General features: G+C 40.0%; 7 protein-coding genes and 2 long non-coding RNA genes across 14 annotated transcripts in view; 6 read left to right on the top strand and 3 right to left on the bottom strand.

The window, feature by feature from the left end:
* The window catches only part of chp1 (calcineurin-like EF-hand protein 1), an 18,938-nt gene extending 8,862 nt beyond the window's left edge, over positions 1 to 10,076 (top strand). The window contains exons 3-7 of the mRNA XM_061893906.1: positions 3,398 to 3,478; positions 4,406 to 4,533; positions 4,621 to 4,682; positions 6,854 to 6,976; positions 9,539 to 10,076. Coding sequence (XP_061749890.1) covers positions 3,398 to 3,478; positions 4,406 to 4,533; positions 4,621 to 4,682; positions 6,854 to 6,976; positions 9,539 to 9,592 — 448 coding nt within the window. The 3' untranslated portion in view covers positions 9,593 to 10,076. The remainder of the gene's footprint in view (positions 1 to 3,397; positions 3,479 to 4,405; positions 4,534 to 4,620; positions 4,683 to 6,853; positions 6,977 to 9,538) is intronic.
* A 1,804-nt stretch (positions 10,077 to 11,880) lies between these two features.
* LOC133548943 (uncharacterized) lies at positions 11,881 to 19,622 on the top strand. The gene is made up of 2 exons (XR_009806005.1): positions 11,881 to 12,286; positions 15,937 to 19,622. It is a non-coding gene; the product is annotated as an uncharacterized LOC133548943 (long non-coding RNA).
* A 4,384-nt stretch (positions 19,623 to 24,006) lies between these two features.
* On the bottom strand, positions 24,007 to 30,819 carry oip5 (opa interacting protein 5). 2 transcript variants are annotated; one of them, XM_061893912.1, is made up of 6 exons: positions 30,718 to 30,819; positions 30,426 to 30,649; positions 27,256 to 27,322; positions 25,656 to 25,778; positions 24,458 to 24,539; positions 24,007 to 24,390 (listed from the first exon to the last, which is right to left on the bottom strand). In XM_061893912.1, the coding sequence occupies exons 2-6, from the start codon at positions 30,598 to 30,600 to the stop codon at positions 24,304 to 24,306; spliced, it is 534 nt and encodes a 177-aa protein (XP_061749896.1). In that variant the 5' UTR covers positions 30,601 to 30,649; positions 30,718 to 30,819; the 3' UTR covers positions 24,007 to 24,303. The 2 variants fall into 2 exon arrangements, with proteins under 2 accessions (XP_061749896.1, XP_061749895.1); XM_061893911.1 differs by having other exon boundaries at positions 24,009 to 24,390; positions 30,426 to 30,815.
* Positions 30,820 to 30,933: 114 nt separating this feature from the next.
* nusap1 (nucleolar and spindle associated protein 1) lies at positions 30,934 to 51,198 on the top strand. The gene is given in 12 exon segments (XM_061893908.1): positions 30,934 to 31,124; positions 32,803 to 32,868; positions 32,956 to 33,087; positions 34,190 to 34,322; positions 35,894 to 35,980; positions 36,063 to 36,175; positions 43,005 to 43,171; positions 43,231 to 43,382; positions 47,356 to 47,439; positions 47,442 to 47,468; positions 47,550 to 47,655; positions 50,905 to 51,198. Coding segments are annotated over 12 exon segments (1,230 nt in total). The 5' UTR covers positions 30,934 to 31,049; the 3' UTR covers positions 50,993 to 51,198.
* ndufaf1 (NADH:ubiquinone oxidoreductase complex assembly factor 1) lies at positions 49,138 to 64,702 on the bottom strand. Of its 2 annotated transcripts, none has more exons than XM_061893910.1 (5): positions 64,424 to 64,702; positions 61,194 to 61,719; positions 56,997 to 57,182; positions 56,851 to 56,925; positions 49,138 to 51,395 (listed from the first exon to the last, which is right to left on the bottom strand). In XM_061893910.1, the coding sequence occupies exons 2-5, from the start codon at positions 61,698 to 61,700 to the stop codon at positions 51,252 to 51,254; spliced, it is 912 nt and encodes a 303-aa protein (XP_061749894.1). In that variant the 5' UTR covers positions 61,701 to 61,719; positions 64,424 to 64,702; the 3' UTR covers positions 49,138 to 51,251. The 2 variants fall into 2 exon arrangements, with proteins under 2 accessions (XP_061749894.1, XP_061749893.1); XM_061893909.1 differs by having other exon boundaries at positions 64,446 to 64,701.
* Positions 64,703 to 67,722: 3,020 nt separating this feature from the next.
* rtf1 (RTF1 homolog, Paf1/RNA polymerase II complex component) lies at positions 67,723 to 96,479 on the top strand. 2 transcript variants are annotated; one of them, XM_061893915.1, is made up of 18 exons: positions 67,724 to 67,917; positions 75,552 to 75,662; positions 76,763 to 76,913; positions 79,544 to 79,745; positions 79,831 to 79,948; positions 81,616 to 81,727; positions 81,799 to 81,940; positions 82,844 to 83,021; positions 85,934 to 86,016; positions 86,117 to 86,204; positions 86,276 to 86,383; positions 86,454 to 86,531; positions 89,225 to 89,346; positions 90,533 to 90,590; positions 90,734 to 90,811; positions 93,072 to 93,173; positions 93,246 to 93,360; positions 95,595 to 96,479. In XM_061893915.1, the coding sequence occupies exons 1-18, from the start codon at positions 67,834 to 67,836 to the stop codon at positions 95,699 to 95,701; spliced, it is 2,037 nt and encodes a 678-aa protein (XP_061749899.1). In that variant the 5' UTR covers positions 67,724 to 67,833; the 3' UTR covers positions 95,702 to 96,479. The 2 variants fall into 2 exon arrangements, with proteins under 2 accessions (XP_061749898.1, XP_061749899.1); XM_061893914.1 differs by having other exon boundaries at positions 67,723 to 67,917; positions 93,072 to 93,360.
* A 1,728-nt stretch (positions 96,480 to 98,207) lies between these two features.
* Positions 98,208 to 120,832, top strand: golga5 (golgin A5). The gene is made up of 13 exons (XM_061893913.1): positions 98,208 to 98,413; positions 103,256 to 103,891; positions 107,561 to 107,749; positions 110,281 to 110,500; positions 110,731 to 110,854; positions 111,640 to 111,843; positions 115,304 to 115,474; positions 115,583 to 115,711; positions 116,933 to 117,031; positions 118,428 to 118,653; positions 118,718 to 118,817; positions 118,884 to 118,947; positions 120,503 to 120,832. The coding sequence occupies exons 2-13, from the start codon at positions 103,264 to 103,266 to the stop codon at positions 120,581 to 120,583; spliced, it is 2,235 nt and encodes a 744-aa protein (XP_061749897.1). The 5' UTR covers positions 98,208 to 98,413; positions 103,256 to 103,263; the 3' UTR covers positions 120,584 to 120,832.
* A 6,257-nt stretch (positions 120,833 to 127,089) lies between these two features.
* LOC133548951 (uncharacterized) lies at positions 127,090 to 130,863 on the bottom strand. The gene is made up of 2 exons (XR_009806006.1): positions 129,176 to 130,863; positions 127,090 to 128,464 (listed from the first exon to the last, which is right to left on the bottom strand). It is a non-coding gene; the product is annotated as an uncharacterized LOC133548951 (long non-coding RNA).
* Positions 130,208 to 144,179, top strand: part of trip11 (thyroid hormone receptor interactor 11) — a 45,529-nt gene continuing 31,557 nt past the window's right edge. For all 3 annotated transcript variants that reach the window (XM_061893917.1, XM_061893919.1, XM_061893918.1), the window contains exons 1-6: positions 130,208 to 130,790; positions 136,003 to 136,079; positions 139,302 to 139,412; positions 141,998 to 142,306; positions 142,389 to 142,457; positions 142,526 to 142,691. In XM_061893917.1, the coding sequence (XP_061749901.1) occupies positions 130,652 to 130,790; positions 136,003 to 136,079; positions 139,302 to 139,412; positions 141,998 to 142,306; positions 142,389 to 142,457; positions 142,526 to 142,691 (871 nt within the window). In that variant the 5' untranslated portion in view covers positions 130,208 to 130,651. The remainder of the gene's footprint in view (positions 130,791 to 136,002; positions 136,080 to 139,301; positions 139,413 to 141,997; positions 142,307 to 142,388; positions 142,458 to 142,525; positions 142,692 to 144,179) is intronic.

Here is a 144,179-nt window from a genome sequence, read left to right on the forward strand (position 1 = left end):
GTAAAACATCAGTTAGTATGTTGTAGTGTGCTGTAAGACATCAGTTAGTATGTTGTAGTGTGCTGTAAAACATCAGTTAGTATGTTGTAGTGTGCTGTAAAACATCAGTCAGTATGTTGTAGTGTGCTGTAAAACATCAGTCAGTATGTTGTAGTGTGCTGTAAAACATCAGTTAGTATGTTGTAGTGTGCTGTAAAACATCAGTTAGTATGTTGTAGTGTGCTGTAAAACATCAGTCAGTATGTTGTAGTGTGCTGTAAAACATCAGTTAGTATGTTGTAGTGTGCTGTAAAACATCAGTCAGTATGTTGTAGTGTGCTGTAAAACATCAGTTAGTATGTTGTAGTGTGCTGTAAAACATCAGTCAGTATGTTGTAGTGTGCTGTAAAACATCAGTTAGTATGTTGTAGTGTGCTGTAAAACATCAGTTAGTATGTTGTAGTGTGCTGTAAAACATCAGTTAGTATGTTGTAGTGTGCTGTAAAACATCAGTTAGTATGTTGTAGTGTGCTGTAAAACATCAGTCAGTATGTTGTAGTGTGCTGTAAAACATCAGTTAGTATGTTGTAGTGTGCTGTAAAACATCAGTTAGTATGTTGTAGTGTGCTGTAAAACATCAGTTAGTATGTTGTAGTGTGCTGTAAAACATCAGTTAGTATGTTGTAGTGTGCTGTAAAACATCAGTCAGTATGTTGTAGTGTGCTGTAAAACATCAGTTAGTATGTTGTAGTGTGCTGTAAAACATCAGTTAGTATGTTGTAGTGTGCTGTAAAACATCAGTCAGTATGTTGTAGTGTGCTGTAAAACATCAGTTAGTATGTTGTAGTGTGCTGTAAGACATCAGTTAGTATGTTGTAGTGTGCTGTAAAACATCAGTTAGTATGTTGTAGTGTGCTGTAAAACATCAGTTAGTATGTTGTAGTGTGCTGTAAAACATCAGTTAGTATGTTGTAGTGTGCTGTAAAACATCAGTTAGTATGTTGTAGTGTGCTGTAAAACATCAGTTAGTATGTTGTAGTGTGCTGTAAAACATCAGTTAGTATGTTGTAGTGTGCTGTAAAACATCAGTTAGTATGTTGTAGTGTGCTGTAAGACATCAGTTAGTATGTTGTAGTGTGCTGTAAAACATCAGTTAGTATGTTGTAGTGTGCTGTAAAACATCAGTTAGTATGTTGTAGTGTGCTGTAAAACATCAGTTAGTATGTTGTAGTGTGCTGTAAAACATCAGTTAGTATGTTGTAGTGTGCTGTAAAACATCAGTTAGTATGTTGTAGTGTGCTGTAAAACATCAGTCAGTATGTTGTAGTGTGCTGTAAAACATTAGTTAGTATGTTGTAGTGTGCTGTAAAACATCAGTTAGTATGTTGTAGTGTGCTGTAAGACATCAGTTAGTATGTTGTAGTGTGCTGTAAAACATCAGTTAGTATGTTGTAGTGTGCTGTAAAACATCAGTTAGTATGTTGTAGTGTGCTGTAAGACATCAGTTAGTATGTTGTAGTGTGCTGTAAAACATCAGTTAGTATGTTGTAGTGTGCTGTAAAACATCAGTTAGTATGTTGTAGTGTGCTGTAAAACATCAGTTAGTATGTTGTAGTGTGCTGTAAAACATCAGTTAGTATGTTGTAGTGTGCTGTAAAACATCAGTTAGTATGTTGTAGTGTGCTGTAAAACATCAGTTAGTATGTTGTAGTGTGCTGTAAAACATCAGTTAGTATGTTGTAGTGTGCTGTAAAACATCAGTTAGTATGTTGTAGTGTGCTGTAAAACATCAGTTAGTATGTTGTAGTGTGCTGTAAAACATCAGTTAGTATGTTGTAGTGTGCTGTAAAACATGGCCTGCATGCTGGATGAAGGCCACACTAAGACTCTGGAACAAGTTATTTCTATTTGCATTATTTTCTATCGGGAAATGTTTTGAAAAAGCAAACCCTGAAGAGATGTTGAAAGTGATGCTTGTTGGTTGGAAAACATTGTTGATGATCATTCATCCATCCATCCATCCGTCCATCCATCTTCTTTCACTTATCCGAGGTCGGGTCGTGGGGGCAACAGCCTAAGCAGGGAAACCCAGACTTCCCTCTCCCCAGCCACTTCGTCTAGCTCTTCCCGGGGGATCCCGAGGCGTTCCCAGGCCAGCCGGGAGACATAGTCTTCCCAACGTGTCCTGGGTCTTCCCCGTGGCCTCCTACCGGTTGGACGTGCCCTAAACACCTCCCTAGGGAGGCGTTCGGGTGGCATCCTGACCAGATGCCCGAACCACCTCATCTGGCTCCTCTCCATGTGGAGGAGCAGCGGCTTTACTTTGAGCTCCTCCCGGATGGCAGAGCTTCTCACCCTATCTCTAAGGGAGAGACCCAAACTCATTTGGGCCGCTTGTACCCGTGATCTTATCCTTTCGGTCATGACCCAAAGCTCATGACCATAGGTGAGGATGGGAATGTAGATCGACCGGTATATTGAGAGCTTTGCCTTCCGGCTCAGCTCCTTCTTCACCACAACGGATCGGTACAACGTCCGCATTACTGAAGACGCTGCACCGATCCGCCTGTCCATCTCACCATCCACTCTTCCCTCACTCGTGAACAAGACTCCTAGGTACTTGAACTCCTCCACTTGGGGCAGGGTCTCCTCCCCAACCCGGAGATGGCATTCCACCCTTTTCCGGGCGAGAACCATGGACTCGGACTTGGAGGTGCTGATTCTCATTCCGGTCGCTTCACACTCGGCTGCGAACCGATCCAGTGAGAGCTGAAGATCCCGGTCAGATGAAGCCATCAGGACCACATCATCTGCAAAAAGCAGAGACCTAATCCCGTGGCCACCAAACCGGAACCCCTCAACGCCTTGACTGTGCCTAGAAATTCTGTCCATAAAAGTTCTGAACAGAAAGGGTGACAAAGGACAGCCTTGGCGGAGTCCAACCTTCACTGGAAACGTGACCGACTTACTGCCGGCAATACGTACCAAGCTCTGACACTGATCATACAGGAAGTGGACCGCCACAATAAGACAGTCCGGTACCCCATACTCTCTGAGCACTCCCCACAGGACTTCCCGAGGGACACGGTCCAATGCCTTCTCCAAGTCCACAAAGCACATGTAGACTGGTTGGGCAAACTCCCATGCACCCTCAAGAACCCTGCCCAGAGTGTAAAGCTGGTTGTTGATGATCATGAAAATACAAACAAACATTGTTGATGATCATGAAAATACAAACATTATTCATTGTAATAATGATTGTGTTTTACTTACTTATAGTGTTGCATCTCAACCTAAAATCCAGACAAACTTTTTTTCAACGGATGTTTGTGTTCGCTTGTCAAATATTGTTTTAATGTCCCTGCATTGTGTGTGTGTGTGTGTGTGTGTGTGTTTGTGTTTGTGTTTGTGTGTGCAGTCGAGAGGACTTCCAGAGGATTCCAGAGTTGGCCATCAATCCTCTGGGTGATCGAATCATCAACGCTTTCTTCCCTGAAGGGTAAGTGTGATGTCTCTGCAGTCTCCCTCAGAGAAGAATGTCTAACTCCTTGTCATTGAGGACCACATTGCAGTCATGGCTGCTCTCTGAAGGCCGCACATAACAGTGATTATATATCAATATAAATGTAGAACAATTAGCCTCGTGATATCATCACACAATTACTTATGCATTTGATTGTTCTATTTTTAACGATGAAAATACAGGCAGCTCAATCACTACAAATTTACTGTAGAATTGACGGTGTTTTTTACGGTGTATTACTGTACAGTGAATGGAAAAACTTTTATCACATTTTCATTTTTCTTTTGCTTAAAAACATAGCAGATAGTTTTACTGTGAAAAACACTGGTACTGTGTTTGTACTTCCTGTAGAAACTACCGTATTTACATTAAAAAAACTGTCAGCTCATTTTGCCAGAAATCTATTGTCTCTTTACAGCATTTAACTGAACGTATATCTTGCTTTGAAATCCTTACATATATACAGTGTATATTTATATATATATATATATATATATATGTGTATATATATATATATGTATGTATGTATGTATGTATATATGTATGTGTATATATGTATGTGTATATATATATTTATTTTTTAATATAAAAATAAATACGCAAGACACATACATATATATATATATATATATATATATATATATATATATATACCATTTGTTGCATTATTAAATATTTTTTTAATTCAAAAGATATGCAACTGCATTCAGTACATGTAAGTTTTTCTGCCAAAATGGAAAGGATGAATACATTCACTATGACAAGATAAGGTAGTTTTATATTATTTCCAGGCTTTCGTAGGCCATATAAAATGAAGTGGCAGGCCCCCCAGGCCTGGAGTTTGACACCAGTGCTCCGAAGATGTTGTTGTTAGTGTTGTCAACGTCACATTTGTCTCGTCAGCGAGGACCAGGTGAACTTTCGAGGCTTCATGCGGACTCTGGCCCACTTCCGGCCCATCGAGGACAGCGAGAAGAACAAGAACCAAGCCACCAGCGAGTCACTCAACAGCCGGAACAACAAGCTGCTGTGTGAGTGACCAGCGTGACCACCAGGGCGGCGACATAAACAACAACCTCCAAACTCTCCTTATTTTTTCTTCTTTCTTTCTTTTCCAGTTGCTTTCCGTCTTTACGACCTGGACAGAGATGACAAGATCTCACGGGACGAGCTGCTGCAGGTACATCACTCTCACTCTTCATTAATGGCCAGCAGAAGCAAGACTTCGGTCGCACCTTAGCCACTTCCTCACCGGGACATAACGCCGCGTTCCGTTTACCTCGGAAGTTGGTAGTCGGATCTGGGAATGACGTCACAGCCGAGTTATGAGCGTTCTGGCTAAAGAATCTGAACTCAAGATGGCCACATCCACAAAAGCTTTTCTTGTGCTTGCCATGTCTGAATACAAACAACTTCTGGACAAATATGCTGAGATTCTGCTAGCTTCAAACATGGTGGATGACTAGGAAACATGTTAGCCATGTAGTACACATACAGTATATACCGCAGAGAACACTCACATTACCGTAGATCCAACAATACAATCTACACGGCTGTTTTAGCGACTCAAAAACTAGTCAGAATACTACAGGAGCTTCTGTTCTTGTTTACTCTCCTCACTTGAAAGACAACTCTGGGGTAGTGAAGACTCCTACTTGTCCAGTAGGATATCCAACCTAGGTGGGCTTTGCTTTTGAAACCTCAGACTAGGAACTTGGAAAAACCGACTTCTCCGTACAAACGGAGAGCGACGTACCAGTGTAGCATCCCGGATAGCAGGGGTCACCAACCTGTTTGAAAGCAAGAGCTACTTCTTGGGGGCTGATTAATGCCAAGGGCTACCAGTTTGATACACACTTAAATAAATTGCCAGAAATAGCCTATTTGCTCAATTTACCTTTAACTCTGTTATTATTAATAATTAATGATGTTTATCTTTGTGGAAACACTGATCATCGTAATGATTTCTCACAATAAATATATATTTTTGATGACATGTTTTAAATAGATTAAAATCCAATCTGCACTTTTTTAGAATATATAACAAATTGGACCAAGCTATCTTTCTAACAAAGTCAAATCATTATTTCTTCTAGATTTTCCAGAACAAAAAGTTTAAAATACATTCAAAAGACTTTGAAATAAGATTTAAATTTGATTTCACAGATTTTCTAGATTTGCCAGAATAGTTTTATTTTATTTTACTCATAATAAGTTTGAATAAATATTTCACAAATATTCTTTGTCGAAAAAAACAGAGGCTAAAATGATGAATTTAATTAAAATTTATTTATTACTCTTTACAATAAAAACAATACATTTACTTGAGTAGCAGATGATGTGCGTGTGATGTCACGGGTTGTGGAGCTCCTCACCTCTGAACATTGTTTACAATCATGGCCACCAGCAGCGAGAGCGATTCGAACCGAGAAAGCGACGATTTCCCCATTAGTTGAGCGAGGATGAAAGATTCGTGGATGAGGAAAGTGAGAGTGAAGGACTAAAAAAAAAAGACCGTACAGTGGGAGCGATTAAGATGTTATTAGACAAATTTACTGGGATAAGTCAGGAAAATACCTTATTTGCTTAATGTGTTACTAGTGTTTTAGTGAGATTATATGGTCGTACCTGTACAACCTGAAGGTCGGCCCCGCACCCTTCTTCAGCAACAGTCGACGGGTGGTGGCGATGCCCATCTCTGCCATTCGCAAGGGACCCTCTTCATAATACACTGTACTTTGTGTGTGTGGTCCAATCCAACAGTTTGTGCTTGACCGCTCTGTTCCATAGTAAAGCTTCGCCGTCATCTTTCTGGAATGTAAACAATAAAACACCAGCTGTGTTTGTGTTGCTAAAGGCGGCCGCAATACACCGCTACCCACCTACAGCTTTCTTCTTTGACGTCTCCACTATTCATTGAAAAAATTGCAAAAGATTCAGCAACACAGAAGTCCAGAATACTGTGGAATTATGCGATGAAAACAGATGACTTATAGCTGGGAACGGTGCTGGAACAAAATGTCCTCTAAAATGCGCGACGTCATGCACACGCGTCATCATACCGCGACGTTTTAGCATGATACTTCCGCGCGAAATTTAAAATTGCAATTTAGTAAACTAAAGCGGCCGTATTGGCATGTGTTGCAATGTTAATATTTCATCATTGATATATAAACTATCAGACTGTGTGGTCGCTAGTAGTGGCTTTCAGTAGGACTTTAAGCAGTTTAGTTTTCTTTACATTTTGTCGCCTTTGTGTACTGAAGAGGTGATGACTTCCTGCTAATAGTTAGCCAAGTACTCAGAGAAGCGTGAGATGCAGGTAAAGCAGGTGTGTTTTGTACCTGGCAGGTGTTGAGGATGATGGTGGGAGTGAACATCTCAGACGAGCAGCTGGGCAGCATCGCTGACAGAACCATCCAGGAGGCCGACACCAACGGCGACAATTCCATTTCCTTTAACGAGTTCATCAAGGCAAGTCTGACCAACATCCTTTAGTGCGTGCGTGTGGAAACTTGCATCATCCTCATCATCATCATCATCAGCACGCCACACAGCAGGAATCTACTTTTTATTACTTTATACTAGGGTTGCACAATACTATTGTGGTGTTTGTTTTGTAAAGCTTGATACAACTGCCATAGTGTGTAGAATGAAGTTGCAGGAATGTTTATGATGAGCACACTTACTGTAGTTGAACACAAACATACTGCGTAAATGTTTTAATCAGATTCATTACTACAAATTAGGGCTGGGCGATATGGCATTTTATTCATATCTGGATATTTTTAGGCCATGTGAGGGTACACCATATATATATGGGGATATTTAGCCTTAGCCTTGAATGAAGACTTGATGCATATAATGACAGCAGTATGATGATTCTATGTGTCTACATTCAAACATTTTTCTTCATACTGCATTCATATATGCTACTTTTAAACTTTCATGCAGAGAGGGAAATCACAACTAAAAGTGTATTTAGTAAACAGTTATTGGCACAGTGGCACAAACATTCATGTCATTTCCAAAACAGAAAGTGCAAGATTGTCAGTCATTTTAAAACAAGCTATGAGTGCACTTTTGTGCATGATGTCACTAAGATGACATATCACAACAACACTAAATTAAAGTGCACTTTTTGTAAAGAATGCCACTACAACAGTTTAAAATAAATAAAGTGCACTTTTGTGCATGATGTCACTAAGATGACATATCAAAACAACACTAAATTAAAGTGCACTTTTTGTAAAGAATCCCACTACAACAGTTTAAAATAAATAAAGTGCACTTTTGTGCATGTCACTAAGATGACATATCAAAACAACACTAAATTAAAGTGCACTTTTTGTAAAGAATGCCACTACAACAGTTTAAAATAAATAAAGTGCACTTTTGTGCATGATGTCACTAAGATGACATATCAAAACAACACTAAATTAAAGTGCACTTTTTGTAAAGAATGCCACTACAACAGTTTAAAATAAATAAAGTGCACTTTTGTGCATGATGTCACACAAAATACTTCAAAGAGTGTCAAATAAAAATGAGCTGCATAATAGGAAATCGAATAGTGTGGTAGGTTCCTGTGGACGTTATCTCCTTCTGTTGTGGACTAGTTTTTTGTTGATGTGGAAATGGAAGACGCCAGGCTGAATTGGGTCTATGCCGGTTGCTTCCGCATTTTGTTGGGTGTGGCGCCGGCCGAGATGTTGACATGCGGAGTTTCAAGCACTCCTTATTCTCTAGCGGGTGACTTATCAAATGATGCTACACGTTAGTAGCGCCGCTACTTTTTGTAGCAACGCTTTTGCCGTATCCTTGACATATTACGTACACCGTATTTCCTTTATTTGCCGCCGGGTATATAGTATGCGCCTGCCTAGAATTACAGCTGGGTCAAACTCGTTTCGCAAAATAATTAGCGCATGCTTAGTACTACCGCCGGTTCAGGATTAACGCCGGGTCAAACTCGTTTCACAAAATATTATTTTTATTAGCGCAAGTCTAGAATTTCCGCCGGGTCAAACTCGTTTCGCCAAATAATTAGCATCTGTCTAGAATTTCCACCGGGTCAAACTCGTCACGTCACGAGTGACACTTCACCTGTCATCATTTTCAAAATGGAGGAGGCTGATTTCAATCATTTGAAATCGCATAAAGGGAAGAAGATTAAGAGCTATTCAGTAGGATTTAAGGTCCAAGCTATTGAATATGCTAAAAAGAACAGTAAGCAGCTATGCTTTATTAATATACCGTAGCTGCGTGTGTCAAATATGAGTCATTAAATGACTCCCGCCTCCTGGTGGTAGAGGGCGCTAGTGATCCTTCTTGCGACGACTCGGCTGCAGAAGAAGTGACAACAAGCAGCAAGAGTGAGCAGCCATCCTTTATTTTTTCCTCTCGCTTGCACTTTTAACATGGAGGATTACATATCTAAAATAAAACAGTTTTCTAAACTGGACTTTCAATTGAAGCAGGAGGTAATTAAGGAAGATCTCCATCGAGACTTTTAAAACTGAAGAAAGATAAGGAAGACTTCTATAAACAAGTTATCGATGCTTTTGTTCAGAAGGAGCTGCGCATGGACTTCATTTATAAGTAAAGGTAAGACCATAATAACGTTTTTTTTATTAAATGTGCTTTTCATGATGGCATCCTTACATCACACTCAAATTTATAAGCGCAGGCCTAAATTTACCGCATGCCTTTGGTAAACGCCGAAGTGAGAAGAGGTTTTAAAATAATTAGCGCCCTGGCGGCAATTCAAGGAAATACTGTATTCCTTATATCGCCCAGCCCTTCTACAAACATTTATTTTTAAGTGCAAATAATTTTGCAGGAACATCTATTTTTTAAAGCAAATAATAAGAATAATGACTTACAGTTGACATCTTAAAAGCAGTGCTTCTGTATTTTGTCCTCTTATGGCCCCTCTCGGAAGAAGACACAACATTGCGTTACTTAAGTAAACATGCAGCTAACACTTTTACTTCATGTGTTTTAAAAGGTTTCATTCATGGACATTGTTTGCAGGTGTTGGAGAAAGTGGACGTTGAGCAGAAAATGAGCATCCGCTTCCTTCACTGAGTCAATGACTCATTTAAAAAAAGAAGTTTGTTGAAGTACATGGTCAGCGGGCGACGTGGTCCTCTGTGCTGGTAGAAAGAAAGGACACATCTCCCGGCTCCGCTAACCAGAAGGTGAAATGATGTGCCTTTTATTTATTAGCAACACTGCAAGAAAAGCAGGAAGTACATTTACTTCATTCTGCTTGATGGATCCTCTGCTGTGTGACAGTCAACAATAACACTTTGTGCTGCTCCATTTGTTGTTTGGTTTTTAGACCAGTGTTAGTACTGCTATATGTTGTCATCATTTCTTGCAGCACATTCTCCTTCCTCGTGCTAAAGTCAATCAAAGGCCGTCTTTTCTCTCGTACAAGCTAATATAATAACAAAGAAATAGTGTAGCTGTGTGATGACTAAGAAGGAAACTTGTCAAGGATTCATATTGTTGCTTCTAATAATCATGGGTCAGATTTATTTAGACTGAATAAAAATGATGTGCCATATTTGTACGTTTTTTTCCCCGCACCCTCTGTTTTTTCTGAATAGTACAAAATATAACTAAAATATGCCATTTGGGTCAAAAGGCATTAAGGTGTGGATGCGATGGTTTGGGACAAAACATGGAAGATAACAACTCGGCTCCACTAATTTAGACTTTGATCATAATTGTCAGGTTCAAACACCGATGACATCTATCAAACGAGACAAGAAGCAAGGAATTTAACAGAGACAAAATTCAATTGTGCTCAATTTAAGGAGAAACGTGTCTTGATTGATTGATTGATTGAAACTTTTATTAGTAGATTGCACAGTACAGTACATATTCCGTACAATTGACCACTAAATGGTAACACCCAAATAAGTTTTTCAACTTGTTTAAGTCGGGGTCCACGTTAATCAACTCATGGTTTCGACCGGTAAACTCTTAAGATTGTACGCCACCTCTTTTTATTTGGACTTTCCCTGTTTACATAACAGCTGTTTCTAAAGAAATGGAGGTTATTTAAACAGCCGTTGTTTTCGGTCACATGATAATATTAGCATGCTAATTGTTGACTGACATTGTCCAAGAATTGTTTGAGAATTTTGAAATTATTGGGAAATAAAAGAAAAATGGTCGCAGACGTATTGTATTTTGAACTTTAAAAGAAATGTGTGTATTGAAATACAAAATGTAATAATAAAAATTCAGTGTTTGAATGAGTGCTTTGCTGACCTCTAGCGTCAAAACTACACTATGACATCTCAGGGCCTTCAATTGATCGCAACTGGATTGTTTTTGGACAAAACATGAGACGATAACAACTCGGCTCCACTAATTTAGACTTTGATCATAATTGTCAGGTTCAAACACTGATGACATCTATTAAACGAGACAAGAAGCAAGGAATTTAACAGAGACAAAATTCAATTGTGCTCAATTTGAGGAGAAACGTGTCTGATTGATTGATACTTTTATTAGTAGATTGCACAGTACAGTACATATTCTGTACAATTGACCACTAAATGGTAACACCCCAATAAGTTTTTCAACTTGTTTAAGTCGGGGTCCACCTTCATCAACTCATGGTGTTGACCGGTAAACTCTTAAGATTGTACGTCACCTCTTTTTATTTGGATTTTCCTTGTTTACATAACAGCTGTTTCTAAAGAAATGGAGGTTATTTAAACAGCTGTTGTTTTCGGTCACATGATAATATTAGCATGCTAATTGTTGACTGACATTGTCCAAGAATTGTTTGAGAATTTTGGAACTTTTGGAAAATAAAAGAAAAATGGTCGCAGACGTATTGTATTTTGAACTTTAAAAGAAATGTGTGTATTAAAATACAAAATGTAATAATAAAAATTCAGTGTTTGAATGAGTGCTTTGCTGACTTCTAGCGTCAAAACTACACTATGACATCTCAATCCCTTCAATTGATCGCAACTGGACTGTTTTTGGTTTGTCTTGGAAGTCATTTCCTAGCACGAACTGATGAAGTTGATGAGAGGCGAAAAGTCTTCCAAGACGAACTAAAAACAGTCAAGTTGCGATCGACTGAAGGCGCCGAGATGCCAAGGACCCGGATGACCGACAACATTCATGATATCGGGCGGGGCTTACGTTTGACTGACAGTCCTGCAGACCAATCACCGCGCCCTTCCCGCTAAACTGACTCCACTGGACGAGTGACCCGGATGACCGACAACTTCCATAGACAAAAAGTCAACGTGTGAGCACTTCCGGGGTGGGGCTTACGTTTGAGTGACAGCCCTGCGGACCAATCACCGCGCCCTTCCCGCTAAACGGACTCCACTGGACGAGTGACCCGGATGACCGACAACATCCATAGACATCAAGTCAACGTGTGAGCACTTCCGGGGTGGGGCTTACGTTTGACTGACAGCCCTGCGGACCAATCACCGCGCCCTTCCCGCCAAACTGGCTCCACTGTAGAAGTGACAATGGCGTAGCAGAGGAGCGGCAGGGGACGCCTTTTGTTCCCGGACTCCCTTTGCCGCTTTCCTCTTCTGCGGGGAAGCTCTGTGTTTCATTCCTCGACGGGGTTTAGTCGTGTGACGAGACAGGAAGCGAAGAAAGCGGACGGTGTGACCGTGGAAGAAGAAGAAGTCCTTCAGCCATTGTTTAGCAGTGTGTGCTAACATCTTCCTCATCCTCATCCTCCTCTGCAGCATCCTTCTTCTGCATCATCATCATCATCACTTTCAGGTAAGTCACTTTTATAAACCATCTACTTCATTATTGTGCTGACATGCTCATTGTAGTGACGTCTGTCCACCCTGCAGTACATTGATCTGCCGCCAATCAATGATGACAAGCAGCCAAATACTGATCAGTGATCAATGACTTGATTTTCTTCATTCTTTCTTATAAAGCAAAGAAACTTAATAGCACTCTCATAATAGAAATGTAAAGACGATATATATTATTAGGAAAATACAGTAGGATGTAAAATACAGATTGATAATAGAAGTAGAGTGCGGCCCACACAACATTTTTAAACATACTGTTACAAAACAGCCCATTAAATGTGGAATAAAAGAGTGTACCGGTGAAATGTAACGAGAAAATGTTGCAGTATTGACACTAGGGCGATAAGGCCTTTTTTGAATACTTCGATATTTTTAGGCCATATCGCGATACACGATATATATGTGGATATTTTGCCTTAGCCTTGAATGAAGACTTGATACATATAATGACAGCAGTATGATGATTCTATGTGTCTACATTCAAACATTCTTCTTCATACTGCGTCAATTAGATTCGATTAACTTAGATTAGATAGTACTTTATTTATTCCTTCAGGAAAGTTCCTTCAGGAAAATTAAAATTTTCAGCACAATCCCATTCAAAATCAGACAAACATTACAGGGAGACAGAACAGGATCGCTGACGGGTCTGCCGGCTTCCAGCGCCCTTTACAAAAAAGGTAAGATACAGGTAAACAAGTGGGGGGGGGATGGTAGAAAAAAAATCGGTCTAAGCGGCGTGGCGCAGTGGGAGAGTGGCCGTGCGCAACCCGAGGGGCCCTGGTTCAAATCCCACCTAGTACCAACCTCGTCACGTCCGTTGTGTCCTGAGCAAGACACTTCACCCTTGCTCCTGATGGGTGCTGGTTAGCGCCTTGCATGGCAGCTCCCTCCATCAGTGTGTGAATGTGTGTGTGAATGGGTAAATGTGAAAGTAGTGTCAAAGCGCTTTGAGTACCTTGAAGGTAGAAAAGCGCTATACAAGTACAACCCATTTATCATTTAAGCCTGGGCCCTGGAGAGGGGGTCCAGACTGAGGTCAAGGGAAAAAGAAAACTCATAGCCATAGTACACATCCCACATGTAAGAGGGAGACATCAAAGAACACAAAGGACATTAAAGACATTAAAGCAGCAGATACAAGCAGACACTTCTACATACAGCTATGAATAAAAAGTAAAATAAACATATCCACTGTGGTGGCCTCTGCGGTGTTCCACGCCATCGTCCGCTGGGGTGGAGGGAGCATGGCTAGAGACAGGAGCAGACCCAACAAGGCAACCAAGAGAGCCCACTCCACTCTCGGCCAGTGTCCAGTCCGCATGGATGAGCAAGGAGACTGAGGTGTCCGACACCTGCTCACCCAGCCAAGACAGCATGAAGCCTCTCCGTCCCGGCGCTCAGTGCTGGCTCCGCAGTCCTGTCCCCTCATCCGCATCTCCTCCAGTCCCTCCAAACCGACTCCGGTGTGGCAGACACCCTGCAGCTGGTCTCCATGGCCAAAAGGCTCCCGGGAGGCAGATCCAGAAGTCCACAAAAAAAGCACCACAGAGGTCACGAAAGTGCCACCTCTTGTCACACAGTCCCAGAGAGTCCTGGACCAAAAGGCAAGAAAACATAATAATACATGAAAACAAGAGGGAAACACAAAAGGATGACACAAGAGCACAGAGCTCCTGCCTACAGTGCCCACTACAGCAGCACCATCTTGTCTAATATATGCTACTTTTAAACTTTCATGCAGAGAAGGAAATCACAACAAAGTCAATTGACCAAAACTGTATTTATTAAACACTTATTAGCAGGTGACTTTTCAAATGATGCTACATGTTAGCAGTAATGCTACTTCTGGTAGCAACACTTGTGCCCCACACTTGACAAATTAAAGTTGTCTATTCGACATATTCCCACTTGAAGCCGAACCACCGCCAGACGATGGACCCCCTGCTGTTTTTCTTGGGAATTATTTCTTCCTTCATTTGTTACCAGATTGGCACCTTCTTTCTCTCGTATTACCACTAGCATCACAGCTAACGTTAGCCATGCTACTACCTCTCTGCTCCGCGAGGGCGTGTACGTATGTGATGTATGACAAGACAGTATGTGATGTATGTAAGAAGGTGCGCTTGCTGTCTGTGAGAAGGAGAGACAAGAAAGAGTGATAAAAGCCTGTAATGTAATGCCCGCAGCTAAAAGCAACTGCGTAAGAACATATACTCCAATATCACCATATAGTCATTTTCTATATCGCACAGAGACAAATCGCATATATCGATATATCGCCCAGCCCTATATGTATGTATGTGTGTGTATATATATGTATATATATTAGGGGTGTAACGGTACACAAAAATTTCGGTTCGGTACATACCTCGGTTTACACATCACGGTCCGGTTCATTTTCGGTACAGTAAGAAAACAACCAAATATACATTTTTGGGTTATTTATTTACCAAATTTGTAAACAAAGGCTTTATCCTTTTAACATTGGGGACACTTTAATAATCCTGCCCACGTTAAACTGCCCCAAGTTGTTGCTTTTATTGAATAAAATGACAAAAACTTTCTTCTACATAAAAAAAGTGCAACATTAAACAGTTTCAAGTCAACTCATCATGCTTGATTTATTACAGCATTTGGGAAGCCTGTAGTTCACTTTTATTATGTAAATGTTATATTTTTTCCAACATGTGATAGCAGGGACCCTGCTATTCAAAACTAGGTTGCTACATTACTAATGATTCATGTAACTATAGCTGAAAAATAGTACAATTGCAATAGGAGAGACTATTCATCCCTGATACCTATGGAGTTCATGTTAGTTCATGTGAAATAACAGACAGAGAGGGCTTTGCTGCCCCTAACACACACACACAGCAAAATGAGCTAACGTTACGCTAAAAGCTAATTAGCCTTCACATCACCTCAAGCCAGAACTGTGAGCGAGCTGAGCTGCAGTTTAAGTTTCCAGTGATGTTTGTAATAGTTGTGACTGGGAAGTGTTTATTATAATTTGGGGAGTGTACGATGTCCGCTGCTAAACACATATCTGCTCGACAATGAAGCATTTACAACATGCGTTCTGAATACGCACTGCTGATTGGCTTTGTATGTAACCAATCAGATGGCTGTGTGGGCGGGACAATGCTGGGTGTTCACTGCTCAGACAGAGGCAGAAAGCAGAGCAGCTTGTTAAGACTTTAGGATACAAACTCGTTCGATACACCCTCGTACCAAACTGAAACCCCCGTACCGAAACGGTTCAATACAAATACACGTACCGTTACACCCCTAATATATATATATATATATATATATACTGTATATGTTTGTGTATATATATTTATTTAGTACATATATATGTATATATTTTGAATGTTTTATCAAACACATTTTCTATTGATATGGATTACGTGTCAATATACACTGATATGATTTTATCGGGCCAGTCCTACTTCGGGGCTGTGAAATTTGAAGAAAAATGCCATCCTTTGAGGGTGATGTGATAGTAAATAATTGAAAAGCACTGCATTCAAGTAACTGAGTACAATTTTGGCAACTCTACCCACTTGTGATAATAATATTAAAATGTAAATGTTTTTCCAGGATGGACGCCCGATCCAGACTGGACGGACTCCACTGGGACCGCCGCTGCCTCGCCGGTCTGTGGTGAACTGTGAACATGACCTCCATGGGGAGGTCAGGGCCTGAGGGAGGGGGGTTTCTTCAGCCCCCCTCCAGAGTGAGGATGTCGGGTCCAACATAGTTTGTTTTATTTCAATCGTTTTTCCTGTAAAGACACAAAATGCTGTAGCGACTCATCATCAACATCAGTGCTGCCTCCCAGCCAACATGATGCTAAGCAGCAGAAACACAATTAATGATCTCTGGGCATCTGCTGTGATTTTTTTTGTTGTCATCTTCTTTGCTAGAACCGGAATTAGTCTCCTGGTTTGGTGGTCTTTTGACATCCACACCCCGTCTCATGATGCTGAGCCAGGCCGCCTTTTCCTGATTTGAAAAAGGTACTTTTGTATGAGAAGCGATGCGGGATGTGTGCAATATTCAATCTAAACTGTCATGTTGTTGAGCAAGCTGTATATTGTGTAAACGAGTGACACGTTGTTTGACAAAGCAACAAAATCACCAACGTCTTCCATTAAAGATTTGTATAGTCTCACATTAGAGCTCATTGCAGGCCCTCTAGAACGTAGTCAGCATGCATGGATTTATGCTTCCTGGCCAGTAGTGAGCACAAACAACACTTTTGGACTTTTTAGGGATGTTTTCAAACTTAAAATCAACCTATTTTTTATCCAAATGGGTCTGGAATTATTTAGTTTCAGCTCACACGGTCCCACAAAAAAAACCCCCAGTGTACCTTAATGCATCACAGTAAGCCATGTGACGTTTTCTTTTCCTATTGGCTCATTAACGGCAAGAATGACATCACTATCATAAACAGGAAGAAGGCACGTCGTTAACGCAGCAAACACGTCCTTTATTGATAACTTCAACAAACATAAGAATGTACCAGCAGACCAAAGTATTTACAGTAAGTAGCCGAGCATTTAATTAAAAAGGACGTCACCGAGAAATTGTTGTCTTTCACACACCAGAAAGATGAAGTGACATTACCATGAATTGATGAAGGTGGACCCCGACTTAAACAAGTTGAAGAACTTAATCGGGTGTTACTGCTGAAAATTGTACTTTTCCTGAAGGAACTCTCCTGACAGAATAAATAAAGTACTATCTATCTATCTACTGTGAACTGTGCAATCTGCTAATACAAGTTTCAATCAATCAATCAATCAAAACGTAAACGACATCCGTGCTGTTTTTTTGATGAGTCAGGCGGTCGGTTTGCTTCCATTCCTCTTTTTAGTGTGTTAGAGGTTTATTCCTCAACAACTATATCCTTATCTATACAATTATGCTTAACAGTGTTATAATCATTCAAGTTGTAAAAAAACAAATAGTTTTTGCAGTTTCATTTACTACTCAGACCTTCTTCCTGTTTGTCGTAGGTCACGTGATGTTGTTCTTTTTGCGAAGGAACGTCGCATATTTACCTTATTTGTAACTTCACTATTAATAAACTAGAGTATTTGGTTAAACCAGGAGTGTCCAAAGTGCAGCCCGGGGGCCATTTGTGGCCCGCAGCTAATCCTTTACCGGCCCGCCACACATTCTGGAAAAATTGCAAAATTGATAGTATTGCAAAAATTTTAAAAAACATTAAAAAAAGTGAAATGAGGTGAAATCTAATGAGAAAAAGTGGCAATGTTGACACAAAGCTGCCATGCAGGCAGTTTTTTTTGTTCCTTTTGTCTTTATTTTATTTTCTTTCCATTGCTCAAAAAAAAAGACAAAAAAATCTGTTATAATGAATTATTACTTAAAAATTATCACTTTAAAAAATATTGCAATGTTGTGTGGTTGCCATATAAAAACATCAGTTTGACAAAAGAGCATAAAACAAACAAAATAATAGTTCAAACTTAAAATTGACAGATATATTAGAAGTTGATCTTGAAATTTAAGTGTTAAAAGAAAAAAACAAATAAAAATGCATCACTTTATGAGTGGGGAACCTTTCGGATCTCAAATATATTTAGTAGGATTTTATTGAACTTTTCACTGTGATTACTCATAAATATGAAATAATTAAAATCAATGGTGTCCTGCATTATTGATCTTTGAGGGCTTTAATTGCTAAATAAAGGAACTCTCCTGAAGAAATCAATAAAGTACTATCTATCTATCTAAATACTGCATATTTCAGTTTTACTATAAAAAACAAAATTGTCTTTGACAAAAAAGGCATAAAACCTTATTTGTTTTACTTTATATCAACCTCAAGTTGATATAGAGATTTACTGTCAGCATTAAATTAAAAAAATTATAATAATTTAACTTATTTTTAACATTTTAATGACTGAGACCCTCTATGCTCCCCAAAATCCATATATTTTGTTATGGTTCGAAAATGAAAAATATCAAAATGGCCCCCGCATGTTTACATTTTTTCCGTGTGCGGCCCTCTGTGGAAAAAGTTTGGACACCCCTGGGTTAAACCATTCATTCTTCTTTTCTAAGGGGTTAATGCCGCGGGATTATTTACCCGATTCTGCTTAACAGTTCAAATAATTGTTTCGAGGTGTCAAAAAGCCAAATGGTCTTCCTGTTTACTTCATGACGTCGACCAATGGGAGAAGAGAGCGATGTCACATGGCTCGGTCGGAGAGAATTGTCGTCATTTATTACGTCAACAGAGCCGAAATACATTGTCGATTTATTTCATGTAAAATAACATTTAATTATTCAATTAATAATTGATTAAATGTTTATTATTGTCACATAATTGATACACAGGTAATCATTTAATTTAGTCTCATTTGAGCAAAATATACCCATTTTTAAGTGTGAAAGCATCCCATAAATATTTGCCCCTAAAAAAAAAAAGGTATAATCTAAATGTGATATGAGAATATAATTAAAATAACTGATGCATGTTTAATAATTAGTGTATTTAAAGAAGGTTCTATTCCAAAAAGTATTTTAATTGCAGCAATATTCATTCACTAGAATTTAAAAAAGTATAATTCCCCCCTCCTGGTGGCATCGTGTTGTGTAAAACAAGCCCACTGTTTTGCAAACAAATCCATCAAATTGTACAGGATTAGGCTTGTAGAAGTACTAATAATGCATGAGTATAGTGTTGTACTCCCTCTTGTAGCTCCATATAATCACATCTTTATCCCTGTAGATAAATGTTTGTTTTACTTTAGTTGTTACAAAACATGTCCCATCATTCCAGAAAGAAGCACTTTTATATGTACTGCCTTGCACTCTCTTTTAAAATAAGGCTTTGAAGGACTTTTGAAGGGGTTTTTTTGCGAGTAGGCACATAGTAGCAGTAATATGAAGTTAATAAAACAAACATATGCATGGGTTAGCAGACATGATTGTAATGCATGCAATAATACAACTTTGTCACGTGAATGAGGATGCGTGTTTGTAAACGTAGCAGGCATGTTGTAGCTTTTCTTCCTCTCCCAAAAAGGCGCACAAAAAAAGTGTCGACAAAATGAAGATGAGGATATTGTCGACTGACTCTGTAAAAGTGAAAAAAAACTATGCACTCCAGAATGATGTGAGGGGGCATGCTTGTAGCAACGTTAGCATCTTGAAGGGGTTTTCTACAAACAAATGAAGACTCTGTATTAGAAACGCAGCAATAATAACTATCATGTAATAATAAAAATGCAGCATGGTGCCAACAACAAGTCCTGGTGGATTTTTTTAGAAAGCAGCTTTATTTTATTTTATTTTGTCCATTCTTAACATGTACAAGACACATAACTGAAATGACATTTTCGGCACAGTCCTGCTAAGAGCAGACATACGTTACAGCGGGACAAGACTTAGTGTTGCTCGGTTGGTAGAGTGGCTGTGCCAGCAACTTGAGGGTTGCAGGTTCGATTCCCGCTTGTGCCATCCTAGTCACTGCCGTTGTGTCCTTGGGCAAGACACTTTACCCACCTGCTCCCAGTGCCACCCACACTGCTTTAAATGTAACTTAGATATTGGCTTTCACTATGTAAAGCGCTTTGAGTCACTAGAGAAAAGCGCTATATAAATATAATTCACTTCACTTACGCCGCTCCTTAAAAAAGGTGAGAAAAAGGTGACATTAGGAAAGGGGGAAGAGTAAAAAAAAATATATCAGGCTAAGGCTGGACCCTCAAGAGGGGTCCAGACTGAGTCCGAGGAAAAAACCTCACATAGCATGGCACACATAAACATGGTACATGTAATCACAACAACTTGCAACAGAGTGGGGGGTGGGGGGGGCAGCTGCCGCTACAAAGCGCTACTCAGCCATCCACAACCCCGGAGGAATTAAACAGCGGTGAAGGTGTTGATTTGGGGAGGGGCGTGTGTGCGTGCATGTATGCCCAATTAACTTGGGTGAGATGTGAAGTGAATTATTTATTTTTATTTTTTTAATTTATTTATTTATTTCAGCAATCTTCACATAAAACAAAGAACAACAAAAAGAAAAGAAAAAAACACTCATTTGAGCAATGATTGAGCCGAAAGGGTGTAGGTTGAAGCAACGCTTATATAAACCTACACCATCACAACAAGAACAAGGTTCAAAATATATAAAATCTAAAACATGCTTCACTTATATTACTTTTTTTAAACAATATATAAGCAACATATATGTAGCACACGTCTTATATACACAGTTTAACATTTAAATCAAACATATACATTTGTACACTTACATATATATATATTATAAATACACAATTTATTTAAGTTCCATATAAAGTGGTAATATATACATTTTAATATAACCTATATATATAATTATATTTATATAGCGCTTTTCTCTAGTGACTCAAAGCGCTTTACATAGTGAAAGCCAATATCTAAGTTACATTTAAAGCAGTGTGGGTGGCACTGGGAGCAGGTGGGTAGAGTGTCTTGAACAAGGACACAACGGCAGTGACTAGGATGGCCGAAGCGGGAATCAAACCTGCAACCCTCAAGTTGCTGGCACGGACACTCTACCAAACGAGCTATACCGCTATATGTTGAAATGTTTTTGTGGACTGGAGGCCGATCTCAAAGTTCGACACCGGGTGTTGTTGACAAAAAGGAAGGTCAAAAGCGTCCATCTTTGAGGAGTCCTCGGGGGAGTTCTTCAGAACAGCCTGGTCCTGATTGCATCACGGCCATTCCAGGGAGTCAAATCGTAGATTAAGATGTTGTTTTTCTTCTGTGTGTGTCCGTGCTGGATCCCTCAAATTCAACTTAATTATTCCTTCTCAGCAAACTTCTCCAAGATGAGATACATTTTGCGATTTAAATCAGAAATCGCTCCAGTCTGTGTTCTCACAGCCCAACCCAATCCAACCAGTGCGTTGAACAGCCGTTGGGCCGCTTGAGTCGCTGCCATCGTCTTCTGAATTTGACGATACACCGGAGCAAGTGCCCAGCGATCACAGTTCCAAATAGGTAGAGGTCTTTCACGTCCTCGATGGAAAGAACTGAGAGACACATGATTCTCCATTTATCCCAGGAGTCTCTCACGTACCCCGCAGCATGTGTTACAACAGCGTGGCTTCGTAGTAAAAGAGTGCAAGTACTTTCCTGGCCCGCCTGCAATCCAGACCTGTCTCCCATGGAAAATGTGTGGCGCATTATGAAGCTTAAAATACGACCCCGGACTGTTGAAGGACTGAAGCTCTACATAAAACAAGAATGGGAAAGAATTCCACTTTCAAAGCTTCAACAATTAGTTTCCTCAGTTCCCAAACGTTTATTGAGTGTTGTTAAAAGAAAAGGTGATGTAACACAGTGGTGAACATGCCCTTTCCCAACTACTTTGTCACGTGTTGCAGCCATGAAATTCTAAGTTAATTATTATTTGCAAAAAAAAAATGTTTATGAGATTGAACATCAAATATGTTGACTTTGTAGCATATTCAACTGAATATCAATCAATCAATGTTTATTTATATAGACCCAAATCACAAATGTCTCAAAGGACTGCACAAATCATTACGACTACGACATCCTCGGAAGAACCCACAAAAGGGCAAGGAAAACTCACACCCAGTGGGCAGGGAGAATTCACATCCAGTGGGACGCCAGTGACAATGTGGAGCGGGTCTAACATGATACTGTGAAAGTTCAATCCATAGTGGCTCCAACACAGCCGCGAGAGTTCAGTTCAAGCGGATCCAAGACAGCAGCGAGAGTCCCATCCACAGGAAACCATCTCAAGCGGAGGCAGATCAGCAGCGTAGAGATGTCCCCAACCGATACACAGGCGAGCGGTCCATCCTGGGTCTCGACTCTGGACAGCCAGTACTACATCAGTGGTCATCGGACCGGACCCCCTCCACAAGGGAGGGGGGGACATAGGAGTAAAAAGAAAAGAAGCGGCAGATCAACTGGTCTAAAAAGGAGGTCTATTTAAAGGCTAGAGTATACAGATGAGTTTTAAGGTGAGACTTAAATGCTTCTACTGAGGTAGCATCTCGAACTGTTACCGGGAGGGCATTCCAGAGTACTGGAGCCCGAACGGAAAACGCTCTATAGCCCGCAGACTTTTTTTGGGCTTTAGGAATCACTAATAAGCCGGAGTCTTTTTGGGTTGAAAAGGATTTGCAAATCATTGTATTCTGTTTATATTTACATCTAACACAATTTCCCAACTCATATGGAAACAGGGTTTGTAATTTCTCTCAGCATTCAATACATTAATGTTCTTATCATGCAAATAAAGTAAATAGTCAACTTTTGGCTGAGTAAACATAACACCATCCATCCATCCATCCATCCATTTTCTACCGCTTATTCCCTTTTGGGGTCACGGGGGGCGCTGGCGCCTATCTCAGCTACAATCGGGCGGAAGGCGGGGTACACCCTGGACAAGTCGCCACCTCATCACAGGGCCAACACAGATAGACAGACAACATTCACACACTAGGGACCATTTAGTGTTGCCAATCAACCTATCCCCAGGTGCATGTCTTTGGAGGTGGGAGGGGCCTATCCCCAGGTGCATGTCTTTGGAGGTGGGAGGGGCCTATCCCCAGGTGCATGTCTTTGGAGGTGGGAGGGGCCTATCCCCAGGTGCATGTCTTTGGAGGTGGGAGGGGCCTATCCCCAGGTGCATGTCTTTGGAGGTGGGAGGGGCCTATCCCCAGGTGCATGTCTTTGGAGGTGGGAGGAGCCTATCCCCAGGTGCATGTCTTTGGAGGTGGGAGGGGCCTATCCCCAGGTGCATGTCTTTGGAGGTGGGAGGGGCCTATCCCCAGGTGCATGTCTTTGGAGGTGGGAGGAGCCTATCCCCAGGTGCATGTCTTTGGAGGTGGGAGGGGCCTATCCCCAGGTGCATGTCTTTGGAGGTGGGAGGGGCCTATCCCCAGGTGCATGTCTTTGGAGGTGGGAGGGGCCTATCCCCAGGTGCATGTCTTTGGAGGTGGGAGGAGCCTATCCCCAGGTGCATGTCTTTGGAGGTGGGAGGGGCCTATCCCCAGGTGCATGTCTTTGGAGGTGGGAGGGGCCTATCCCCAGGTGCATGTCTTTGGAGGTGGGAGGAAGCCGGAGTACCCGGAGGGAACCCACGCATTCACGGGGAGAACATGCAAACTCCACACAGAAAGATCCCGAGCCTGGATTTGAACCCAGGACTGCAGGAACTTCGTATTGTGAGGCAGACGCACTAACCCCTCTGCCACCGTGAAGCCCTTAAACATAACACCTTCCATAAAATGTAACTCAACTTAAACAGCATTTATGCTCCTACAATTATTTTAACGCTTGAATCTGTATATCAACATTAGGTCTGTCTGTCAATATAAAGTTTTATAAAAATTTTATATACCCCTTTTTTTTTCTTCCCCAAAGCCGTGTTTCTTTTCGGGAAAAAGACAAAATATTTTTCCACAAAAGCATTTCCAATATGCAGTAATTTAATGTGAAGTAATTGGAGGCGTTGGTCAATAATTGATAACATTGTTTTGGTTCAACAACATTTTTGAAGTCCCACAAAGACCACATTCAAAAATGTGCAAAAGTGACTTTAATGATGTTCTCACAGTAATATCATACATATACAAATATATATATATATATATATATATATATGCTCAAACACTTGCTTTTTGAGGCATGAAGGAAACCTTCCTAGTAACAAGTGTGACAGGTAACAACCCCCCCCCCCCAAAAAAGGCTTCACTACACATCTCAAAATGCATAAACAGTCTGCTTCAAACCTAGAAGGTGCAAGTTAGGTCATGTAGTTCCTCAGCAGCTGTGCTAAACTAGCATGAAGTTAAAATGCCATGTTAGCACACGCAGCTATGCTACTGCCATCCATCCATTTCCTACCGCTTATTCCCTTTGGGGGTGGCGGCCGCCTATCTAGTGTTGCTGGTCTTTTCACTTCTGGCTGCTTTTCCCGCCCTTCTTGGGGTGTCTTGTTACTTGAGTCATGTGATGGGAGAGAGCCTCAAACTGCGCCCTCAACTGCGGAACAAACGAGAAATAAACAAAAACAACGGAGGTCGATTTCACCACCAAAGTCGTCGTGTACCTTGTGGAGGTCCTCCCCCAGGGGCGCCACATCAAAGGAGACCGACGAGGCCTCAACCATGGCGCGGCTGTCCAGCATGTAACTGCGGGGGGAGGGGGGGAGATTTACACATGCTCGCTGTTACCTTGCGTCAACTATTACAGTATTTCCTTGAATTGCCGCCGGGGCACTAATTATTTTAAAACCTCTTCTCACTCCGGCACTTACCAGAGGCATGCGGTAAATTTGCGCCTGCGCTTAAAAATTTGAGTTTGATGTAAGGATGCCATCATGAAAAGCACATTTAATAAAAAAAACGTTATTATGAACTTACCTTTACTTTTGATTGGCAACACTAAATTGGCCCTAGTGTGTGAATGTGAGTGTCCAGGGTGTACACCACCTTCCGCCCAATTGTAGCTGAGATAGGCGCCAGTGCCCCCGCGACCCCAAAGGGAATAAGCGGTAGAAAATGGATGGATGGATGAAGTCCATGCGCAGCTCCTTCTGAACAAAAGCATCGATAACTTGTTTATAGAAGTCTTCCTTATCTTTCTTCAGTTTTAAAAGTCTCTCTGTCTAGATGGAGATCTTCCTTTATTACCTCCTGCTTCGATTGAAAGTCCAGTTTAGAAAAGTGTTTTATTTTAGATATGTAATCCTCCATGTTAAAAGTGCAAGCGAGAGGAAAAACTAAAGGATGGCTGCTCACTCTTGCTACTTGTTGTCACTTCTTCTGCAGCCGAGTAGTCGCAAGAAGGATCACTAGCGCCCTCTACCACCAGGAGGCGGGAGTCATTTAATGACTCATATTTGACACACGCAGCTACGGTATATTAATAAAACATAGCTGCTTACTGTTCTTTTTAGCATATTCAATAGCTTGGACCTTAAATCCTACTGAATAGCTCTTAATCTTCTTCCCTTTATGCGATTTCAAATGATTGAAATCAGCCTCCTCCATTTTGAAAATGATGACAGGTGAAGTGTCACTCGTGACGTGACGAGTTTGACCCGGTGGAAATTCTAGGCATATGCTAATTATTGGGCGAAACGAGTTTGACCCGGCGGAAATTCTAGACATTCGCTAATAAAAATAATATTTTGCAGAACGAGTTTGACCCAGCAGTAATTCTAGACAGGTGCATACTATATACCTGGCGGCAATTCAAGGAAATCCGGTCTTCACACGGAGGAGAGAGGATGAGGACAGACTCACCATCGCAGCTTGGCCTTTTGCAGCAGGAACAAGGAGCGCAGATCAGCCAGGTGCGGGGGGGCGGCGTGGAGGACTTTACCCGCCATCACGCCACACTCGCGGCAACTCACGCTGCTGAAGACGCTGGAGAACACAACAGAAGACCATCGCGCTGAAGAACAAATGATGTCGAGTTGGCCTTTTTACACGTCTCACAAGCACACTAAAACATGCGTGTAGGGATGAAATAGCCTCTAAAGCAGGGGAGTCAGACTCAAACACAGAGTGGGCCAACAATGTAAAACTGAACAAAGCCGCGGGCCAAAGTTGAACAAATGAACCTTTTAATAAGGACCCAAACAAGTTTAGCATTGAATATTGAACAAGCAAGACTTATATAACTTTATAGTGACATGTTTCAAATAATACTAATCATTTAAAAATAGCAATGGCATATCAAATCAAATTTAAATAGAATTTGAATGCTTTTCTATTTGCAGCCTTCTCAGGTAAATATCCAAATAAACTTTTCCCACAGGCTAATAATACATTTTTATATTGTAGCGTCCAGGAAGAGGTTGTGAAGTGAATTATATTTATATAGCGCTTTTCTCAAGTGACTCAAAGCGCTTTACATAGTGACACCCAATATCTAAGTAACATTTAAAGCAGTGTGGGTGGCACTGGGAGCAGGTGGGTAAAGTGTCTTGCCCAAGGACAAAACAACAGTGACTAGGATGGCACAAGCGGGAATCGAACCTGCAACCCTCAAGTTGCTGGCACGGCCACTCTACCAACCGAGCTATGCCGCCTGCAAGGGGTTCTGTGTATTTGTTCTGTTGTGTTACAGTGCGGATGTTCTCCCGAAATTTGCTTGTCATTCTCGTTTAGTGTTGGTTCACAGTGTGGCGCGTATTTTTAACAGTCTTAAACTTGTTTATACGGCCACCCTCTGTGTGACCTGTATGGCTGCTGACCAAGCTTGCATTGCATTGCATTAGTGTGTGTGTGTGTGTGTGTGTGTAAAAGCCACATATATCATGTGACTATGCCGGCATGCTGTTTCTACGTCGGAAAAGCGGACGTGACGAAAGGTTTTAGAGGACGCTTGAGGCAGTACGCCCCCAATATTTTTGTCTAGGTGGGAATCGGGAGAAATTTGGGAGAATGGTTGCCACCTGTGATTTTTGTGTGGGGCACTGAAATTTGGGAGTCTCCTTGGAAAATAGGGGGGGTTAGCTAGTATGAGTATTATACAGCGACACCGCCGCTGTATAATACTGGCGGGCCAGCTCTAATGTTCATTTGATGTTGCCTCGAGGGCCAAATCTGGCCCGCGGGCCAGAGTTTGACACCCATGCTCTAAAGTATAATCCGGTATTGAGCACAGTAGACCAGATAAACCACAGAAACCTCGACTATAGTTATATTTTTTAATATTTCTCTCCTGGTTCTTATTTTTAATAGGCCATAAAAAACATCAATAATCATCGATATGGACCGATATAAAACACTTGCGTGGTGATACAGTTTTCAGCCTGAGTGTGAGAAGACATGAGACGACCCAAACGATGCCGCGATGGCTACATGGTGGTGGTCTGGCATGGAGGCTGCTACTCACCAGTCAGCGATGTCTCCTTTATCTCCACACTCCTTCACGCTGCTAACTATCACGTCATCGCTGACTCCTGAACAAAAAGCAAAAGGTCTCGTTGACTTCATCTCACGATTCAAATAGCGGACGATACGGATTGTTGATACCGTATTCTACACTTGATGGATAATTGTCACTAGAGCAAAAATAACTACAAAAAAAAAAAAAACGGAACAAAAATACGAGTACACAAACAAGGATGGAGTGAGGGTCACAACTTTGTAAGCAAATAGTCAAACAGTTTTAGAACAACATTTCTCAACGAGCTATTGCAAGGAATTTAGGGATTTTATTATCTACGGTCCGTAAAACCATCAAATGGTTCAGAGAATCTGGAGAAATCACTGCACGAAAGCGATGATATCACGGACCTTTGATCCCTCAGGCGGTACTGCATTGAAAACCGACATCAGTGTGTAAAGGATATCACCACATGGGCTCAGGAACACTTCATAAAACCACTGTCAGTAACTACAGTTGGTCGCAACATCTGTAAGTGCGAGTTAAAACTCTACTTTGCAAAGCGAAAGCCATTTATCAACAACACCCAGGCACGCCGCCAACTATCACGTCATCGCTGACTCCTGAACAAAAAGCAAAAGTTCTCGTTGACTTCATCTCACGATTCAAATAGCGGACGATACGGATTGTTGATACCGTATTCTACACTGGATGGATAATTGTCACCAGAGCAAAAATGACAAAAAAAAAAAACGGAACAAAAATACAAGTACAGTAAGTGTTGAGAATCTGTCACAAACAAGGATGGGGTGAGGGTCACCACTTTGTAAGCAAATAGTCAAACAGTTTTAGAACAACATTTCTCAACGAGCTACCGCAAGGAATTTAGGGATTTTACCATCTACGCTCCGTAAAATCATCAAAAGGTTCACAATCTGGAGAAATCACTCCACGTAAGTGATGATATTACGGACCTTTGATCCCTCAGGCGGTACTGCATTGAAAACCGACAGTGTGTAAAGGATATCACCACATAATAATAATAATAATAAAGGATTAGATTTATATCGCGCTTTTCTATTGTTATATACTCAAAGCGCTCACAGAGAAGCGGGAACCCATCATTCATTCACACCTGGTGGTGGTAAGCTACATCAGTAGCCACAGCTGCCCTTGGGTAGACTGACGGAAGCGTGGCTGCCAGTTTGCGCCTACGGCCCCTCCGACCACCACCTATCATTCATCATTCATTCACTAGTGTGAGCGGCACCGGGGGCAAAGGGTGAAGTGTCCTGCCCAAGGACACAACGCCAGCGACTTTGATGTCCATAGGTGGGAAGCGAACCTGCAACCCTCAGGTTTTTGGCACGGCCGCTCTACCCACTACGCCATGCCGCCCCAACATGGGCTCAGGAACACTTCATAAAACCACTGTCAGTAACTACAGTTGGTCTCTACCTCTGTAAGTGCAAGTTAAAACTCTACTATGCAAAGCAAAATTTTATTTATCAACAACACCCAGGAACGCTGCCGGCTTCACTGGGCCCGAGCTCATCTAAGATGGACTGATGCAAAGTGGAAAGGTGTTCTGTGGTCTGACAAGTCCACATTTCAAATTATATTTGGAAACTGTGGACGTGGTGTCCTCTGGAACAAAGAGGAAAATAACCATCCGGATTGTTCTGGGTACAAAGTGTAAAAGCCAGCATGTGTGATGGTATGGGGGTGCATTAGTGCCCAAGGCATGGGTAACTTACACATCTGTGAAGGCACCATTAATGCTGAAAGGTACATACAGGTTTTGGAACAACATATGTTGTCATCCTAGCAACGTTATCATGGACGCCCCTGCTTATTTCAGCAAGACAATGCCAAGCCATGTGTTACAACAGCATGGCTTCGTAGTAAAAGAGTGCGGGTACTTTCCTGGCCCGCCTGCAGTCCAGACCTGTCTCCCATGGAAAATGTGTGGCGCATTATGAAGCGTAAAATAGGACAAAACCCCAGACTGTTGAACAACTTAAAGGCCTACTGAAAGCCACTACTAGCGACCACGCAGTCTGATAGTTTATATATCAATGATGAAATATTAACATTGCAACACATGCCAATACGGCCGCTTTAGTTTACTAAATTGCTATTTTAAATTTCGCGCAAAGTTTCCTGTTTAAAACGTTGTGGTATGATGATGCGTGCGTTTGACGTCACCGGTTGTAGCGGACATTATTTTCCATCCCGATCCAAGCTATAAGTAGTCTGCTTTAATCCCATAATTACACAGTATTCTGGACATCTGTGTTGCTGAATCTTTTGCAATTTGTTCAATTAATAATGGAGACGTCAAAGTAGAAAGATGTAGGTGGGAAGCTTTTAGCCTTTAGCCACACAAACACATGGTGTTTCCTTGTTTAAAATTCCCGGAGGTGAAGCTTTACTATGGATCAGAGCGGTCAAGCAAACATGGATTCCGACTACATGTCAACCGGCAGTTTTCAGTGAGAAAATTGTGGTAATAAGTCGGCTCTTACCGGAGACATCAGCGGAGCTTCCGTCCAGCTGCAGCTGCCGTGACTTCCCTCAGAGACACTGGGTCAACACACCTGTGGCCACACCCCTCCGACTTTAAGGTACTATTTAATCTCCCTAAAACACTAGTACTACAATAAGCAGATAAGGGATTTTCCAGAATTATCCTAGTAAATGTGTCAAATAACATCTGAATTGCTCCCACTGCAATCACATTTTTTTTTCTAGTCCTTCACTCTAAATTTCCTCATCCACGAATCTTTCATCCTCGCTCAAATTAATAGGGAAATCGTCGCTTTCTCGGTTTGAATAACTCTGGCTGCTGGTGGCCATGATTGTAAACAATGTTCAGATGTGAGGAGCTCCACAACCCGTGACGTCACGCGCTCATCGTCTGCTACTTCCGGTACAGGTAAGGCTTTTTTATTAGCGACCAAAAGTTGCCAACTTTATCGTGGATGTTCTCTACTAAATCCTTTCAGCAAAAATATGGCGAAATGATGAAGTATGACACATAGAATGGAGCTGCTATCCCCGCTTAAATAAGAACATGTAATTTCAGTAGGCCTTTAAGTAAGATACAATGTTTAGTGAACACAACATTAAAGTTGTCTATATAAATAAACATTGAGTGATTGATAATGACTTACGTAGAAAGGCGATGGCATCCAGACATTTGATTTCTCCGCACACGGAGAATGAGTCTGCGAGCACAGTGTTGCATTGTTTGCAATGAAGGCTCGCCAATCGTTGAGATTCTATGTCGCTCCCAACATTGGATTCTTCTGAGCGGTCTGTGAGGACACTGTCGCAGAACTCCATCATCTTCTCGGTCTTCTGCCCTCTTTGCCACGCAACTGTCGTGCAAGAAGTCCTGACCGGAAGCAGAAATGTGTAGCGCAAACGCCACCACGTGGAGGAAAATTTGCAATAATTATTTACCCGACGAGTATTCAGCAACACTTCACACGCTGACATTTAACGAAACGCGGCAGCAGTTTTGTTGTTCATTTTTCGACTCTCGCTTTTATTTTGGCAAAGAACCGGAAGCTCGAGCAAGCGTGCTTTGATTGGCTACAGGGCGCCAAACTCGCAACCAGGATTGGCTGAGAGGCGTTTCCGGATGTATTCATCAGCCAATTAAATGCATCCCGCCAGTGTTTTGAATCTGAGTAGTTCAGCCGTTAGTTGTGCTGAATTATTGGAGCCTCCAACTCCTGTGCGCTTTCCTGCTTGATTCTACTTTTAGTTCTCATCGAAATCTACTTTTAAAGATGGATTTGGATTCTATGAAATACGCGGAACTGCGCAGCCTCGCAAAAGAGCTCGGCCTCAAGGCTAATTTGAAGGTAAGAAAGCCTCTTTGTCCGTGATTTCTTCATTGGAAACAACTCAATCTCCGTTTGAAAAGAAAACTAAAAAAAACGAAGTGTTCTTATTATTTGTGCAGTTGAGCACGAACTACGTCTTTTTATATTTCATAATAAATACAATTTAAAATTCCTAGTACACAGAAACGGACCAAAGTGATTATTTTTCATCTCCAGACGCGCAAAGTTTCATTATCAATGTAAAAGTGTGAATAATTACTGCGGCGTGCCTGTTGGGACTTTAAAGTTAAAGTTAAAATACCCATGATAGTCACACACATACTAGATGTGGCGAAATTATTCTCTGCATTTGACCCATCACCCTTGATCACCACCTGGGAGGTGAGGGGAGCAGTGAGCAGCAGCGGTGGTCACGCCCGGGAATCATTTCTGGTGATTTAACCCCCAATTCCAAGCCTTAATGCTGAGTGCCAAGCAGAGAGGTAATGGGTTAAGAAGGGGTAAACAAAACTAAACATTGTGCGCATAGCAACATTCGTGAGGGAGGGGCAGAGAGCGAGAGAGTTATGATAAACGCGCATGCGTCGCCAGGCTCTGCTTTTTATGCATTGATTTATCAGATTTAATTTTTTATTATCTATAGCAGGGGTGTCAAAAGTGTGCCCCGGAGGTCTTTTGCGGCCCACAACTAATGTTTTAAAAGCACATTCTAAAAATACTATTAAAATAAACAAAAAGATATCATGTTAGACCTGCTCGACATCCATTGCTTTCCTCCTCTCTAAGGTTCTCATAGTCATCATTGTCACCGACATCCCACTGGGTCATTATTGTCACCGATGTCCCACTGGGTGTGAGTTTTCCTTGCCCTTATGTGGGCCTACCGAGGATGTCGTGGTGGTTTGTGCAGCCCTTTGAGACACTAGTGATTTAGGGCTATATAAGTAAACATTGATTGATAACAGAAGTGAAATAAAAAAGCTTGAAAGATAAATGTAATTTAGAACAAGTTGCAATGTTGACTAAAAACTAAGCAGTTTTTTTTTTCTTTCAAAATGTCATTGCTCAAAATATAATATTGAATCAAAATCAATGTTATTATGAATTATTGACCCATCCAAGGTTACGATTACGTCACATAAAATATTCCAGTAAGAAAAATATTTGTGGTGGAAGATTTTGCAAATTTGGTGAATAAATAAACAAAAAAATTACATTTTGTTGTTTTCTTACTGTGCTGAAAATGAACTGAACCGGGACCTCTGAACCGAGGTATGTACCGAACCGAAATTTTTGTGTACCATTACACCCATACAAACAATTAAATTGAAAAATAAAACGTTTTTTTTAATTGTTTTTTTTTGTTTTTTGTTTTTAAAGCATGTATATTACATGTAATGGAAATGACAATCACCCAAAAAATGTTTTCACCGGAAGTGGTCGTTTTAAAAACAAGACTGTGGAGAGGTGGTGGTCTTGTGTACTGTTTTTTTTAGATATGAATGTTTTTAGAAATATAATTTAATATAATATAATTTTTTTTGTCGTTGAAAATTAAATGAATGGTGTACCAATTGTTTTTGTTCTTTGTCATTCATGAAACTAAAATGAACAAAAACTACGCTGAGTGTCTTGGTTTGCTCGCTTGTGTTGAATGATTTAATTGTCCTAACTGATCCATTGTGTGTGCAAACAGGCTGATAAGTTACTGAAAGCCCTCAAGCAGCATTTTGATCAACAGAAGAACACACAGGAAGAAAAGGTAAAAAAAAACAAAAAACACATAAGGTTCGTCAAAAATAGTACGCTAATATTTTGTTTAAACATTGATTTCAACCATGTTTTCTAGAAAGAGGAGTTTGATGTTGAGATTTGTAACGCACCCCCGGTGTTTGTGAACACACGTCGAGGGAGAGCGAAGAACAAAAGGACCGATGTGGAGAACGAGCCTTCTACTGAGGACGAAGCCAAGTTGGACGAGGTAATGACATCACAAACATCCACATGATGACATCACAAACATCCACATGATGACATCACAAACATCCACATGATGACATCACAAACATCCACATGATGACATCACAAACATCCACGTGATGACATCACAAACATCCACGTGATGACATCACAAACATCCACATGATGACATCACAAACATCCACATGATGACATCACAAACATCCACATGATGACATCACAAACATCCACATGATGACATCACAAACATCCACATGATGACATCACAAACATCCACATGATGACATCACAAACATCCACATGATGACATCACAAACATCCGCATGATGACATCACAAACATCCGCATGATGACATCACAAACATCCGCATGATGACATCACAAACATCCACATGATGACATCACAAACATCCACATAATGACATCACAAACATCCACATGATGACATCACAAACATCCACATGATGACATCACAAACATCCACATGATGACATCACAAACATCCACATGATGACATCACAAACATCCACATGATGACATCACAAACATCCACATGATGACATCACAAACATCCGCATGATGACATCACAAACATCCACATGATGACATCACAAACATCCACATGATGACATCACAAACATCCGCATGATGACATCACAAACATCCGCATGATGACATCACAAACATCCGCATGATGACATCACAAACATCCGCATGATGACATCACAAACATCCGCGTGATGACATCACAAACATCCGCGTGATGACATCACAAACATCCGCGTGATGACATCACAAACATCCGCGTGATGACATCACAAACATCCGCGTGATGACATCACAAACATCCGCGTGATGACATCACAAACATCCGCGTGATGACATCACAAACATCCGCGTGATGACATCACAAACATCCGCGTGATGACATCACAAACATCCGCGTGATGACATCACAAACATCCACGTGATGACATCACAAACATCCACGTGATGACATCACAAACATCCACGTGATGACATCACAAACATCCACGTGATGACATCACAAACATCCACATAAGCAAGCTGGCTAAAGGCAAGACCCGTTCTCTCTCTCCAAGGTCTCTGCTGCTCCACCCCAGCATGGCGGCAAGAGGAGACGAGTGTCCTCCACCTCCAAGATGGAGACTACAGACAAGCAAGTGGTTGTGGTGCTGGAAGATGTTCAAGTGCAGAGTGCTGTCGAGAATGAAGGTTAGCATCATGCTGGTAAACCATCAGATTAATCACCATTAAAGGCCTACTGAAATGAGATGTTCTTATTTAAACGGGGATAGCAGCTCCATTCTATGTGTCATACTTCATCATTTCGCCATATTTTTGCTGAAAGGATTTAGTAGAGAACATCCAGGATAAAGCTGGCAACTTTTGGTGGCTAATAAACAAGCCTTGCCTGTACCGGAAGTAGCAGACGATGTGCGCGTGACGTCACGGGTTGTGGAGCTCCTCACATCTGAACATTGTTTACAATCATGGCCACCAGCAGCGAGGGCGATTCGGACCGAGAAAGCGACTATTTCCCCATTAATTTGAGCGAGGATGAAAGATTCGTGGATGAGGAAAGTGAGAGTGAAGGACTAGGGGAAAAAAAGACTATACGGTGGGAGCGATTCAGATGTTATTAGACAAATTTACTAGGATAATACTGGAAAATCCCTTATCTGCTTATTGTGTTACTAGTGTTTTAGTGAGATTATATGGTAGTACCTGTACAACCTGAAGGTCACCCCCGCACCTTTCTTCAGCACCAGTCGACAGGTGGTGGCGATGCCCATCTCTGCCCTTCGCAAGGGGCCCTCTTTGAAATGATGGCTGCATAATACACTGTACTTTGTGTGTGTGGTCCAATCCAACCATGTTTGCTTGACCGCTCTGTTCCATAGTAAAGCTTGACTGTCATCTTTCGGGAATGTAAACAATGAAACACCGGCTGTGTTTGTGTTGCTAAAGGCGGCCGCAATACACCGCTTCCCACCTACATCTTTCTTCTTTGATGTCTCCATTATTCATTGAACAAATTGCAAAAGATTCAGCAACACAGATTTCCAGAATACTGTGGAATTATGCGATGAAAAGAGACGACTCATAGCTAGGAACAAAATGTCCTCTACAATGCGTGATGTCACGCGTACGTGTCATCATACCGCGACGTTTCAGCAAGATACTTTGGGGCGAGATTTAAAATTGCAATTTAGTAAACTAAAGCGGCCGTATTTGCATGTGTTGCAATGTTAATATTTCATCATTGATATATAAACTATCAGACTGTGTGATCGTTAGTAGTGGCTTTCAGTAGGCCTTTAAATATTCATTTTTATAGTATACTAATGTTTTGTTTCATTTGGCATGAACAAAGGGGCTGAATAAATAAGAGAAAATAATAGGAGGTCAACAAATTATTGATGCAGATATTTGTCATTTTGACGTATATCAGGGGTGTCAAACTCATTTTAGCTCAGGGGCCGCATGGAGGAAAATCCATGCCCAAGTGGGCCGGAATGGTAAAATCATAGTTTGATAACTTCAAAATAAAGACAACTCCAAGTTGTTTACTTTGGCCAAAAATAGAAGAAGCACATTGTGAAAACATACAAATAATCCTCTGGAAAAAACACTTCAAGTTTGTTGAAAATTCTGAGGAAATTGGTGCAGTTTCAAAAACACAAAGTTTAGACGTGGTCTCAGACGCCTTTGGATTAAAAATGAAGAAATAACGCATTCATTGTGACGGCTTTAATTCAAATCCTATTTATTTGTCTTTTTAGTCCAAGTTCCCCGTGCCAAGGCTGGTAAGATCCCCCGTTTAATAGGCGACCTGACCAAGAGGAAGCCTTTGAAGCCAGTCACTCCCAGTAAGTGGCCGTTGCTTTCACTTTCACTTTCACTTTCGCTCCCATCACAAAACCCCTGTCAATTTGTCCAAATGTGGCGCAGATTTCAAGAAGCTCCACGAGGCGCAGTTCAACAAGCTGGAGTCCATCGACGCGTACGTGCAGAGGAAGAACAGGAAGATGGAATTGTTCCAGAAGCCCGTGAAAGAGCTGAAGGTATGCAGGAAGTAGAGCTGGAATTTAGTGTTTTATGTCGGCCCGTATCAATTATTGATATGTTTTGTGACCTATGGTAAATAAGGACCGGGACAAAAACATATGGAATGTCAACATTTTACAAACCCCGTTTCCATATGAGTTGGGACATTGTGTTAGATGTAAATATAAACAGAATACAATGATTTGCAAATCCTTTTCAAGCCATATTCAGTTGAATATGCTACAAAGACAACATATTTCATGTTCAAAACTCATAAACTTTTGTTTTGTGTGCAAATAATCATTAACTTTAGATTTTGATGCCAGCAACACGTGACAAAGAAGTTGGGAAAGGTGGCAAAAAATACTGATAAAGTTGAGGAATGCTCATCAAACACTTATTGGGAACATCCCACAGGTGTGCAGGCTAATTGGGAACAGGTGGGTGCCATGATTGGCTATAAAAACAGCTTCCCAAAAAATGCACAAGAAAGGATGGGGCGAGGTACACCCCTTTGTCCACAACTGTGTGAGCAAATAGTCAAACAGTTTAAGAACAACCTTTCTCAAAGTGACATTGCAAGAAATTTAGGGATTTCAACATCTACGCTCCATAATATCATCAAAAGGTTCAGAGAATCTGGAGAAATCACTCCACGTAAGCGGCATGGCCGGAAACCAACATTGAATGACCGTGACCTTCCATCCCTCAGACGGCACTGTATCAAAAACCGACATCAATCTCTAAAGGATATCACCACATGGGCTCAGGAACACTTCAGAAAACCACTGTCACTAATACAGTTGGTCGCTACATCTGTAAGTGCAAGTTAAAGCTCTACTACACAAAGCGAAAGCCATTTATCAACAACATCCAGAAACGCCGCCAGCTTCTCTGGGCCTGAGATCATCTAAGATGGACTGATGCAAAGTGGAAAAGTGTTCTGTGGTCTGATGAGTCCACATTTCAAATAGTGTTTGGAAATATTCGACATCGTGTCTCCCGGACCAAAAAGGAAGCGAACCATCCAGACTGTTATTGACACAAAGTGTAAAAGCCAGCATGTGTGATGGTATGGGGGTGCATTAGTGCCCAAGGCATGGGTGACTTACACATCTGTGAAGGCACCATTAATGCTGTAAGGTACATACAGCTTTTGGAACAACATATGCTGCCATCTAAGCGCCGTGTTTTTCATGGACGCCCCTGCTTATTTCAGCAAGACAATTCCGAGCCACATTCAGCACGTGTTACAACAGCTGGGTTTCGTAAAAAAAGAGTGTGGGTACTTTCCTGGCCCGCCTGCAGTCCAGACCTGTCTCCCATGGAAAATGTGTGGCGCATTATGAAGCGTAAAATAGGACAGCGGAGACCCCGGACTGTTGAAGGACTGAAGCTCTACATAAAACAAGAATGGGAAAGAATTCCACTTTCAAAGCTTCAACAATTAGTTTCCTCAGTTCCCAAACGTTTATTGAGTGTTGTTAAAAGAAAAGGTGATGTAACACAGTGGTGAACATGCCCTTTCCCAACTACTTTGGCACGTGTTGCAGCCATGAAATTCTAAGTTAATTATTATTTGCACAAAAAAAATAAAGTTTATGAGTTTGAACATGAAATATGTTGTCTTTGTAGCATATTCAACTGAATATGGCTTGAAAAGGATTTGCAAATCATTGTATTCTGTTTATATTTACATCTAACACAATTTCCCAACTCATATGGAAACGGGGTTTGTATTTTACTGATATTGTCCCCGAGTAAGAAGATCTAATGCTCTTATGTTAAGATTTTTATTTTTTGGGGAGTTCAAACAAATTGTGGCGCCCCCTGTGGGTTTTTGTGAAAATGACAACTTAAAGACTAGATAGTGCTGTCATTTTTGCACTTGCCAAAGATGTGTAGCTTGATAGCGGCCATGTTTGTCTTGTCAGGCCTTTCTAGTGTTTTGTAGCAAAATGAAATGGCGACTTTACTACAGAACTTCAGACCAGGGATGTCAAACTGCTTTTTATTGTAACTGTGAATAATGTATGAACTTGCTTCTGGATTTCCTTTATTAATTATATCAATTGTTTTAAGCAGACTGTCCATTTTAGACTTAGACAAACATTATTGTTCCACACTTTAGTTCACTTACAAAGGATGGAAAGGATAATGCAGACATAAAGTCCACTAAAATGTATCCATCCATCCATTTTTTACGGCTTATTCCCTTTGTGGTCGCTGGTGCCTATCTCAGCTAAAATGTAACATAGTGTAAATATGACATATATAATATTTACATATTATATATACGTATATATTTGTATATATTATATACATTATATAACAAATCCCAATGAGCATGTACAATATTACAGTAGATGTAACAGCTGCAGCAAAAAAAAAACAGTAAAAACTTAACATTTACAACATCTTAATGTAAAATATGGCATTTTTTCACATTTTTACAACCTTTTATGGTAAATGAAAAAACAGTACCACTGTTTTTTGTTTTGGGAAAGAGAGTTCATGTAAAAAGCTCCCAGTTTTTCTAGCGTAAAAACAAATGTACTGTCTTTACATTTAAAGTAATGCACCGTTAAAAACAACAACCCTGGATTTTACAGTCAAAAATTGGCAGTTCAATTAACATAATTTTAACGCAAAAATCTTATTTATTTATTTTAAATTTACAGTAATTTGCTGTAAAGAACACCGTAAAATGTATTGTCATTTTTTATAAATTTGATGGGTAGTTTGCTGTAAAGTTAAGTACTTTTATTTAGACGAAAACATGTTTGGAAAGAATGATAATAATACTGTAATCCAGGGGTCACCAACCTTTTTGAAAGCAAGAACTACTTCTTGGCTACTGATTAATGCCAAGGGCTACCAGTTTGATACACACTTCAATAAATGGCCAGAAATAGCCAATTTGCTTAATTTACCTTTAACTCTGTTATTATTAATAATTAACGATATTTATCTTTGTGGAAACACTCACCCTTTTAATGATTTCTCACAATAAATATATATTTTTGATGACATGTTTTAAATAGGTTAAAATCCAATCTGCACTTTGTTAGAATATATAACAAATTGGACCAAGCTATATTTCTAACAAAGACAAATCATTATTTCTTCTAGATTTCCCAGAACAAAAATTTTAAAGGAAATTCAAAAGACTTTGAAATAAGATTTAAATTAGATTCTACAGATTTTCTGGATTTGCCAGAATATTTTTTTTGAATTTTAATCATAATAAGTTTGAAGAAATATTTTACAAATATTCTTTGTCGGAAAAACAGAAGCTAAAATGAAAAATTAAAATGTATTTATTATTCTTTACAATAAAAAACATACATTTACTTGAACATTGATTTAAATTGTCAGGAAAGAAGAGGAAGGAATTTAAAAGGTAAAAAGGTATATGTGTTTAAAAATCCTAAAATCATTTTTAAGGTTGTATTTTTTCTCTAAAATTGTCTTTCTTAAAGTTATAAGAAGCAAAGTAAAAAAATAAATGAATCTATTTAAACAAGTGAAGACCAAGTCTTTAAAATATTTTCTTGGCTTTTCAAATTCTATTTGAGTTTTGTCTCTCTTAGAATTAAAAATGTCCAGCAAAGTGAGACCAGCTTGCTAGTAAATAAATACAATTTAAAAAATAGAGGCAGCTCACTGGTAAGTGCTGCTATTTGAGCTATTTTTAGAACAGGCCAGCGGGCGACTCATCTGGTCCTTACGGGCGACCTGGTGCCCGCGGGCCCCGTGTTGGTGACCCCTGATGTAATATTTGTTGCAATAATGGATACTATTAAAGTTAAAAAGGCATACAATTTCAAGCAGTACTTATGTTTTTCTGTCAAAATATATTTTTTAATGACATTTACTGTCAGGTTTTTGCGGGCCTTGAGTTTGACACTAATGAGTGTTTTTGTAGAGCTGCAAAAACAGCGCCACCATGTGGTGGGTGTGTCATTAAAAATAATAGCACCAGCGTCACAATCGGTGTGTGAGTTTTGACCAGGTGTGTGTTTTAAAATGTTAAATAACGTGGTCATGTGTGTTTTAAAATGTTAGATAACGTGGTCGTGTGTGTTTTAAAATGTTAAATAACGTGGTCGTGTGTGTTTTAAAATGTTAAATAACGTGGTCGTGTGTGTTTTAAAATGTTAAACAACGTGGTCGTGTGTGTTTTAAAATGTTAAATAACGTGGTCGCGTGTGTTTTAAAATGTTAAATAACGTGGTCGTGTGTGTTTTAAAATGTTAAATAACGTGGTCGTGTGTGTTTTAAAATGTTAAATAACGTGGTCGTGTGTGTTTTAAAATGTTAAATAACGTGGTCGTGTGTGTTTTAAAATGTTAAATAACGTGGTCGTGTGTGTTTTAAAATGTTAAATAACGTGGTCGTGTGTGTTTTAAAATGTTAAATAACGTGGTCGTGTGTGTTTTTTAAAATGTTAAATAACGTGGTCGTGTGTGTTTTAAAATGTTAAATAACGTGGTCGTGTGTGTTTTAAAATGTTAAATAACGTGGTCGTGTGTGTTTTAAAATGTTAAATAACGTGGTCGTGTGTGTTTTAAAATGTTAAATAACGTGGTGGTGTGTGTTTTAAAATGTTAAATAACGTGGTGGTGTGTGTTTTAAAATGTTAAATAACGTGGTCGTGTGTGTTTTAAAATGTTAAATAACGTGGTCGTGTGTGTTTTAAAATGTTAAATAACGTGGTCGTGTGTGTTTTAAAATGTTAAATAACGTGGTCGTGTGTGTTTTAAAATGTTAAATAACGTGGTCGTGTGTGTTTTAAAATGTTAAATAACGTGGTCGTGTGTGTTTTAAAATGTTAAATAACGTGGTTGTGTGTGTTTTAAAATGTTAAATAACGTGGTCGTGTGTGTTTTAAAATGTTAAATAACGTGGTCGTGTGTGTTTTAAAATGTTAAATAACGTGGTCGTGTGTGTTTTAAAATGTTAAATAACGTGGTCGTGTGTGTTTTAAAATGTTAAATAACGTGGTCGTGTGTGTTTTAAAATGTTAAATAACGTGGTCGTGTGTGTTTTAAAATGTTAAATAACGTGGTCGTGTGTGTTTTAAAATGTTAAATAACGTGGTCGTGTGTGTTTTAAAATGTTAAATAACGTGGTCGTGTGTGTTTTAAAATGTTAAATAACGTGGTCGTGTGTGTTTTAAAATGTTAAATAACGTGGTCGTGTGTGTTTTAAAATGTTAAATAACGTGGTCGTGTGTGTTTTAAAATGTTAAATAACGTGGTCGTGTGTGTTTTAAAATGTTAAATAACGTGGTCGTGTGTGTTTTAAAATGTTAAATAGCGTGGTCGTGTGTGTTTTAAAATGTTAAATAACGTGGTCGTGTGTGTTTTAAAATGTTAAATAACGTGGTCGTGTGTGTTTTAAAATGTTAAATAACGTGGTCGTGTGTGTTTTAAAATGTTAAATAACGTGGTCGTGTGTGTTTTAAAATGTTAAATAACGTGGTCGTGTGTGTTTTAAAATGTTAAATAACGTGGTCGTGTGTGTTTTAAAATGTTAAATAACGTGGTCGTGTGTGTTTTAAAATGTTAAATAACGTGGTCGTGTGTGTTTTAAAATGTTAAATAACGTGGTCGTGTGTGTTTTAAAATGTTAAATAACGTGGTCGTGTGTGTTTTAAAATGTTAAATAACGTGGTCGTGTGTGTTTTAAAATGTTAAATAACGTGGTCGTGTGTGTTTTAAAATGTTAAATAACGTGGTGGTGTGTGTTTTAAAATGTTAAATAACGTGGTGGTGTGTGTTTTAAAATGTTAAACAACGTGGTCGTGTGTGTTTTAAAATGTTAAATAACGTGGTCGTGTGTGTTTTTTAAAATGTTAAATAACGTGGTCGTGTGTGTTTTAAAATGTTAAATAACGTGGTCGTGTGTGTTTTAAAATGTTAAATAACGTGGTCGTGTGTGTTTTAAAATGTTAAATAACGTGGTCGTGTGTGTTTTAAAATGTTAAATAACGTGGTGGTGTGTGTTTTAAAATGTTAAACAACGTGGTCGTGTGTGTTTTAAAATGTTAAATAACGTGGTCGTGTGTGTTTTAAAATGTTAAATAACGTGGTCGTGTGTGTTTTAAAATGTTAAATAACGTGGTCGTGTGTGTTTTAAAATGTTAAATAACGTGGTCGTGTGTGTTTTAAAATGTTAAATAACGTGGTCGTGTGTGTTTTAAAATGTTAAATAACGTGGTCGTGTGTGTTTTAAAATGTTAAATAACGTGGTGGTGTGTGTTTTAAAATGTTAAACAACGTGGTCGTGTGTGTTTTAAAATGTTAAATAACGTGGTGGTGTGTGTTTTAAAATGTTAAATAACGTGGTCGTGTGTGTTTTAAAATGTTAAATAACGTGGTCGTGTGTGTTTTAAAATGTTAAATAACGTGGTGGTGTGTGTTTTAAAATGTTAAATAACGTGGTCGTGTGTGTTTTAAAATGTTAAACAACGTGGTCGTGTGTGTTTTAAAATGTTAAACAACGTGGTGGTGTGTGTTTAAAAATGTTAAATAACGTGGTCGCGTGTGTTTTAAAATGTTAAATAACGTGGTCGTGTGTGTTTTAAAATGTTAAATAACGTGGTCATGTGTGTTTTAAAATGTTAAATAACGTGGTCGTGTGTGTTTTAAAATGTTAAATAACGTGGTCGTGTGTGTTTTAAAATGTTAAATAACGTGGTCGTGTGTGTTTTAAAATGTTAAACAACGTGGTCGTGTGTGTTTTAAAATGTTAAATAACGTGGTCGTGTGTGTTTTAAAATGTTAAATAACGTGGTCGTGTGTGTTTTAAAATATTAAACAACGTGGTCATGTGACACAGGCGGTGAAGCCGAGGCGCTCGTCCAAGTTCGGCAGCAAGAAGACGAGTGAAGACGAAGGCAGAGCGACTCTTCTTTCTGCCAGCAGAGATCCTCCAAAGATGTCCTGCGGGAAGAAAGACGTGACCTTCAAGCCCTCGGTGGTCTCCACACGCAGGATCAATGTGAGGTGAGGTCATCAAGCAGTCAGTCCATCACACGCCGCCTCATGGCCACGCCCACTCACAGGTTCACTGAGGCCACGCCCGACAACGAGTACAAGATGTCGCTGATGAAGACGCCGGCCCGCATGTCCTTCAACGTGGTGAGCAGCACCCCGATGGAGGACAGGAAGTCCAAGTGTGTCAGAGCCTCCAGCTTCTCCGTCACCAAGACTCCAGGTACACTTTTTTTTTGGGTGTCATAGGAGTTATTAGGGTCATATTTTGGGTGTCATAGGAGTTATTAGGCTCATATTTTGGGTGTCATGGGAGTTATTAGGGTCATATTTTGGGTGTCATAGGAGTTATTAGGGTCATATTTTGGGTGTCATAGGAGTTATTAGGCTCATATTTTGGGTGTCATGGGAGTTATTAGGGTCATATTTTGGGTGTCATAGGAGTTATTAGGCTCATATTTTGGGTGTCATGGGAGTTATTAGGCTCATATTTTGGGTGTCATAGGAGTTATTAGGCTCATATTTTGGCTGTCATGGGAGTTATTAGGGTCATATTTTGGATGTCATAGGAGTTATTAGGCTCATATTTTGGGTGTCATAGGAGTTATTAGGCTCATATTTTGGGTGTCATGGGAGTTATTAGGGTCATATTTTGGGTGTCATAGGAGTTATTAGGCTCATATTTTGGGTGTCATAGGAGTTATTAGGCTCATATTTTGGGTGTCATGGGAGTTATTAGGGTCATAATTTTGGGTGTCATAGGAGTTATTAGGGTCATATTTTGGGTGTCATAGGAGTTATTAGGCTCATATTTTGGGTGTCATGGGAGTTATTAGGGTCATATTTTGGGTGTCATAGGAGTTATTAGGCTCATATTTTGGGTGTCATGGGAGTTATTAGGCTCATATTTTGGGTGTCATAGGGAGTTATTAGGCTCATATTTTGGCTGTCATGGGAGTTATTAGGGTCATATTTTGGATGTCATAGGAGTTATTAGGCTCATATTTTGGGTGTCATAGGAGTTATTAGGGTCATATTTTGGGTGTCATAGGAGTTATTAGGCTCATATTTTGGGTGTCATGGGAGTTATTAGGGTCATATTTTGGGTGTCATAGGAGTTATTAGGCTCATATTTTGGGTGTCATAGGAGTTATTAGGCTCATATTTTGGGTGTCATGGGAGTTATTAGGGTCATATTTTGGGTGTCATAGGAGTTATTAGGCTCATATTTTGGGTGTCATAGGAGTTATTAGGGTCATATTTTGGGTGTCATAGGAGTTATTAGGCTCATATTTTGGGTGTCATAGGAGTTATTAGGGGTCATATTTTGGGTGTCATAGGAGTTATTAGGCTCATATTTTGGGTTGTCATAGGAGTTATTAGGGTCATATTTTGGGTGTCATGGGAGTTATTAGGCTCATATTTTGGGTGTCATGGGAGTTATTAGGGTCATATTTTGGGTGTCATAGGAGTTATTAGGGTCATATTTTGGGTGTCATGGGAGTTATTAGGGTCATATTTTGGGTGTCATAGGAGTTATTAGGGTCATATTTTGGGTGTCATGGGAGTTATTAGGGTCATATTTTGGGTGTCATGGGAGTTATTAGGGGTCATATTTTGGGTGTCATAGGAGTTATTAGGGGTCATATTTTGGGTGTCATAGGAGTTATTAGGGTCATATTTTGGGTGTCATAGGGAGTATTAGGCTCATATTTTGGGTGTCATATGAGTTATTAGGGTCATATTTTGGGTGTCATAGGAGTTATTAGGGTCATATTTTGGGTGTCATGGGAGTTATAGGGTCATATTTTGGGTGTCATAGGAGTTATTAGGGTCATATTTTGGGTGTCATGGGAGTTATTAGGGTCATATTTTGGGTGTCATAGGAGTTATTAGGGTCATATTTTGGGTGTCATGGGAGTTATTAGGCTCATATTTTGGGTGTCATGGGAGTTATTAGGCTCATATTTTGGGTGTCATGGGAGTTATTAGGGTCATATTTTGGGTGTCATAGGAGTTATTAGGCTCATATTTTGGGGTGTCATGGGAGTTATTAGGCTCATATTTTGGGTGTCATGGGAGTTATTAGGCTCATATTTTGGGTGTCATAGGAGTTATTAGGCTCATATTTTGGGTGTCATGGGAGTTATTAGGCTCATATTTTGGGTGTCATAGGAGTTATTAGGCTCATATTTTGGGTGTCATGGGAGTTATTAGGGTCATATTTTGGGTGTCATAGGAGTTATTAGGCTCATATTTTGGGTGTCATGGGAGTTATTAGGCTCATATTTTGGGTGTCATGGGAGTTATTAGGCTCATATTTTGGGTGTCATAGGAGTTATTAGGCTCATATTTTGGGTGTCATGGGAGTTATTAGGCTCATATTTTGGGTGTCATAGGAGTTATTAGGGTCATATTTTGGGTGTCATAGGAGTTATTAGGCTCATATTTTGGGTGTCATGGGAGTTATTAGGCTCATATTTTGGGTGTCATGGGAGTTATTAGGCTCATATTTTGGGTGTCATGGGAGTTATTAGGCTCATATTTTGGGTGTCATGGGAGTTATTAGGGTCATATTTTGGGTGTCATAGGAGTTATTAGGCTCATATTTTGGGTGTCATAGGAGTTATTAGGGTCATATTTTGGGTGTCATAGGAGTTATTAGGCTCATATTTTGGGTGTCATAGGAGTTATTAGGGTCATATTTTGGGTGTCATAGGAGTTATTAGGCTCATATTTTGGGTGTCATAGGAGTTATTAGGGTCATATTTTGGGTGTCATGGGAGTTATTAGGCTCATATTTTGGGTGTCATGGGAGTTATTAGGGTCATATTTTGGGTGTCATAGGAGTTATTAGGGTCATATTTTGGGTGTCATGGGAGTTATAGGGTCATATTTTGGGTGTCATGGGAGTTATTAGGCTCATATTTTGGGTGTCATAGGAGTTATTAGGGTCATATTTGGGTGTCATGGAGTTATTAGGCTCATATTTTGGGTGTCATGGGAGTTATTAGGCTCATATTTTGGGTGTCATGGGAGTTATTAGGGTCATATTTTGGGTGTCATAGGAGTTATTAGGCTCATATTTTGGGTGTCCATGGAGTTATTAGGGTCATATTTTGGGTGTCATAGGAGTTATTAGGCTCATATTTTGGGTGTCATGGGGAGTTATTAGGGTCATATTTTGGGTGTCATAGGAGTTATTAGGGTCATATTTTGGGTGTCATAGGAGTTATTAGGCTCATATTTTGGGTGTCATGGGAGTTATTAGGGTCATATTTTGGGTGTCATAGGAGTTATTAGGCTCATATTTTGGGTTGTCATGGGAGTTATTAGGGTCATATTTTGGGTGTCATAGGAGTTATTAGGGTCATATTTTGGGTGTCATAGGAGTTATTAGGGGAATATTTTGGGTGTCATGGGAGTTATTAGGGTCATATTTTGGGTGTCATGGGAGTTATTAGGGTCATATTTTGGGTGTCATAGGAGTTATTAGGGAATATTTTGGGTGTCATGGGAGTTATTAGGGTCATATTTTGGGTGTCATAAGAGTTATTAGGGTCATATTTTGGACTTGGACAGCGTCTTCTCGCTATCATTTTTTTTGTAGCGGTGTAGCGTGCAAGGACGGGAGTGTAAGAAGTGTCAAAAGATGGCGCTAACTGTTTTAATGACATTCAGACTTCAATCAGTAACAGAGCAGCATCTATTTACCTGGAAACAACAACACTGGAGATGTGTCCCCGTGAAAAACTGTCCTCTCTAATAAGTAAAGTTCCTTAGGTGAATAATGTAAACTCACTACACCGGTATGTTTTAGGGCTTTCATGGTGAGTTTACTGACAGATATAAGTAAGAACTTTACACTACTTTATATTACAAATGGAGGATGAATGTCACATAACAGGAAGAGGGAGAAAAAGAAGAAGCTTATCGACCCACGGAGTCGGCACAGACTACAAAGGCAGACGCGTGCAAATGTTCAGGACTTATGCAGATACCAAATAAAATAGCTTTGAGGTCCGTAAGCACAACCAAAAGTGTTCCATTAATTAGGCGAACTGTCGAGTTTTGAGAAAATGAAAAGATTTTAAGTGCACCTTATAGTCCGAAAAATACGGTATATTAGAAACAATAATGAGGTGAAAATGTTTCACTCAATGAATAAATACCTGTTTTGTTTTCTCCTCTCAAAGCAACGTTTGTGTTCACGGGCAACACCAGCAGCTCCACACCAGCGACGCAGAAGAAGGCGACCTTTGACCTGAAGGCCAGCCTGTCTCGCCGCTGTCCTACAAACCTCACACAGGTCTTCTTCATCAACAACTTTCTTATCCTTCTCAGGGCTTTTCTTTCCCATGCCTGACCTTTTCCACATCCCCGTTTCTAGGCAAGCTCAAGCCGTTCGGTGACGTGACCGACGACAAGACGGCAGACAAGTCGCTCCTCTCCAAGTCCCGCCAGCAGAACTACAAGCAGCACAAAGTCCAGAGCAGGTAGGTTGGAAGATCACACTGCAGTCATTCCAGACCTGGGCTGATATTCAATAAGTCAATGAATCCAACGAGAGATTAAAATGAACTCCAAAACTTTGCCAGCCTCGATAATCACAAAGTGCACGCATGTTTACGGCCTTCAAGTCCTGATTGGTAGTTGCTGGTCTTTGTACCATATGTACATAAACAGTCATATAAATAACCACTATAGAACTCCTGATGGTTAGCTTCGCCGTATTCAATTAAAATGATAGATAACTAAACTTGATAGAAATGATGGACCCGTGGGAGCCTGTGTGTCAAAGTCCAGGCCTGTGAATGAATGATGTGTGGCCCCCGTTATACCGTATTTCCTTCAGTTGCCGCCGGGGTATATAGTATGCGCCTGCCTAGAATTAACGCCGGGTCAAACTCGTTTCGCTAAATATTATTTTTATTAGCGCATGTCTAGAATTTCCGCCGGGTCAAACTCCTTTCGCCAATAATTAGCACCTGCCTAGAATTTCCACCGGGTCAAACTCGTCACGTCACGAGTGAGACTTCACCTGTCATCATTTTCAAAATGGAGGAGGCTGAGTTCAATCATTTGAAATCACATAAAGGGAAGAAGATTAAGAGCTATTCAGTAGGATTTAAGGTCCAAGCTATTGAATATGCTAAAAAGAAAAGTAAGCAGCTATGTTTTTATTAATATACCGTAGCTGCGTGTGTCAAATATGAGTTATTAAATGACTCCCGCCTCCTGGTGGTAGAGGGCGCTAGTGATCCTTCTTGCGACTACTCGGCTGCAGAAGAAGTGACAACAAGCAGCAAGAGTGAGCAGCCATCCTTTAGTTATTCCTCTCGCTTGCACTTTTAACATGGAGGATTACATATCTAAAATAAAACAGTTTTCTAAACTGGACTTTCAATGGAAGCAGGAGGTAATAAAGGAAGATCTCCATCGAGACAGAGAGACTTTTAAAACTGAAGAAAGATAAGGAAGACTTCTATAAACAAGTTATCCATGCTTTTGATCAGAAGGAGCTGCGCATGGACTTCATTTATAAGTAAAGGTAAGACCATAATAACGTTTTTTTTTAATTAAATGTGCTTTTCATGATGGTATCCTTACATCACACTCAAATTTATAAGCGCAGGCCTAAATTTACCGCATGCCTTTGGTAAGTGCCGGAGTGAGAAGAGGTTTTAAAATAATTAGCACCCCGGCGGCAATTCAAGGAAATACGGTATTAGTATTAGAACCGGCCCGCAGGCCACAGCCGCCTGCTGCTGTTTTGCCCGCACCAATACAACAGTGTTGGTGCGAGGAAATGTTGTCAAAATGGGGTCCCTCGGTACATTTTAGGAGTCCTGTAAGCGTTTTGAAAACAAATGATAATGCATATATTTATCTCTTATGTCTCTCATTTATATTGTCTTCTGGAAAAAGGTTGTGAGAAATCTTACTTCATAGAAAAAAAAATTACAAAACAAAACAGATTTTTATGCATATGTGAATTTATTCAGTTTTAAACATTCATTCACTTTATTTCCTTAATGGATCTAAACTTTACCGTCTTTATTTTTTAGTTTTAATGCCAGGACTTTAACAGTCCGGCCCGCGTGTGCACACATTTTCCTCCATGCTCAGCTAAAATGACTTTGACACCCTTGCACCTGATTTAGCTTGCTGGCCTAAATGCTAACAAGAGACAATATCTAAACTTCTTCAAGCGTGTTACTATCTAAACAACTAAGTCACAGTATTCACATTGAACATAAAGACTCAACAGGAAGTGAGGTCACATCCACCTGAAGTGATCGCCCAATTTGCCTTTAGTAAAAAAACATTCTAAAATGTTTAAAAATAAAATGGACGAAGATAAACCTACTTAAACACAAAAATAAAAGTGATGGCTCTTATGAAGCCAGACAATATTTAATGTTTCCTCTGCCAAAAGTATATCGTGTTTATATTTATTTGTTATTTAAAAAACATCTTTGTTGAAAGATTTCAGTGTGTTTGAGTACTTTTTGAGCACATTTAATAATAACGACGCGGTTATATCAAAGTATATTTCCTTTTGACCATTAATGCGGCTTCTTGAACAGGTGCGGTAGAAACCGGATGGATGGATTCAAATGCATGAGAATGTTTTATATTTTGAACGTTATTTTTAACACTGTGATTACCAGTGGAATTATTCATTCATTATCGTGTTAAGCAACGTCAGCTAAGAATTATCTGAGAGCCAGGTGCAGTCTTCAAAAGAGCCACATCTGGCTCTAGAACCATAGGTTCCCTACCCCTGGTCTAGATCAACATTAGGTCATTCTGTCAATATAACATTTTTAAAGATTTAAGTTGTATGCTCTTTTTGTCAAAGAAACCCCTGTTTTTTATGGAAAAAACATAAAATATGCAATATTTTCACCCAATGAAATTTTCAAGTGGAATATTTGAGATTACATGAGAATTGGAGCCTTAAAAAGGTCAATTACTCATAACACCATTGATTTTAAAAACAAATCACATTCAAATTATTGGGATCAAAAAAGGGTCCTACTCATTGAAGTGTTTAAAAACATGAATCATCTTTTTTTTTTTAACTCTTTTAACATAATAATATCGAGATCACCTTCAGATCTATCCGTTAATTATAAGTTTTATTGTTGTTGTAAATGGGAAACAAAACATGCAAATTTTCCCCCAAAAATATCTCAAAGTGAAATATTTAATGTGATTTTTTGGGAGCCTTGAATAGGTCAATAATTCATACGGACATAGATTTTGATTCATTATTATTTTTTTAAGAAAGAAACAGCCTGCATGGCAGCTTTGTGTTATTCGAGTAAACATTGCAACATTTTATTGTTACATTCCACCTGTTTGCTCTTTCATTACACTTTTTATGTTTTAACTTTTTTTTTTTTTTCAATCGTATTTTAAACTGGGCTGTGAGGCCAGTAAAAAAATGACCTGCGGGCCACATTTTGGACACCCCTGCTTTACGGTAATGTTTTAATTTCACACAAGTCGCTTGTGAAACTTGAAAAAACTGCAACTGATAGTCTGAAAAATACGGTACTTACATCATTTATCATTTCATCAGTGGTTAATTGGATCTCAAAATAATGCTAACAGTATCATTTATCGCCAATAATTTGTCTCACAAACTGTATCAGCCCAGGCCTAAATGATTAGTGAATATTTTGCTAATGAGTCCTGTAAATAACGGCTGCATTCTTGAATCCTGCCTCCAGAAGGGACGAGAGGCAAGTGAAACAAGCAGAAGATCGCAAGCAAAAGAAGTCTGCAATGTTGTGTGCTCGAAGAGGCCTTGTGATGACGTAAATGTTTTTAAAGCAGTCTTTTTGTAAATATCATATTTTATTGATCTCACTAGGTAGCAGCAGCTTGTTTGCATTTTAGCTTCTGTGCTTTTAGTCATTGGGTGGCCAATTAGAAAGCATTTAGTTTGAACTTGTGTTTGGGAAAGTAAAAAATACACTGTCTGAATGTTGCTTTTTTCAAAATAAAAAGTGTGGATTTAACACAAATGTGTTGTCGTGTTTGACATCAACCAACATGCAAGTGTGAGAGTCAGCTGTGGTCAGGGAACCTGCGGGTTCCTCTTGTGCAGCTCGTAGTCAGTCACCGCCGTGTGAGCGTAATCTTTGAAGACGCCGATATAATCGATCTCCAGCTCGAAGGGACCGTCCGCTTTATCTGCCAGCGTGAAGCCCAACGTGTTGATCTGAGGATTTGGGGAAAAAAGAAGTCAACTCTCAAAAGAAGTTTAGTGCTAAATGCAGAGAATTATTTGGCCACACTGTGTGTGTGTGTGTGTGTGTGTGTGTGTGTGTGTGTCAATCATTACAACTTTAAATGTCCTCTTATTGAGGCCATGTGTTCATGGATTACAATTCATAAATGCCACAGCAATACAAAAAAAGGCAGTCTTTATACTTACAGCAAAAATGACACTACCACTGAGTGGTATTTAAACTAAACTGGTCAGTTCAAACATACGTTTTAAAAAAGAAATCATACATACATACAAACCCTGTTTCCATATGAGTTGGGAAATTGTGTTCGATGTAAATATAAACAGAATACAATGATTTGCAAATCCTTTTCAAGCCATATTCAGTTGAATATGCTACAAAGACAACATATTTGATGTTCAAACTCATTAATTTTACTTTGCAAATAATAATTACCTTTGAAATTCATGGCTGCAACACGTGCCAAAGTAGTTGGGAAAGGGCATGTTCACCACTGTGTTACATCACCTTTTCTTTTAACAACACTCAATAAACGTTTGGGAACTGAGGAAACTAATTGTTGAAGCTTTGAAAGTGGAATTCTTTCTCATTCTTGTTTTATGTAGAGCTTCAGTCCTTCAACTCCGCTGTCGTATTTTACGCTTCATAATGCGCCACACATTTTCCATGGGAGACAGGTCTGGACTGCGGGCGGGCCAGGAAAGTACCCGCACTCTTTCACTACGAAGCCACACTGTTGTAACACGTGCTGAACGTGGCTTGGCATTGTCTAGCTGAAATAAGCAGGGGCGTCCACGAAAAAGACGGCGCTTAGATGGCAGCATATGTTGTTCCAAAAGCTGTATGTACCTTTCAGCATTAATGGTGCCTTCACAGATGTGTAAGTTTACCCATGCCTTGGGCACTAATGCACCCCCATACCATCACACATGCTGGCTTTTACACTTTGTGTCTATAACAGTCTGGATGGTTCGCTTTCCCTTTGGTCCAGATGACACGATGTTGAATATTTCCAAAAACAATTTGAAATGTGGACTCGTCAGACCACAGAACACTTTTCCACTTTGCATCAGTCCATCTAGATGATCTCGGGCCCAGAAAAGCCGGCGGCGTTTCTGGATGTTGTTGATAAATGGCTTTCGCTTTGCATAGTAGAGCTTTAACTTGCACTTACAGATGTAGCGACCAACTGTATTTAGTGACAGTGGTTTTCTGAAGTGTTCCTGAGCCCATGTGGTGATATCCTTTAGAGATTGATGTGGGTTTTTGATACAGTGCCGTCTGAGGGATGGAAGGTCACGGTCATTCAATGTTGGTTTCCGGCCATGCCGCTTACGTGGAGTGATTTCTCCAGATTCTCTGAACCTTTTGATGATATTATGGAGCGTAGATGTTGAAATCCCTCAATTTCTTGCAATGTCACTTTGAGAAAGGTTGTTCTTAAACTGTTTGACTATTTGCTCACACAGTTGTGGACAAAGGGGTGTACCTCGCCCCATCCTTTCTTGTGAAAGACTGAGCATTTTTTGGGAAGCTGTTTTTATAGCCAATCATGGCACCCACCTGTTCCCAATTAGCCTGCACACCTGTGGGATGTTCCAAATAAGTGTTTGATGAGCATTCCTCAACTTTATCAGTAGTTATTGCCACCTTTCCCAACTTCTTTGTCACGTGTTGCTGGCATCAAATTCTATTTGCAAAAAAAAATGTTTATGAGTTTGAACATCAAATATGTTGTCTTTGTAGCATATTCAACTGAATATGGCTTGAAAAGGATTTGCAAATCATTGTATTCTGTTTATATTTACATCTAACACCATTTCCCAACTCATAAGGAAACAGGGTTTGTAATAGAGGCGTGGACTCAGGTAAAGCCTAACTTGGAACAGGTGTGTGAGAGTCCTCTCAGCGCTACATACAGCTTTAATGGATGTTTTCTTAATAGCACTTTATAGGCGAACCCTCCATTCATGCATTGTACACTGCCTGGTGTTAGCACTTTTTCACTATCTAGAATATGTGAGAAAGACATAAGGACCATGGATGATAAGTAGGGATGCACCGAAATGAAAATTTGTGGCCGAAGCCGAATAAAATTTAAACGCTTGGCCGAATACCGAATGCAGTTTTTCACAATTTTTTATATTGCATAAATAGCCTAGAATAAATATTTTGACATGTTTTTCAAATAAAGTAATTTTTTATTGAATATTGACATTTTTTTAATATTCCAGTAGCCTTTGCTTTTCAAAAAAGCACAACGTTTTTCATTTATATTAGGCCTTCAAACAAAACATGATTCCAAAAAAAAATAAAGTGCAAATGAATTATTGTCCTTTTGGCAAAAGTCTGCTTAGCCACAGTAGATATGCTAATAATGTAAACAGAAGGCTCAAGTAAATCTCAATAAGTGTGTGCTTGTAACCTCGTACACTTATACAGGTAGCCTACACAACAGGCTAATAATGTAAACAGAGGCCCCACTAAATCTCAATAAGTGTGTGCTTGTAACCTCATACACTTATACAGGTACACAACATTGTAACCTCATACACTTATACAGGTACACAACATATCCCAACGTCACCGCGTCAAAAACTTGCGTCACACGCCACTATTCGGCCTTGTTTTTAACTCATTCCACCGAAGGCCGAATGTGGCTTTTTTTTGCCATATTCGGCCGAATATATTCGGTTACCGATTAATCGGTGCATCCTTAATGATAAGAACAATTGCAAAAAAGTGCAGTTTTCCTTGATTAGGCCTCAACCTCAGTGAATGTAATATTTTCCTTTTGGCGACTTTCAAGCAAACTGCACTTTTTGGGGGTTTTTGCCAGTTATTCACAATCCTAAAGAAGGACAAGAACATCTTTTTTTAAATGCATTTTAACTTGGAAACAAAAGTCAGCTTACTATGGAACCAATGGGAACCATGACGTCATTACATTTGTTCCGACCATAAATTCCAATGAATAACCAGCAATGCTCTATTTACCTTTCATGTCCTGAATATTACCAAGTATTTACAGTTTTGTTATTATAATAGTTAACGTTAAGGACCTACAAAGAGAGACAACTTTCTTTATGCGACTGTGTTGACATGAGCGGTTTCCTCGCCTTCAAGTTCTTAAAAGTTGTTTATAGATTATAAATCATGTCTCTCCCCTTCATAGTAAAATGATGTGGACAAGAACTGAGAAGTTGGTACACTTTGACAGCCAATTTAGAGACGGAAATGGCAAAAAAGTCACATGAAAGGTGCTTGTTGGCACATACTTTTTTTTAACCATTCGTGAGGATTTGGAGTCATTCTTCATTTTAAGGAGAATTTGTCACCCCAGTAATATCAGACTTTGTTCAGTAGGTGATGTTTTATTTGTTTTTTTGGCTCTCATGATGTCTGCATGAGTTGCAGTCAGTGGTGGAGTCGCGTAGCAAACGTGATGTGTCTGACATGAATGCACCGCTGTATGATTACAGTGAGCAAAATATTACACGTTATTATAAATGTGCCTATTTCTACATTACATTTATACTTGTATATAAAACTTTGATGCAAGTGTTTGGATTTTTTTTAAACGCTTTATAGGCAGTAGAGCAGGGGTCACCAACGCTGGCCTGTTCTAAAAATAGCTCAAATAGCAGCTGTGGAGAGGAGGGGCACGCTGGTTCCCGGCCCAAAATGGCGGCGGTGATGGCGAGCGAGAGGCGAGGCGTGCCCGGAGCAACGCCACAAACGAGTTCGGGTGTGTGGTACACGATTAACGTATCTCCTCTCGCTGTATAAAAATGGAGAAGGAGGAGAGAACAGGGCTGGTGACGGTGCGGAGCGAGAGCAACCCATACAAGGAAGGAACGAGAGAGAGAGAGAGAGACGACAACACGAGCTGCAGCGCTTGCAACCAGACAACGGGAAGGCTGAAAAGCAACACGCAAAAGCTTTTGTTTATTGAAAAATAAAAGAAGTCTACACCTGCTCAAAAGGCATGTCCTTCCTTGGTGGTCCCTGGAACCACAAGACGACGGCTTGAGTCTTTTACAGCAGCACTTACCAGTGAGCTGCCTCTATTTTTTACATTTTATTTATTTACTAGCAAGCTGGTCTTGCTTTGCTGGACATTTTTATTTCTAAGAGAGACAAAACTCAAATAGAATTTGAAAATCCAAGAAAATATTTTAAAGACGTGGTCTTCACTTGTTTAAATAAAATTCATTAATTTTTTTTACTTTGCTTTTTATAAGTTTAAGAAAGACAATTTTAGAGAAAAAAATACAACCTTAAAAATGATTTTAGGATTTATAGACACATAACTTTTTACCTTTTAAATTCCTTCCTCGTCTTTCCTGACAATTTAAATCAATGTTCAAGTAAATAAAAAAAATGTATTGTAAAGACTAATAAATACATTTTAATTTAATTCTTCATTTTAGCTTCTGTTTTTTCAACAAAGAATATTTGTAAAATATTTCTTTAAACTTATGATTAAAATTAAAAAAAAAATATTCTGGCAAATGTAGAAAATCTGTAAAATCAAATGTAAGTCTTTTGAATTTCTTTTAAAATTTTGGTTCTGGAAAATCTAGAAGAAATTATAATTTGTCTTTGTTAGAAATATAGCTTGGTCCAATTTGTTATATATTCTAACAAAGTGCAGATTGGATTTTAACCTATTTAAAACATGTCATCAAAAATATATATTTATTGTGAGAAATCATTAAGATGATCAATGTTTCCACAAAGATAAATATCATTAATTATTGATAATAACATAGAGTTAAAGGTAAATTGTGCAAATTGGCTATTTCTGGCAATTTATTTAAGTGTGTATCAAACTGGTAGCCCTTGGCATTAATCAGTAAATAAATAAATGGGTTGTACTTGTATAGCGCTTTTCTACCTTCAAGGTACTCAAAGCGCTTTTGACATTACTTCCACATTTACACATTCACACACTGATGGAGGGAGCTGCCATGCAAGGCGCCAACCAGCACCCATCAGGAGCAAGGGTGAAGTGTCTTGCTCAGGACACAACGGACGTGACGAGGTTGGTACTAGGTGGGATTTGAACCAGGGACCCTCGGGTTGCGCCACGCCGTACCCAAGAAGTAGCTCTTGCTTTCAAAAAGGTTGCTGACCCCTGCAGCAGAGCAACATCCATCGGCTTTATTGTAAGCTAGCATTTATTTACTAGTCAGAATGCATACAAAAAGACAAAAGTGTTCTTGTCTTACATAAACATTATGAATGATAGGCAACATTCCAAAGTGAGTGCAATTCCCCTTTAATGCTTGAACAATTAGCATTTGATTATTTATCTTCTTTTAAGCGACTTTAATGCTTGAATATTTAAGATTTTATTATTGATCTACTTTCCCGGCCATACTAATGCTGGAATGATTGAGAAGTTTTCAGAGTACTTACCTTGTCCAACGACAGACCATGATAATTATCTTGAATTCTTCCACGATGTGATAGGAAAAACTTTGAAAAGGGAATCTTTAAGGACAATAACAAGCGTTATTGAATATTATTCACATTCTTCAGCGTGTGAACATTCATTCAGTCACCTTGATGTCCTGCCAGTAGGGTCCTCCTCTGGTATACAGGAAGTAGTTGTAAAGGTCGTCCTTCTGGTGGGAGAAGAAGGTTTCAGTGGCGATGTTGATCAACCACGGGCGGCCGTCGCCACGCACTCTGAGGTGCAGCGTGTTGAAATTTGTCCAGTCGTAGTGTTTCTTCCTATCAAAAGAGGCCTGGAGAAGAAGCAGTTCGGTCATGAAATGATGATGAATACATAGCATAATGAAGCATCATATTGCAACCAATAACAAGTGGCGTTACAAAAAGGGATTACATTATTATTATTAAAATAAGCTCATTATTTATTTGTATACATTTGTAATGGATTTTTATTTCCAGCTGCTTTAGACAGAAACCCAAACGTGCTACACCAACTGACAAATAGATAAAATCAAAACTGTAGCAGTAATTAAAACTCTTTCATCAACTTTTAATCAGAAGGGTTCAATCTCTCTCCTGTAGTAGTTTGAAGCCGACACGACAAACGCGCTCAGAAGAGATAATGTTTGAAAAAAGGTGACCGGTTTTTACAAAACTTTTGTTTTGAAGAGGGAATTGCAAACTTCCTGTTGATTTTTGCTGAAGCATGTCAGTGTATGAAATGTAGGTCTAAGTGAGACCTACATAGAAGTTTTTGTTTCATGTCGCTACGACATTCCTACTGGAAGTTACAGACAGTTATGTCTGTGTTTTCTTCCTAGGAGCAGTTTTGTCTGTGTTTTATTCCTAGGGGGCGCTAGAGCGCAATTTTGAGTTTTAGGCTTAGGTTTTTTGATTAGATCGCAATTTTCGCCAGTCCTGATGTGTGTGTCCAGCTTGGGGAGTTTTGAAGCATGTTAAGGGGGTCAAATTACAGCTCAAAGAGCAAAGGTGAGTGTTTTTACAAAACTTTTGTTTTGAAGGGGAAATTGCAAACTTCCTGTTGATTTTTTGCTGAAGAATGTCAGTGTATGAAATCTAGGTCTAAGTGAGACCTAAATAGAGGGTTTTTGTTTGATGTCGCTACGACATTCCTACTGAATGTTACAGGCAGTTTTGTCTGTGTTTTCTTCCTAGGGGCGCTAGGGTGCAATTTTTAGTTTTGGGGTTAGGTTTTTTGATTAAATTGCAATGTTCGCCAGTCCTGATGTGTGTATCAAATTTGGTGAGTTTTGAAGCATGTTAAGGGGGTCAAATTACAGCTCAAAGCTGCGGAATAATAATAATAATAAAGAAAGAATAAAACGCTAGAAATTCAATAGAGTCCTCTGTCCCAAAGGGACATTCGGTCCCTAATAAATATGGGACACATGTTCATCAAGGGGTAAAGAGAGGTATTATTTGGGGGGGGGGGGGTTTGGTCCACCACCTTCAGTTTTTTTGTGCAGTGTTCAAATATTGGCCATGTTTTTAGAATTGTTTGTCCTTGGCTGACGTCTGAACTCTACTAGCTGGCAATTTTAGTGACATATGGTCAATGTAATACTGGGTTTATAAATCGAAAAGTTTGTATGGTGAAGCCAATTTCTCCATTAGAAACAATGTAAATATGAATAATCGGTTTCAGCCTCGACAAAAGTCCATATTTTAGTGAAGGTTTCTGCACTTTGGACACGACATAAAGTGCTATACAGTACTGTATATCACACAAACATAGCAAAGGGGTGATGGATCAACGATCTCTAAACTATGCTGTGGGCACTGCTCTGCCAACATGTGCACACACGTAGAAGTCACTTTGGTGCCCTTACAAATGATCAGAAATCACCAAAATCCTTAACTTTAACAAACATATGGCTGCAATAATAAACATTTAACCAAGTAAAAATCAAAAAGGGGGCCGTGTGCCTTGAAAGACACGCTGTTGAACTTCTGTAAACGTCAATTCACACTTGTTGTGGCAAGAAGCCTGATTTATCCATTCTTCCATACTTGTGAGCACATGTATTGTACTCCTCGCAAATAGTCTTTTTTGAACTACACAGCATTTATCTGTTTTTATTTACGCTGACCTGTTTAGTTTTTGGGACTCATATTGAGTTAAAGGCCTACTGAAAGCCACTACTAGCGACCACGCAGTCTGATATTTATATATCAATGATGAAATATTAACATTGCAACACATGCCAATACGGCCGGATAATTTACTAAATTACAATTTTAATTTTCCCGCGGCGTTTCTTGTTGAAAACGTCGCAAACTGATGACGCGTATGATGACGCGTGACGTTATTGGTTGGAGGGGACATATTAGCCCAGCACCACTTACGGCTAAATGTCGTCTCTTTTCATCGCATAATTACACAGTAATTTGGACATCAGTGTTGCTGAATCTTTTGCAATGTGTTCAATTAATAATGGAGACTATAAAGAAGAATGCTGTTGGTGGAAAGTGGTGTATTGCAGCTGCCTTTAGCACCGAGACAAAGTCGGTGTTTCTTTCTTTGTTGTGAAGCTTTAACACAGAGCGGTCAAGCGAACATGTTTCTCTACGTCAACAAGCATGTTTTTGGATGGGAAAATTGTGATATATATCTTACCGGAGACATCAGTGGATTATATTAAGGTTTTACTAATTACGTATAGAATACTACACGGTCTAGCTCCAGCCTATCTTGCCGATAGTATTGTACCATATGTCCCGGCTATAGAGCGTTTTCCGTTCGGGCTCCAGTACTCTGGAATGCCCTCCCGGTAACAGTTCGAGATGCTACCTCAGTAGAAGCATTTAAGTCTCACCTTAAAACTCATCTGTATACTCTAGCCTTTAAATAGACCTCCTTTTTAGACCAGTTGATCTGCCGCTTCTTTTCTTTCTCCTATGTCCCCCCCTCCCTTGTGGAGGGGGTCCGGTCCGATGACCATGGATGAAGTACTGGCTGTCCAGAGTCGAGACCCAGGATGGACCGCTCGCCTGTGTATCGGTTGGGGACATCTCTACGCTGCTGATCCGCCTCCGCTTGAGATGGTTTCCTGTGGACGGGACTCTCGCTGCTGTCTTGGATCCGCTTGAACTGAACTCTCGCGGCTGTGTTGGAGCCACTATGGATTGAACTTTCACAGTATCATGTTAGACCCGCTCCACATCCATTGCTTTCGGTCCCCTAGAGGGGGGGAGTTGCCCACATCTGAGGTCCTCTCCAAGGTTTCTCATAGTCAGCATTGTCACTGGCGTCCCACTGGGTGTGAATTCTCCCTGCCCACTGGGTGTGAGTTTTCCTTGCCCTTTTGTGGGTTCTTCCGAGGATGTTGTAGTCGTAATGATTTATGCAGTCCTTTGAGACATTTGTGATTTGGAGCTCTATAAATAAACATTGATTGATTGATTGATTGATGCGTCCTCCTGAAGTAGCTGTCAAAAAAGGCAGCTGTGAGCTTGGCTCCTCGGCTTCTCTCAGAGACACTGGCGTGTTCACAGCAGCCATCCGACTTTGAGGTATGTCTTTACAATCTCACTAAAACACTATTAAAACAATAAGCAGATAAGGGATATTCCAGAATTATCCTAGTAAATGTGTCTAATTACATCTGAAATGCTCACACTGCCGCCGCCCGGAGCCGTCGCTTTTTTTTCTTCTTTTTTTTTTCTTCTAGTCCTTCACTGTCAATATCCTCATCCACGAATCTTTCATCCTCGCTCAAATTAATGGGGAAATTGTCACTTTCTCGGTCCGAATTGCTCTTACTGCTGGTGACTCACATTATAAACAATGTGAGGATGTGAGGAGCCCTCACACCGGTGACGTCACACGCACATACTTCCAGTAAAGGCAAGGCTTTTTTATCAGCGACCAAAAGTTGCAAACTTTATCGTGGATGTTCTCTACTAAATCCTTTCAGCAAAAATATGGCAATATCGCGAAATGATCAAGTATGACACATAGAATGGACCTGTTTGAATAAGAAAATCTCACTTCAGTAGGCCTTTAACGTAACATATCATGGTAAGAGTCATTCAAATAACTGTAACATATAGAACATGCTATACCTTTACCAAACAATCTGTCACTCCTAATCGCTAAATCCCATGAAATCTTATACGTCTAGTCTCTTAAGTGAATGAGCTAAAGAATATTATTTGATATTTTATGGCAATGTGTTAATAATTTGACATATAAGTCGCTCCTGAGTATAAGCCGGACCCCTCGCCAAACTATGAAAAAAACTGCGACTTATAGTCCGAAAAATACGGTAAATGATACTAACCAGGGGCTGCTTGGAGCGCATGCTGCAGTATCCGCTGTAGCGTGTTTCTCCATCTTTGGGGGGCGTAGACCTCAGAGTCCCGTAGAGCAAACAGGTGTTGTTGTTTCTGCCCACTTTCAAATAGGCCTCACTTTTGCCTCCGATCTCAACGTCTGACGACACGATCCACTGCTCCAGGCTCTCTGGGCCTCGGAACTCCCAAATCAGTTGGTTCTGCTCCTTCATGTGCTCAATAAGGGGCTTCCCCTCCGGACCCACCAAGTTGTCGAAGAACTCCTTTTTCAGCAGGGTAAAATGCTTCTTGATGCCCTCTAAACCTTTGGAGAAGTTAAAGTTGATGTACTGCCACGGAGGTTTGTTTTCTCTGGGCATGCCGGGACGTCTGTATGGGCCATGGATAATGGTTCTACTTGGCACAGACAAAGGACTGATCAGGTGGCGCTGGAAGATCTGCTGCTGGATGCAATTCAGCACCCTCCATGGATGGACACGGCTGTGCAGGGACATGGTGGAGCCAATCTCATAGCTAGGAACAAAACATGAATAAACAGTGATATCTGGCATCAGATGGTAGGTCAAACAAAGAACGAGATTTACAAAATCTCTGGTCAACAAAAGCACCTTGAAGATTCTAGCGGGAACTCTCGTTCAACCCTTTTTTCCATTACGCTTGCACCTCCTGGTACCCCAGCACCTCCAAAACCCTCAAATCTGGACTTCAAACATACCAGAACAAGCTAGTCCGGTTATTTTTAGACCTCCACCCCAGATCACACCTCAGTCCAACCCACTTCTCCAAAGTGGGCTGGCTCAGGGTGGAGGACAGAGTCAAACAACTTGCACTGAGCCTAGTCTATAAAATCCGCTACACCTCCCTGATACCAAAGTACATGTCAAACTACTTCCTTAACGCAAATGACCGCCATAAACACAACACCAGGGGGGGCTCCAAAAACCACGTTAAACCCAGATTCCCATCTAACAAAGGTCTTAAAGGCCTACTGAAAGCCACTACTACCGACCATGCAGTCTGATATTTATATATCAATGATGAAATATTAACATTGCAACACATGCCAAGACAGCCGGTTTAGTTTACTAAATTGCAATTTTAAATTTCCCGCTGAGTTTCTTGTTGAAAACGTCGCGGAATGACGACGCGTATGATGACGCGTGCACGTGATTTCTCGGATTGGAGGGGACATATGAGCCCAGCACACACACGGCTAAAAGTAGTCTCTTTTCATCGCATTATTACACAGTAATGTGGACATTTGTGTTGCTGAATCTTTTGCAATTTGTTCAATTAATAATGGAGACTATAAAGAAGAATGCTGTTGGTGGAAAGCGGTGGATTGCAGCTGCCTTTAGCACCGAAACACAGCCTGTGTTCCTTTGTTGTGAAGCTTTAACACAGAGCGGTCAAGCGAACATGTTTCTCTACGTCAACCAGCAAGTTTTTGGATGGGAAAATTGTGATATAAGTCGGCTCTTACCGGAGACTTCAGTGAATTTTGCGACTTCCTCCTGCAGCTCAAAAAGGCAGCTGTGATCTTGGCTCCTCCATTGGCTTCTCTGAGAGACACTGGCGTTCACCGCAGCCATCTGACTTTCAGGTATGACTTTACAATCTCACTAAAAACTCTATTAAGACAATAACCAGATAAGGGATCTTCCAGAATTATCCTAGTAAATGTGTCTAATTACATCTGAAACAGTCCCACTGCCGCCGCCTGGAGCCGTCGCTTTTTTCTTTTTTTTGTGTGTTTCACTTTAACTTTCCTCATCCACGTATCTTTCATCCTCGCTCAAATTAATGGGGAAATCGTCGCTTTCTCGGTCCGAATAGCTCTTGCCGCTGGAGGCTCACATTATAAACAATGTTCAGATGTGAGGAGCCCTACAACCAGTGACGTCACGTGCACATCGTCTGCTACTTCCGGTAGAGGCGTGGCGCAGTGGAAGCCCGAGGGTCCCTGGTTCAATCCCCACCTAGTACCAACCTCGTCACGTCCGTTGTGTCCTGAGCAAGACACTTCACCCTTGCTCCTGATGGGTGCTGGTTAGCGCCTTGCATGGCAGCTCCCTCCATCAGTGTGTGAATGTGTGTGTGAATGGGTAAATTTGAAACTGGACACACTGGTGAGGGTGGCAGAGAAGAGGACTGTTGACAAACTAGTGAGCATCCTGGATGATGCCAGTCACCCTCTGCATAGCGTCATCAGTAGCCAGAGGAGCCTGTTCAGTTCTAGACTGCTTCATCCCAAGTGCAGGACTAATAGACTCAAAAACTCATTTGTCCCACACGCCATTAGACTGTACAACTCCTCTCTGGGACGGGGGGTACAAGGATGACAGGAGATGCAAAATAATAACAGTGCAATACGTTTTCATAACATGGTCACTACTGCCTACTTTGTCTTGTTATATTCTTATTTTACTGTTCTATTTTTAATTCCAATTGTTGCTTTTTAGTTTTTATTCTTATTGTAATATTTCTCTATTTTGTTTCCATCTAAACCCCCATTATTTACTTTTATTTAAATTGATCCCAACTCTGTACACTGCTGCTGGAATTTTAATTTTCCTGAGGGAACTCTCCTGAAGGAATCAATAAAGTACTATCTATCTATCTATGTGGAAGTAGTGTCAAAGCGCTTTGAGTACCTTGAAGGTAGAAAAGCACTATACAAGTACATCCCATTTATCGTTTATTTATTTATTTTTTATTAGCGGCCAAAAGTTGCAAACTTTATCGTCGATGTTCTCTACTAAATCCTTTCAGCAAAAATATGGCAATATCGCGAAATGATGAAGTATGACACATAGAATGGACCTGCTATCCCCGTTTAAATAAGAACATCTCATTTCAGTAGGCCTTTAACAAATGGTCCCCGTGCCGCACTTTGGACACACCTGAGTTAAATACAAGAACGTTATGACAAAAGGGTCAAAACCTCATATTGAGCCCCATTGACCTTGTATTGGAAAGTTGAGCAGATATTACACCATTTCCACCCCTGTCTGATAATACTGGTTTCATGTAAATGGCAAATCCATCCATCCTTTTCCTACCGCTTGTCCCTTTTGGGGTCACGGGGGTGCTGGAGTCTATCTCAGCTGTCTAATATGTGACCATACCAAATAGTGTTTGAGGTGCACATATTGTCACGGGTTGGATTAGATATTACTTTATTTTTTAACAGTAGTAAGTATTTTAAAATAGTCACCAAATAAAGTGTTGAGATTTACCAGGAAGCTGCTAGAACAGATGACTCACGTCCAGTCCAAAGAAGACGTTTGTTGTCCTTGACTTCACAATTGTGTTTTTCCGGGGTCTGTGGGGTAGAATTGGAATGTTTTAAAACCTGCACAAAAGTCCAAAAGATTAAAAAACTGCAGAAAAGTCAATTAGATAAGTTCGTTTAAAAGGTTTCAACGTCATTGCTAGAAGCTACGCTGTGGACTCATTTGTGCACCAAGTAATCATGTCCGGAAAGAAGCATTAGTCTTTATCAAAGGTTCCTACCTCAACTAAGTCAGTCCTCGTACACCAGGGGTGTCCAAACTTTTTCCACAGAGGGCCGCACATGGAAGAATTTAAGCATGCGGGGCCGTTTTGATATTTTTCATTTTCAAACCATAACAAAATATATGGATTTTTTTTTATCCATAGGTCTCCTGGGGAGCATAGAAGGTCTCAGTCACTAAAATGTTAAAAATAAGTCAAATTATTATTTATTTTTTTAATGCTTACAGTAAATCTCTATATCAACTTGAGGTTGATATAAAGTAAAACAAATAAGGTTTTATGCCTTTTGTGTCAAAGACAACTTTTTTTTTTATAGCAAAACTGAAATATGCAGTATTTAAATTGATAGATGGATGGATAGATAGATAGATAGATAGATAGATAGATAGATAGATAGATAGATGGATAGATAGATATTACTTTATTGATTCCTTCAGGAGAGTTCCTTTATTTAGCAATTAAAGCCCTCAAAGATCAATAATGCAGGACACCATTGATTTTAATTATTTAAGATTTTTTTAATAATCACAGTGAAAAGTTCAATAAAATACTACTAAATATATTTGAGATCTGAAAGGTTCCCCACTCATAAAGTGATGCATTTTTATTAGTTCTTTTTTTTACTTTTAAGACTTAAATTTCAAGATCAACTTCCGATATATTTTAAGTTTGAACTATTATTTTGTTGGTTTTACGCTCTTTTGTCAAAACTTTGATGTTTTTATATGGCAACCACACAACATATGCAATATTTTTTTCCACATAAAACATTTTAAAGTAATAATTTTAAAATAATAATTCATTATAACATAGATTTTTTTGTCCTTTTTTTTTAGCAATGGAGAAAAAAGAAAATAAAGACAAGAGGAACAAAAAACTGCCTGCATGGCAGCTTTGTGTCAACATTGCCACTTTTTCTCATTAGATTTCACCTCATTCCACTTTATTAAAATGTTTTTTATTTTTATTTTTGCAGTACTATCAATTTTGCAATTTTTGCAGAATGTGTGGTGGGCTGGACTCTCACACTATTATGTTGGATCCACGAGGGACTGGACTGTCACTATTATGTTGGATCCACTATGGACTGGACTCTCACACTATTATGTTAGATCCACTATGGACTGGACTCTCACTATTATTTTAAATCCACTATGGACTGGACTCTCACTATTATGTTGGATCCACTATGGACTGGACTCTCACACTATTATGTTAGATCCACTATGGACTGGACTCTCACACTATTATGTTAGATCCACTATGGACTGGACTCTCACTATTATTTTAAATCCACTATGGACTGGACTCTCACTATTATGTTGGATCCACTATGGACTGGACTCTCACACTATTATGTTAGATCCACTATGGACTTGCCTCTCACACTATTATGTTAGATCCACTATGGACTGGACTCTCACTATTATGTTAGATCCACTATGGACTGGACTCTCACTATTATTTTAAATCCACTATGGACTGGACTCTCACTATTATGTTGGATCCACTATGGACTGGACTCTCACACTATTATGTTAGATCCACTATGGACTGGACTCTCACTATTATGTTAGATCCACTATGGACTGGACTCTCACTATTATGTTAGATCCACTATGGACTGGACTCTCACACTATTATGTTAGATCCACTATGGACTGGACTCTCACTATTATGTTAGATCCACTATGGACTGGACTCTCACTATTATGTTGGATCCACTATGGACTGGACTCTCACTCTATCATGTTAGATCCCTATGGACTGGACTCTCACTATTATGTTGGATCCACTATGGACTGGACTCTCACATTATTATGTTAGATCCACTATGGACTGGACTCTCACTATTATGTTGGATCCACTATGGACTGGACTCTCACACTATTATGTTAGATCCACTATGGACTGGACTCTCACACTATTATGTTAGATCCACTATGGACTGGACTCTCACTCTATCATGTTAGATCCCTATGGACTGGACTCTCACTATTATGTTGGATCCACTATGGACTGGACTCTCACACTATTATGTTAGATCCACTATGGACTGGACTCTCACACTATTATGTTAGATCCACTATGGACTGGACTCTCACTATTATTTTAAATCCACTATGGACTGGACTCTCACTATTATGTTGGATCCACTATGGACTGGACTCTCACACTATTATGTTAGATCCACTATGGACTTGCCTCTCACACTATTATGTTAGATCCACTATGGACTGGACTCTCACTATTATGTTAGATCCACTATGGACTGGACTCTCACTATTATTTTAAATCCACTATGGACTGGACTCTCACTATTATGTTGGATCCACTATGGACTGGACTCTCACACTATTATGTTAGATCCACTATGGAGTGGACTCTCACTATTATGTTGGATCCACTATGGACTGGACTCTCACACTATTATGTTAGATCCACTATGGACTGGACTCTCACTATTATGTTAGATCCACTATGGACTGGACTCTCACACTATTATGTGAGATCCACTGTGGACTGGACTCTCACAATATCATGTTAGACCCGCTCGACATCCATTGCTTTCGGTCTCCCCTAGAGGGGAGGGGGAGGGTTGTCCACATATGCGGTCCTCTCCAAGGTTTCTCATAGTCATCATTGTCGACGTCCCACTGGGGTGAGTTTTTCCTTGCCCTTATGTGGGCTATACCGAGGATGTCGTTGTGGTTTGTGCAGCCGTTTGAGACACTTGCGATTTAGGGCTATATAAATAAACATTGATTGATTGATGGATAGTTTCAGTAAAAGCATCCATAAACAGCCTCACTTTCACAGTATTGACTATTGTATGACGTTTTGTAGAATTGAGACCAAAAATTTGCAACATTGTTTATTTTCAATTGGTCAATGGTGTTGTTTCGAGCCTGCGATTTTTCTAATTAATTGCTATTTTAACAAGGAAAAGGGTAGGCCGTGACGTCATGGCGGGCGCGCAGGCGCAGTGCGGCCTTTGTGTGTGAGCCCGCAGAGGGGCAGCTAGCCGGGCTAGCAAGGAGCGGCTAGCAGGCGACATAAGACGCAACACCGCGGTGCTTAGCAGCTTAGCTCCACTGCGCCTTCGCCATGGTCAACGTCAAGAAGCGGAAAGGTCGGGTCGTCATCGACTCAGACTCCGAGGACAGCGCCAGCGACGACAACTTAGACGAGGTAGGAGCATTTTGTCTGCTTTGTGTGTCGACTTAACAACTTGTCAACACTTGAGCTAATCGCGCTCTTTCGGCCTGGCTCGGGCTTAAAAACACAAGCAGGCCACTCTTGTTCAAAACCTCCGCCTAATCTGCCGAGTTCAATCATTTCTTCCCAATTTCTATTGTCTCGCATTTTTTTTCCCGGGAAAAGTAGGTAGAGTGTGGCAGAGCTAACGTTAGCCAGTGACGTCATGCTAACGCTAATGTTACAGTAGCGTGCCAAAATAGTAAACAAGCATCTTGTTTGGTGCTCAGTGTTTACGTTTGTCATCCCGCGGTCTGATTGTCACCCTAGCTGTGTGCAAGCATGAAGACGATGTGTTTGCAGCGCACAGGCTGGAGCTCAACTGGCGCCTCGTCTTAAATAGGCGACCTTATCGCCATTGTGACGTCACAGGCTATTTTGGTGATGTTGTCAAACCAAAAACCGAGTCGCTCTGCAGCTTTGAACGCTTTCATTAGTAACGCTGGCCAACAACCACAGGAGGCTGTGTCCCTTTTCCAGCTTCGGAGATGCAGGTATAAAAGTATTTTGTGCATTCCAGTCCTTGACAGAAGTCCAACCGAGTTGGAGCATTTGTCTTGGTTTAAGTAAATACATTTTTATAAGGGTTACTTTTGTAGGTTTCTCTATCATCAAGTTGGTTCAAAGAGCAGGTTTGTCTATTCCTGTAGTTTAAAGGCCTACTGAAAGCCACTACTAGCGACCACGCAGTCTGATAGTTTATATATCAATGATGAAATCCTAACATTGCAACACATGCCAATACAGCCGGTTTAGTTTACTAAATTGCTATTTTAAATTTCCCGCGAGGTATCCTGTTGAAAACGTCTCAGAATGTTTACTCATATGTTGCAAGTGCTTGTGACGTTATTGGTTGGAGCGGACATTTCAGCCTAACACCAAACACGGCTAAAAGTCGTCTCTTTTCATCGCATAATTACTCATTATTTTGGACATCTGTGTTGCTGAATCTTTTGCAATTTGTTCAATTAATAATGGAGACGTCAAAGAAGAATGCTGTTGGTGGAAAGCGGTGGATTGCAGCTGCCTTTAGCTAGCCGAAACGCAGCCGGTGTTTCTTTGTTTGTTGTGAAGCTTTAACGCGGAACGGTCAAGCGAACATGTTTCTCTACGTCAACCAGCAAGTTTTTGGATGGGAAAATTGTGATTTTAAGTCGGCTCTTACCGGAGACATCAGCGGAGCTTCCGTACTGCTGCAGCTGTGTGACTTCCCTCAGAGACACTCGCGGTCAACACACCCGTGGCCACACTCCTCCAACTTTCATGTACTATTTAATCTCACTAAAACACTAGCAACAAAATTGGCATATAAGGGATTTTCCAGAATTATCCTAGTAAATGTGTCTAATAACATCTGAATCACTCCCACTGCAATCGCCTTTTTTGGTATTTTTTCTAGTCCTTCACTCTAAATTTCCTCATCCACATATTTTTCATCCTCGCTCAAATTAATGGGGAAATTGTCGCTTTTTCGGTCCGAATAGCTCTTGCTGCTGGAGACTATGATTGTAAACAATGTGAGGATGTGAGGAGCTCCACAACCCGTGACGTCCGCTACTTCTTTAAAGGCCTACTGAAATAAGATTTTTTTATTTAAACAGGAATAACAGGTCTATTCTATGTGTCATATTTGATCATTTCGCGATATTGCCATATTTTTGCTGAAAGGATTTAGTAGAGAACATCCACGATAAAGTTTGCAACTTTTGGTCGCTAATAAAAAAGCCTTGCCTGTACCGGAAGTAGCAGACGATGTGTGCGTGATGTCACGGGTTGTGGAGCTCCTCACATCCTCACATTGTTTACAATCATGGCCACCTCCAGCGAGAGGGATTCGGACCGAGAAAGCGACGATTTTCCCATTAATTTGAGCGAGGATGAAAGATTCGTGGATGAGGAAAGTGAGAGTGAAGAACTAGGGGAAAAAAATGAGAGGGCAGTGGGAGCGATTCAGATGTTATCAGACACATTTACTCGGATAATTTTGGAAAATCCCTTATCTGCTTATTGCGTTACTAGTGTTTTAGTGAGATTATATAGTCATACCTGAAAGTCGGAGGGGTGTGGAGAACCATGTTCGCTTGACCACTCTGTTCCATAGTAAAGCTTCACCTTCGGGAATGTAAACAATGAAACACCGGCTGTGTTTGTGTTGCTAAAGGCAACTGCAATACACCGCCTCCCACCTACATCTTCTCTTCTTTACCTTCTCCATTATTAATTAAACAAATTGCAAAAGATTCAGCAACACAGATGTCCAGAATATTGTGTAATTATGCGATTAAAGAAGACGACTTATAGCTGGGATCGGGCTGGAAGAACATGTTGTCACGCGTCAACATAAGCGTCGTCATACCGCGACGTTTTCAACAGGATACTTCGCGGGAAATTTAAAATTGCAATTTAGTAAACTAACCCGGCCGTATTGGCATGTGTTGCAATGTTAATATTTCATCATTGATATATAAACTATTAGGCTGCGTAGGGGTTGGTATTAGTGGCTTTCAGTAGGCCTTTAAAATGATGGTAAATGGGTTATACTCGTATAGCGCTGTTTTACCTTCAAGGTAGGGCTGTGCGATATATCGCGGGTTTGTCTCTGTGCGATATAGAAAATGACTATATCGTAGGGCTGGGCGATATGGCCTTTTTGTAATATCTCGATATTTTAGGCCATACACAATATATATATCGATATTTTGCCTTAGCCTTGAATGAACACTTGATACATATAACCACAGCAGTATCAATCAATCAATCAATCAATGTTTACTTATATAGCCCTAAATCACTAGTGTCTCAAAGGGCTGCACAAACCACTACGACATCCTCGGTAGGCCCACATAAGGGCAAGGAAAACTCACACCCAGTGGGACGTCGGTGACAATGATGACTATGAGAACCTTGGAGAGGAGGAAAGCAATGGATGTCGAGCGGGTCTAAGATGATACTGTGAAAGTTCAATCCATAATGGATCCAACACAGTCGCAAGAGTCCAGTCCAAAGCGGATCCAACACAGCAGCGAGAGTCCCGTTCACAGCGGAGCCACAGGAAAACCTCCCAAGCGGAGGCGGATCAGCAGCGCAGAGATGTCCCCAGCCGATACACAGGCGAGCAGTACATGGCCACCGGATCGGCCGGACCCCCTCCACAAGGGAGAGTGGGACATAGGAGAAAAAGAAAAGAAACGGCAGATCAACTGGTCTAAAAAGGGAGTCTATTTAAAGGCTAGAGTATACAAATGAGTTTTAAGGTGAGACTTAAATACTTCTACTTATGATGATTCTATGTGTCTACATTCAAACATTCTTCTTCATACTGCATTAATATATGCTACTTTTAAACTTCCATGCAGAGAAGGAAATCACAACTAAGTCAATTGACCAAAACTGTATTTATTAAAGTTGTTAGCAGGTGACTTTTTAAATGATGCTACATATTAGCAGTAATGCTATTTTTGGTAGCAACGCTTGTGCCCCACACTTGACAAAATAAAGTTGTCTATTCGACATATTCCTAATTGAAGCCGAACCACCGCCAGACGATGGACCCCCTGCTGTTTTTCTTGGGAATTAATTCTTCCTTCATTTGTTACCAGATTCGCACCCTCTTTCTCTCGTATTGCCACTGGCACGGCTTCGTTAGCATCGCAGCTAACGTTACCCATGCTGCTACCTCTCTGCTCCGTGCGGGCGTGTGACATTGCACACATGACGTATGTAAGAAGGTGAGCTTGTTTTAAGTCTCTGAGAAGGAGAGACGCTTGCAGTTTAATGCCTGCAGCTAAAAGCAAATGCGTGAGAACGTATACTCGAATATCACGATATAGTCATTTTCTATATCGCACAGAGACAAACCCGCGATATATCGCGTGTATCGATATATCGCCCAGCCCTACTATATGGTGATATTGGAGTATACTTTCTCACGCAGTTGCTTTTAGCTGCTGGCATTACACTACAGGCTCTTCTCGCTCTTTCTTGTGTGTCTTTCTCACAGACAGCAAGTGCACCTTCTTACATACGTCACATACTGTCACCTCATACGTCACATGCGTACACACCCTCGCAGGGCAGAGAGGTAGCAGCATGGGTAACGTTAGCTGTGATGCGAGTGGTAATACGAGAGAAAGAAGGTGCCAATCTGGTAACAAATGAAGGAAGAAATAATTCCCAAGAAAAACAGCAGGGGGTCCATCGTCTGGCGGTGGTTTGGCTTCAAGTGGGAAGATGTCGAACAGACAACCGTAATTTGTCAAGTGTGGGGCAAAAGCGTTGCTACAAAAAGTAGCATTACTGCTAACGTGTAGCATCATTTCAAAAGTCACCTGCTAGAGAATGAAGAGTGATTACTCCGCATGTCAACATCTCCGTGCCGAGGCAACCATTTCCACATCAACACTGTATGAAAGAAAAAGTGAACAACATAAAGAGATAATGTCCGCGGTATCCTACCACATAGCGCTTCGATTTCCTGTTATGCAGCTCATTTTTATTTGACAGTTACTGAAATATCTTGTGTGACATCATGCACAAAAGTGCACTTTGTTTTTAACTATTGTATTGGCGTTTTGTACAAAAAGTAAATACTTAAGAACACGTTTTAATTTTTTATGCATTTTAAACCGTTAATAAACACTTCCATAAGTCAGCTAACAATAGAGCCAACGAGTCACTCTATTCCGCGTATAAAGCGGTCTAAAAACATCCAAAAGCCTTCGTCATCGTTTTATATACAATATCATGTAATATTTACGTATTTTGCTTATTTTAAGCATACGGCGGAATGTTAATTTCATAGACTCATCACAAAGTTCGCTTTTCCCTTCAACAACAACAAACCTACTACTCATGGCAGTCTTTGTGAGAGCCAGCAAAGACTGCTTTGGGACAAATGAGGATTCAGAACATTATATTTTTGAGCCTGACTAAAAGGGGATGATCTACAATTTTTAGAAGCAGTGTGTTAAACAGATTTAGCTTCAGTTAATCATTTAGCATCATGCAGCAGTATTGCTAAGTGCTAAACAAGAAATACAAAGTAGAACGAACATAATAAAACAATCACTTGCTGTACGACTTCTCTTCACTGGGATAGATTTTACTGGATGTTTGTCCTTCCGTTTAGATGAAGAATGAATCATAATCCTCTCGCAGGTGGAAAAAAAATACTGCCGCAAACAAACGTCTTTTCATGTCTTTTTCAACATCTTGGCTGTCAAAGTTGTATTCCCCCACATACTTGTTGATGGTTTTGGCCCCTCGCTTCCAAATTGACATAGCCTCCTTGATCCATCGCTTGTATTTCTTTCTTTCTGATGAAATGATTTTTCCTTGGCTTTTAGTTACATGTTGTGTGTCACACTTCATGTTGTTATGTTCTGGAAGTCGCTGCCTCGCCGTAATGTGCGTCGCTATCATTTCTGTTGTGTCGGTCGTGTCCTAAAGTTGTGAATCGGTTTTGTGTCGTTTGTATTTGTCGTGGCTGCAATCGTGCTTTACCTGAATGTTTTTGTGTTGTAATTTATGATATTGTTTGTTTGTTATGACCTTTCTAAGCCACCATAGCTATTCCCGATTTGTCTTTTGATGGCACATTGACGGGCTAACAGACTTAAACGTTTAGAGTCCTTATTGAAATGCTAAACTTCATATAAAGTCTCCTGTTCTTAAATACAATGTTTACTTTTTTCTAGTATCGCTAAAATCGATCGATTCCATTTTAAAATGTTCTTGAATCGCTACCTATCTTGCCAAGCACAGATCTTCAGACTTGAAATTTAGGAATGTAAATCAATCTATCGATATATTGATCAATCGTTACACTCCCGAGAACAGTGGTTCCTAAAGGTTTTTCACTAATTACTAGCTCAGAAAACATTTGGCTCTCCAAGTACCCCGATAATGACCAATGTTAAAATAGAAGTTTAATTTAACAAGTATATTTAATATTTATGGATTCTTTTGAATAGTTTTTCATGTTTTAAATATTTTAATATGTTATTCATATTGTAACATTGTTGTTTTATGTTCCACGTATAGTTTACTCAATGTTTACCAGACATTATGGTTTCCCCAAGGCCTAGAAGGCATCATTGTTACATGCAGCTTTCTCTGCCAATGTTTGTCTTTGTTTACATGTGTTCTGCATATTGATCGTCTGGGAGGCTGGGAAGGGACGAACGTAGGCGCAGAATGTGTAGAACATTCTGTTCCCATGGGTGTTGAGTAGGGATGCACCGATTAATCGGTAACCGAATATATTCGGCCGAATATGGCAAAAAAAGCCACATTCGGCCTTCGGTGGAATGAGTTAAAAACAAGGCCGAATAGTGGCGTGTGACGCAAGTTTTTGACGCGGCGACGCAATCAACCAACGTGCAGTGACGTTGGGATATGTTGTGTACCTGTATAAGTGTATGAGGTTACATGCACACACTTATTGAGATTTAGTGGGGCCTCTGTTTACATTATTAGCCTGTTGTGTAGGCTACCTGTATAAGTGTATGAGGTTACAAGCACACACTTATTGAGATTTAGTGGGGCCTCTGTTTACATTATTAGCATATCTACTGTGGCTAAGCAGACTTTTGCCAAAAGGACAATAATTCATTTGTTGTGGGTTTATCCACTTTAATTCACTTTATTTTTTTTGGGAATGCATGTTTTGTTTGAAGGCCTAATATAAATGAAAAACTTTGTGCTTTTTTTGAAAAGCAAAGGCTACTGGAATATTAAAAAATGTCAATATTCAATAAAAAATTACTTTATTTGAAAAATATGTGTAAATATTTATTCTAGGCTATTTATGCAATATTTAAAAAATTGTGAAAATCTGCATTCATTATTCGGTATTTGGTATTCGGCCTTCAGCCAAGTGTTTACATTTTCTTCGGCTTCGCCACAAATTTTCATTTCGGTGCATCCCTAGTGTTGAGTGATAGAAATGAGAAAGTAAGACTGTTCAGTTTGTGTCTTAATTGTTTCTTTTAGCGTCGACTACAGCCTCGGGTTGTCCGATTGTAACGATTTCCATTGAAGGCTGGAAAACCTTTGATAACGACTGGAGTCATGTCATTAAAATGTTTATTTAAATGATTCTTTGTTGTACGACTTAGCGGAGCCTGCACACCACAGTTTGAGAACCACTGCTCTCGAACATAGAGAACTAAGAAAAACAACTCACATGTTCTTAATGTTTGATGATCATGTTTGTCAATGCCACCTTTCTCGCCATACCCGTCTTGGTGCACAATTAGGAAGTGCTGTGTTGTCGTGGCTGCGGTGTTGTAAGGGTTGCTGTTGGCGTATTAATTTCAGCAATTAAGTTTAAAAAGAGAATCAGACTGTGTTTCTGTCAAAACGCTCCATAACTTACTTACGTCATATGTCATTTACACAATTTCACTGCTCAGCATTTGTTGCTGGTGCCTGAGTCTGCATTCATTCAGCACCAAAGTCTTCTTTTATTTCGGTCTGGTTACCGTTTACATTGGCGACATTACCGTTATTGAACCGGGTTGCTGTGCTTATCTCTAAATAGGTTACTTACTCATTTCTTCCCCCAGGAGTTGCTGTCCTTGGCAAAGAGAAAGCGCGTCGACTCCGACGAGCCGGAAGAGCCGGTGAGCAAACCGGCGGCGTCCACCGATTCCGAGACATCCGACAGCGATGATGAGGTAGGGTGGTTGGGGCTTGTTTTATTGGTTCTCAATGCTGAGGAAGTCTCTTTGTTTCCATGCACTACATTAGTCAGATTTCTCAAATAGTTTTTATTTTTGTATTTTTCCACCTAAGTGCCAAGTTCAAGTGTGCATGCACACTGTCTAATGCGACTATTAGTTATACGCCATGTGCCTACCATACACCTATGAGTTGCTTTTATGACGTCACACGAGCCATCTGCGGTTCTTTACAACTTGTTTTAACTGATGTCCGCCGTAGTTTTGGCACAAATTTCAAATATTACGTCTCTACTGGCTATGTTGATGCTAAATAACAGACATTAAACATGATCTTGGATTCTGCTACGGACATGACGCTACTACCAAAAACGTGTGGGAGCAGGTCCGAAGCAAAGAGAGACAGGCGGAAGAGATTTTTATAATTAATTTTTGTATGAAAATCACAGAAACAAAACTTTTGATTGTTTCAAAGTTATTTCCAAAGGCTCTGTGGATTGACAAGAGGAATTTTAAATCTATAATAAAGGAACAGACAGTTTGTGCCCCGACTGATAATGTTTCAGATGAAGGTTGCTATTGTTCCGGACTATCTTGCCGATTGTGTGGAATTCAGAGTTATTGTTATTATTCGCCATCAATATAGCTGCTTTATTGTATTTCATTCGGGAGTCCAAATTAGGCCGGCATCTTACAACATTGTTAAATCGTTTGTTTCTTTTCTTCTACCACCAATGCACTTCAAAATGTCCTGTTCTTTTAATTTGTGCAGCAAATTAAGTCTCCCCTTTATAATAATTGTTGCTAAGTTTTTATTAAATGGTATCTGCTTTCGGGTTGTACCCCGCGTGTTGAGACTGGCGATTGCACGATACTAAGGGTCCTCTGCGGCCGCAGACACCCCTCCAGAGATCTGGTTTCCAATCGCATAATCCAGGTTTGTTAGTCCCACTTTTCAAAAACCAAACGCAATTAGATTAAGGTGTTTCCATGGGCCTTGGGTTTATTCAGAGCCCAACTATTTGAGAAATCAGACTAATTTAGGGATTGGACACGTACTGACTGTTGTACATCCTGTATTCATAATACCTGTTTAGTGGACTGTGGGGGGCACCAAAGGCAAAAAGAAAGTTAAACCAGGGAAGGGTCCCGAGAAGAAGAATGCCAACAAGAAGAAGGTTCATAAATCCACAGCGTCTGGGAGCTCAGATGGAGACGGCTCAGGGGAGAGCTCTGCACCTGAGGAGGGTACGAATTTCTCCTTTTACATTGTCTCCAAAAAAAAACAAAACGGCTGTAAACACTACATAGGAGGGTCAAAATACGGTAGCCTACAGAAAAGCACAATTTCAATGTAGTTCTGTAGTTTTATGTTTTAACTGGTGTAGCTTTTAGAGACTTTACAGTACTGGTTGATTAGATCAGGAAATCCACTAACCTATTGCTTGTTTTCCGTCACATGAGTTCTTCCCGGAAGTGAAAAATAGCGGTGGTCAACCAAGCCAAAATGGCTGTTTTGCAAGTAGCATGCAAAAAGTCATTCTGTGAAAAAGTGAAGGAATCCCACACAATTGATGCCATATCAATTTTTTGGGTGACCCCGAGTGTTTTATTAAACATCCTTTTTATTGATATGGCAAATTATTAGGGATAAGCCGAATAAAATTTAAACGCTTGGCTGAAGGCCGAATACTGAATACCGAATAATGAATGCAGTTTTTCACAATTTTTTAATATTGCATAAATAGCCTAGAATACATTTTTAGACATGTTTTTTTAAATAAAGTAATTTTTTATTGAATATTGACATTTTTTTAATATTCCAGTAGCCTTTGCTTTTCAAAAAATCACAAAGTTTTTCATTTATATTAGGCCTTAAAACAAAACCTGCATTCCAAAAAAAAAATAAAGTGCATTAAAGTGGATAAACCCACAACAAATGAATTATTGTCCTTTTGGCAAAAGTCTGCTTAGCCACAGTAGATATGCTAATAATGTAAACAGAGGCCCCACTAAATCTCAATAAGTGTGTGCTTGTAACCTCATACACTTATACAGGTAGCCTACACAACAGGCTAATAATGTAAACAGCACACACACAATGTAAAGAGCACACATCAGAGAAATATCGTGTAACGGGGCTCAATGTGCTCCATGAGTCTCCGAAAGCCAAAGTCCTCCACAACACTAAACGGTTGATCATCCAAACCCATAAACTCCATTACCTTCTTTGTAATTCCGTTTGCTTCGGCACTGTCTGTCGCAAACTTTTTCGTCCTCTCAAAGATGTCGGCCACGAGGCACCTCCTCCAGACAGTTTGGCTGAACATTCGTTGCAAACTGCAATACTTTTGTCACTTTCCGACATATAAAAATATCTTCACACTGCTGACATTTTTCCGAAGGCGTCGGGTTACAACGTCACCGCGTCACTGCACGTTGGTTGATTGCGTCACCGCGTCAAAAAATTGCGTCATTTTGTCACACGCCACTATTCGGCCTTGCATTTTACTCATTCCACCGAAGGCCGAATGTGGCTTTTTTGCCATATTCGGCCGAATATATTCGGTTACCGATTATTCGGCCGAATATATTCGGTTACCGATTATTCGGTGCATCCCTACAGATTATATTTATCGTTTTATTGGCCCGGTCCTACACTATTATGCTATGGTCTCTTCCCCACACAGGCTACAGTGCCCACCCCACTATTTTGTAAGCGCTAGTTTACAGTGAGTTAAGGGGGAAGTTTATGACAGGCTTACAGCACGTAGGAGGAGTAAAAGAGCTTAAGGCTGTAACGATTGATCAATATAGCGAGAGATCAATTCATATTTCTTAAATTCAAGTAAATCAATCTGTGCTCTGCTAGTTGGCCTTCCAGAAGATGTACACAGTACAGGCCACAAGTTTGGACACACCTTCTCATTTAATGGGTTTTCTTTATTTTCATGACTATTTACATTGTAGATTGTCACTGAAGGCATCACAACTATGAGTTAACACATGAGGAATTGTGTAATTAACAAAAAAAGGTGAAATAAATGTTTTATATTGTAGTTTCTTCAAAATAGCCACCCTTTGCTCTGATTACTGCTTTGCACACTCTTGGCATTCGCTCGGTGAGCCTCAAACTTCACCTGAAAGGGTTTTCACATCACAGGTGTCATAGTTTCGATGCCTTCAGTGACAGTCTACGATGTAAATGGTCATAAAAATAAAGAAAACTCATTGAAATGGGAAGGTGTGTCCAAACTTTTGGCCTGTACTGTATATCAATTTAAGGTCGTTTTTTAAAAGGTGTATAATCGATGTTATCGATACTAAAAAATAAAATATTGGCTATTGAAATAGTAGACTTTATATAAAGTTGTTTTTAGCATTTTTCAAAGAATAAAGACGTAAACTTTACGCGAGTCTGTGACGTCATCACCAGGCGCCATCTCTTATCAAAATATATATGATTATGATCACTTAATCGTTTTGGATTGTATAGTTTTAAATAAACTTACATTGTACCTGAATCATATCGAAGTTAAAAGGAATCGTTGCACCTCTAAAAAGAGAGCTTGATTTGCTCCCCTATCCCACCTGCAGCCTATGAGGAGTAATCTTGTTTCATTGCAGCCTTTTAATTGTAATTAGAGGATGTTTTTTTTTTTAATGTGAACAGATGTCATAATTCTTCATGTTGGCCCGATAATATTTATCATGTACCCCTTTTTTGCAACACAGAATGGATGGACTTATTTCTTTTTATTATGTCCTCTTGTCACATAATATTGTTTTTTTGTGTGAATCACAATTTGAATGCTTTGGTTACAAGTGCGATTCTGTCAGATTGTTTGATATTTTTACCACACCTGTCTCTCTGTCAGGTGAGGTGTCAGACTCTGAGAGCAACAGCTCCTCGTCCAGCTTGGACTCTGACTCCTCGGAGGATGACGTCTTCCGGGACGGCTATGACGACGACCTGATGGGCGACGCTGAGGACCGAGCCCGGCTGGAGCAGATGACCGAGAAGGAGCGAGAGCAGGAGTTGTTCAACAGGATCGAGAAGCGAGAGGTGCTTAAAAGACGGTGAGGGCGACTCTCGGGGGGTCAGAAGCACAGCAGGAGAATCTCCTCGACGTGTTTTCATTCCAGGTTGTGCTTCTTTAAAAAGATTTGAAATCAAGAAGAAACTGAAGACTGCAAAGAAAAAGGAGAAAGAAGAGAAGAAGAAGAAGCAGGAGGAAGAACAAGAAAAACGGAAACTATCTCAGGTTCCAGACACACAAGTGGTGAGTACGAATTGAAAAGTTAGAGTTGTCACCATAACAGAATATCAGTAGTAGATACCGACACCGATGAACTTCCACGATTCTCGATGCTTATTCCTTACCACCATTTAAAAAAATAAAAATAAAACATCTCTTTGTACATTCAAAAAAGAGCAATAGTGGTCTATAACCTCCTAGTACCTCAAACAAATATAACTGTGCTTGTAAAAAAGGAGTGGAATTGATATTACTTTAAGTACGATGTCATCTGTAATGAACTAGGCTAATTTCACTCAAGTGGGTAATACTTTCATGACCGCTTGTATTTGATTATCAAATCAATGCATGAGACAGCTTTCTCTTTCACTTTTAAAATGTACCTCTACTTGCTCAATATAGTGACAAAGTAGCTAAAGTGCATCCCAGATAATTTATGTTTATTTTCTGGCAAAGCAGGCGCGTATGAGTTTTGTTGTGAAATGCAATTACGCCACACCTGCAGTATTCTCCACTGCCACACTTCCATTATCATTTAGTCATGAGCAAGAGTGAACCCGACGCACCAACTTCGCATTTAGGACAGGCTTTCACAGAGTAAATATATGGAAATCACTGGAGCATTTCTTTGAGACAGCCATTGTATTATCATTAGTATTCAAAACTGAAAAAAGCAAGTACCGTATTTCCTTGAATTGCCGTCGGGACGCTAATTAATTTAAACCTCTTCTCACTCTGGCGCTTACCAAAGGCATGCGGTAAATTTAGGCCTGCGCTTATAAATTTGAGTGTGATGTAAGGATACCATCATGAAATGCACATTTAATAAAAAAAAAACATTATTATGGTCTTACCTTTACTTATAAATGAAGTCCATGCGCAGCTCCTTCTGATCAAAAGCATCGATAACTTGTTTATAGAAGTCTTCCTTATCTTTCTTCAGTTTTAAAAGTCTCTCTGTCTCGATGGAGATCTTCCTTTATTACCTCCTGCTTCCATTGAAAGTCCAGTTTAGAAAACTGTTTTATTTTAGATATGTAATCCTCCATGTCAAAAGTGCAAGCGACAGGAAAAAATAAACGATCCCTGCTCACTCTTGCTGCTTGTTGTCACTTCTTCTGCAGCCGAGTAGTCGCAAGAAGGATCACTAGCGCCCTCTACCACCAGGAGGCGGGAGTCATTTAATGACTCATATTTGACACACGCAGCTACGGTATATTAATAAAACATAGCTGCTTACTGTTCTTTTTAGCATATTCAATAGTTTGGACCTTTTTTTTAGCATATTCAATAGCTTGGACCTTAAATCCTACTGAATAGCTCTTAATCTTCTTCCCTTTATGCGATTTCAAATGATTGAAATCAGCCTCCTCCATTTTGAAAATGATGACAGGTGAAGTGTCACTCGTGATGTGACGAGTTTGACCCGATGCAAATTCTAGGCATATGCTATTTGGCGAAACGAGTTTGACCCGGCAGTATTTCTAGGCAGGCGCATACTATATACCCAGCGGCACTTCAAGGAAATACGGTATCTATGTATTTTTGTGCTTTGGTATCGACTTGGTATCGACTTGGTATCTTGAGTGTCGATACTTGACAACCTTACTCAAATTACATATGTTCCAGAAGAGAAAAAAAGAAGAGTTTGTTTTATTCTCATAATTTCCCTGTAATGTTCTGGCCCACAGGTGACGTCCCACAACAAGGAAAGACGATCCAAACGTGACGAAAAACTGGACAAAAAGTCCCAAGCCATGGAAGAACTCAAAGCGGAGCGTGAGAAGAAGAAGAACAAAACAGGTTGGTACGAGTCTTTGTGGTGCCAGTCAGGCGGGCCTGGTGTACTGAGACCTTTTGGTCCCGCCGAGCAGCAGAACTTTTGGCCAAACGAGAGCCGCTGAAGACCAGTGAGGTCTACTCGGACGACGAAGAGGAGGAGGAGGAAGATGACGACAAGTCGTCGGTCAAGAGCGACAGGAGTTCGCGATCTTCCTCATTTGATGACGATGACGAGTGAGTGGCTCTCCTAAGCTTTTCAATCATAAACAGGAACTACACTGTTTTGGGAATTTTGCCTATGGATCACAATCCTTATGAAAGACATGATGATGGCCCTTTTTTTGCATTGTAAATATTAAAAATGTGATTAAAATCCACTTACAATGGAGCCCATAGGAGCCGCGCAATTCCCCAAATCCATTCAAACACCTCTATTAGGGTTTAAAATGCATGGTGTAAGTATATATGTAATGTAGTAACGGGCACATTTACAATACAATATTTACGTATTTTGACCATTTTAAGCATAAGATGGTGCATTAATTTCAAAAACGCATTTTGACGTTTTCTTTTTTTTCCTTAATCACTGATTATTACTTACTCCAGACTTTATGAAGGCCAACAAACATAATAAAACATCACTTACTGTGCAAGGTCTGCTGTCATGTGTCAGGGAGACACATCAGTGATCACAGCGCCGCTATAAATAGTTTGTCTGGTTTAGCGCTTATAATAACATCCATCCATCCATTTTCTACCGCTTATTCCCTTTGGGGTGGCGGGGGGCACTGGTGCCTATCTCGGCTACAATCGGGCGGAAGGCGGTGTACACCCTGGACAAGTCGCCACCTCATTGCAGGGCGCTTATAATGACAATGTTATCAATATTTGGTTAATATTCAAATCATGAAATGTAAACAGAGTATTGTTGGTGCTTTTTAAATGGGTGAAATTGAGGAGCTCCCATTGGCTTCTGTGTAAGCAGACTTTTATTTACGTTTGAAATTTAGAATGCATTAAAACAAATCCGTCTGTTGTCATGTCTTTCATAATGATTGTGAACAATAGGCAACAAGTGCAGTTCCCCTGTAAAATGACATTGCTTTGTCATGTAAATTGGACTTGTGGTGCCCACAGAAAGGAGGAAACACCACCAAAGTCTCAGCCCGTTTCGCTGCCAGACGAACTCAATCGGATCCGCCTGTCCCGACACAAGCTAGAACGCTGGTGCCACATGCCGTTCTTTGCCAAGACTGTGACGGGTTGCTTTGTAAGAATTGGGATCGGTAACAACAGCAGTAAACCAGTTTACAGGGTAAGCATGGATTTAGTGTGGGACACATGCCAACTCTTACCATTTCCCAGAAGGCCAAGGAAGCGGAAATCAGTCAAACGCCAGACATTACGTATGTCTGGTCAGTGGGGGGATGGGTACCCTTCATCTTTGAATTGATACTGGTACTTAACTGTCCTGGTACTTTTGTTTTGCGATTAATGTGAATTATATTTATATAGCGCTTTTTCTCTAGTGACTCAAAGTGCTTCACATAGTGAAATCCAATATCCAAGTTACATTTAAACCAGTGTGGGTGGCACTGGGAGCAGGTGGGTAAAGTGTCTTGCCCAAGGATACAACGGCAGTAACTAGGATGGCGGAAGTGGGAATCGAACCTGCAACCCTCAAGTTGCTGGCACGGCCACTCTACCAACCGAGCTATGCCGCCCAGTTAATGTTAATTTTAAGTGCTATTTACAAGTATGCATTCCTTTCAGTTTCACAAAGTAGTCTTTGCCACTAAGTCTTGTCGTTTATTGTGTCCTAAAAAGTGTTTATGCAGTAAATATTGTACTTTGTACACACCTGCTGTTTGATTGGAATCTGCATCTTAGTTGTAGTTTTCGTTACCAAATGTAGAGTTGTTGAAATCGCCATGTAAAATTGCTAATGCTAACCAGTTGCATGTACAGTGTACAGTATATCTATGGTAAATTAGTATCGAGCTAACACATTTTGAAAAGGGGGGTTTTAATTTTGAGCGCTTTCTATCAGGCATACTTGCTTAGTTGGCTTGGACAATTACATCGTCATACAGAGGCAGTCCGCTATGTATTTGCTTGGTTTCCCGGCAAGCGTTTGAGCCAGTGCCGAAAAAAGGTATCGAAATATGTTACCATTTGATTTTATGTCAGTGGGTACTCTGTAGTACCAACAGAATTTGTTTTTTCCCTTAAAGTACCAAATCAGTACCCATCCCGGTGTTACCCTGCCACTTTGCGCAGTTCACTTCCTACAGTCTCGGTGCTATTAGTACATTGAGATTGGAGTACACATTGAAGTCGGATGAAGTGTCTTAATAGCATTGGAAATGTTTATAAATGTGTGTAGAATGTGTATAAAGAGATCAAATGCTTATAATAGACATTTCAATCATGAAATAATAACTTACCAGAAATGTACTTCCCGGAACGCAACTCCTGCGATAATCGAGGGGGGAAACTGTAGTCAGTGTTTTCTCACCATTCTAGTTTTTATGTACCGATAGATCACAACAGAAGGATACTTTTTCAAATAGCAAACATACCCCTACATTACTTATATTATTTACATGACATAGCATGTCATTTCTGTTTCGACATGGTCAAGTTTACAATTCATCGTCTGCTCTCTGTGCATCGGAACAATCGCGTTTCATTTTGTGGAGTCAATTGGAGTCTTTCAATTGATATTATTTTTTAAAATAATTGTGGAGATTGCAATAGAGTATGCTGCGCTGCATGTGTGTATGCATAGTACACGTGTGTGGATGAATTTGTGCCCCCACTCGGAAAAGCTAGACGTAGTGTGTGGTTTGACAGATAGAAACAACACCTGCATGCACTGTAAAACAACGCTCATTGTTGTTAAAAAGATGTAGACGTCCATAATGCCAATAGATGTACGGATTTCCGCCTCCTCAGCCTTTTCGGGAAATCTACAAATGATTAAAGGTGAACTGCACTTTTTAGGAAAATTGCCTATCATTCACAATCCTTATTTGAGACAGGAACACATGTTAGTTTGTTTTATGCATTATGATTCATAAACAAACACTAGCAAAAGTCAGTGAACAATAGAGCCAATGGGAATCATTACGTAGAATAGAATGGACTTTATTGTCATTATATTTGCATATAACGAGATTAAGGACGTCACTGTGTTTATTCGCCCATTAAGTGCTGTATAACACTTCCAACATTTTACATACGTATGTATGTAATGTAGTAACAGGAACATTGATCATAACATTTAATATTTACATAATTTGGTCATTTTAAGCGTACAGCGGCGTATTAATTTGAATTTTTATTGTTCGCTATTTCCCCTCAACAACTACCACTGCTAATCATGGCTGACTTCATGATAGCCAACAAAGACTGCTTTGATGATCCAGAAACATATATTTTTGAGCCTGAATATACAGAGTATGAGTTTTAGACGCTAAGGGGTGATAAGTATATTCAGCTTACGTGAATTATGTTAACGTGGTGTAGCAGTATTGTTAAAATTACTAAACAAGAAATACAACCTATGAGCAATAAAAAAAAAAAACACTTACTGTACGATGTCTCCTCTCACTTGGAATGCCGACTGATGAGATAATTTGAAATGTTTAAATCTTCCTGTTTATGTAAAGAATTAATCGTATTCCTCAGGCAGGATTTAAAGAAAAAAAACAAGCAAGCGTCTTGTTGTCTTTCTCGCCTACGTCCAGTCAAAGTTAAATGTCAAAGTTGACCAACTTTTCGATTTATGGCCACAACTTTTTATTATCGAAGTGCAAGCAGCTCAGTATCTCAAAAGCTGCATAAGCTATTTTGTTACCGCTAAAAGTAGTTCTTTAACGTTAGTGCTTATAATAGCAATGTCCCTAATTAATACTTGCTTCATATTTAGGTGGCGACATGTAAATGGTGTATTGTTGGGGGTTTTGGGATGTTTTTTTAGAGAGCTTTATGGGCGAATATATCTTGTAAATACTCCTATTACTTCTATTGTTAGCTGACTTTTCCTCGCATTTATTTACTTGTTGAAATGCAACAAAAACATGTAAAATGTGTTCTTGTCTCATATAGGAATTGTGAATGATAGGCAAAATTCCCCAATTTAAGCGCTGGCCTTCACCGACCAGATTTCAGTTAATGTGAATTATTTATTGGAGCTTTTTTGTTGTAATGCATTTTGCAAAGGTTGCTGAAATTGTGGATATCGTGGAGACGGCAAAGGTTTACCAATTGGGGTCCACCCGGACAAACAAAGGACTACAATTACGGTAGGTGAACAAACACTGTTTGTATTAGTCATATAATATTCATCACGACGTTGCAGTGAGTACATGTCAGGTTCAAACGGTCCTTTTAAACGTTCCTCAGGCATGGTGGCGACACACGTGTTTTTAGGCTGGAGTATGTATCAAACCAGGAATTCACAGAAAATGAGTTCATGAAGTGGAAAGAGGCGGTGAGTGCAGCAGCAGCAACAATAACGTTGGCACATCCTGGCGTGAATTCCTTCCGTGCTCGCCTTTGCAGATGATCATCGCAGGAATGCAAGTGCCGACGTTAGACGAGGTCACCAAAAAGGAGCAGTCCATTAAAGAAGCCATGAACTACAAGTTCAACGACAAAGACATTGAGGATGTCAGTGGCTGCACTGCACCTTTCCTTATCCACCGTGTGCTCCTAACTAAACCCTTCCGTCTCCCTGCAGATCGTCAAAGAGAAGGACCGATTCCGAAAAGCACCACCAAACTACGCTATGAAGAAAACTCAATTACTTAAGGACAAGGTAAGGAAAGGAGAGGTTTTAGATTGGAGGTAATGTTGCAGGTCTTAGTGTAGGATGTCCAACTTACATTTTTTTGGTCAAATCCGTTATTTTTATGTAGTCGTCACTCGTCATTACAAAAAAATGAGATGTCTAATGTAAACGCAGTAACATGCTTTAGTGTACAAGGAAGTAAACATGACTCCAATCCACTTTATTTATATAGCACATTTAAACAACAATAACGTTTCCAAAGTGCTCCAATTCTAATACCGTATTTCCTTGAATTGCCGCCGGGTATATAGTATGCGCCTGCCTAGAATTACTGCCGTGTCAAACTCGTTTCGCAAAATAATTAGCACATGCTTAGCATTACCGCCGGCTCAGGATTAACGCCGGGTCAAACTCGTTTCGCAAAATATTTTTATCAGCGCATTTCTAGAATTTCCGTCGGGTCAAACTCGTTTCGCCAAATAATTAGCATATGCCTAGGATTTGGGTCACGAGTGACACTTCACCTGTCTTCATTTTCAAAATGGAGGAGGCTGATTTAAATAATTTGAAATCGCATAAAGGGAAGAAGATTAAGAGCTATTCAGTAGGATTTAAGGTCCAAACTATATAATATGCTAAAAAGAACAGTAAGCAGCTATGTTTTATTAATATACCGTAGCTGCATGTGTCAAATATGAGTCATTAAATGACTCCCGCCTCCTGGTGGTAGAGGGCGCTAGTGATCCTTCTTGCGACTACTCGGCTGCAGAAGAAGTGACAACAAGCAGCGATCGTTTATTTTTTCCTCTCGCTTGCACTTTTAACATCAATCAATCAATCAATCAATGTTTACTTATATAGCCCTAAATCACTAGTGTCTCAAAGGGCTGCACAAACCACCACGACATCCTCGGTAGGCCCACATAAGGGCAAGGAAAACTCACACCCAGTGGGACATTGGTGACAATAATGACCCAGTGGGACGTCGGTGACAATGATGACTATGAGAACCTTAGAGAGGAGGAAAGCAATGGATGTCGAGCGGGTCTAACATGATACTGTGAAAGTTCAATCCACAATGGATACAACACAGTCGCGGGAGTCCAGTCCAAAGAGGATCCAAGACACAGCAGCGAGAGTCCCGTTCACAGCGGAGCCAGCAGGAAACCATCCCAAGCGTAGGCGGACCAGCAGCGCAGAGATGTCCCCAGCCGATACACAGGCGAGCAGTACATGGCCACCGGATCGGACTGGACCCCCTCCACACGGGAGAGTGGGACATAGAAGAAAAAGAAAAGAAACGGCAGATCAACTGGTCTAAAAAGGGAGTCTATTTAAAGGCTAGAGTATACAAATGAGTTTTAAGGTGAGACTTAAATGCTTCTACTGAGGTGGCATCGCGAACTGTTACCGGGAGGGTATTCCAGAGTACTGGAGCCCGAACGGAAAATGCTCTATAGCCCGCAGACTTTTTTTGGGCTTTGGGAATCACTAATAAGCCGGAATCCTTTGAACGCAGATTTCTTGCCGGGACATATGGTACAATACAATCGGCAAGATAAGATGGAGCTAGACCGTGTAGTATTTTATACGTAAGTAGTAAAACCTTAAAGTCACATCTTAAGTGCACAGGAAGCCAGTGCAGGTGAGCCAGTACAGGCGTAATGTGATCAAACTTTCTTGTTCTTGTCAAAAGTCTAGCAGCCGCATTTTGTACCAACTGTAATCTTTTAATGCTAGACATGGGGAGACCCGAAAATAATACGTTACAGTAGTCGAGGCGAGACGTAACAAACGCATGGATAATGATCTCAGCGTCTTTAGTGGACAGAATGGAGCGAATTTTAGCGATGTTACGGAGATGAAAGAAGGCCGTTTTAGTAACGCTTTTAATGTGTGCCTCAAAGGAGAGAGTTGGGTCGAAGATAATACCCAGATTCTTTACCGTGTCGCCTTGTTTAATTGTATGGTTGTCAAATGTTAGAGTTGTATTATTAAATAGAGTTCGGTGTCTAGCAGGACCGATAATCAGCATTTCCGTTTTTTTGGCGTTGAGTTGCAAAAAGTTAGCGGACATAAAAATAAAACACTTTTCTAAACTGGACTTTCAATCAAAGCAGGAGGTAATAAAAGAAGATCTCCATGGAGACAGAGAGACTTTTAAAACTGAAGAAAGATAGGGAAGACTTCTATAAACAAGTTATCCATGCTTTTGATCAGAAGGAGCTGCGCATGGACTTCATTTATAAATAAAGGTAAGACCATAATAACGTTTTTTTTTAATAAATGCGCTTTTCATGATGGTATCCTTACATCACACTCAAATTTTTAGGCGCAGGCCTAAATTTAATGTATGCCTTTGGTAAGCGCCGGCGTGAGAAGAGGTTTTAAATGAATTAGCACCCCGGCGGCAATTCAAGGAAATACGGTAGGTCTGTCGTGGTGCACTAGTGGCAATTTCAAAGATTTTGTGCAATCATTGTCAACATTTTCTGTACCAAATTATTGCGAGTAGAAGATTAATACGGAAAAGGGCATGGATTTTGGATCTCGCAGTTGGTGAGACATTTGTTTTGACGTCGCTTTGGATGCACATGCAATTTATATCCACATATAAAAGAGACTTGGAAAAATGTGCAATTGTACTGTTTACATTGACATGGAAAAATGTGATACAGGTGACATATCACAGTTGCTTTGTGCTCACATTCCCACTAAAGGCCATGGCAGAGGAGAGTGGTGATGGGGACAAAGTGAAAGTCATCCAAGACGAGCTGAACGAGCTGGAAGAGCGGGCAGAGGCCCTGGACAGACAGAGGACCAAAAACATCTCTGCCATCAGGTTTGGACGAGCCTACTCCTAAAACGGGGGTCGGAAACCTATAATGTTGAAAGAGCCATACTGGACCAAAAATACAATAACAAATCCGTCTGGAGCCGCAAAAAAATAAAAGCCATATTACATACAGATAGTGTGTCATGAGATATAAATTTAATTATGAGGACTTCAAGGAAACTAAATGAGCTCAAATATAGCTAGAAATGAGGCATATGTACATACAGCTAGCCTAAATAGCATGTTAGCATCGATTAGCTTGCAGTCATGCAGTGAGCAAATATGTCTGATTAGCACTCCACACAAGTCAATAACATCAACAAAACTCACCTTTGTGCATTCATGCACAACATCAAAAGCTTGGTGGACAAAATGAGACAGAAAAAGAAGTGGCAATAATCACGTCTTAGAACAGTTGTCGGGAACCTTTTTGGCTGAGAGAGCCATGAAAGCCAAATATTGCAAAATGTATTTCCGTGAGAGCCATATATTTTTTAACACTGAATACAACTAAATGCGTGCATTTTTAAGGAAGACCAACATTTTTAGAGTATAATAAGTCTCTTATTCTTTTCAATAACCTTGTTATTCTAAAGTTAACCAATAATAAATACAATACTTCTTACCGTTAATGAGACATCTTGAACAGGTGCAATAGAAAACGGATGGTTGGATTAAAATGCATGAGAATAGTTCATAATTTGAACATTATTTTTAACACTGATTACCAGTGGAATTATTCATTGCTTATCGTGTTAAGCAATGTCAACTAAGATTCATCTGAGAGCCAGATGCAGTCATCAAAAGAGCCACATCTGGCTCTAGAGCCATAGGTTCCCTACCCCTGTCTTAGAAAGTCAGAAAAAACAAACTAGGGTGAGTTCAAGGACCGCCAAAATTAGTAAGACAAAATGGCGCTCGCCAAATACTTGAATCGATAAAGCATGTTTAATATAAACAGTGTGCTTTATAACAATTAGGGAGGTTTGTGTCATGTTTGTCCTCCGACAGAAATCTTATATAAAACCAAAAATGTTTTTTTCCTCATCTTTTTCCACTTTTCATATATTTTTGAAAAAGCTCCAGAGAGCCACTAGGGCGGCGCTAAAGAGCCGCCGGTTGCCGACCCCGGTTCTAGAAGAATACAGTGTGCTTCTTTTTGAAAATCTGATGGAATTATTTCCCCATGCAGCTACATCAATCAGAGGAACAGAAGCTGGAACATAGTGGAATCTGAAAAGGCTCTTGTGGTAAGTGGCCTCATAATCGTCACGGAATGCAAACAAAATGCCTTCCTGTGACAACAGAAATAGATCAAGTGAGAGTACATGTCATGAAAGAATGTCAACGTGCTGAACTTTATAGTAACGCTCTCCTTCTTGTCATCTTGCAGGCCGAAGGACAAAATTCCAAAAACCAACAAATGGATCCTTTCACTCGGAGACAATGCAAACCCACCATGGTGTCGAATGTAAGCTTTTCTATCAATATGCACGCAACATTGCTGAATCTACATTTTAAGGCAGGGGGTCCGGCCCGTGGAGATTCTGCATGGGTGTCTTTATTGGTTGATGAGACTTTTTGAAAACATTTTTTATTCGCCCGCAAATTTTCATAAACTTAAATGTCTTTAAAACACTAACATTGCTCCAACTAGGGTTGTCACGATATGAAAATGTCACCTCACGGTTATTGTGACCAAAATGATCACGATTATATCGCAATATTGTTGAATGTGCTCAGAAAATACTTCTATGCACGCTAAAACAAGTGTTAGAAAAGCCACTATTTTGCATGTTTTGTGTCATGATTTAGTGATAATGTTTTAGTCTTAATATCTTATGTTTTAATGGCTAAGCATTTACTGTTTTAAATATTGCTTTGTACTGTAGCGCATTTAAGGATTTATTTAAATGACAATTGCCCAACAAAAAAAAAATATTCCCATCTATCCATTTTCTTCCACTTGTCCCTCTCGAAGTCACAGGGATAGACTCCAGCTGCATTCGGGCGGAAGGCGGGGTACACCTCAGACAAGTCACCACCTCATTTATTATTTATTATTCCTGGTGGGCTTTGTGGCGTCCTATTCTGAATTTTCATGTTCCACTTGGACTGACCCAATTAAGAACCGGTACATAAAAATACCAGTACTCAGTATACATCCATGATTGTGTGGTTATTTAAAGGGGAACATTATCACAATTTCAAAAGGGTTAAAAACACTAAAAATCAGTTCCCAGTGGCTTGTTGTATTTTTTGAAGTTTTTTTCAAAATTGTACCGGTCCCTGAATATCCCTAAAAACAGCTTTAAAGTGCTTGATTTTCGCTATTTGCGAGGCGGCCATCCATTTCCCTGTGACGTCACACAGTGCTGCCAATGTAAACAAACAATGGGAATACCACAGCAAGATATAGCGACATTAGCTCGGATTCAAACTCGGATTTCAGCGACTTAAGCGATTCAACAGATTACGCATGTATTGAAACAGATGGTTGGAGTATGGAAGTAGTGAAGAAGAAACTGAAGCTATTGAGCGAATAGCTATTGACGCTATTCATAGCCATAGCATGGCCGAATAGCTGCGTTAGCCTCGCCGGTAAAATGTGCGGACCAAACGATCAGGACTTTCGCATCTTTTGACACTGGAGCAACTTAAATCTGTCGATTGGTAAGTGTTTGTTTCGCATTAAATGTGGGTGGAAGGAAACGTAATATAGTTGCAAATGCATCTGCAGGTTATCCATACATCTCTGTGCCATGTCTGCTTTAGCACCGCCGGTAAATAGCATGTTAGCATCGATTAGCATAGCATGTTAGCATCGATTAGCTGGCAGTCAAAATCAACAAAACTCACCTTTTTGATTTCGTTGACTATCGTTGCAAATGCATCTGCAGGTTATCCATACATCTCTGTGCCATGTCTGTCTTAGCATCGCCGGTCAAATGTGGAGACACTCTGGTACATTCAATGGGGGTCTGGCGGCAGACACTTTGGCATCTTGGGGCCAGTGGTGCAACTTGAATCCCTCCCTGTTAGTGTTGTTACACCCTCCGACAACACACCGTCGAGGCATGATGTCTCCAAGGTTCCAAAAAATAGTCGAAAAAATGGAAAATAACAGAGCTGAGACCCGGTGTTTGTAATGTGTTGAAAATGAAAATGGTGGGTGTGTTACCTCGGCGACGTCACATTCTGACGTCATCGCCTCCAGCGCGATAAACAGAAAGGCGTTTTAAATCGCCAAAATTCACCCATTTAGAGTTCGGAAATCGGTTAAAAAAATATATGGTCTTTTTTCTGCAGCATCAAGGTATATATTGACACTTACATAGGTCTGCTGATAATGTTCCCCTTTAATCTTGGAAATAAAACTTGGTTGTACATGTGTATGACTACTTTCAACAATATTGTGTTATGATAGTCACGATATTACATTTTCATAAAGTTGCGTCCTTACCTAGAAAGTAAGTTTAATACAATATATATACTGCGATGAGGAGGCGACTTGTCCAGGGTGTACACCGCTTTCCGCCCGATTGTAGCTGAGATAGGCTCCAGCGATTCCAAAGGGAATAAGCGGTAGAAAATGGATGGATGGACAATATTTACTGGTAGGGGTTCCCCACTCTCTCTCGCACACATTATTTTGAGGGGCTGTCCTTGGAAAAGTTTGTAAGACCCCTGCTTTAAGGATTGATCATCAACATGCTTGCCTGTGCTTCAAGGCCAGAGACCCGTCTGTCCACGCAGCTATTCTCGCTCATCTGAACCAGAAGTACGGCTCTGGCTCCTCGCCCGATGCTTCTGCTCTGGATAAGAGCAAACAGGTGAGAGCGAGTTTAGGCATTTTTAAAGTACCGCTTCCATTTTATCCACAATCCTCCCCACGTTTGTCACAGGATTTGACGGACGCCAAGGACAAAGACGTACCCAAGCCAACCACTGACCTCTCAGAAGACTTGTTCAAAGTTCACGATTTTGATGTGAAGATAGACCTCCAAGTTCCCAATTCAGGTGAGCTGATCCTCGTTGTTGGTCTTCTGCTGTCGGCAAATGGAGGCAGCGTTAGATCTGTCATATAGTACAGGGTTTCCCCTACATTTAATTGATCGTGGCAATAGAAAATGAAAGTTGTCACGACCTAAAAATAGTTATTTTGCCTGAAAACAATGTAATATAAAAAATTAATATATATAAATAAAAAAGGCTGGCTTCTGCTGGAGAGACCTGTGTAGGCTAGCTTTAGCGCCCCCATTTCTCCGTGTGTGCTGAGACAAACAATATATCGCCCCTTACTTTGAGGCAGAGGTACTTGGTGCCTCATGGCCTGCCTTTTCCCCGTGGCACCAAGCACGCGCCCCTCTCACGCACGCGCTCAATAGACTTTGTGTGTAGCCGTAGAGGCACCGCCTATGTCTGCCTCACTTCTGGTCTGCTGCGTTATTTTGATCAGGAAACACAGAATTTCCCCAATTATGACCATGAAAATTATTTAGATATACAGGAACCACACCACAATCACAGAGAAAGCATCGACCAAAAGAGGAATATTCAAACTTATTTTATTACTTCTCATAATAAAGCCTTCTACCCCTCCTGGTGGCAAGGTGAGGCACTGCCTCACCTTGCCTCCCCTGACTGCATGTCACTGATATGTCTTTCTCAGCAACAGAAGTAAAGGCTCTCCAAACATGAGAACAGTCTACAAAAACAATCATTCTAATAATAACAATAATAATAATAATAAAGTCACTTAAGGGTTGGAGAAGTCTCTAGACCAGGGGTCACCAACCGTTTTGAAACCAAAAGCTACTTCTTGGGTACTGATTAATGCGAAGGGCTACCAGTTTGATACACACTTAAATAAATTGCCAGAAATAGCCAATTCGCCCAATTTACCTCTAATAAATAAATCTACATATATATATATATATATATATATATATATATGTATATGTATATATATATATATATATATGTATATGTATATATATATATATGTATGTAAAATGGGTATTTCTGTCTGTCATTCCGTCGTACATTTTTTTTCTTTTTATGGAAGTTTTTTTGTAGAGAATAAATGATGAAAAAAACACTTAATAGAACGGTTTAAAAGAGGAGAAAACAGGAAAAAAATTAAAATTAAATTTTGAAACATAGTTTATCTTCAATTTCGACTCTTTAAAATTCAAAATTCAACCGAAAAAAAAGAAGAGAAAAACTAGCTACTTCGAATCTTTTTGAAAAAATAAAAACAATTATTATGGAACATTATTATTAATTTTTCCTGATTAAGATTAATTTTAGAATTTTGATGACATGTTTTAAATAGGTTAAAATCCAATCTGCACTTTGTTAGAATATATAACAAATTGGACCAAGCTATATTTCTAACAAAGACAAATCATTATTTCTTATAAATTTTCCAGAATTTTTTTTTTTTTAAAGAAATTCAAGACTTTCAAATAAGATTTAAATTTGATTCTAAAGATTTTATAGATCTGCCAGAATAATTTTTTAGAATTTTAATCATAAGTTTGACAAAATATTTCTCAAATATTCTTTGTCCAAAAAACAGAAGCTAAAAGGAAGAATTAAATTAAAATGTATTTATTATTCTTTACAATAAAAAAAATAATTTACTTGAACATTGATTTAAATTGTCAGGAAAGAAAAGGAAGGAAATTAAAAGGTAAAAAGGTATATGTGTTTAAAAATCCTAAAATAATTTTTAAGCTTGTAGTTTTTCTCTAAAATGGTCTTTCTGAAAGTTATAAGAAGCAAAGTAAAAAAATTTAATAATTTTATTTAAACAAGTGAAGACCAAGTCTTTAAAATATTTTCTTGGATTTTCAAATTCTATTTGAGTTTTGTCCCTCTTAAAATTAAAAATGTCGAGCAAAGCGAGACCAGCTTGCTAGTAAATAAATACAATTTAAAAAATAGAGGCAGCTCACTGGTAAGTGCTGCTATTTGAGCTATTTTTAGAACAGGCCAGCGGGCGACTCATCTGGTCCTTACGGGCGACCTGGTGCCAGGTGGGCACCGTGTTGGTGACCCCTGATTTAGAAACTTGAAAAGTTCCAATTAAAAATACATTGTAGAATAAGCAGCAACAATTAAAAATCGAGCAATACAATATAATATAAGATGTCATATAGGCCACGCCCCCATCGCCACAGATATGGCAATCTGGGGGGGAACCCTGCAGCAACTACCAATGCTTTGACATTTGCCACCCTGTGCAGAAGCCAAGTCTCTGTCCGTCAGTTCCAACGCTCTGCCGGTGAAAGACGGCGCCCCCCGCAGGTCTCTTAACCTGGAGGACTACAAGAAGAGGAGGGGCCTCATCTGACCACAACACCTTGGAAGAAAACCACACTGCATGAGGAGGAACAGGCTGTGAAAGAACGTGTGTGTGTGTGTGCGTGCGTGTGTGTGTGTGTGTGCGCGTGTGTGTGTGTGTGTGCGCGTGTGTGTGTGTGTGTGTGTGTGACAATACAACGGACTTTTTATCTGAACAGAGGACATACTGATCAAGCATCACTTTTCTCAAAGGAAACACAATATTTGTCTTTTTTTCAGCATTTTTTTTTTTAAATGTAACTCTTCCTTCTGCAGTCTTTTTTTTTTTTTTTTGATTGGATTCCGCACTGATGGAATATGGCCCTGAACAAGAATGCTATGCTACATTGTTAATGTATTGTTACTGGACACGTCATGGCTTTGACCAGCGGGGAATATTCATTTAAATCTACTCACCCCAGTCCTCCTGACTTTCCTTTCTGCAAACCCAGCTCTAATGTCCCAAGAGACCTCAACTGAATAAATGACATGTACTTGGAATAGAATGTTTGGTACATATCACGGTTGCCTGTCTATTAATAAGGTTTTGAAACGGGCAGATTGCAGAAGAAAGGTGATTTCCCTTTTTCAATGGATGTTGCTTCATTCCTATTGTGTATTTCTCCTTTTAGGTTGTTAAGGATAAAAAACACCCATGTCCTTAAAAACCCAGAGCAGATTCTATTTGTTATTGTCAATAGTCAGTTCCTGTATTGATGTGGCATGCCATGTAAATAAACATTTTGGAGTGAGTGCAGGAAAAAAATAAAAAGGCACTGTTTCATATATTTTGCTGTCTGCATTTGATATACATTACACCCCTCAATGGATGTTATATAAAGGATTCATTATTTTTTATTTTTTAAACTTCGTAAAAATAATGCTGTGATTACAGTAAAAACTTGAATTTTCATCTTGACTTTAAACGACTAATTGTCAGCTCAAATTTTGATCAGGCACATTTGTGGCCACACTTAAGGGGTCCTCGCAGGCTGGTATTGTCATAGACATGTTTTAAGGGTACGACGAGACGTGGGGCCGCCATCTTGGAGTGGTGATCCGCTCCACTCAGTGCAATTCATTTAACAGGAGCAATGAACTGTCATTCATCTTATCTCACTGAATACCACTCATTTTCACCCCCTTTTTTTGTCATACGTGTAGATATGATAAAGGACACATGTTTTATTATTCATAGTTTGCTTAACAGTAATAGAATATTCTGATATGCTATAAGTGACCAGATGTCCCAGATCAAAACCGGGAATATAATCCCAGAGAAGGGTCAGCTATTTTTAAATTGAAGAAACAATATGATTAATTTATATATACATGCTTATATCCTACATAAACAATTTATGAATACATTAAATATATATTTTATAGACTGTATCTCTTGCTGCAGTAGAGTTTATTCCATATTTGCCAACCTTGAGACCTCCGATTTCTGGAGGTGGGGGGCGTGGTTAAAAGGGGAGGAGTATATTTACAGCTAGAATTCACCAAGTTAAGTATTTCATATATCCATCCATCCATTTTCTACCGCTTATTCCATTTGGAGTCGTGGGGGGCGCTGGTGCTTATATCAGCTACAATCGGGCGGAAGGCTGGGTACACCCTGGACAAGTCGCCACCTCATCGCAAGGCCAACACAGATAGACAGACAACATTCACACACTAGGGCCAATTTAGTGTTGCCAATCAACCTATTCCCAGGTGCATGTCTTTGGAGGTGGGAGGGGCCTATCCCCAGGTGCATGTCTTTGGAGGTGGGAGGGGCCTATCCCCAGGTGCATGTCTTTGGAGGTGGGAGGAAGCCGGAGTACCCAGAGGGAACCCACGCATTCCCGGGGAGGACATGCAAACTCCACACAGAAAGATCCCAAGCCTGGCAACTCAGGAACTTTGTATTGTGAGGCAGACGCACTAACCCTTTACCACCAGGAAGCCCCTATTTCATACTGTGTATATATATATACATATATATATATATATATATATATATATATATATATATATATATATATATATATATAAAGAAATACTTGACTTTCTGTGTTTATTTTTTTTACACATATACACACACATAACACTCACCTACTCATTGTTGAGTTAAGGGTTGAATTGTCCATCCTTGTTCTATTCTCAGTCACTGTTTTTCTAACAAGATACATCACAATCTCCAGTTTCTCTTTTCGAACATGTTGAAAAGAGAAACTGGAAATTGAAATAAACTCAAACTCAACTCAACTCAACTACCACTATTTCTTCCTGGAGGCTATCCAGTTCCAATCGCAGCTGCGGCTTGCTGATGACATAGTGCTGTATTTTACTACTTTATCCCTTTTTTTCAACCAAAAATGCTTTGCCCTGATTAGGGGGTACTTGAATTAAAAAAAATGTTCACAGGGGGTACATCACTGAAAACATGTTGAGAATCACTGCTTTAGGCTGCTGGCCGGCTCTTCATCACCACTTCAAGATGGCGGCCCAATTTCTCGCGTCACAGCAGCCGATGTTGTGTCTACTCCTAACATGTCTATGGCTATCATTTCCTGGTCCACGTATAGCGAAGACAGTTGCTATGTGGATTTAGAGTAATCTTAAGATGATATTTGTCCCATCTCTACTCAAACCTTCCACTCGCTTGTTCAGCACTTCCCCGTGAAAGATAGCGTGGTTCCCGGAGGAGGTTTTGGCGCGCAGGCGGTGATTTAAGAAGGTAAGACGCAGCAAGTGTTGTTAGCTTACCTGAGTGGGATTTAGCTGACAGGAAGTACACTATAAACCACACACTTCTCACACTTTTCTATATTAATACTCGGTTTGAGAGACCGGGAGGTTAATAAAGTGGTGTTTTGCGGCAATTACCCAGAAAACGTTTTGCCTCCACTAAACCACAGAGAACTGTGACGTGTCTTAATCATTTAGCATGCTAGCTTAGCTTAGCTCGTAGCCCCTATTGCAAACTCATTTTTATATAAAAAAAGCGCAATACCAACATACATGTGTCAATCAATCAATCAATGTTTATTTATATAGCCCTAAATCACCAGTGTCTCAAAGGGCTGCACAAATCATAACCACATCCTCGGTAGAGCCCACATAAGGGCAAGGAAAAACTCACCCCGGTGGGACGTCGGTGACAGTGACAATGATGACTATGAGAAACCTTGGAGAGGACCGCATATGTGGGCAACCGAAAGCAATGGACGTGGAGCGGGTCTAACATGATACTGTGAAAGTTCAATCCATAGTGGATCCAACAAAACCGTGAGAGTCCAATCCGAAGTGGAGCCAGCATGAGACCATCCCAAGTGGAGGCGGATCAACATTGCACAGATGTCCCCAACCGTTACACAGGCGAGCGGTCCATCCTGGGTCCCGACTCTGGACAGCCAGTACTTCATCCATGGTCATCGGACCGGACCCCCTCCACAAGGGAGAGTGGGACAGAGGAGAAAAAAAAAGAAACGGCAGATCAACTGGTCTAAAAAGGGGGTCTATTTAAAGGCTAGAGTACACAAATTAGTTTTAAGGTGAGACTTAAATGCTTCTACTGAGGTAGCATCTCGAACTGTTACCGGGAGGGCATTCCAGAGTACTGGAGCACGAATGGAAAACGCTCTATAGCCCGCAGACATTGTTTGGGCTCTGGGAATCACTAATAAGTAGTAAAACCTTAAAGTCACATCTTAAGTGCACAGGAAGCCAGTGCAGGTGAGCCAGTATAGGTATATATGTATGTATATATGTATATAAAGGTATATACAGTATAGGTATATATGTATGTATATATGTATGTAAAGTATATACAGTATAGGTATATATGTATGTATATATGTATATAAAGGTATATACAGTATAGGTATATATGTATGTATATATGTATATAAAGGTATATACAGTATAGGTATATATGTATGTATATAAAGGTATATACAGTATAGGTATATATGTATATAAAGGTATATACAGTATAGGTATATATGTATGTATATATGTATATAAAGGTATATACAGTATAGGTATATATGTATATAAAGGTATATACAGTATAGGTATATATGTATGTATATATGTATATAAAGGTATATACAGTACAGGCGTAATGTGATCAAACTTTCTTGTTCTTGTCAAAAGTCTAGCAGCCGCATTTTGTACCAACTGTAATCTTTTAATGCTAGACATGATGTGTAATACATGTATGTGTGTGTATATATATATATATATAGATACCGGCCCCCCAGACACATTTTTTTCTCTAAATTTGTCCCCCCGGAGTCAAAAAATTGCCCAGGCCAGACTTAGGTGATCTTTCATCGGCTTGTGTCCCGGTAGTGCCTTCTCTGTGGCTGTAATAAAGGTCCGCTGTGGCATCTTTTACAGTCTCATCTCAATTAAAGACTTGCCGCAGAACAAAGCACCCTTCACTGACAAGATCCTTGAAATGAGGTTGCCGCAAGCCGGAGGCTAACTTGCTGAAATGCTGCCTGTATAACTTGTCTGGCAACCCGGAGCGATACAGAAAGACTGTGAGAGTTTGCAGACATTTGAAGTGATCTCTAAGACAGGCTGACAAGGTAGAACAATTGTGGAGATGAACAAGTCAGAAGTGCCGCTCGCAGTCAAAGCTCTTCGAAATGTGTACAGGATGTAAACAGGATGTGACGTAGGGGCCCCCACCTTTCAAACTGATGGCTTCAAGCAGCGTGCAAAGGCAGGGTTGGTACGAGGAGACATGGTTTGCACACAGCGGTGTATTTGGCACGATGTGAACATTCGTGAACTAGAGATGTCCAATAATATCGGACCGCCGATATTATCGGCCTATTAATGCTTTTAAATCTAATATTGGAAATTATCGGTATCGGTTTCAAAAGGTAAAATGTATTACTTTTTAAAACGCCGCTGTGTACACGGACGTAGGGAGAAGTACAGAGCGCCAATAAATCTTAAAGGCACTGCCTTTGCATGCCGGCCTAGTCACATAATACCTACGGCTTTTCACACACACAAGTGAATGCAACGCATACTTGGTCAACAGCCATACAGGTCACACTGAGGGTGGCCGTATAAACAATGACAACACTGTTACAAATATGCACCACACTGTGAACCCACACCAAACAAGAATGATAAACACATTTCGCACTGTAACACAACATCAACACAACATAACAAATACCCAGAACCCCTTGCAGCACTAACTCTTCCGGGACGCTACAATATACACCCACCCCCAACCCGCCGATCTCAACCTACTCATGCTCTCTCAGGGAGAGCATGTCCCAAATTCCAAGCTGCTGTTTTGAGGCATGTTAAGAAAAAAAGCACTTTGTGACTTCAATAATAAATATGGCAGTGCCATGTCGGCATTTTTTTTCCATAACTTGAGTTGATTTATTTTAGAAAACCTTCTTACATTGTTTAATGCATCCAGCGGGGCATCACAACAAAATTAAGCATAATAATGTGTTCATTCCACCACTGTATCGGTTGATATCGGTATCGATAATTAAGAGTTGGACAATATCGGACATCTTTACTTGCAACTTTTGAAAACAGTGAATTGTAATCAGAAACAGTTTAATTAATTCCCATCACATTTATTAAATTATGGAAATGTGTGCCATTATCGGACATCTCTATCTTAAACCGAAAATGACGCAAATAGTCGTTTTAAATCGACGTTTCACTGCATTGTTCTAACTCATCTTTTATGTAACAGTAAATGAAGTGTATTTTTGTACAAACCCCGTTTCCATTAGTTGGGAAATTGTGTTAGATGTAAATATAAACAGAATACAATGATTTGCAAATCCTTTTCAAGCCATATTCAGTTGAATATGCTACAAAGACAACATATTTGATGTTCAAACTCATAAACATTTTTGTTTTTGCAAATAATCCTTAACTTTAGAATTTGATGCCAGCAACACGTGACAAAGAAGTTGGGAAAGGTGGCAATAAATACTGATAAAGTTGAGGAATGCTCATCAAACACTTATTTGGAACATCCCACAGGTGTGCAGGCTAATTGGGAACAGGTGGGTGCCATGATTGGGTATAAAAGCAGCTTCCGTGAAATTCTAAGTCTTTCACAAACAAGGATGGGGCGAAATCACCACTTTGTAAGCAAATTGTCGAACAGTTTTAGAACAACATTTCTCAATGAGCTATTGCAAGGAATTTAGGGATTTTACCATCCACGGTCCGTAAAATCATCGAAATGTTCAGAGAATCTGGAGAAATCACTGCACGTTAGCGATGATATTACAGACCTTTGATCCCTCAAGCGGTACTGCATCAAAAACCGACATCAGTGTGTAAAGGATATCACCACATGGGCTCAGGAAAACTTCATAAAACCACTGTCAGTAACTACAGTTGGTCGCTACATCTGTAAGTGCAAGTTAAAACTACAATGCAAAGCAAAACCCATTTATCAACAACACCCAGAAACACCGCCGGCTTCGCTGGGCCCGAGCTCATCTAAGATGGACTGATGCAAAGTGGAAAAGTGTTCTGTGGTCGGACCAGTCAGCTTTTCAAATTATATTTGGAAACTGTGGAGGCGGTGTCCTGCAGAACAAAGAGGAAAATAACCATCCGGATTGTTATAGGCGCAAAGTTGAAAAGCCAGCATGTGTGATGGTATGGGGGTGTATTAGTGCCCAAGGCATGGGTAACTTACACATCTGTGAAGGCACCATTAATGCTAAAAGGTACATACAGGTTTTGGAGCAACATATGTTGTCATCCAAGCAACCTTATCATGGACGCCCCTGCTTATTTCAGCAAGACAATGCCAAGCCACGTGTTACAACAGCGTGATTTCGTAAAAAGAGTGAGGGTACTTTCCTGGCCCGCCTGCAGTCCAGACCTGTCTCCCATGGAAAATGTGTGGCGCATTATGATTAGATTAGATTAGATAGTACTTTATTTATTCCGTCAGGAGAGTTCCTTCAGGAAAATTAAAATTTTCAGCACAATCCCATTCAAGTTTAGACAAACATTACAGGGAGACAGAACAGGATCGGTGACAGATCTGACGGCTTCCAGCGCCCCTTACAAAAAGCGGAAAATACGACAGCGGAGACCCCGGACTGTTGAAGGACTGAAGCTCTACATAAAACAAGAATGGGAAAGAATTCCACTTTCAAAGCTTCAACAATTAGTTTCCTCAGTTCCCAAACGTTTATTGAGTGTTGTTAAAAGAAAATGTGATGTAACACAGTGGTGAACATGCCCTTTCCCAACTACTTTGGCACGTGTTGCAGCCATGAAATTCTAAGTCAATTATTATTTGCAAAAAAAAATAAAGTTTATGAGTTTGAACATCAAATATCTTATCTTTGTAGTGCATTCACCTGAATATGGGTTGAAAATTATTTTCAAATCATTGTATTCTGTTTATATTTACATCTAACACAATTTCCCAACTCATATGGAAACTGGGTTTGTAGTTATTTATCCATATTTTCTGCACAAACTTTAGTCTGTTATTTTTGAGTTGAAATCATCCTCACGTTGCGCAATTTTCTCCTTTTCTTTCTATTAGAGTGCAACATGTCTTGGTTGGCCGAGTTTGCCGGCAGAGCGGAAGACTTCCTGAATAAAGTGGACCAGGGAGCTGCGACGGCCTTGAGCACAAGTGAGGCAAGAACATCCCCCCTCACTTCATTCTATGAAGGAGACGCAGCAGTCCAGTCCGAGTACAAAACTGAAGGCTTTAATAAGAGCAGTGGTGCTTCTCAGCATGCATCAAGCTACATCTCTTCAGCAGCAGGCCACATAAAGACATCCAGTTCTGCTTCGGTCAGCAGGTCCAGCACCCTCCCTGGCAAGGAGGCCTCCAGTGGCACGTCAAACCCCGCCAAGGCTGCCTCCTCCTCCGGCTTCGTCAGGCGCAAGAAGAGCCAGCTTGACGTGGATGACGATATGCTCTTTGACTTTCTAAACAGCTCAGAGCTGCCAGTCGGCGGCAGGCGAGACTCCAGCAGGGATGCGGTCAAAGCGGCGGCACCCAGCCAGGTCGCGGAGGCTAAAAACCTGACTCCTCCTCCCCTCGCCGTCCCCTCTCTCCCGTCAACGCCCCCCTCCACCAGAGGAGTGTCCCGGGCCTCCAGCATCAGCTCGCTGTCTGCTCACAGCATGAAAGCATCAGAAGAGTGCTCTGCTAAAGAACAGAGCCAAGGTAAAGTGTGTGTTGTAACTTATGGGTTACGTAGTTCATGTGTCATGATCAGTCATCATTTGCAGACTTGATTTACTGTATTTCCTTGAATTGCCGCCGGCGCGCTAATTAATTTAAAACAGCTTCTCACTCCGGCGTTTACCAAAGGCATGCGGTAAATCTAGGCCTGCGCTTATAAATTTGAGTGTGATGTAAGGATACCATCATGAAAAGCCCATTTAATAAAAAAAAACTTTATTATGGTCTTACCTTTACTTATAAATGAAGTCCATGTGCAGCTCCTTCTGATCAAAAGCATCGATAACTTGTTTATAGAAGTCTTCCTTATCTTTCTTCAGTTTTAAAAGTCTCTCTGTCTCCATGGAGATCTTCCTTTATTACCTCCTGCTTCGATTTAAAGTCCAGTTTAGAAAAGTGTTTTATTTTAGATATGTAATCCTCCATGTTAAAAGTGCAAGCGAGAGGAAAAACTAAAGGATCGCTGCTCACTCTTGCTGCTTGTTGTCACTTCTTCTGCAGCCGAGTAGTCGCAAGAAGGATCACTAGCGCCCTCTACCACCAGGAGGCGGGAGTCATTTAATGACTCATATTTGACACACGCAGCTACGGTATATTAATAAAACATAGCTGCTTACTGTTCTTTTTAGCATATTCAATAGCTTGGACCTTAAATCCTACTGAATAGCTCTTAATCTTCTTCCCTTTATGCGATTTCAAATGATTGAAATCAGCCTCCTCCATTTTGAAAATGATGACAGGTGAAGTGTCACTCGTGATGTGACGAGTTTGACCCGGCGGAAATTCTAAGTATATGCTAATTATTTGGCAAAACGAGTTTGACCCGGCGGAAATTCTAGACATGCGCAATAAAAATTATATTTTGCGAAACGAGTTTGACCCGGCGTTAATCCTGAGCCGGCGATAATGCTAAGCATGCTCTAATTAATTAGCGAAACGAATTTGACCCGGCAGTAATTCTAGGCAGGCGCATACTATATACCCGGCGGCAATTCTAGGAAATACAGTAATTGCTGATGAATGAATTTATTATCATTTACACTTAAAAGGGAATTGATTTCATTTATGCATGTATTTGATATTGATTGTTTTAGAAACACTGACACCGAATTGAGTTGTTTTCTGCTTCATAGCCTAACAAAGGGTTAACTAAGATACGGCACGTTCCACAATTCATTGCGGCAAACCGGATGTTAAAAAAGACCAGTATCAGGTGCATTGTGGTTGTTGAGATTGAGCATTCCGAGCCTGCGGGTGAATGAATGAACGACAGATAACAGGCTAAAAGGAGCGTTTGTATGCCCAGTTTTTTCTTATATAAAGTACAACTTTATTTACACATTTCCGACGTCCTGTCCAATACTTTGATCTAGGCCTGGGCGATATATCGATATAAACGATATATCGCGGGTTTGTCTCTGTGCGATATAGAAAATGACTATATCGTAATATTCGAGTATACGTTCTCACGCAGTTGCTTTTAGCTGCGGGCATTACACTACAGGTGTTTGTCACTCATTCTCGTCACTCCTTCTCACAGAGACGTAAAACAAGCCCGCCTTCTTACATACGTCACAGACGTATGTAGCGTCATACACTCTCGCCGAGCAGAGAGGTAGCAGCATGGCTAACGTTAGCTGAGTCAGGTGGCGCAAGCAGAACGGAGCAGGGGGAGTTGAGTGACATTACAAGAGAGAGAAGGTGCGAAACTGATCACAAATGGAGGAAGAAGAATAAATGCCCCAAAAAACAGCAGGGGGTCCATCATCTGGCGGTGGTTTGGCTTCAAGCGGGAAGATATTCAGCAGACAACAGCAATATGCAAAGTATGCAGCAGAAGTGTTGCTACAAAAGGTAGCAGCACTACTAATTTGTTCTTTCATTTAAAAAGTCAACCGCGAGAGAATGAAGAGTATTTAATAAATACAGTTTTGGTCAATTGACTTAGTTGTGATTTCCCTCTCTGCATGTAAGTTTAAAAGTAGCATATATTAATGCAGCATGAAGAAGAATGTTTGAATGTAGACACATAGAATCATCATACTGCTGTCATTATATGCATCAAGTGTTCACTCAAGGCTAAGGAAAAATATCGAGATATATATCGCGATATTAATAAAAGCCAATATCGCCCAGCCCTACTTTGAGCGTAGTTCATCTACAATGTAATCCTCTCTCGCTTTGTTGTAACACTCATTTTCAAGCATTTATGTTGAGGATTATCACTTGCAAAGTGGTATAAAACATGGATGCATGAATTAACACGAGAAAGATACCATCAGGTGAAAATCTTAATGCTTCAACGTGGATTAGGTTTCGTACAAGAGCTCAAAACTATCTAATAACCTTTTGGAATTGCTTTAACGATAGGTTTATCTTTGTGGGTGCAGTGGGGGCTACATTATACACCCCGCTACCACCAAACCCCGCCCACCTCAACCGACGCACGGAGGCGGGGGGAGGGGGGGATGGTTGGTGGTAGCAGGGGTGTATAATGATGTAGCCCAGAAGAGTTAGGGATGCATGGGATTCTGGGTATTTGTTCTGTTGTGTTTATGTTGTGTTACAATGCGGCTGTTCTTCCAAAATGTGTTTGTCATTCTTGTTTGGTGTGGGTTCACAGTGTGCCGCATATTAGTAAGAGTGTTAAAGTTGTTTGTATCACAACCCTCAGTGTAACCTGTATGGCTGTTGAACAAGTATGCCTTTGCAGTCGCTTGAGCGTTGAATTAGCAGCCGCACACTAGATGTGGCCGGCCGGCACTCAGATAGCAGAGTATTAAAGCTGACGCTCGACTTGGTCCAGAGAACGTTTAAGGCATTGCCTTCCCGGCACGCCCTCAATATTGTTGTCTGGGTTAAAATCTGAGAATGTTATCCTGGGGAGATTTCTGGGAGAGGCACTGAAATCCCGAAAACCTCCCGGAAAAATGGGGGTGTCGGCAAGTATGCAGCTGAGCCACATCAGAGTGATCCAAGAGCCACGGGTTGCCGACCCCTGATCTAGATATAATGGATAGAAACCAATATACACAAGCTATGATCTAAACATGCAAACTAGGGATGATTACCCAATCCGGTACTTTTGTGGCACGACCGAATCCCACCCAACTCTTCGCACCATGGCACTTGGCAATCACACCAGCAGCACTGAGAGCGAAGTTAACCAAGCTATGTCTGGGTAATGTTACAATTTTCAATGGCAACAAAAAAAAAACGCTCCAACATAACTAAAAAGAGATGTTATTGTCAAAAACAATCGATATTTATTAATACACAAAAGTACCTGGAGAAAATGTGTACCGGGTATCAATTGTCAAGTACCGGGAATTGGTACTGTTTCGGTTGAAATATGAACGGTACCCATCCCTATTGCAACTATATCTAAATTACACTACATAAATAGTTCTACAAAACTAATGTATGCATTATTATCTTTGAACATATAAATGGGTAGGAATTAGTGTAATTATATGTATTTTATTTGTATATATGTGGCTTAATTTGCATGTAAAAATTGAATTTGTGTCTAAAACTTTCTAAGATCTTTAAGAGACTACTCAAGAAAGAAAAATATAAACCCAACGGACTTTAAACTATGAAAATATGAAAAATCTCCTTTGTGTGTGTACATATCCTTCCCCATCGTAGACAGTCCGGACTCCCCTGAGCCCTGCGACACAAGGGTGGCTTCCCCTCAGGAGTCCGGTCCCCCCGAGGAGCCTCATGGCCAGGTTCTGTCCAGCCTGCGTCTGGAGAACCAACTCCTGCGCAGTGAGGTGTCCTCGCTCAACCAGGAGATGGCCTCGGTCATCCAGAGATCCAAAGACCTGCAAGACGGTAAGGTGGGGTGAGGCCCCGATTATGCCAAACCAACTTCTTTTTTTTTTAACCTTTTCATAACTGCCTAAGTCCAACAAATGTGAAATCGAACCCTGGAGACATGACAGAGATATTTATTGAACAATCTTAGCTTCCTTGGTACTTCCGGGCAATGGTAATTTGCCCCATCGGTGACGTCAGTGGATTATCCTTTGATGCAGGGCTTTACAGCGCCAGCATTTTAGTCTCATTTACGACTAAAAACAGGTTGTGCGAGTATTTAAAAGAAAAACTAGCACATGTGCCTATACAGATTTTAACCCTTTAATTATTAATTTGCTCCTAAAATAAATCCATCCAAATTTGATCAAACAGAAGTAACATGTTTGCCCATCTGTATAGCATGTTTGAAAAAAACTGAAACCATACCCAAATGGAAATGTGATTGACGCGGTTGTGTCACTGATCACACTGAGAGCTGTGTGCTCCTCGTTCACACACTCAGTCTTCCAACACGGAAGAAAAAAGATTTTACCTGGTGGAACTGCTAATTATTATTTTATTATTATTATTACTATTATTTTCATATATTTTTCTCGTCCTGTCCAGCTTCTCAGGCAAATCATATAGTTGATGTAGATGCCCGTATAGGCTGTACAAATGTACTTTACAAAAGAGAAGTGTAGGATACTTCTCTTGTTGCCTTATTTGTATTTGACTTTATTAAATGTATTGATATTATAATTTAATGCAGCCGGTCCGGAGCAGGACGGCATAGAAAGAGACAGAGGGGGAAATATTGGGGGCAGGAGGGAGATAAGACAGAGAGACAAAAACAACAGCAAACGCAACGATAACAACAACAACAATAGAGCAACATCAGCAAATACGTTATGTACAAATATGATGGTAAAAGTAAATTATGGAAATGTGTGCAAAAGTGTAACATGAGCGCCCAAGAATAAAGGCGCTGGTTGGATCTCTCGGTGGGGTGGCTCGCTGCAGTCAGGCAAATTTTAGAACTGTCTGCATTACTTTATTTACAATAAATACATCTATTATCGATTATTGACATTTTTACTAATCGATTTTACAAACGTCCATGTCTGAATATTGATGTATCTAAAAATGTATTATTCCCCCCCCCCTCCTTAGCAGTACTGCTGCATGATGCTTATGTGTTTCACTAAAGCTTAATCAGTTTAGCGCACAGCTTTTAAAACTTGTTGCTTATCCTCCCTATATTTAGGTTAATAAAATGCAAGGTTCTAAATCATCCTACTCAGTGGTTAGAGTGTCCGCTCTGAGATGGCTAATGTTGTGTGTGAACCAGATGTTCCTCCAAGGGAATTTAAGTTACTGGTCAATCCAAAATTATTTAGGTTGACACGAAACTGAGTTTAAATGATCACCCAGAACAGAATAGGTATTTTGCAATTTATTCCAAAGCTCTGGAGAGACCAACCTAAAAACAACACATTCAAATCGCGTCACCAAGTTGATCTGAAAACATTATTTAAGCGTTGTGTTCTTTAATATGTCCCTCGCCCCCACCCTCCAGAACGAATGCACATGTCTATTGTTCTTAACTGGAGACAGGATGAGATAGGAAAAGGAGCATCTCTCCTCCTTACATTCCTAAAGCCAAGGTGAACTTGCAGTGTACCATGGACATGAGATGGAGGAAAAAATAGAAAGAGTACAAATAGAAACCACTAGCTATTTCAAATATGACTATAGAAAGAAATAACTCTTAAATATGGATATATGTAGATCTCTATCTTCGTCAGTAGGTTGTGAGTTCAAACCCCGGTCGAGTCATACCAAAGACTAAAAAAAAATGGGACCAATTTCCTCTCTGCTTGGCACTAAGCATCAAGGGTTGGAATTATAAATGATAAATGATAAATGTGTTGTACTTGTATAGCGCTTTTCTACCTTCAAGGTACTTAAAGCGCTTTGACACAACTTCCACATTCACACACACATTCACACACTGATGGAAGGAGCTGCCATGCAAGGCGCCAACCAGCACCCATCAGGAGCAAGGGTGAAGTGTCTTGCTCAGGACACAACGGACGTGACGAGGTTGGTGCTAGGTGGGATTTTAACCAGGGACCCTCGGGTTGCGCACGGCCACTCTCCCACTGCGCCAATTGGGGGTAAAATCACCAAAAATGATTCCCGGGCGCGGCACCGCTGCTGCTCACTGCTCCCCTCACTTCCCAGGGGGTGATCAAGGGGATGGGTCAAATGCAGAGGACACATTTCACTTCACCTGGTGTGTGTTTGACAGTCATTGCTACTTTAACTTTATTTTTTTGTCCCAAAGTAATTGTCGTCTCTCACGAAGTATGCTATGAGTAGTAGTAGTGGTGTTGTTGTTGAAGGAAACTATGGCTTCCCTACACACATCACGGCTCACGATGAATCAGGAACATATGATAATTGCTCCAATATTGGGGCAACTTCTTTTTTATGCTTTAAATGTTGAAAAAAAAAATCATATGTCACCCGTGATGACTAAAGTTGTATTTCCTCTCCTCCAGACCTGAACATCGCCCGGCTACGTGCCGACAAATGGAACTCGGAGCATGCTCAGGGCGACCGCGTGCTGCGAGGACTGCGCTCGCAAGTGGACGACCTGAATGAAGCGCTCGCCGCCAAAGACGGTCAACTAGCGGTCCTCAAAGTCCGACTGGACGAGGCGGATCAGCTGCTAAAGAGCCGCAGCGACGCCCTGGACGAAGCACAGAAGGAGAAGTCAAGGTATGATCTCTGTATGATCTTTTTACTCACACTTGTACACAAATAGTGGGGCAGGAACTCCCCAGTTGGGTGTCAGTGGGCACATGAGTTAGGACTGGACTGGGAATATTTGACGCTGCTCGGCGCCAATCAGTGCGCTCACGCGAGCCAAAGTACAACAGGATCATCTCAGTGCCAGTATACTGTATGTTCAAAGACCTGTTTGGAACACTGCTGTGATACTTTTTTAGGATTTTGGAGAACCACACGGAAGGGAGCAGCATGCATTCTCTAGCTATCCAGAGCATGCAGGACCGGCTGCGAGAAGCTGAGCAGAGCAACAGGAGGGAAGAGGAGAGCTTTCGGCAAATGCAGGTGGCGCCACAAATAAATCATTCAATTGTAATCACTGGTTTTTACAGAAAAGTCTTTGTTTTGACAAGGGATGTGCCGCCTATTGACCACCAGTCAGTATCTGCCTAGTTTCATGAAAAAGTAGATGAACCCCATTGCAGATGATTGCCTTTTTTGATGCCAGTCACAAACACTGATCCCCTCTGGCTGGCACTCTATTTCATTTTAGTCCCTCGGCTCAGCACAGTCTACCACAGGGGTCGGGAACCTTTTTGGCTGAGAGAGCCATGGAAGCCAAATATTTTAAAATGTATTTCCGTCAGAGCCATATAATAATTTTTTAACACTGAATACAAATAAATGTGTGCATTTTTATGTAAAACCAACATTAGGGTACAACACGTCTGTTATTCTTTTTAATAACATTTTTATTCTGAAGCTAACTAATAATGAATAAAATACTTTTGTATTTTTGACTTTTTGACAATTGTATGTAATAAAAGATATTAAGAAACTAGGTTAAATAGAGTGTTGATATAGTTTACTGTCAGTAGCACTCACGGTAGATACTTTGAAAAAATTAACATGCAATACATGTGACCAGTATCAGTATTGGCTGATCTCAATCATGGATTATCAGTATCGGACTTGGCAGCACAAAACCCTGAACGGAACATTGTGACCAAGTTCCCGTCTGCACTCAAAACATTTCTGTAACTTGTTGTCATGCAAACATACCTATAGTTAGTAATGCAATATTGTTGGAAAAACTACTGCAACTAATCGAAAATCAACATGCGCTTCAGAGCGAGTATTCCAGCCGCCTGTCCCGGCTGGAGTCCGAGCGGCAGACCCTGGCAGAGTCCTTGACGGCAGCAGAGAAGCGAGCCACAGAGGAGAAGCTGCGTGTGGACAACCTTCATCAGCAGCTGAAGAGTGCCAAGACGGCGGCGGACACTGCCAAGCAAGAGTTACACGATTACAAGCACAAGGCCTCACGAATCTTGCAGGTAAGTCTCACTGACACCAGCATCAACACAACTCTACTACAATCCTACCTGTACTGTATATACACAACTCCTCTAGTGTATACAGCTACACTACTGTACACACAGCTTTTTCCAACTCCACTAATGCACTCTATATGTATTCATATTATTCATATATTATATATATGATATATGGTATACCGTATTTTTCGGACTACATGTCGCTGTTTTTTTCATAGTTTGGCCGGGGGTGCGACTTATACTCAGGAGCGACTTATGTGTGAAATTATTAACACATTACCGTAAAATATCAAATAATATTATTTAGCTCATTCACGTAAGAGACTAGACGTATAAGATTTCATGGGATTTAGTGATTAGGAGTGAGAGATAGTTTGGTAAACATATAGCATGTTTTATATGTTATAGTTATTTGAATGACTCTTACCATAATATGTTAGGTTAACATAGCAGGCACCTTCTCAGTTGGTTATTTATGCCTCATATAACCTACACTTATTCAGACTGTTGTTCACTATTCTTTATTTAGTTTAAATTGTCTTTCAAATGTCTATTCTTGGTGTTGGGTTTTATCAAATACATTTCCCCCAAAAATGCGACTTATACTCCAGTGCGATTTATATATGTTTCTTTCCTTCTTTATTATGCATTTTTGGCAGGTGCGACTTATACTCCGAAAAATACGGTATATTATTTATTATTATTATTATTGTCTATTGTGAGCAAACTGTGGTGCTGAATTTCCCCCAGGGATCCATAAAGTACTTTCTATTCTATTCTATTCTGTTCTATTCTATTCAGATACAACTCCACTAGTGTTTACTCTACTACTAGTGTATACCACTCCACTATTGTACTGTATATACAACTCTGCTAGAGTTGTATATATAATTATATATAATTAATTATTTAATGGACTTTTAAGGCTGCACTGCTGATGAGTGGGTCTATTCAGGTCTATTTTCATGCAAAAGGCGCACTGGATTTTTATTCTACATTTAAAAGACTTACACTATTAGTGTATACAACTTCACATGTATATACAACTACACTAATGTATACAATGACACTAATGTATGCAACTCCACTTCGAGTGTGTATGCAACTCCACTTCGAGTGTGTATGCAACTCCACTTTGAATGTGTATGCAACTCCACTTTGAGTGTGTATGCAACTCCACTTTGAGTGTGTATGCAACTCCACTTTGAGTGTGTATGCAACTCCACTACGTGTGTATGTACAACTCCACTACGTGTGTGTATGCAACTCCACTTTGAGTGTGTATGCAACTCCACTTCGAGTGTGTATGCAACTCCACTTTGAGTGTGTATGCAACTCCACTTCGAGTGTGTATGCAACTCCACTTCGAGTGTGTATGCAACTCCACTTTGAGTGTGTATGCAACTCCACTTTGAGTGTGTATGCAACTCCACTTTGAGTGTGTATGCAACTCCACTTCGAGTGTGTATGCAACTCCACTTTGAGTGTGTATGCAACTCCACTTTGAGTGTGTATGCAACTCCACTTCGAGTGTGTATGCAACTCCACTTTGAGTGTGTATGCAACTCCACTTTGAGTGTGTATGCAACTCCACTTTGAGTGTGTATGCAACTCCACTTTGAGTGTGTATGCAACTCCACTTTGAGTGTGTATGCAACTCCACTTTGAGTGTGTATGCAACTCCACTTTGAGTGTGTATGTACAACTCCACTACGAGTGTGTATGCAACTCCACTTCGAGTGTGTATACAACTCCACTACGAGTGTGTATGCAACTCCACTACGAGTGTGTATGCAACTCCACTACGAGTGTGTATGCAACTCCACTTCGAGTGTGTATGCAACTCCACTTCGAGTGTGTATGCAACTCCACTACGTGTGTATGTACAACTCCACTTCGAGTGTGTATGCAACTCCACTTCGAGTGTGTATGCAACTCCACTTCGAGTGTGTATGCAACTCCACTTCGAGTGTGTATGCAACTCCACTACGTGTGTATGTACAACTCCACTTCGAGTGTGTATGCAACTCCACTTCGAGTGTGTATGCAACTCCACTTCGAGTGTGTATGCAACTCCACTACGTGTGTATGTACAACTCCACTTCGAGTGTGTATGCAACTCCACTTCGAGTGTGTATGCAACTCCACTACGTGTGTATGTACAACTCCACTTCGAGTGTGTATGCAACTCCACTTCGAGTGTGTATGCAACTCCACTTCGAGTGTGTATGCAACTCCACTTCGAGTGTGTATGCAACTCCACTTCGAGTGTGTATGCAACTCCACTTCGAGTGTGTATGCAACTCCACTTCGAGTGTGTATGCAACTCCACTTTGAGTGTGTATGCAACTCCACTTCGAGTGTGTATGCAACTCCACTTCGAGTGTGTATGCAACTCCACTTCGAGTGTGTATGCAACTCCACTACGTGTGTATGTACAACTCCACTTCGAGTGTGTATACAACTCCACTACGAGTGTGTATGCAACTCCACTACGAGTGTGTATGCAACTCCACTACGAGTGTGTATGCAACTCCACTTCGAGTGTGTATGCAACTCCACTTCGAGTGTGTATGCAACTCCACTACGTGTGTATGTACAACTCCACTTCGAGTGTGTATGCAACTCCACTTCGAGTGTGTATGCAACTCCACTTCGAGTGTGTATGCAACTCCACTACGTGTGTATGTACAACTCCACTTCGAGTGTGTATGCAACTCCACTTCGAGTGTGTATGCAACTCCACTTCGAGTGTGTATGCAACTCCACTTCGAGTGTGTATGCAACTCCACTTCGAGTGTGTATGCAACTCCACTTCGAGTGTGTATGCAACTCCACTTCGAGTGTGTATGCAACTCCACTTTGAGTGTGTATGCAACTCCACTTTGAGTGTGTATGTACAACTCCACTTCGAGTGTGTATGCAACTCCACTTCGAGTGTGTATGCAACTCCACTTCGAGTGTGTATGCAACTCCACTTCGAGTGTGTATGCAACTCCACTTCGAGTGTGTATGCAACTCCACTTCGAGTGTGTATGCAACTCCACTTCGAGTGTGTATGCAACTCCACTTCGAGTGTGTATGCAACTCCACTTTGAGTGTGTATGCAACTCCACTACGTGTGTATGTACAACTCCACTACTAGCGTGTATGCAACTCCACTACTAGTGTTTATGCAACTCCACTACTAGTGTGTATGCAACTCCACCACGAGTGTGTATGCAACTCCACTTTGAGTGTATACACAACTCCACTACTAGTGTATACATAACTCCACTAGTCCACTACTTGTGTAGTGTATACACAACTGCACTATTAGAGTATATACAACTCTAGAAAAAGTGTATATACGAGGCCAGTACAGGTTTGTACACCTCCATATGTTCATTTATACCTCACAGTTGTACATACTTAGTGTATATGATGGAAATTGAAGCTGTGATGTCAATGTTTGATGAAGTCCAAAGAGAAGCTGATCAGCAGCCTGAAGGAGGGTTCGGGTCTGGACACTTTGGACGGCAGTGGGGCGGCGGCTGTAGAAATGGAGGAGCTTCGTCACGAGAAGGAGCTGCAGAGGGAGGAGATTCAAAAACTACAATGTCAAGTACACTCGCTGCGAACAGACCTACAGGTGACTGCAGTAGTCAACACAAAGACCATGATCATCAAAGACTTATTATTCAATTAGAATTTCCTTTGGGATCAATGCCGTATTCCTCTGTTTTGTCACTACTGCAAGGATCTGGAAAGTCAGTCGCTGGCAGAGACAGAAACATGGCGGGATCAGGCGGTGCAGCTGGAGGAGCAGCAGGCTTCACTCAACAGGATCAAACAGGAACTGGAAGCTGAAGTGGAGCGGCTCAAACAGGTGAGAAGCCATCTTCAGGGAATTTATGGGGAAGCAAATAGGACACAACTAAATAAATGTTTACTTACATGTGGCATTGGTTAATTGTATTGGAATTAAATACACAATAGTGTTAAAGGTCATGCATTTATTCATTGTCAAAAGTATTTTCAGTTATATTAATATTTAATTATTTTTTTAATAATGTAATTAGTTATTTTTATTTTATTAATTAATTATTTTACAATATAATTTAATGACTATTATGTATTTACAAAACATGTTTGTCAGTCCTTCATGAATATATTTTATCTTTCAAACTCACCAATCAGTCAGTGGGAGGGAAAACACAAAACTAGTCCAATGATTGATATTAAAATTAATTATTTAATGGACTTTTAAGGCTGCACTGCTGATGAGTGGGTCTATTCAGGTCTATTTTCATGCAAAAGGCGCACTGGATTTTTATTCTACATTTAAAAGACTTACTTGTGGTCTACATATAACATGTAATGGGGTTTCTTTTGTCAAAATGTTGCATAGATTATGCTTTAGAGACCATTTTAAGCTGCTTTATTAACGTCTCTTTTGTGGGTGGTCCTATTGACGTGCCTCCACTTCGACAGCGTCATCTCCCCATCATCTGTGTCGTACTGCTGGTTTTAGCGAGTCTTCTGACAGACATAAATTAGAACTTCACGCTACTTTGTATTAGAATTGGCAACAGCAGAGGATGCATGTACATGTATGAGCCAGTCTGCCCTAAAACAACAAGAGTATAGAGGACAAAGAAGAAGTTTATTGACTAAAGTGTCGGACTACAATGGCAAACCCGCGCAAAGCACTTTGGGTAAACCTTTACCATAAATGGATAATCCGCTGACTGCCATCTACTGAGAACACTTATCATTACATCATGGACTAAATAAAATTGCTTCGAGGTTGGTAAACACAACCGGAATTGATACGTACATTAGGCACACCGGGTTATAAGGTGCACTGTCCATTTAAAAAACACTGAAAATAAAAAAAAAATATGGAAGGATTTTAAGTGTGCCTTATAGTTTGAAAAATACAGTAAATAAATGAACACATTTAATAACACATGTATGTATTTAATTCTGATTATAATTAATGACACTTAAGTAATTATTTAAAGATGTATGAATGTGTTTAATTGTGTCCTTGATACAAATGTGCTCACAGTCATCTTGACCTGAAACGATCTCTGTGTCTGGATAGGAGCTGCAGTACGTGGAAGAACAGCAGCATCGGTCCAAAACTGCCCTGCAGAGCCGAGTTCAAGACAGAGAAGATGAAATACAGAAACTCAGGAATCAGGTTTGTTCTTCTTCATTGTCCATTCATTGCTCTTTGTGCGGCGTAGGCTCACACAGGGAAGCGGGAATGTATCCCAGCACATTAAGTGAAGTGAAGTGAATTATATTTATATAGCGCTTTTTCTCTAGTGACTCAAAGCGCTTTACATGTTTAAAACCCAATATCTAAGTTACATTTAAAGCAGTGTGGGTGGCACTGGGAGCAGGTGGGTAAAGTGTCTTGCCCAAGGACACAACGGCAGTGACTAGGATGGCGGAAGCGGGAATCGAACCTGCAACCCTCAAGTTGCTGGCACGGCCACTCTACCAACCAAGCTAAACCGCCCCTGAGGACCCACCCTGAGCAGTCTTAGTGACACTTTAGGACAGGGGTGTCCAAACTTTTTCCACAGAAGGCCGCACATGGACAAATTTAAGCATGCGGGGGCCATTTTGATATTTTTCATTTTTAAACCATAACAAAATATATGGATTTCTTTTTCAATCCTTAGGGCTCTTGGGGAGAATAGAGGGTCTCAGTCACTAAAATGTTAAAAATAAGTCAAATTATTATTATTTTTTTTAATTTAATGCTTACAGTAAATCTCTATATCAACTTGAGGTTGATATAAAGTAAAACAAATAAGGTTTTATGCCTTTTCTGTCAAAGACAACTTTGTTTTTTACAGTAAAACTGAAATATGCAGTATTTAGATAGATAGATAGTACTTATTGATTCCTTCAGGAGAGTTCCTTTATTTAGCAATTAAAGCCGTCAAAGATCAATAATGCAGGACACCATTGATTTTAATGATCTAATATTTTTGAGTAATCACAGTGAAAAGTTCAATAAAATCCTACTAAATATATTTGAGATCCAAAAGGTTCCCCACTCATAAAGTGATGCATTTTTATTATTATTTTTTTTTACTTTTAACACTTAAATTTCAAGATCAAATCCCAATATATCCGTCAATTTTAATTTTGAACTATTATTTTGTTTGTTTTATGCTTTATGTCAAAACGTTTATGTTTTAGATGGCAAATATTTATTCCTCATAAAACATTTTAAAGTGATAATTTTTAAGTAATAATTCATTATAACATAGATTTTTTTGTCCTTTTTTTTTGAGCGTTGGAAAAAAAAAGAAAATAAAGACAAAAGGAAAAATAAAACTGGCATCATGGCAGCTTTGTGTCAACATTGCCACTTTTTCTCATTAGATTTCACCTCATTCCACTTTGTTTTAAATGTTTTTTTTCCTAATTTTTGCAATACTATCAATTTTGCAATTTTTGCAGAATGTGTGGCGGACCGGTAAACGATTAGCTGCGGGCCACAAATGGTCCCCGGGCCGCACTTTGGACACCCCTGCTTTAGGAGAACATCAATCCTACAAATGTCTTCTTTCCTCCAGTTGACCAACAAGACCTTAAGCAGCAGTAGCCAAACCGAGCTGGAGAACCGTCTGCACCAGTTGACTGAGACGCTGATCCAGAAGCAGACCATGCTGGAGGCTCTGGGCACCGAGAAAAGCTCGCTGGTCTTCCAGCTGGAGCGTCTGGAGCAGCAGCTGAAGAGCAGCGAAGGAGTTCCGAGCGGGGGAGGATCAGCCATCGACATGAGCACCGTCGAGGGACCAGGTAGCGTCCCCTGGAATTTCAGAACCCGCGCAGTTTTCAGATGGTCAATTCTCTGAGCCTTCAGGGACAAGACACCGGAACATACCGGTCCTGTTCAGCAACCAAGATAGTGCGGGGGTGTATGGCAGAGTACAAAAGGCCGCCAGCACCATTGACCGTTTCAGGTAAGTTGCATGAAATTAATTTGAGAAGACATTCACTAGTAATGTTTCTATTTGTTCTCATTCAAGCATCAGACTGGGGATCTTCTTGAGGCGCTACCCCATAGCCAGAGTGTTTGTCATCTTGTACATGGTGAGTGGTACCACCTTACCAATTATTTCACATACATACCCCATAGCCAGAGTGTTTGTCATCTTGTACATGGTGAGTGGTACCACCTTACCAATTATTTCACATACATACCCCATAGCCAGAGTGTTTGTCATCTTGTACAAACCCCGTTTCCATATGAGATGGGAAATTGTGTTAGATGTAAATATAAACAGAATACAATGATTTGCAAATCCTTTTCAAGCCATATTCAGTTGAATATGCTACAAAGACAACATATTTGATGTTCAAACTCATAAACGTTTTTTTTTTTTTGCAAATAATCCTTAACTTTAGAATTTGATGCCAGTAACACTATGGACTGGACTCTCACTATTATGTTAGATCCATTTTGGCTGGACTCTCACACTATTATGTTGGATCCACTATGGACTGGACTCTCACTATTATGTTAGATCCATTTTGGCTGGACTCTCACACTATTATGTTAGATCCACTATGGACTGGACTCTCATACTATAATGTTAGATCCATTTTGGCTGGACTCTCACACTATAATGTTAGATCCACTATGGACTGGACTCTCACTATTATGTTAGATCCACTATGGACTGGACTCTCACTATTATGTTAGATCCACTATGGACTGGACTCACACACTATTATTTTAGATCCACTATGGACAGGACTCACACTATTATGTTAGATCCACTATGGACTGGACTCTCACTATTATGTTAGATCCACTATGGACTGGACTCACACACTATTATTTTAGATCCACTATGGACAGGACTCTCACTATTATGTTAGATCCACTATGGACTGGACTCTCACTATTATGTTAGATCCACTATGGACTGGACTCTCACTATTATGTTAGATCCACTATGGACTGGACTCACACACTATTATTTTAGATCCACTATGGACTGGACTCTCACACTATTATGTTAGATCCACTATGGACTGGACTCTCACTATTATGTGAGATCCACTATGGACTGGACTCTCACTATTATGTGAGATCCACTATGGACTGGACTCTCACTATTATGTTAGATCCACTATGGACTGGACTCTCACTATTATGTTAGATCCACTATGGACTGGACTCTCCCTCTATTACATCCATCCATCCAGTGTTTTTCATGTTTTCATTTCTATTTTATTTTTTTATTATGTATTCTAACTTTCTATTTTAAATTTTTTTATGGTTTGTCGCATTTTGAGATTTTAACAGAAGTAAAGTGCGTTACAAATGTAATTCATTATTATTATTATTATTATTATTATCATAACAGTATCAAGTTTGATTGCTCCATCTTGTTGATTTGTGGTTGATTCTTTGCATGCAGTGAGAAAATAAACTCACATTTAGCTTCAAAGTTTGCGGATAAAACAAGGAAAAGTCACCTCGACAGTGTGGCAGTTTTTTTTTCTTTTTTCTTTTTTAAACAGACCATAGTGGTCTATAAATTATCTAAGGTGCTCGTCCCCACAAGACCGGCAATACCACGCTTCACACATAATATTTTTTGGTGCTATAAATAATGTTTTTGTTGGCTGTACACAGGCGGTGCTGCATCTGTGGGTGATGATTGTACTTCTGACCTACTCGCCGGAAATGCACAGCACACATCCTGACGGGAGCTAGATGAAGATGGACCACGTTGCCACAAAGCTGCTGGGATTTAGGAGCTGCCTTTTTTTGCACAGATGTCTGCTAAAGACGCTATTTTCTCTCCTCTCCTACTGACAAGGTACAACTGACAATTACTGAGCGATATCTTATATTAATGCTCTCTCAAATGCTTCCTGTCATGCCTCTGTTCTCTTTTCCCTGCTTTCAGAGATTGTATTTAAAAAAGTATAAATATTATTTTAATAAATGACTTTAAAAACTGCTTTAAAAACAAGGACTTTTTGCCAAATTTCACACCCCAGAGACGTAGCCGTCAGGACAAGTTTCATTATTTCTCACAAAATCGCCAGAAAAAGTAAGGCGTTTTCTGACGGAGAGTTTATTAAGGAGTGCTTATTGGACTCTGTTGCGCTGATATGCCTGGAGAAGAGGGGCGCATTTGGCAACCTGCTAGTTACATCTACTTGAGTAACTTTTGGAATAAATTGTACTTCTAAGAGTAGTTTTAATGCAACATACTCTTACTTTTACTTGAGTATATTTATAGAGAAGAAACGCTACTTTTACTCCGCTCCATTTATCTACATTCAGCTCGCTACTGATTTTTATCGATCTGTTAATGCACGCTTTGTTTGTTTTGGTTTGTCAGACAGACCTTCAAAGTAGGATCTATCACATGCCACGACACGACGAAGCACAAGGAAAAATAGCGGAATCTGTCTGATGAAGAGTGTTCAAGGGAGGCTGATGCGTTGATGGTAAAACTGCTTTAAAAACAAGGAGTTTTTGCCAAATTTCACACCCCCAGAGAAGCAGCCGTCAGGACAAGTTTTGTTATTTCTCACAAAATCGCCAGAAAAAGTAAGGCGTTTTCTGACGGAGAGTTTATTAAGGAGTGCTTATTGGACTCTGTTGCGCTGATATGCCTGGAGAAGAGGGGCGCACTTGAGAACGTGCTACATTTACTCTGTTATATCTACTTGAGTTACTTTCGGGATAAATTGTACTTCTAAGAGTAGTTTTAATGCAACATACTTTACTTTTACTTGAGTATTTTTATAGAGAAGAAACATTACTTTTACTACGCTCCATTTATCTACATTCAGCTCGCTACTGATTTTTATCGATCTGTTAATGCACGCTTTGTTTGTTTTGGTTTGTCAGACAGACCTTCAAAGTAGGATCTATCACATGCCAGGACACGACGAAGCACAAGGAAAAATTGCGGAATCTGTCTGATGAAGAGTGTGCAAGGGAGGCTGATGCGTTGATGGTAAAACTGCTTTAAAAACAGGGACTTTTTGCCAAATTTCACACCCCCAGAGAAGCAGCCGTCAGGACAAGTTTCGTTATTTCTCACAAAATCGCCAGAAAAAGTAAGGGGTTTTCTGACAGAGAGTTTATTAAGGAGTGCTTATTGGACTCTGTTGTGCTGATATGCCTGGAGAAGAGGGGCGCATTTGGCAACCTGCTAGTTACATCTACTTGAGTAACTTTTGGGATAAATTGTACTTCTAAGAGTAGTGTTAATGCAACATACTTTTACTTTTACTTGAATATATTTATAGAGAAGAAACGCTACTTTTACTCCGCTCCATTTATCTACATTCAGCTCGCTACTGATTTTTATCGATCTGTTAATGCACGCTTTGTTTGTTTTGGTTTGTCGGACAGACTTTCAAAGTAGGATCTATCACATGCCTGCATTTCACCAATCAAATGCAGTCACTGGTGACATTTGACTCCGTTTCACCAATCAAACAGAGCCAGGCGGTCACATGATTAACTGCACTTTTTTTTATAAACCTTTATAAATTTCAACATTTACAAACAGTTGAGAATAATAATAAAAGTACAAAAACAGTACAAAACAGTATAAAAAACTGTACAAAACAGCACCAGGGGGTTGTAAATTCAAAGTAACTAAAATAGACAGCAAAAAAAAATATATATATATATATATATATATATAAAATAAACAAAGTGCAAAGCCATCGGCTCACTCAATCTCAGTAAATAATTTACATTTGGAACACAGCATCATCGTTTTCACAGCTTTTGGGTTGTTAGAGGTTGAGTGTTTTAATGTTGAGTTCTAAATCTTTTTTAAAGGCACAAAAAACAGGTCGGGTATTGAGAGACTTACATTTATGAATATAAAACTTAGCCAGTAGTATAATGAGGTTGCAAAGGTAAAATTCATTTTCAGTGAATATATGTTATTTAATTTATATTATTGTTGTAGTTGCTTAAGAGATATTCCTGGCCTGGGGGCCGGTATATTTATTTTTAGGAACACTAATACAAAACTTCCACAATAATCTCTGATTGAGTGCTAGAAACATTATGACAGACCGCCTTAAAAAAAACATAATGTAATTGTACATTTTTCTATGAACAATAAAACACTGAATATTGACAAAATATGAATGTCACGCCCCCTTTTCGATTGACATATTTTTCAATCATGTGAAACCCAACAAAAATCCAACAAACAGTGAAATATGAACGCAAAGGGTACAAGATAAACCCACCTACAATCTGATATATCTGATATTTGCTGAATTTCCCCTCAGGGATCAATAAAGTACTTTCTATTCTATTGTATTATATTCAATAAATCACTTAGCTTTAGAACTTTGTTGTGAAGAATCTCCTTCCGCGTCTGTGGAGACGCTTCCCGCCCACACTGCTTGGTGCCTCGTCTGAGCTGCTGTGACGTAGATGACCATAGTAACTAATTAGATGACCATAGTAACTAATTAGATGACCATAGTAACTAATTAGATGACCATAGTAACTAATTAGATGACCATAGTAACTCATTAGATGACCATAGTAACTCATTAGATGACAATAGTAACTAATTAGATGACCATAGTAACTAATTATATGACCATAGTAACTCATTAGATGACCATAGTAACTAATTAAATGACCATAGTAACTCATTAGATGACCATAGTAACTAATTAGATGACCATAGTAACTAATTAGATGACCATTGTAACTAAATAGATGACCATAGTAACTAGATGACCATAGTAACTAATTAGATGACCATAGTAACTAATTAGATGACCATAGTAACTAATTAGATGACCATAGTAACTCATTAGATGACCATAGTAACTCATTAGATGACCATAGTAACTAATTAGATGACCATAGTAACTAAATAGATGACCATAGTAACTAATTACATGACCATAGTAAATAATTAGATGACCATAGTAACTAATTAGAAGAGCATAGTAACTAATTAAATGAGCAAAGTAACTAATTAGATGACCATAGTAATTAATTAGATGACCATAGTAACTAATTAGATGACCATAGTAACTAACTAGATGACCATAGTAACTAACTAGATGACCATAATAACTAACTAGATGACCATAGTAACTCATTAGATGACCATAGTAACTAAATAGATGACCATAGTAACTAATTAGATGACCATAGTAACTAATTAGATGACCATAGTAACTAATTAGATGACCATAGTAACTAATTAGATGACCATAGTAACTCATTAGATGACCATAGTAACTAATTAGATGACCATAGTAACTAATTAGATGAGCATAGTAACTAATTAGATGACCATAGTAACTAAATAGATGAGCATAGTAACTAATTAAATGAGCATAGTAACTAATTAGATGACCATAGTAACTAATTAAATGACCATAGTAACTAATTAGATGACCATAGTAACTCATTAGATGACCATAGTAACTCATTAGATGACCATAGTAACTAATTAGATGACCATAGTAATTAAATAGATGACCATAGTAACTAATTAGATGACCATAGTAACTAATTAGATGACCATAGTAACTCATTAGATGACCATAGTAACTAATTAGATGACCATAGTAACTCATTAGATGACCATAGTAACTCATTAGATGACCATAGTAACTAATTAGATGACCATAGTAACTAAATAGATGACCATAGTAACTAATTAGATGACCATAGTAACTAATTAGATGACCATAGTAACTAATTAGATGAGCATAGTAACTAATTAAATGACCATAGTAACTAATTAGATGACCATAGTAACTAATTAGATGACCATAGTAACTAATTAAATGACCATAGTAACTAATTAGATGACCATAGTAACTAATTAAATGACCATAGTAACTAATTAGATGACCATAGTAACTAATTAGATGACCATGGTAACTAAATAGATGACCATAGTAACTATATGACCATAGTAACTAATTAGATGACCATTGTAACTAAATAGATGACCATAGTAACTAGATGACCATAGTAACTAATTAGATGACCATAGTAACTAATTAGATGACCATAGTAACTAATTAGATGAGCATAGTAACTAATTAAATGACCATAGTAACTAATTAGATGACCATAGTAACTAATCAAATGACCATAGTAACTAATCAGATGACCATAGTAACTAATTAGATGAGCATAGTAACTAATTAGATGACCATAGTAACTAAATAGATGACCATAGTAACTAATTAGATGACCATAGTAACTAATTAGATGACCATAGTAACTAATTAGATGAGCATAGTAACTAATTAGATGACCATAGTAACTAATTAGATGAGCATAGTAACTAATTAAATGACCATAGTAACTAATTAAATGACCATAGTAACTAATTAGATGACCATAGTAACTAATTAGATGACCATAGTAACTAATTAGATGACCATAGTAACTAATTAGATGACCATAGTAACTAATTAGATGACCATAGTAACTAATTAAATGACCATAGTAACTAATTAGATGACCATAGTAACTAATTAGATGACCATGGTAACTAAATAGATGACCATAGTAACTATATGACCATGGTAACTAATTAGATGACCATTGTAACTAAATAGATGACCATAGTAACTAGATGACCATAGTAACTAATTAGATGACCATAGTAACTAATTAGATGACCATAGTAACTAATTAGATGAGCATAGTAACTAATTAAATGACCATAGTAACTAATTAGATGACCATAGTAACTAATCAAATGACCATAGTAACTAATCAGATGACCATAGTAACTAATCAGATGAGCATAGTAACTAATTAGATGACCATAGTAACTAAATAGATGACCATAGTAACTAATTAGATGACCATAGTAACTAATTAGATGACCATAGTAACTAATTAGATGAGCATAGTAACTAATTAGATGACCATAGTAACTAATTAGATGAGCATAGTAACTAATTAAATGACCATAGTAACTAATTAAATGACCATAGTAACTAATTAGATGACCATAGTAACTAATTAGATGACCATAGTAAGTGGTATATCAACCATAAGCGCAGATTCTTAGTACAGTTCGGGAGTCGTCAACCCGCGGCTCTTAAGCCGCATGTGGCTCTTTAGCGCCGCCCTACTGGCTCTCAGGAGCTTTTTCAAAAATGTATGAAAAATGGAAAAAGATTAGCGGAAAAAAAATAATAAATATATTTGGAGTTTTAGTATAGTTTCTGTAGGAGGACAAACATGACACAAACCTCCCTAATTGCTATAAAGAAAACTGTTTATATTAAACATGCTTCACTGATTCCAGTATTTGGCGAGCACCGTTTTGTCCTACTAATTTTGCCGGTCGTTGAACTCACCGTAGTTTGTTTACTTGTATAACTTTCTCCGACTTTCTAAGACGTGTTTTATGCCACTTCTTTTTCTGTCTCATTTTGTCCACCAAACTTTAACGTTGTGCAACAATGCACAAAGGTGAGTTTTGTTGATGTTATTGACTTATGTGGAGTGCTAATCAGACATATTTGGTCACTGCAAGCTAATCGATGCTAACATGCTATTTAGGCTAACTGTATGTACATATTGCATCATTATGTCTCATTTGTAGCTATATTTGAGCTCATTTGGTTTCCTTGAAGTCCTCTTAATTCAATTTATATCTCATGACACACTATCTGTATGTAATATGGCTTTTATTTTTTTGCGGCTCCAGACGTATTTGTTTTTGTAATTTTGGTCCATTATGGTTATTTCAACATTATAGTTTGCTGACCGCTGGTATATTTGAAGACTTACGGTTATTAGAAAACTTGAGTGCACATCATAACGGCAACTACACTTTCCATCTTGAAGATCTAAAAAATGATTTGAAAGCTCAACGGGCCGCATGTGGCCCCCGGGCCTTACTTTGCCCAGATCTGATCTAAAATTTACCGCTGTCGGTATTTTCTTCTGTATCATCATTGTAATATTTTCAGAATGTGTTTGCTCTATTTTTGGCCAAAGTAAGACAAAGAAAACAATCTGAAGTTGTCTTTATTTGTTTTGTTTTAACGCAATGATTTTAATAGTCCGGCCCGCGTGTGCACAGATGTTCCTCCATGCGGGCCCCTGAGCTAAAATGAGTTGGACACCCCTGATGTATGGTATTACCAATGTATATGTATATATATATATACACTAATATATATATATATATATATATATATATATGTACCATTTTTTGTACCAGGATGACGCCCATACAGGGGTTTGGTTTCCAAACTTCAGCCCCACCTAAAACAAAATTCATAAAAAAATCCGCAGCTGATTATGATGAATTCTCGTTTTAGGCAAAGTATAAAACAATACTTTCTTAACAGTATAATAACATGGACCCCGACTTAAACAAGTTTAAAAACTTATTGTGGTGTTACAATCTAGTGGTCAATTGTAGGGAATATGTACTGTACTGTGCTATCTACTAATAAAAGTTTCAATCAATCAATCAATCAATGTAACCAGGAATAAGTCTTTAACACTACGTGAGTTGTGTGGTCCTCTGTGTTCTCTATTTATTGTTTGGATTGGTTTTACCCTTTAAAATCGTTTTTAATCATATTTATTTTTATGTTCTTTTTATATTGGTTTTATTTTTTATTCAGTCATTGGTGGAGGTAAGGATAATATTTGAATATTGTTTTTTAATATTGTTGTGCAGCACTTTGGAAACATTTATGTTGTTTAAATGTGCTATACAAATAAAGTGGATTGGGTTGGATTGAATTCAAGTAACAATATTCAAATACTAACATTGTTGGGTTGGACAGGATTTGGTTTTATTTTGAATCCAGTGAATCAGATTGGTGGTTTTAGCTGATATAAAGACTTTCATGTGTTTATATATGTTTATGTTGAAGTATTTGGCAGACACTTTTATCCAAGGCGACATACATACAAAATACATATAAAACAATCAGTGTAAACATGATCATTAAAGGGAAGAATGTAATAGAAAATATCAATACAGAGTGTCAAGACAGAATAAACTCTCTGCTGCAGCAACACAGATACAGTCTATAATATATATAGATATCTAATGTATTCATAGACTTAGACTTAGACTTGACTTCCTTTTTATTGTCTTTCAAATTTGAACTTTACAGCACAGATAAGAACGATATTTTGTTACATAAACTCATGGTAGTGCAGGATAAAAAAAGCAATAAGGTGCATATATAATTAAATAAATATATATAAATAAATATATTACTGTACATATAAATATATTGTACTTTTTCACATGCGTCTACATTTATGGATGTATGTTATAATGTCTTTTTTATTCCAGCGAGTTAATCCATTTTGGGGGGAGTTGAGGGGATAATTTAATTGTGATGCGTTCAAGAGTCTTACGGCCTGAGGGAAGAAGCTGTTACAGAACCTGTAAATTCTGCTTCGAAGGCTGTGGAACCTCTTTCTAGAGTCCAGCAGTGAAAACTGTCCTTGATGGACGTGGGAGGAGTCTTTGCAGATTTTCTGAGCCCTGGTCAGGCAGCGGCTTTTTGCGGTCTCCTGGATAGGAGGAAGAGGAGTCCTGATGATCTTTTCCGCCGTCCTCACAACTCTCTGGAGAGACATACAGTATTTATGTAGGATATACGCATGTATTTATAACCTAATCATATTGTTTCTTCGATTTAAAATCATCTGACCGTTTTTTTTCCTTTCTCTGGGATTATATTCCCAGTTTTGATCTGGGACGTCTGGTCACTTATAGCATAAAAGAATATTCCGTTACTGTTAAGCAAACTATGAATAATAAAACATGTGTCCTTTATCATATGACAAAAAAAGGGGGTGAAAATGAGTGGTATTCATTTTCATTTTTAATTATTTATTTATCTCCTTCATTGATGTGCATTTTGAGCGATACACAATTATACCTCAATTATACAATTTAATTTCACACAACAATACCAGAGAAGGAGCAGGATGAAGAAAAATCTTAGTTTCCTGCCCCCTTTGACATAATACATTATGTTACTTCATGAATATCATTTAAACCAACAAATACATCTAAATGTAATGAAACAATAAAAAAAAAAAAACACAAGTGCAAAATTTCATAAAATATAAACCAAACAGAGAAAACAATAACAATATACACCTCACAGAGCAAATACAAAACCAGACAAAAGAATAAATAAAATAATACATAAAAACCAAATGTAAACACTTATGGCTTTCCATATGATCTTATTGATCCATCGTTATATATTTTTTTCAATTGGAATATATTTGACAGTTTTTATCTCAGTAGAAGCATTTAAGTCTCACCTTAAAACTCATTTGTATACTCTAGCCTTTAAATAGACTCCCTTTTTAGACCAGTTGAGCTGCCGTTTCTTTTCTTTTTCTTCTATGTCCCACTCTCCCTTGTGGAGGGGGTCCGGTCCGATCCGGTGGCCATGTACTGCTTGCCTGTGTACCGGCTGGGGACATCTCTGTGCTGCTGATCCGCCTCCGCTTGGGATGGTTTCCTGCTGGCTCCGCTTTGAACTGGACTCTCGCGACTGTGTTGGATCCATTATGGATTGAACTTTCACAGTATCATGTTAGACCCGCTCGACATCCATTGCTTTCCTCCTCTCCAAGGTTCTCATAGTCATCATTGTCACCGACGTCCCACTGGGTGTGAGTTTTCCTTGCCCTTATGTGGGCCTACCGAGGATGTCGTGGTGGTTTGTGCAGCCCTTTGAGACACTAGTGATTTAGGGCTATATAAGTAAACATTGATTGATTGATCTCACTGTAAAGAGAATCCCACAATATTACCCCCACCACTTATGTACACATTTGTTTTAAAGTTGTCCTTGAATATTGATGTTTGAAATAACCTTTTCTTCTATGCTCTGTATTCTCAGAAGTGATGACAAATCATTTTTGTAAAATGGCTGGTAATGTTTTACTTCTAGCTCTGAACATGACACACAATGTCCGTAGCTTTACTAGCTCCTGAAGTTTCAATAGTGCAGAGATAATAAATTAATATGTTAGTGTTCTAAGTTTATGAATAATCCTTGTAGGTATTTTCTGTAGTTGATACAATGCTTTTATGTACTGCAAAATATGAATAACAAAACATGTGTTCTTTATCATTGCTACATATATGACAAAATAAGGGGGTGAAACTGAGTGGTATTCAGTGAGGTAAGATGAATGAAATGCGCTGACACTACATGTCTCCTGACAAATGTATTGCACTGAGTGGAGCGGATCACCACTCCAAGATGGCGGCCCTGCGTCTCGTCAGCGCTCCATGCGCACACCCGTACAAGATGTCTACGACCGCGCATGTGTACTTGGTATCCCACAATGCACCGCCGTGACGCGCCTGGCCGTGTCCACGTCAAAGCTGCCATCCGCCGATCATGGCTGCAGTTGAGGCGGCCTTCTATTGACAGCTGCGTCCTTTAAACAGAGCGAGAAAGTGCAAAGAAAAAGCAGCCTTTTTTTGCGATGTATTTAAATCCTCACCTGGCGGGGGTTTTACACACAAGTCTGACACTTCCGGTGTGAGCCGTTTAGCTAGCTTGTCTGTCGCCGAGCTAGCTTGTTTTGATTTGGATTATCTTGCTGGATTCTTCAATTAATTGCCTCTAATGGACCTTTGTCGTCGTCAAGGTGATTAATTGGCGGCTAATGACATTCACACCTGTGTCTTGTTGAATGACATAGCGAACCGTGCTCTAGCTAGGCTAGGCTAGGTCTGTGTTGTTGTTTTGTTGGTTTAGCTTCCATCCTCCCCCCGAGATGTCATCCTGGCTGGGTGGGATCGGCTCCGGCCTCGGACAGTCCCTGGGTCAGGTCGGCGGGAGCCTGTCCTCCTTCACTGGGCAGATATCCAACTTCACCAAAGACATGTTGCTGGAGGGAGTGGAAGAAGTAGGAGGTAAGTTTGCTTCCCATCCATCCAGGTCACCACATTATCATCATGTGACCAGTAGATGGCAGTCACACATAAGAGATACGTGTAGGCTGCAATAGGACTCGAGTTAACAATACCAACATTTTACACGTTGCAGTGAAAATATTGAAGTGAATTATATTCATATAGCGCTTTTCTCTAGTGACTAAAAGCGCTTTACATAGTGAAACCCAATATCTAAGTTACATTTAAAGCAGTGTGGGTGGCACTGGGAGCAGGTGGGTAAAGTGTCTTGCCCAAGGACACAACGGCAGTGACTAGGATGGCGGAAGTGGGAATCGAACCTGCAACCCCCAAGTTGCTGGCACGGCCACTCTACCAACCGAGCTATGCCGCCCCTAACATTACACATGGCACCCAAAAATCCATCAAATCGTTTTACTAGGACTTTGGTAAGCTATGATGCCGCACCGCTTGATGAATTAGAATAGAATACAAACCCCGTTTCCATATGAGTTGGGAAATTGTGTTAGATGTAAATATAAACGGAATACAATGATTTGCAAATCCTTTTCAACCCATATTCAGTTGAATATGCTACAAAGACAACATATTTGATGTTCAAACTCAAAGTAAATTTTTTTTTGCAAATAATAATTAACGTAGTTGGGAAAGGGCATGTTCACCACTGTGTTACATCACCTTTTCTTTTAACACTCAATAAACGTGCGGGAACTGCGGAGACACATTTTTGAAGCTTTTCAGGTGGAATTCTTTCCCATTCTTGTTTTATGTACAGCTTAAGTTGTTCAACAGTTCGGGTCTCCGTTGTGGTATTTTAGGCTTCATAATGCGCCAGACATTTTCAATGGGAAACAGGTCTGGACTAAAGGCAGTCCAGTCTAGTACCCGCACTCTTACTGTAAGGCCACGCTGTTGTAACAAGTGATTTGGTATTGTCTTGCTGAAATAAGCAGGGGTGTCCATGATAACGTTGCTTGGATGACAACATATGTTGTTCCAAAACCTGTATGTACCTTTCAGCATTAATGGTGCGTTCACAGATGTGTAAGTTACCCATGCCTTGGGCACTAATGCACCCCCATACCATCACACATGCTGGCTTTTCAACTTTGTACCCAGAACAGTCCTGGTGGTTCTTTTCTTCTTTGGTCTGGATGACTCTACGTTCACAGTTTCCCAAAAACAATTTGAAATGTGGACTTGTCAGACCACAGAACACTTTTCCACTTTGCATCAGTCCATCTTAGCTGAGCTCGGGCCCAATGATTGATTGAAATATCACCCCACAACAGAACCAGCACTTGGTCAGGGTGACTTGACCTCTTATGTCCTGTCCCTCCCAATGCATTCAGTTTAGAGGTAACCCTAGACAGAAATTTTCCACTACAAGTCCTAGAGTTTTGTGGCGATCAAATCACGCGCGTGCAGTTCAACTCTTAAAACAGCCGCCCATTTGCTACGTAGGCTGAAAAAGGCAAGTGCTATGAATACTTTCCAAATACACTGTACCTGCATGCTAGGTTAGCAGACAGGTTGAAGACAAAGTAAATGATCAAACTTGAAACTGACTGATTGATAGTTGTCTGAGCCTCGTTTTGAGGCATGTTGGGAAGCCTGTTTTTTCCAATGCTGCTCTACATGCGGTGTCACAGACGTGTCAGATAGCACGTCCTTCCCACACCTGCTAAATAAAACGCAAAACAGTGCTTGCAAAACATAGACGAGTCTTGATAAATCACATTGCGCCCCAAATAATGATATTTGCATTTCTACTCCTAGAATTGTGGGCGTGGTTATGATCAGTATATATTTTGCATAATAATGAAGACAGAGACACAAAATGGATTGCATGCCTTATTCTGCTCACTTGACTGAAACAATCCACACATTTAGTAGATCAGACTTGCGTGTGTCATCAGGTCTGCATGTCTTTTAGTGCACGCAAACCTTCAATCAATCAGTGTTTACTTATGTAGCCCTAAATCATGAGTGTCTCAAAGGGCTGCTCTAGCCACGACATCCTCGGCTCAGATCCCACATCAGGGCAAGGAAAAACTCAACCCAATGGGACAATGAGAAACCTTGGAGGGGGCCGCAGATATGGGGACGCCCCACCCCTGGGTGACCGGTGCAATGGACGTCAGGTGGATCTAACATAATATTGTGAGAGTCCAGTCCATAGTGGATCTAATATAATATTGTGAGAGTCCAGTCCATAGTGGATCTAACATAATAGTGTGAGAGTCCAGTCCATAGTGGATCTAATATAATAGTGTGAGAGTCCAGTACATAGTGGATCGAACATAATATTGTGAGAGTCCAGTCCATAGTGGATCTAACATAATATTGTGGTAGTCCAGTCCATAGTGGATGTAACATAAAAGTGTGAGAGTCCAGTCCATAGTGGATCTAACATAATAGTGAGAGTCCAGTCCATAGTGGAGCTAACATAATAGTGTGAGAGTCCAGTACATAGTGGATCTAACTAAATAGTAAGAGTCCAGTCCATAGTGGATCTCACTTAATAGTGAGAGTCCAGTCCATAGTAGATCTAACATAATAGTGTGAGAGTCCAGTCCATAGTGGATCTAACTAAATAGTAAGAGTCCAGTCCATAGTGGATCTCACTTAATAGTGAGAGAGTCCAGTCCATAGTGGATCTAATATAATAGTGTGAGAGTCCAGTACATAGTGGATCGAACATAATATTGTGAGAGTCCAGTCCATAGTGGATCTAACATAATATTGTGGTAGTCCAGTCCATAGTGGATGTAACATAAAAGTGTGAGAGTCCAGTCCATAGTGGATCTAACATAATAGTGAGAGTCCAGTCCATAGTGGAGCTAACATAATAGTGTGAGAGTCCAGTACATAGTGGATCTAACTAAATAGTAAGAGTCCAGTCCATAGTAGATCTAACATAATAGTGTGAGAGTCCAGTCCATAGTGGATCTAACTAAATAGTAAGAGTCCAGTCCATAGTGGATCTCACTTAATAGTGAGAGTCCAGTCCATAGTGGATCTAACATAATAGTGTGAGAGTCCAGTCCATAGTGGACCTAACTAAATAGTAAGAGTCCAGTCCATAGTGGATCTCACTTAATAGTGAGAGTCCAGTCCATAGTGGATCTAACATAATAGTGTGAGAGTCCAGTCCATAGTGGATCTAACATAATAGTGAGAGTCCAGTCCATAGTGGATCTAACATAATAGTGAGAGTCCAGTCCATAGTGGATCTAACATAATAGTGAGAGTCCAGTCCATAGTGGATCTAACATAATATTGTGAGAGTCCAGTCCATAGTGGATCTAATATAATAGTGTGAGAGTCCAGTACATAGTGGATCCAACATAATAGTGAGAGTCCAGTCCATAGTGGATCTAACATAATAGTGAGAGTCCAGTCCATAGTGGATCTAACATAATAGTGAGAGTCCAGTCCATAGTGGGGCCAGCAGGAGACCATCCCGAGCAGAGACAGTTCAGCAGCGCAGAGACATCCCCAACCGATGCACAGACGAGCGATCAACCCCAAGGTCCTGACTTTGGACAGCCAGCGCGTCATCTGTGGCCACCGAACCTGTGCCCCAGCCTCCACGAAGGAGAGGGGGGCAGAGCAGAAAAGAAACGGCAGATCAACTGGTCTAAAAGAGAGGTCTATTTAAAGCCTAGCGTATACAAATGAGTTTTAAGATGGGACTTAAATGCTTTTACTGAGGTAGCATCTCAAACTGTTACTTGGAGGGCATTCCAGAGTACTGGAGCCCCAATAGAAAACGCTATACAGCCCGCAGACTTTTTTTGGTCTCTGGGAATCACTAATAAGCCGGAGTTCTTTGAGGGCAGATTTCTTGCCGGGAAATATGGTATAGGATGGAGCTAGACCGTGTTGTATTTTATAACTAAGTAGTAAAACCTTAAAGTCACAGCTTAAGTGCACAGGAAGTCGGCGGAAGTGCGCCAGTATAGGCATATATATATATATATATATATATATATATATGTATGTATATATATATATATACATATATATATATATATGTATATATGTATATAAAGGTATATACAGTATAGGCGTATTATGATCAAACTTTCTTGTTGTTATCAATAGTCTAGCAGCATCATTTTGTACCAACTGTAATCTTTTAATGCTAGACATGGGGAGACGCCAAGATAATAGGTTACAGTAATCGGGACAAGCCGTAATGAACGCATGAATAATGATCTCAGCGTCGCTAGTGGACAAAATGGAAGGAATTTTAGCAATATTACGGAGATGAAAAAAGGCTGTTTTAGTAACACTCTTGATGTGTGACTCAAAGGAAAGAGTTTGGTCGACGATAATACCCAGATTCTTCACCGAGTCGCCTTGTGTAATTGTTTGGTTGTCAAATGTTAAGGTGGTATTATTTAATAGAGGTCGGTGTCTAGCAGGACCGATAATCTGCATTTCCTTTTTCTTGGTGTTGAGTTGCAAAAAGTTAGCGGACATCCATTGTTTAATTCATGAAGACACACCTCCAGCTACCATGAATTGATGAACGTGGGCCCCGACTTAAACAAGTTGAAAAACTTATTGGGGTGTTACCATTTAGTGGGCAATTGTATGGAATATGTACTGTACTGTGCAATCTACTAATAAAAGTATCAATCAATCAATCAATTAAAAAGCTGACTAGAGTCCGGCGTGTTGGTCAGCTTTAAGGGCATGTAGAGTTGGATGTCATCATCATTAGCAGTGAAAGCTAACATATGATGTCACCTAGCGGCAGCATGTAGATGCTGAAGAGTGCAGGGCTAAGTACCCAACCCTGGGGAACTCCACACGTTACCTTGACATAGTCCGAGGTCACATTGTTATGGGAGACACACTGCATCCTGTCAGTAAGATAGCAGTTCAACCAAGACAAGGCCAAGTCTGACATATCGATACGACTCAACCTTAAAGCAAGCATCGCTCAATACGTTTCACAGCACTGAGAACTTTGATCTCCAGGCTCCAACTCAGAGCTTCAAAACAAAAGTTGCATGTGAAGGGAAAAGCCAATGACTTAAAGCTGTTTTGATCAAATTAGAGGTTAAGATTCAATTGTCTCATCAGTGTCTGCACAAATATGATTGTTTGTCATTTGAAACCAACACATCTGTATTTTACTAATGAAGGTGTTTGTCTCCCCCACCCCTCATGCTTTCTGTTCCTGTTGTGAATGCAGATGCCACCACAGAGCTGCAGGTGTCCAATTCCAAGTTGGTCGATGTCGAGGCTGCCTTTTCCTCTCAGAAACTTGAGGTTGGACTTTTCTTCTAACAAGTTAAATAGTGTTTTTTTGTTATCTCAATGAGTAAAACATGATTTTTTCGGCATCATATTAACAGCAGCACAGTGTTTATAACCACAGGCCTCGGGCCCATTTTGGGCCAGGATCACCTGGAAGAAGGCGCCTTAAACTGAGCTGTGGGCCTCAGTTGTAAAACACTTTTCCACCGTTTGTGGCAGTGATGACAATATACAAACCCCGTTTCCATAAGAGTTGGGAAATTGTGTTAGATGTAAATATAAACAAAATACAATGATTTGTATTTTGTATTTCAACCCATATTCAATGAATGCACTACAAAGACAACATATTTGCTGTTCAAACTCATAAACTTTATTTTTTTTTGTGCAAATAATAATAACTTAGAATTTCATGGCCTCAACTCGTGCCAAAGTAGTTGGGAAAGGACATGTTCACCACTGTGTTACATCACCTTTTCTTTTAACAACACTCAATAAATGTTTGGGAACTGAGGAAACTAATTGTTGAAGCTTTGAAATCGGAATTCTTTCCCATTCTTGTTTTACGTAGAGCTTCATTCGTTCAACAGTCCGGGGTCTCCGCTGTCGTATTTTACGCTTCATAATGCGCCACACATTTTCCATGGGAGACAGGTCTGGACTGCAGGCGGGCCAGGAAAGTACCCGCACTCTTTTTTTACGAAACCCAGCTGTTGTAACACGTGCTGAATGTGGCTCGGCATTGTCTTGCTGAAATAAGCAGGGGCGTCCATGAAAAAGACGGCGCTTAGATAGCAGCATATGTTGTTCCAATGCCTGTATGTACCTTTCAGCATTAATGGTGCCTTCACAGATGTGTAAGTTACCCATGCCTTGGGCACTAATGCACCCCCATACCATCATAGATGCTGGCTTTTGAACTTTGCGCCGATAATAGTTTGGATGGTTCACTTCCCCTTTGGCCCAGATGACACAATGTTGAATATTTCCAAAAACAATTTCAAATGTGGACTCGTCAGACCACAGAACACTTTTCCACTTTGCATCAGTCCATCTTAGATGATCTCGGGCCCAGAGGAGCCGGCGGCGTTTCTGGATGTTGTTGATAAATGGCTTTGGCTTTGCATAGTAGAGCTTTAACTTGCACTTACAGATGTAGCGACTAACTGTATTTAGTGACAGTGGTTTTCTGAAGTGTTCCTGAGCCCATGTGGTGATATCCTTTAGAGATTGATGTCGGTTTTTGATACAGTGCCGTCTGAGGGATGGAAGGTCACGGTCATTCAATGTTAGTTTCCGGCCATGCCGCTTACGTGGAGTGATTTCTCCAGATTCTCTGAACCTTTTGATGATATTATGGAGCGTAGATGTTGAAATCCCTAAATTTCTTGCAATGTCACTTTGAGAAAGGTTGTTCTTAAACTGTTTGACTATTTGCTCACACAGTTATGGACAAAGGGGTGTACCTCGCCCCATCCTTTCTTGTGAAAGACTGAGCATTTTTTGGGAAGCTGTTTTTATAGCCAATCATGCCACCCACCTGTTCCCAATTAGCCTGCACACCTGTGGGATGTTCCAAATAAGTGTTTGATGAGCATTCCTCAACTTTATCAGTATTTATTGCCACCTTTCCCAACTTCTTTGTCCCGTGTTGCTGGCATCAAATTCTAAAGTTAAATATTATTTGCAAAAAAAAAAACAAAGTTTATGAGTTTGAACATGAAATATGTTGTCTTTGTAGCATATTCAACTGAATATGGCTTGAAAAGGATTTGCAAATCATTGTATTCTGTTTATATTTACATCTAACACAATTTCCCAACTCATATGGAAACAGGTTTTGTACAAGATTTTATGGCATGTATTGGTTTGTAGGGTTTTGATGTGCTCTACTTTTCCTTTAAACATTTCATAATTTCATCTCGTATTGATTATTGCAATTCTCACTTCGCTCTTTTCAACAAGTCAACGCTAAAGAGACTTCAGACGGCACAAAATGTAGCTGCCAGACTTTTGACCGGTGCACCCAGAACAGCCGTTTTAGCCAGTCTTTATTGGCTTCCAGTCAAATTCTGCATGGAGTTTAAGATTTTAGTCCTGACTTTCCATGCGTTGCTTGACAGGTGGTGACAGTACACCTACTTTGAGACAAGACTTATAGTGATGCATGGTTTGAATTTATATCCAACAATTGCGAGAACAAGCTTTTACTGTCAATATCGCCTGCTGAGTTTAATTTTTTTATGTTTTCTGCTAGTGGTGAGCCTCGGGATTTTTTTCAATTAAAAAAATTGTGAATTGTGAATTTTATTTATATAGCGCTTTTTCTCTAGTGACTCAAAGCGCTTTACATAGTGAAACCCAATATCTAAGTTACATTCAAACCAGTGTGGGTGGCACTGGGAGCGGGTGGGTAAAGTGTCTTGCCCAAGGACACAACGGCAGTGACTAGGTTGGCAGAAGCGGGAATCGAACCTGTAACCCTCAAGTTGCTGGCTCGGCCACTCTACCAACCGAGCTAAACCGCAAAAAATGTGCCTTGGCTGAAAAAAAGGTTGAAAAACTGTTCTAAAGATCCCAAAAACTCATTTTAAAACCTGTTGCCACCTGGCATTCCAGACTATAGCTCCCAGACTCTGGAACAACTTGCAGCAGTCCCTCCGTGATCTTGACTGTGCTGACACTTTTAAGAAACATATCAAAACTTCTGTTTTTAGTAAAGCTTTTAATTAATGTACCTTTTAACTATCATTTTAAACCACTTTGTATCCTTTTTTATGATGTTGCCCCTGTTGTTTTAATTGAATTGTTGTTTTACTTCACCTATGTTTCATGTAGCGCTTTGTGATTTTATCTGTGAAAAGCATTTTATAAATTAAATGTACTTACTTACTAAACTTTGTGGTAGACTGCTACTTTACTGATGTGTGTTGTGGTCACACATGGTGTCACAAGTCAAGCTACAGCCACATATTTTAAATGGAGGAAAAAACAGATATGTGTATGTAAGGGTTGTTTTACTCTAAAAATGATAGATTGAGGCACTATTTAAGGAAATTCCGCACATCGTCATACTGTTAGCAAGTTACACATGTACTGTAATTTGCACAGAAGGAATTGTTTGACCGGCTCTTCTACTTGCTTATCGCTTGGCTAAAAGCCCACAGCCACACGGCTGCTGACACTCACTGCTGGAAACATGTACTGTATGTTTTGTTCTTCTGTTTGTTGCAGTGTGAAAGGTTAAAAAAGCTTCACACAGAGCTTGAGGAGAAGCTGGAGGCATCGGAGATCCAAATCAAGCAACAGTCCGCAGAGTACAGGACTCTTCTGCAACAGAAAGACGTACGTGCTTGAGTGCATGCATTTATTTTTTGCTATTGATTGCATCTGAGGTCATTAGAGTGATGACACACCAATACAGTAAAAGACACAAACATTAGCAACACTAGCTTAGCTACATGTTGACATTAGATTTGAACATCACGCTAGGTTAGCATAGGAAAAACTAAATGCTGAAACTTCAAAATGGAGGAGGCTGATTTCAATACCGGTAATTTGAAATCACATAAAGGGAAGAAAATTAGTAGCTATCCAGTAGGATTTAAGGTCCAAGCTTACATCACACTCAAATTTTTTCTGCAAGCCTTTGGTAAGTGCCGGAGTGAGAACAGGTTTTAAGATAATTAGCGCATGCTTACTTTTACTGCATGCCTTTGGTAAGCGCAGAAGTGAGAAGAGGTTTTAAATTCATTAGCGCCCCGGCGACAATTCAAGGATATATATATATATATATATATGTATATATATATATATATGTGTGTATATATATATATATATATATATATATATATATATATATATATATATATATATATATATATATATCCATCCATCCATTTTCTACCGCTTATTCCCTTTTTGGGGTCACGGGGGGCGCTGACGCCTATCTCAGTTACAATCGGGCGGAAGGCGGGGTACACCCTGGACAAGTCGCCACCTCATCGCAGGGCCAACACAGATAGACAGACAACATTCACACTCACATTCAAACACTAAGGCCAATTTAGTGTTGCCAATCAACCTATCCCCAGGTGCATGTCTTTGGAAGTGGGAGGAAGCCGGGGTACGCGGAGGGAACCCACGCATTCACGGGGAGAACATGCAAACTCCACACAGATAGATCCGAGCCTGGGATTGAACCCAGGACTGCAGGACCCTCGTATTGTGATGCAGACGCACTAACACCTCTGCCACCGTGAAGCCCTATTTATATATATATATATATATATATATATACATTTTTTATTTTTTTTTTTATTTTTTTTTTTCATTTACAAAGTGTTGGTCGTATACACAAGGTGGGCTCATCTATCTAGGTGCGGGTCAAAAGTGATATGTCCATGAGGAAGGAGGTTTTTTTTTCATAAAAGGTGAGCATTTGAGCGCATCTTTCATTTACAAGTGGAGTAAACAAGTGAGAAAGATCTGTGTTTCCCACAGACAGGCTGGGGACATCTTGTGTCATTTGCATTATTGGCTATGATTCATGTGCTTTTTTTAAATGCCTTAAACAAATGTCCAAAATATATTTTAAGACAAATCTGTGTTATTAGTACCAACATAGTTTTCTCCAATTTTGGAATTTTGTTTGGTAGGGGATGAAAAAAAGGACGTTCCTGTAAAACTGAGCCCACAAAGTAAAGTACATTAAAATGTACATACATGTAGGAAGCATGTTGAATTGACAATACAGTTTGATATAAAGTGGAAAAAGCAATACAACCATACAGGATAAAGGTTGTCTCTTTTGCTGGTAGCTTAATGCAAACATACAATGGACAGCCCCATAGGCAGGCTAGCAAAAGTTAGCATTGTATGTATTGGAAATAAGTGAAGTGAGTTATATTTATATAGCGCTTTTTCTCTAGTGACTCAAAGCGCTTTACATAGCGAAACCGAATATCTAAGTTACATTTAAACTGGGAGATGGGTGGGTAAAGTGTCTTGCCCAAGGACACAACGGCAGTGACTAGGAAGGTGGAAGCAGGGATCAAACCTGGAACCTTAAAGTTGCTGGCACGGACACTCTACTAACCGAGCTATACAGCTCCATAAATAAGGAAGATGAGAGGTTTGTTGCTCATCAACATATTATTGCTAATAATAATAGACTACGGGCTTCACGGTGGCAGAGGGGTTAGTGCGTCTGCCTCACAATACGAAGTTCCTGCAGTCCTGGGTTCAAATCCAGGCTCGGGATCTTTCTGTGTGGAGTTTGCATGTTCTCCCCGTGAATGCGTGGGTTCCCTCCGGGTACTCCGGCTTCCTCCCACTTCCAAAGACATGCACCTGGGGATAGGTTGATTGGCAACACTAGATTGGCCCTAGTGTGTGAATGTTGTCTGTCTATCTGTGTTGGCCCTGTGATGGGGTGGCGACTTGTCCAGGGTGTACCCCGCCTTCCGCCCGATTGTAGCTGAGATAGGCGCCAGCGACCCCAAAAGGGAATAGGCGGTAGAAAATGGATGGATGGGAATAATAGACTACATTTATATAACGGTTCTCGAGACACTCGAAGCGCTTCTCAGAGAACTGAGATCACATCATTCACTTCCTCCGCATTCACCTGTTGATGGTGGTAAGCTACATTTGTAGCCACAGCTGCCCTGTAGACTGACTGAAACCTGGCTGCCAATTTGCGCCTCCAGCAAAAAACAACCATTCACATTCATGCACCAGTGTGAGCAGCACTGGTGTCTTGCCCAAGGACACAACGGCTGTGACTGGGATGGCAGAAGCTAAAATTGAACCTGGAACCCGCAAGTTTCTGGCGTGGCTGCTCTACCCACTGAGCCAAGCCGTTTGTTACTTTTGTGTCACGAGGGACTTTTTAAGCAGCAGACTCAAAGGCGCTCATTGTCTTCCAGGTGGAGATCAGTCACCTGAAGGCTCGGCAAAGTGGTCTCCACGAGGAAGTCCACAATCTTCAGCGGTCCGCCCAGTCTGGGTCATCCAGCCCCGCCATGTTGCCCATCACCACAGCGTCTTCCTCTATCGCTACGTCCTCCTCGGTGTCCTCCTTCTTGTTGGGCCCCTCGGGGTCACACCACCAGGGCTTCCACGGCGACGACATGGACCTTGGCGACGCCATTTGGTCCCAGCAGGAGATCAACCGGCTGTCCTCAGAGGTCACACGTCTGGAGATGGAGGTGGCGCACTGGAGGCGGATGTCTCAGGTGGTGATGATGAAGAAAAGTTGGAATGTGATTATTTGTACACCATTGAAGAGGTATTGTTTTTTTCCCATCGCTCTTTAAGGCGTCAAGCGCAGCGGGGACGGCTAACTCGGACCAGGGTGAAATTGTGAAACTTCAAAGAACCATCAAGGTGGTTTTTAAATCAAATATCGGTCTCATACGACACTCCAGCAACTCTACATTGTGTGCCGTCCACAGGAGCTACGAGACGAGATGAGTCACGAGGTGGACGAGCACCAACATGAGCTGGCCGCCCTGCAGGACGCCCAGCGCCAGAAGATGTCCGACCTCAACCGACGCCACAAAGAGGATCTGGCCGAGTATGAGGAGAGGATAGAAGAGCTGGAGGAGCAGCTGCAGAAGGGTCAGTCGGATCTGTTCACATGTTTTTAAAGTCCTACTGAAAGCCACTACTAGCGACCACGCAGTCTGATAGTTTATATATCAATGATGAAATATTAACATTGCAACACATGCCAATACGGCCGCGTTAGTTTACTAAATTGCAATTTAAAATTTTGCGCCGAAGTATCCTGCTGAAAACGTCTAGGTATGATGACGCGTGCGCGTGACGTCACGGATTGTAGAGGACATTTTGTCCCAGCATCGTGGCCAACTATTAATCGTCTGTTTTCATTGCAATATTCCACAGTATTCTGGACATCTGTGTTGGTTAATCTTTTGCAATTTGTTCAATGAACAATGGAGACATCAAAGAAGAAAGATGTAGTTGGGAAGCGGTGTATTGCGGCCGGCTTTAGCAACACAAACACAGCCGGTGTTTCATTGTTTACATTCCCCAAAGATGACGGTGAAGCTTTACTATGGAACAGAGATGTCAAGCGAACACGTTTGGATTGGACCACACACACAAAGTACAGTGTATTATGTGTATTAATAAAAAACATTTACCATTCTGTATTCTGAAGGCGATCTATGTCGTGTGCTACTCCAGCATCAATATCAGCAGCTTCCTCCTGACTGTCACTGTCAGCGTCGGGTTCAAAGCGGTATAACTCTATCCCTTGTTGCGGTTGGGCCTGGCCGAGTGGGCCTGCCACCCCCACGGCTGCCACGGCGCCTCTCACAGCATCTTCCCTATCTGAATCGCTCCCACTGCCCTCTTGTCCTTTTTTGTTGTTGTTTTTTTGTTGTTTTTTTAGTCCTTCAGTCTCACTTTCCTCATCCACGAATCTTTCATCCTCGCTCAAATTAATGGGGAAATCGTCGCTTTCTCGGTCCGAATCGCTCTCGCTGCTGGTGGCCATGATTGTAAACAATGTTCAGATGTGAGGAGCTCCACAACCCGTGACGTCACGCGCACATCGTCTGCTACTTCCGGTACAGGCAAGGCTTTTTTATTAGCGACCAAAAGTTGCAAACTTTATTGCCTATGTTCTCTACTAAATCCTTTCAGCAAAAATATGGTGAAATGATGAAGTATGACACATAGAATGGACCTGCTATCCCCGTTTAAATAAGAACATCTCATTTCAGTAGGCCTTTAATGTTCACATGTTAACCATGTCTACCAGCATGTTGATGTACTGCTTTAGAAGGGAGCACTCTTCCTGGTTGTTATAGCGGTAAAAGAAAAGAAGGTCAATAAAGGGGTCAAGCGATTATTTTGGGATAGAACAACCAGAAAGTACTTTCCCTTGGTCTACCTTTTTAAAGCAGTACAACAATGTTATAGCACATACTGTAGCTTTCAAAGTCAAGGCCCACGAATGAATGATCTATGGCCCCCGGGATGATATTTGATAAGTATTAATAATAATACTGGATTATATTTTATATCGCGCTTTTCTATTATTGTATAGCGTATTTCCTTTAATTGCCACCGGGGCGC

This window comes from Nerophis ophidion, linkage group LG03 (genome assembly GCF_033978795.1).
Source record: "Nerophis ophidion isolate RoL-2023_Sa linkage group LG03, RoL_Noph_v1.0, whole genome shotgun sequence".
In the NCBI taxonomy this organism is placed as follows: domain Eukaryota; kingdom Metazoa; phylum Chordata; class Actinopteri; order Syngnathiformes; family Syngnathidae; genus Nerophis; species Nerophis ophidion.

Excerpts from the sequence above, each read along its gene's own strand:
- oip5 (XM_061893911.1), bottom strand. The coding sequence starts at position 30,753 with ATGTCAGCGTGTGAAGTGTTGCTGAATACTCGTCGGGTAAATAATTAT. Across the intron at positions 25,779-27,255 it reads AAAGGAGACATCGCTGACTG|CGTCTTCAGCAGCGTGAGTT; the intron begins GTGAGTAGCAGC and ends TGTGTTCTCCAG. Across the intron at positions 24,391-24,457 it reads TGGGGGAGGACCTCCACAAG|TTGAGGGCGCAGTTTGAGGC; the intron begins GTACACGACGAC and ends TTTGTTCCGCAG.
- ndufaf1 (XM_061893910.1), bottom strand. The coding sequence starts at position 61,700 with ATGTCCCTGCACAGCCGTGTCCATCCATGGAGGGTGCTGAATTGCATC. Across the intron at positions 57,183-61,193 it reads TGCGCTCCAAGCAGCCCCTG|GCCTCTTTTGATAGGAAGAA; the intron begins GTTAGTATCATT and ends CTTCTTCTCCAG. Across the intron at positions 51,396-56,850 it reads ATGGTCTGTCGTTGGACAAG|ATCAACACGTTGGGCTTCAC; the intron begins GTAAGTACTCTG and ends CCAAATCCTCAG.
- rtf1 (XM_061893914.1), top strand. The coding sequence starts at position 67,834 with ATGGTCAACGTCAAGAAGCGGAAAGGTCGGGTCGTCATCGACTCAGAC. Across the intron at positions 79,949-81,615 it reads AGGTTCCAGACACACAAGTG|GTGACGTCCCACAACAAGGA; the intron begins GTGAGTACGAAT and ends TCTGGCCCACAG. Across the intron at positions 86,384-86,453 it reads ACGACAAAGACATTGAGGAT|ATCGTCAAAGAGAAGGACCG; the intron begins GTCAGTGGCTGC and ends GTCTCCCTGCAG.
- golga5 (XM_061893913.1), top strand. The coding sequence starts at position 103,264 with ATGTCTTGGTTGGCCGAGTTTGCCGGCAGAGCGGAAGACTTCCTGAAT. Across the intron at positions 115,712-116,932 it reads AAGTGGAGCGGCTCAAACAG|GAGCTGCAGTACGTGGAAGA; the intron begins GTGAGAAGCCAT and ends GTGTCTGGATAG. Across the intron at positions 118,818-118,883 it reads AGCACCATTGACCGTTTCAG|CATCAGACTGGGGATCTTCT; the intron begins GTAAGTTGCATG and ends TTCTCATTCAAG.